Below are 122330 nucleotides of genomic sequence, written 5' to 3' on the forward strand. Positions count from 1 at the left end.
AAAAAAATATTTTGAATAAAGGTAACCATTATCATGGCAGACATAGGAAATTTTCTGCATTATCTCTATCATTTAGAGATCATTTGTGATTCCAGATTAAGACTCCCAATTAAATTCCTAAGTAAGACAGTGTAAAAACAGAACATGGCTAATGGAAATGGGAAATAAAGGACTTAGGCAGAAAGGACCCAAGCAGGTATGATCTCTAAAGAACTCCCTCTCCACCAGGCTTTTTATAAGTAATACTGTAAGGCCACAAAGTTTTGATTTAAAACTGGGGCTTACCAACAAAGTTAGAGTTGCAGTGAGAACTGGAACAGCACATGCCAGAAAGATTCAGTGACCAAGCCTGGGAAAGGGCACAGCCTCTTTCATGTGAGCTAATGTGAAAGCTTCATTAGATATTAAACCAGCATTTCTAAACAAGATGAAGAGTGTTAAGCTAAACTGTAGACCAGCTTAAATTTCCCCAGAAAATGTAAAACAAAACATGGTAACAGTTTTCCTACTGGACTTCTGGAGTCAGTTTTCTATACACAATGAAGTTCTCCAAACTATCTTCCATTTAGGTGTTTGCAGAATAAAAGCAAGAGGCTCTGCTGATAGTACAAATTTCCTGTCTAGGAGGTTATGAACATAGCAGAGCCTTGAGGATGAATTAAGCCTTTTTTATTTTTTTAATTCTGAGGCTTTTTGTAACTACTTTGTTTAGTATAACCTATTAGAGCTTAGTTTAACTTTGTACTTTCAAACATTAATAAATTAACTCTCCCTCTGCAGTTTTTTCAACAGCAAAACTAATTTCAGAATGACACTGTACTATCACTCTCAGTATTGTCAAGCTCACAACCAAGCACACCCATCTCCTCTGAACTGCCCACAGGTGATGTTTAATACTGTGCAACGGCCATGAAGTTGAAAATGTATCCAGTTACAATGAAGTGCTAGGAAGTGATACCCTGAATTTCCACAATTGTACTGAGAAGGGCTGCTTTGGGCTGTTATTTTGGATTTGGTTTGCAATTGGTTTTTCTCAAAGCAAGCAAGTTTTTGTTTATGTAGTAAAAAAACTCCAGACATTTGATATTGCTATTTATTTCTTTTTAAAAATTAGATAATTCTCAATGTAATATTCTAGCAACATGCTACGAAGCATTCTATACATTCCTTCCTCAAAATAATTCCAACTAGATCTTGGCAAGGATAAACCAAATAAAAATTACTTTAATAGTACCAACCAGAGTTAAACCAAAGGAGAATTCCTCCCCTGAATCTGACATCATATTTATGTGAAATTGCACCACTCATATTTAATACTGTGTTGTCTAATGTAACTATTCAAATACAAATATTTCATTTCTCTGATAGAAACATTGTGTGTATATTTTTCATCTAATTCAGAATAATAAAATAAAAAGTTCCATGGGAATTAAGAAGAGTTTCAACTAGGGTTTCATATGGCAGGCTTTAAAATAGTGCCTGAACCAGTTCTTCCACAGAGTTCTTGGTTAAAATCTGCACACTTTCAACAACTATTTCCAGCAGTGAAAATTATGTGTCCTCCAAAAAAGTTATAATGAAAACAATTTAATTAAAACTGGTTCGACAACCTGAGTATGCAAAGTCAAACCACAGGATACTAAATATTTTTTGAGATTTGTTTGCTTATCTACTAACAGAACTTCCCTCCAAGATCCCATGGAGCAGAAACAATTGTGGTAGCAATTAAAAGATTTTCATTTGTCAGATTCAAGGTCACTAGTTAAATTATTCAGTCAGTTTTACTTCCAGCAAAGACAATCTCTTACAGGCATGTATGGTTTTGTACGTTGTTTCCTAAATTGTTTAGAAGCACACTCTTATAGTCTCTATTTTATGGTGTTGTGCTTTTTTGCTTATTCATCTGTACCAGTTTTTAGCTGAAAATTATTGTTCAATTTGTACAAATCACCCATAATTTAAACTGTATAATTACATTTCATGTAATCTCACAATTTCTTTGGGTAATTAAGTGATTCTCTACAGCTTTTTTATCAAAAAAAAGAGCAATATACAACTAATGAATCCCAGTAGGATTTTCCCCCCCTCACAAGCACTGACATTATTTATTTAAACACACTGAACCAAATTCTTGGGCATGTCTGATGAGTTGTGCAGGAATCAGACATGCATGCAAAATGGCTCAAAGCTCACCTGTCACAAAGGGCCAGATCTTATATCAGGGCTATATCCTCTTCACAGAGAAAGGAAAAATAAAGCGTGAATGTCTAAATTACATCAACTGTACAGATACAGTGGACCTTCAAGCAGAAGGAAAGCCCAGTAGTATGCCCTCTTATTTAAAGTCTCCAGCATTTACTGTTTTATTTTAGGAGTGCATATGGAAAGGATATATGGAACTCTATAGCACCAGAGGATTGTACTTAAAATCCTCTCAGGGCAAATTACACTGAATGCAGGGCCAGTTTAGGGCTGGTATTTTAATTTTCAGTAGCTATACTATTCTAGAGGATCTAGCCTGTATCATCATAGTGCAAATGTAACCTCTTATCTATAGATATCTTCTGGTAACAATCAAACATAACCTTAGAAAAAGAGGTATGCCTTGTTAGTGAGGCATGGTACATGGACTCTGCTATGTACCCAGGCACCTTCTTTCATTGCAGAACCATCCACTTTTCAGAAAACATTTAAAAAATAACATTTCCTTTGATAATATTAAAAGTAGATGATATGATTTTTTCCTCAGTAAATTAATAAAGTACAGTATAAACTGATTTTTCCAAAGTCATTTCAGTTTAAAATGGGCTGAGAAAAGTTACAATGTTTAATGATAATTTCAGAAGAGTACCTAGTTCACAAATATTTTTTTTTGTAATGAGAAAACTGTCTGTAAGCAAAAAAATAACCACATTTTCAAGTGATTTGCAGACAGTATTTTAGGTGCCACCACCACCTGCAGTTATGATGATGATGCTTTGAACAAACAGAACAGTGTCCTACTTATGATCAACATTCATCCTCTTCATGCGATGAAGCAAGGCATCTTTTTCCATTTGGACCTCAGCAAGAGCCATTTTGGCTTTGGCTAGTTCCTGTTTGAGACATTCATTTTCTTCAATAAGCTGAAATGAAGGGGTTAGAAAAGAAAGCTATTAGCATAACTCCATACTGATGACTTTTTCCATTTCAGTAACTTCTGAAAAACCAAACGCTCCCATTCATTGCTGGGCAGAGGTTTGTTGAGGCTGAGCCAATTGCAACTGATTCTCAGTCAGTGAGCGTAGAACATGGAGAGAGTTAATGCAATCAGCTCAAAAGGTGGGATAGATAGTGTTTCAGCTGTGCCATTTCCATCCTGGAGTGGAATGGAAATGACCCAAGATTGTGAGCTCTAGGATCAGATTCTTACCCAGTGAGAAAAACAGCAAAATTAATGTGTGGATTTTGTCATCATCCATTCAAAATCTGGTATGACTGATAGATGAGTACAGATCTGACCAAACAGCTAAGTCCCTTGTTTTTGGTAGCTGTGTTGTACAGGAATGAAGGAGATGGGGAGAAGAAAACTCTCTTAGAAAATTTCTTCTGACTTAAAGGAAAAGGGTCAGTGTGCAGTGTATTATTACACTATTTAGAAAGCAGTGTTAAATTGCTGAACCACATCATAATATCCACGATCCATATTTTCCATTTCCAACAGATTTCTAAACAAAAGTGTATCACAGGCCCACCCCCAGATAGCCTTACAATTATGATTAATAATCATTGTAAGATAATTTTGAGGGGGGAAAAGTGAAGTCAAAATGAGTTTATACCTCATTTTTAAGGAAGTCAGACGAATCCCTGCTTGATTTAGAAGGTCTGGGTGTCTCCCAAGTAGTCTGCGTGGCTTGGTCCTGTGTTTTATATTCAACAGATCCCACTGCTTGCTGCAATGTGCTGCTTGAATTCTTCATCTTTGAAACATCATTTACTTTTTGATTGTCTGCATTACAGAAATAGTGTGCAGGGGTTTTGTCAAAATTTTTTAAGCTTTATTCTTATCAGTACAAAATTAAATCCACCTAAAACAAATATACTTATAATATTAAGTACATTAATATTTGCCTCTCAAAATCAAATTTAAGAGTAAAATTTAATTAAAACTCATAACCTTTTAGAGGAAGAAAGAAACAATATGTAACTTTCAGCCTGGAGAAAATAAACACATTTTTATACCAACCTGTATCATCACCACAGAATATGCAATCTGAATAATCAGAAATTTGAGAACTATTACTATTGCTATTAACTTAGTGTCTCCAGGTCCCTCTGAAGACTATATTTACATTTAAAGACACAGTGAGATAAACCTGCAGAATCACATTTTTAAATTAGAAAATAATCTTAATTACTTGCCATTAAAGAAATTTTCTAGCATTTGTAAGTGAAGTACACTATATAACACCTCTTAAAATATACTGTTGTACATTAAGGGAAGAAGTCAGGGTCATGGTTTTACAGTAGTTTCTACAACTACCTGCAACACAAAACAATAAAGACAGCAACCACCTTGGAAATCTGTAAACAAAGGTAATTTTTTTGTTTGCTTGGTAGAACAAAGGAACCCTAAACTTATGATGAAGTGATATGCACTGATGAAGCATATCCTGATGACATTATAAGCATATTTTTTATTTCTCCCAGATTGATTCAACTGTGGGTTATCACAGCCAATACACTATTCAAAAAGGTAATCTTCTTTTTTGTGACTACACTTAGAATTATGGCATATGGCAACACAGCTTACACAAATTATCAACAGTTATCCTTTCACAAGTATGCACAAAGGAAAAAACAACAGGATTACTGAATTGAGATCAAGGTGCAGCAACATACAAACCTCTAATGAGAAAAGTGCCATCATCATTTCTTTCTATCCAGAGTATGTCAATATGCAGTTTTATGGGTACCAGCTCAGATGCCTTAAAATTTTCACGTGGACTGTCATCCTAAAAAACACACATAATAAAAAATGAGTTTACAAGGAAATAAAAATAGTTAAGTAGGATGTTTATTTAAGCATAAGTGGATTTAATGAAACTTGAAAGGGAATGTTTCAGAGCAGAATTTTCTAATGGGATCTCCACTAAACTTTGGCTTCCTTTCTTTTCCCCCAGGGATCGTTTTAAAGGCTCAAAATTATCTCTGGAGTAAGTCTGCTGAACTCAATATAGAGTCCAACAAAAATACTTCAAAGTGTTTTTACAGACATCTCAATAGATTATACCCCAACTCAAGACATTTGTTAGCTCAGGAGCTGAGTCACAGATAAGAAGCCTGTGCTATATAGTGTCTGATTTTCCCTTGAACTATTTAAAGATTGAATGGGTACAGCTATCATTCTTGAGCAGATTTTGTCTTTTCAGAATTTAGTTTGGGATGACACCAGCTGCAGTTTAGTTATATACTGTATTTAACACAAGAGAAACTTCACAAATTACTTCTTGGGGTCTCCCCAGGAAATCTTTATAGTTCCTTATCCCTGTCAAACAGAATAATGAAGCCAGTATAATCAGAAACTATAGATATCAGCATTAAATGTGTACCAAGAAAGCTGTTGGGATACAGCTTCCAAAGCTTCTTGAAACAGCACTGAGATTGCAGCAGAAAATGCAAACAATAAAATAATATTTCCCAAATTCCTCCCTTGCCATGAAACACACTGCATGAAGTCTCATGCAGAAGAAATAAAAGAACCTACTGCATTGAACAGGCAATGCAGCAAACATTTGAACCATATCTTCTCACTCTATAATACCCAACAACACTAGAGAAATGAATCATCTCTATGTCAAATCTGCAGTTTGTCAACCATCATGAGTAACTGCACCGTGACTTGTGTGCAATGCTGAGTGAGCACTTTGGTGCTTTTGCTGCCAAGCAGAATCTTGTTGCCAGTTTATTATTGTACATTCGCCATCTCAAGCAGCTGCTTTCCCAAGAACATTTTGCTTAAGTCAGCCTTCTTGCCAATAAACCAGAACAATCCTGGTTTTAAATGCAAGTGACTATGTGTAAAGGTTTTGCTATTTGCATTTAGGCATTCAAGTTTGTGATCCACTGAAATCTGAGGAACAGATTCACAGCTCTTACAGAAAATGCTTATGCTAATCCTGTAGAGGAGGAACAACTCTAAGAGTGTCCAAAGATCCTCAGGGGATGGAAGGGCTGTATCACTGAGGGAAGGAATACTGATGCATTTTGAGTAGAACACAAGACAACTGCCTTTCCAGTCAATAATGATCTTGGCAGAATCAAGACCTTAGCCCCAGATGTAGAACTGGAGCTGCTCTTCCAATCCTCGCCTTGTTCAAAGTTTGTATGGGTGATTATTACTGTCCAAAGCAATGTAATAATTCTTTATGTTTGTTTGTTTTTCTGTTGTTCTACACCCCTCAAAAAAGTGTCCTTATCTTTATATTCAGTGGCTGTGCAGCACAGAACTCGCCCTCTTATTTAAATGTCTGAAAGAAAGTCCCCTAAGAGACTTGAACAGAAGTGTCCTCTTAATGTTACTATTTTAAGATATGGTGCTGAAAATGCTTGCACTGTTCAGTATCTGTTTCTAGAAGAACATGAAATTTGGGTTGTGTTCAAGTGGTTTGTACTGTAATTCTATAACCCTTCTCCTTATTTTGTAGCTAACTTTCATTGCAAGAGCTACCCTCCAACTAGGAAAAAGAAATAACCTTTAAAATCGATGGTAAAATTACAAAATGGTTTGTAATTAGAAAATATATCCTTTGCTAAGCAAAAAAGCCCAACCAGAAAAACCCACATTGTGCCTCTAGAACCTTACATATAAAATTCCCAGACACTGTCACTCTACAAGAAAGATTTGGGAGAGGGGGAAAAAGTATAAAATGTTAATTCATACAAATAGCTTGTTCATGCAGAAAATTCCCCTCCAGACATACCACAGAGCTAACCAAATCTATGGATTTTAAAATTGTTTTAGCATTATCTAAAGACCTTTCAGAGTATGATAGCAGTTTCTTTGAAGTTAACTGTATCCAGATTAGTAGTTTATCATCAAAGAAACAAAAACACAATTTTTTTGGAGCAGCCAAGTATCTCATTGTTAACATACTTTTAAATTAATCCTTGCATTAGAAACTTTTATCTTCATAGGCATCACTTCTGCGACAGTTTCATCTTCTAGAAAATGCTGAATGTTTGTAAGAGAAGATGTTAGAAATTCAGCACTGAAGTTCTCCACATGACACTGAAGAAACCCATTTTTTACAGCTAGCAGGGAATGTACAACAGCACTAGGCCCGCTTTCCCATCTCAGACTAATCTCAGGTGATGAATTAACAGGTCCAGCCACAGATTTACAGTCAGAACCTGTTGCAAAAAGAAAACAAATTTGCATTAAAATTTTGCATTGTACAGAAAATCAATTATGATGTAATTATTTCCACCTCTATTGTCCAACTGATTTCCCAAGAAGTATCATAGAGTTATTATTCATTAAAAGCAGTGTTGCAAATACAGAACTTCAGAGCAAATTTCTAAGTATAGCACTTCAAAGTACAAAAATAAAGAGTACATATAAAGGCTAGTACCTCACTGTGACAAGAGAAAACACAATGCAGAAGTATCACCATCCACAAAAATAAAATTGTTTCCTTGGTGCCTTGACAATGGATAACCAATTGTTTTGCATACTTTTCCACTAAGTCATTAAATTTCAATTCAGAAAAACATTAAAGTCACTTCACTCTCTCAGGAGAGCAGGTATTTTCTTGGAAAGGCTGAACTTCCTGACTTGGGAACCATGAGCAGCAATGCGGTAAGATAGAGAGTATGACCACATATGCATTACTTGAGTTGCAATAGACTTGAATGTTAAAAAACTCTGTCACTTTCCTGCTAATGTCAGTATCTTTAATCAGTAAGGACAATTACAAAATTCAACATAAAAAGTTCTGAAAACTATAATGAACTAAACTAAAGTAAAACTAAAATAAAAATTTAAGATAACCAGATTGCAGGAGGTGGGCAGTGAGCAGTAACCATTTTTTGTATAAAGTAGTTCCCCATGGGATTCTCAAGTCATGTCATCACTATGATGGCTGGCCTACAGAAATTATCTCTATGACAAGAAGCACAATCACAGTAACAGAAAAAACAAGCATTGAAAGGTGAAAGCTACCTCAAGAAACTCAAGAAAAATCAACTGCATTATGTCAATTCATCATGCAACAGACGCTGCCTAGAGCTACAGCAGTCTGACAAGGTAATTGATTTTCTTTTCTATTCGTACATTAATTGGGTTCCTCTTCCTGTGCAGTGTGCAGGTTCATGGATGACCTGGCACAGCAGCAGAGTCAGGACTTGTGCACTTATCTACTGGCACTAGAGTCGCGGTAGATGGACACACTGTTGATCTGGGCTGACAAAGACCAATGACAAGATGAACATGAGAACCTTCAGTCTCTGCTGCGAACCAGAATCTCTCCCTTTGTTACCTCTGTGAATAGGAGTTTCCACAACACTGACAGCCACGACTCCATCCTTCCATCTTTCCAATGTTTGAGAAGTGCTAAATCTCATATTTCCTTTCTCCACAAAAACCCACTCCAAAAACCAAGCAACCATACTACAAGTATCAACTATCTTTTTAGGCTCAGTCCAGACAAAAGTGAATAAACTACCAGCAGCCCAGGAGAAAGAGACACTCTCCAGAAGAAGAACAATGATCACACTGTTCAATGAATCTCTGCAACTGGTTCAGGAAACTTTGTTTCACCTCAAGGGTCCATATACTTCCCATACATACAGATAAAGAAATAAGCAGTAGGTGTCCTAAGTATTTCTGCACCTGAAAAGAGTGCCTGCATCATTGCTGGAAGGATCCAAAGTACAGAAAAAGAGCAGAGGAAAAGAACACACATTTAGTCTCAGCCTTGAGTCAATTTTAGTTATCTTGCAGATACCTGAAAGGGGCAGAGTCAAGGGAAGATGGAGTAAAAAATGTTTTAAAAAAATCTGGAAGCTGCTGTGAACTGCTGTTGCCTTCTAAGAAGCAGGTTCAGCATGATTAGATCTCAGTAAAAGCACAGCCCTCCCACAATAATTCTGCCATACTCCATCCCTCCTTCTTTTAGTTTTGCTGCCAGGCAAGATCAGATAAAGTAGCAGTCCTGCATCCAGCCCTGCAGGGAATTGCACAGCTGCCATGAAGCCTTCAACTTAGTCCAGCTTTTAGCCACATTCTTCCCTTTTTACATCTACTGCATTAACAGCACAGTATATTTTAAATGGTTATTTTCATCCAGAGTATCTTGGAGACTGTAATTATAAGTTGAGTATTCACTGCATTGCATGGTTCCTCAGATTACTGGTTTCAATTGTTAATGCAGCACTTGAGAAAGTTTTATTAAAGGTCTTGAAGAGGGAGGTTGCTTTTATTGGGATATTATCATACACATTTGCTCACCTGTTCTTTTAGCTGTATTTTGTTACTATTAACTCTTTTAAACAGTCTCTTTTGATCTGATTCTCAGCTTTTTCCAAACTTTTTCTCTTTTAGTTCTAATAGAAATGAATATGGGACACAGGGAGCAGGAGCAGAAGATTCCTGACAGTACAGAAATCACAGTGAAGAGAAAAGATCAGTCGAGAGAATATGTACATTACAGAATAGGAGTGCATAAAAATGCATAAAAAATGCATAAAAAACCAAAAAAAGTGTTGTTGGCTCATCCATTCAGGTACCTGCCAGAAAGAGAAAGGAAGAGATACAAAGTAGAAGTATTTGGAGATTCCAATCACGTTATATCCTTTCTACCCATAAAATAATTAGACAGTGCACAAGCCTCTCATTATCAGCTGAGAAGCATTATCACTATCAGAGGCTCCAGTTGAAGATACAAAGAAGAGCAGGAAGGTGGTATGTTCATATTATTTACTCCCTCCAGCTTTTACAGAGAATATGGCAGATAACCAGAAGTCAATTTGCCTGTATGAACTGAAGGTCAGCCATGAGTGCTCCCTGCTGGATGTTCTCCTAGCCTTCAGATGTTGACTACAACATCATGCAACAGCTGCTGAGGCAGCAGCTGCTGGCAGTGGCTCAGCTTACCAGAAAATGTGTTCTTTAGCTAGGGGATCAGAGGTTGTACCACCTCCAAACCTGAAGCACCTGCTGAACAAAAGCCATGCTGATAGAAGGTTGGAACAAGAAAATGGCAGCCAACAGCTGCTACAGCTATTTCCTCAGAAAGGAACTGAAGAGAAGCTGGTGCCTCAGGGACCTGCCCCAAAAACCCTACAGTGCAACAGAGCTTACATCCAGCAATCCATGTAGAAGGCTGGCAGAGGGGAATAAAGCAGACTGTGACATGAGCTGCCACACCAATATATCATGACAAGGAAAACAGATCATCCACGAGAACTCAGTTTTTCTGGCAAAGTGTATATATATTGTACTCATGCCCAAGAACAGCTCTGAAAGACACTGGTTGATCTAGCTGTGCAAATACTTGGCGTGAAACTATACTATTTGTATTAAGCTTAAAAAAACCAAAGACAACCAACCAACAAAACCCCCCAAAACCAAAACAAACAAAAAAACCCAACCCAAACCAAACTAAAAACAGTCGTCTATCTTTAAAGCTTGTATTTCCTGACAGAGGAAATGTTTAAAATTTTCTTAAACCACATATTATAATCCTGTTTAAACAGTGTGTGTCATTTAATCTAGAGAAACTGATCTTGAAAAAAAAAGAAACATTCCTTCAAAGGAAGGTACATAAAGCAAAATACTATTACAGTCATAAGGAGTTCCATCTTCAGGAAACAGTAACACAATGCAATTTGCCATGGTAACACCCCCAGCAGCCAGGCCCCACACAGCCTCTCATTCACCCCCCACCAGTGGGACTGGGGAGAGAACTGGAAGGGTAAAAGCCAGAAAACTTGTGGCTTAAGACAAAGACAGTTTAATACAAAAACCAAAATACAAGAACATAGTCCCATACCAGTCACTAGGAAGACAATTCTACCCCAGCCAAAACCACCTCATAATGCAGCTTACTTTATTTTCAAGAAAGCAAACTAATGACCAGAATTCAATGCAATGCACCTTTTTACCCATATGATCATACACAGTTCAATTTATTTATTCTTCCTTTTTAATGTATGGCAATGAAGAAAGAAATCAGAGTTCTAAACTAGCATAAAAGGGATGCTAGGCTAACATAAAACTGTGTTTTCATTTTTATTCACTTGGAACAAATGTTTCCAGCTCCAATTTCAACACGCTGAATTGTTAGCTCTTACCAACAGTTCTGTTGCACAGATATTGTCGAACACCAATATTTCCTAGTTGGTTTGGTATCACTTGATTGACCTGTAAGCATATTTCTGTGTCTTCTCCTCTGATGTCAATTTCACCATTAATACCAAATACTTGAAAAACCACAACAGACATCTGTCAACAAAATCCAGATAAAACAATATAAGATTATAAAATTATTTTACAGTGATTATTGTTTGTAAGGTATATCTCAACCTTTTCCATCACAAAAGGAAAACAGCCCTTTGTATTGAAAGCCCTTGCTCACAGAGAAGCAAAAAGTTCTCATTTTCTTATCCTTTTCTTTTTGTACACATTGGCTTCATAATAGATTGCTCAACAGCCTGTCCAAAGACAGACACTTGTACTGATGCCAATTCAGAACTGGCTAGAGAAGCCATGGAAGTGAAACACAGTTTCCTTACCGACAAGAGAAGCACATGACCTATGTGTTACCTGAAATATCAGGTATCTGACATTACCTACAACTCCTTTCAACTTTATGCATATCATAAGCACAACCAAGCACTTGCAGTGCTGAATCAAACCAGGTTAAAAAGCTAGGATAGGCTACTAAACTTTGGCTATCTGCATAGTAGTCGGCCCTTTTTCTCTATTTACAGGGTTGCAGTATTTTTAAAAAAGAAGCAGAAGCCAGTTTTAAGTCAGCTTTGGTATCAGAAGATGTGTATCTATCATCACTATTAGTATTTTGGGTTCATTTTTCTAATGACTCAAAAAATCACCTCTAAAAGGAGACATTTTATTTGTGCTTCAAGGTTTCATTTACAGAATCATGTGTTCTAATGGAATTCAATAACATTACCATTTCTTCACTAGTCTCATGGGCATTTTCTGAAGCAGCACTCATGGCATCTGGAGATGACCCATCACAATTTTCCATCACTGTGCCTCCTTCATGGACATTTCCTGATGGACTTTGATAGTTTGTGGCTGTAATACCTTCCAAACACACATCAGAAAAAATGTGAATTTAGCACAGCATAATCTTAATCACTTCTCCATTAAGAATAAAGTCAGTGACTGTTACTGAATGCACACATTAACTCATTTTTTAATACGAGTTGAGTGGCTTATTAAACAAATATTTATAACTGAAGTGCCAAATCCATTCCTCTTATAGAGAGTTCCAAGTTCTAGATGCTAATCAAAAGTAAAGCAGGATATAGTGACAAAATCAATACAGCACTCCACATGCATTGTTAAAAAAACCTGTGAAGGCATTTTTTTAGTCTTCCAAATCAAATAATATAAATGTGATGCAGCCAGAAAAAAAATTCAAGTTGTGTATCTAAAATACCACAGTGCCTTTAGAGCAGATGCTTGTATGTTTAGAGAAATAAGCTACATATCTTTTTATTAGAGCAATCATAATCATGATAGTGATTCCTTGACAATTGGAAAGCATAGATACTTAACCTGCAGTTAAATATTGTTTAACAAGCTAAAAAGACATATAAAGGTTATTTAAAATGGAAAGTGTATTTCATGGCATACTCCCACATAAGCACATGCAGGAATACTCCTACAATTCAAATATATAACAGGCTTGCAAGTGAAGCAGTCTTCTCATTATTGCTCTAGACTGAAGAGAAATCCTACAGAAAAAAACCAATCTTATGCTAATTAGAATTATCAGAAAAGAGGTATCAATAAGGTCTTCTTACTCTATTTCCTGACATGGGAAAATTATTTCATCAGTATATACACAGATGAGCAAGAATTGGACAAATACCTGCTATTAGACAGTCAATACTTGGGAAATACTCCTTGAGGGATGAACTGCAGGGAGATTACCAAACCTATCTGGTTTGGTAGTAATTAGCTGGTAATTAGCACAGAGAGCATTAGTGAAAATTCGTTTCTTTTTTATCCACTTCTAAAATGAAAGCTTCTTTACCACTTCAAGTGTAACACTGATTCAGGCTCCAACCTGTAAGTATTGCAGCCAAAGCAGTTGCTTTCAAGCATAGCAAGGAACCAGTTCTGCCTAATTCAGATTTGCAACACAGCACTTCAATGCTCTTACTTTCCTTAAGAGAGGAAAAATAAGCAGTGTTAAAATTAAATAGTGCTGCTTAAGTAGTGCACGTTCTTGCTTTCCCCTGAAATTATATGTGGTGAATACACTTGATATTACTGGTGAAGGTAACAGAAATAGTCTTGTAAAGTATCCAGGATTTGCTGGACTACAATCCTTTTGAGCATGACTTGAATAACAAATAAGTTTTTCATGTATTGCTTAAAAATATTTTGTGCAACCTGCTTACCTTTCTCCAGAAAGCTTTGACTATCACTTCCATCACTCTCTATCAAATGATCCTCTAGCATCATACTATCAATAGAGATAGTATCCAGAGAGACTTGTGATGGACTTCTCTTCATATTTTTGTAAGAAACAGAGAATGCAGGGAGGTTGGACGAGCAGCGTTCCTTGGGCTTAGCACTTTTAAAATATAAAGATATGAGGAAAATATTATTTATATTAAATAATACATAGAATTTACATTAAAAATTCCTCTAAACCAAGCAAGATATAAATGAAAAAGTCTGATTATTCAATAATCCTTTGACAAGACAAGGTAAATGTAGAAACAACACATATTCATGTAGATATTTATGTCAATACTTCTCTCAATACATATTTCCTGACACTTAAACTAAAAGTAAATAGTTTAAATCAATTAATTAACACTAATTTTAACTTCCGCTGAATGCTGGATACTGGATAACTTTTTACATGCTTTAAAAATTTTCATCTACTAGAACACAGAATCACAGAACAGCCTGAGTTGGAAGGACCATCGAGACTAACTCTTAAGATGTTCCCTTCCTGACTGCTGAAAGTACTGGAAGTCTGTGGCCAACAAGATTTCTAAATCTTTTCAAAGAGTAGGAAAACTATTTTAGTATTAATTTTCTATACCTTGAAGAAGACTGGGATGCAAACATTTTAACTGAAGCCACTTTGTCTTTGTTGATTTCAAGCTCTTCAGATTCTAAGGCAGTTTCTGTTTCCAAGTCAGGGACTTGGTCAGGACAGCCTTCAGTTGTGCCCTCCTGTTCATTTAACTTATTTGAGAATATGTTTCTGTCATCCTCTTTATCAATGAAAAATTCAGTAGAATCTTCTCTCTTATTTAGAATGGACACCGAATCCCTAGGATTCAAACTACTCTTCTCACTTAGAGGTCCACAGACCTCTTCAGAATCACTTCTACTAAAAAGTCCACTGCTTCCTCCTTCACTCGTATCTCCCAAACCTTTATCTGATGCATCATCGGAAAATGACATTGCTTTCTGAAAATCCGTATTACTGTCTGATTTAAACAAAAGAGGATCTATTAAAATTCCTTTATTAACTTCAGCATTCAGAGGCTTGCAGTCATTTACATAACCAAAATTAGTAATACTGGCTTCCACTATCTTGCTACCAACTAATTTACTCTCTGAAGTAAGAGTTTCCCCATTTCCCACATGGGAGAGTTCTGATGCCATGGTACTTCCTTCTTCCTCAACAGGAGATTTACAAGGGTTTCCCTGAGTCACTGGATGGAGCAGTAAGGCTACTTCTGCAGTTTTCAGTAGAATCCCAATGCAGACATCTGTTTGCTTTGCAGGTTTTCCTGTCACTGCCTCTACGTCCTTCCTTAAGTTTTCCAGGAGCAATACAAGAGATTCATGGAGAAACAGCAAAAAAAGATACTGGTAGTGATTGATCTGCACGCTTACATGTTTCTGAACATGGACAAGAACATGTACATCTGCATCAGAGGAAGAGCTTTCAGAAAGCACTCCTGAGGTCTCAGACAATTGAATGCCATTGGTCAAAGGCTCTGTCTCACTGCTGTAATACTCCTTTAGAAGTTTCTTACGTTGCAATCTATTAGAGAGATCACTAGATTCACTTTTTGGAATGTTCACGGCTGTCTGATTACGGGATACAAGCTCTTTTTGTGACTTTGCAAATCGTATTGGCTGACAAATCCAAAGTGAAAGTGGGAAAGAGTCCACAAAGCTTACTGGCCGACCTTTCCCACTTTTCGTTCCTTCGTAATCTATCCAAAACTGGGAAAAATGCATGGCCCAAACATCAGTAGCTGCAGATGTCTTTAATGCATATTTATTCAATTCTGGAATGATATAACCCTTATAAACATCATGCATTTTGGTATCTTGTTCATGAGCATGTCTCTGGAAGATTGGATGTAAAAGATTAAAATTTTTGGGGGACTTAGGAAAAGTGGTGAAATTTCTACTGAAAAATTCTGAGTCCTTGAAGTTCTGAAACAAAGCTTCTAGATCAGAGTGTCTGCAGTTTGGGGAGCATCTGGTATTCGTAGCAATCATCTCTGAACTTTGAATGGAAAGTGCACGAGGTTGATCTTTATGAATTTCAGGTTTGTTTTCAAATGGGATGATGATCTGCAAGGGAGAAATAAATTTTTTCTAGTTAAAACTATGTAGATTAAGAAGGTATACAATCAAAGAAACAAAATAATAGCCATGACAGCTGATACAAAGGAATGTAATTACAGTTTTATGAGAAATCAAGTACAGTGAAACAGAACAGGGATAAGTTGGGCTCACAGACTAAGATTTATGTTCTCTCTCATTTTTGAGAAGGATGCTGTGGCATCAATATTTGTACAAAACAGAAGGGTCTCAGGCTTTTCATCAATATTTGCACAGAAACATAAGCATCTCAGGCTTTTCTTATCTGAACGTCTTAAATTTAGTTCAGCTATATTAGGCTGAAGTGCATTTCCTCAACTCAAGCAACTTGGTAGAACGTTTCTTAAAGTGTTTCCAAAATTTACGGCTTTGAAAAACAGAGAATTATAATTTGGAGTTCAATCTGGCATGTCAGATTGGGTTTTTCACCTCATCGAGTACTACAGTGTTTCATTTCTTTGTTAAGATACAAGCAATCAGTTAGATATGCCACTGCAGCTAATATTCTTAATATTGCAGAATTTAGATCAGGTATTTTTGACAATTATCTGATAATCATAATATATTTGTTTCATCAGGAAAATGATAATGTATCTCAACTCCTAAAGAACACAAATAGTTCAGCACACTGTAATTAACTTGCATATTTTTAGTGCATATTTTAAAATAGACTTATTTTATGCCAAATCCTGAATCTTAAATTGTTAATATGTTAATAATTGTTAATATAATTTGGCTAATATCAGTGACACTGCTTTCTATCACAATATCTCCATTCTGAATCTAGAAAGGAGGAGTAAAAAAATCATCCCTAAAGACACAAAGATGGGGGTAATGAAGCTTCTTCATTTAAACACAAGGACTCAGGAAAAAAAAAAATAAGTAAAATCATTAACCATTCATAAATTCATCATTTGCTTGAATAAAAATAATGCTGTTAATACAGGGTGACATAATTAATTCAAATCAAGATTTGAGAGATGTTAGAAAACTTTTATCCTCTCGTAGTTTAGTAGGCTATTCCCATATAATGATTCAATAGCAGATTAATCTATATTTGCAGATTCCAGTCATTCACTCTTAATAACTGTTTCTATTCAGTACAAACCATGTCCTTGTAAAGTTCCATTAAGAATGTAGCAACAAGTTAGAAAAATAACCATCTCTCCATTTGCTGACTTTTTAGAGCCCTTGAAACCTCTTCTGTGTGCTCCACTGAAGAGACTCATTTTGTTCACCTGTGAACCTTGGAAACCATACAATGAAATGCCCAATGCAAACAAGGTTTGGGTGGGAAATTTATCTGCTCCATAATCCTTTTTTTTACAAAGAAGCAGAAGACAAGGCAAGCAAAAATTTGATGTTCAGCTGCATTAACAAGCATCACTCCTCTGCAACAAGCATACAGAGAACTCATGTACCTGAACTACACTAACAGCCAGCATGAAACAGAAAACGGTGAGAATGGGTTTTGGAGAAGGAAATAAACCTTCAGATTAACTGCTTTCTTTACTCTAGAGCATTCACCGACAAGACAAAATAGCTTTGATATAATACAGCCAGAGGAACAAGGCAGGACCCTTGCATAAATATAGAGTACAAATATTAATTTTTCACTCATTTTTTTACTTTTGTGCTCAATTTCTTTTTAGCTCTGCTATGCCAAGTTCGCTGACCACGAACTTGGAAATAATTTGTTAGTATTCCCACTCAGATCTTCAATACAAAACCAAAATACCCAAACCAAAATACTGGGACACAGATGAAGGAGTACAGAAAACAAGATGTCTGCCTTCAAAAAGTCATATTCTGCAGAGTTTTTTAGAGAAGCATTTTTTCATTCATTTAGGTATTTGTATGAGAATAACAAAAGAATTAGTCTTCCAAGGAACCACAAAACCCCTGCTCAATGACAGCATACCTTTAACATTAGTCCATCCACTCTCACATCAACATGTTCATCTGATTTTGAATTGTCATTTAACTTGTACATGGCCATGAACTGAATAAGACTCTGTTTCAAATCCAGCACAAACTGGTTTAGCCAAAGAATACTTCTCTGATCCAGAGTGAACTGCAAAGCATTCAGCTGGCCATACAAATTTGGACATGGAACTAAAGGAGAAAAAAAAAAGAAACCATGAGAATAACAAAAATGTTTATGGGTTGGGTTTTCTTTGGTTTTTAAATGATTGCAAACTTACAATTTCACCAGTACTTTTCATCAGAGAAAGAACTGGAACCCAGTCCTTTAGTCTCAAGGAAGAATTGTTAGGGCATACCTGAAGTGATGCTTCTTTCTCTCACTCCAAAAAAGTAACTGAATTTTTGAGTGTATAAAAACTAAGAACAGAATTAAGTCTGAAGAAATGGGGAGAATATTCTCATTACAGAAGAAAGGGAAGACCATGGAAATCTGCTGTCCTCAGTTTCCATCCCCAAAAAATCCACTAACATTTCTGTATATAAGTCAAGGCCAGCCACAGAACACATTCCCACAATAACTCCAGCAGCTCTTCAGTGCATTTTAGGTATTGTTGCAATAATTTGAGTTCTCTTATGTAGTCAGACAGTGAAATTGCAGAAACAATATGTGGATGCTGGACAATGAATAATTCATGTGCCAGTAAAAATGCTGCAAGTGTTTTCAGACTGAACAAGCATGTTTATATAAACCAATATTAATAGAAGTTTGCAGGAGCAAGCATTGTGGAAGCGGAGCAGTCTTATGCTCTATCCATTTTAGAAAGCCATTACCTATTTCCAAGCTTTAAGCTTCACAAAGGTGAAAGTAACACACAAAATTTATGCGTCAGTACAACAACAACAACCAAAACCAAAAACATTAAAAAAGTCTTACTAGGAAAGTCCTTTCCATCTGGGTAGTAATATTCAGTGAATTCAATATGAATAGCTGGCATTTCTGGTGGAAGATAAAGTGACTTTTTATTGCAAGAAATCAGAGCTTTAGGGGAAGAACGACACTGGTCTGCTGTTGAAACCTGTAAATGATGAAAGATTATTTCATTAACACATTCCACTTTTATGAATGGTTAAGCATTTGTAGTTGCATGGTACTGTCCCCAGTAAGGTAACATTCCACTGCTCTTGGGTGTAGGCCCCCAAACAACATAACAGAAAATACAAAATGCTGATGAACAGTGACAAACAGTTAACTGCCTTGAAGCAGAAATGACTCACATAGAAGAGTTTCACAAGAAAATTGTTTTAAAGGTACCAGATCCCCTTCCTTCATACAAGACAAAAGGAAGCGGGTCACTTTCAAAGGTGTCCAGCAGAAGCCTAGAATGATCTGATTTTTAATTGCAAATACTACAGCTCCTGTTTAAGCATTTATGCTTGGATGGAGTATTTCCATACAGTCTGGTCTAGGGATAGATAAGCTAGGTAAGTTTATTACACACATTAGGTAGTTCTTGTTTTATCATAAGAACAAATTCCAGTACACAGGCTGACTCTCAAACTGTGTGTGAAGCAAGGAGTTCAGCATGCACCTGGCAGAGACGTGTATGCTTGGATATGCCTGAAGGTCTGCTTCACAGGAGAATCAAGATGCTATGGAACAGTAATGACAATTTCTCTTTCTTTACAATGTAAATTATCAAACAAATAAGAAACCAATATTTGATATATATTTAACCTTAAATTTCATTGAATGCCTCCTAGTTTAAAAAGTATGTTGCCAAAACAAAGCTTTTCCATTCAATAGTAGGTCAAACTGCTAGTTTGAAATTACCCAGTGTATTAATATTGAATATATGATGATGTCTACTAGAATTTTTCTGGAAACAATAAATACATGACCTTTATAAGCCTGCTTCACTTGATGTAGCTGTTTTCAAGAGGCAAACATAACTGCATTAACAGACACAAAAATTCGAGTAAAATGATGTATTTAGAAAAATAGCTTTTAGGAAATTGCATAGAAATAATGCCAATTTAAAAACTGAAAATGTGTTTGTGTAGAGAGGAGGAGACAAGAGCAGAAGGCAAATGGAGACATGAACAGTACAGAACAATAAAATAAAATCACTTCAGATCCACATAAGGCTCCCAGCAGCAATCTGCAATCTCCCACAACACCAGTAGTGATATGGCAGAAAAGTGTTGGAAATTGGAAAAAGAGAAAGCAGAAATCACAGTGACAAAGGACACACACTAAACATTTTTGTTAGGACCTGAAATTTAAGAGTAGATCCTCACATATCACTGCAATTCTGCCTAATGGAGACACACCTTCTCTATTTCACTTGCCTCAGAATAGTCAATCTGGACCACAACCAGCAACCAAAACTACTCATTCTAACAAAGGGAAGGGGGACAGAAATGGTAAAAGTGTCTGCTCAAAATACCACTTGAAAGGGAGCGGCTGAAAAAAGATTTTAAAAACCTAATAAAACCTCTTAACGGTTTTTAATGTACTTTGAAAAACATAACAATAAGAAAAGCATAATATACAAAACCACATATTAAGATATTAGGCACATAAGACAGTACAATGAAAAGATTAAATTTGAATTCCAAATTCCTAATTTGGAGAACAATAGAACTTAGATTCAACATTTAATTGTGATAGGACCACAATTTCAACAAAGCAGAAGCAGGTTCAAAAAGGTCTACGCCAATAATGAATGGAAAGTCTCATTAATTTCAATGGGCTCCATATTGTCCCTTAAAAACCACAATTAAATAACAGTAAGGGTGCAGTTACCCCAGTTTTACTAACTTAAAGAAATGTACCTGATATATATTGAAGTCTGCAAGTCTAACCACAATAGGACTAGACATCAGTTTGCCCTTTGGTTGTTGGGAAGACACAGAGGAAGCCCTAGATGTTCCTTTCGGCATCTGTTCCTTGCCTGTAAGAAAGAATAGTGATGGAATCATTGGAAAAAAGAGTCTTTTTTCATCGTTTTAATATTTCATGGAAGTAGAGAATTAGTGATGTAAAGAAAATACCTGTTTGTAGGCTCTGAGGAGATACGGCAGGTGGTGATTTAGGAGGAGAATCTATGACCTGATCCTTCACAGCCTGCTTAAGCAATTCAACATTGCTTTTGAATTCATTTAATAATTCTTTGGCCCATCCACTTCTGGTTTTAGTGGCATCACTGTAATGCATCCAGTGATCACAGCTGTCTCCTGCAAATAAGAGAAATGGGAAAAATATTAGCTCATTTGAAATTTTGCTTTTAACAGGATAACATGTTTCCACTATTTCACAAGTATTCCTCGAACTGTAAGCTCATTGCATGCTGTAATTATAGAACAACAGCAGTCATACCAGACGTTAAAACAGAAGTTATATATTCCATATACATTCCGTATTCCAAGTCTCAGCACTTCACAAAATCACTCAGAATATAGCATTACCAGCTGCCTTATAACACCACTAACACTCAAAACATCATTGAGTATTTTCAGCTCAGAGAAATCTTACGACACATTAATGTCATATGTGAGAACATGCAAAAAAATGTTCAGTTGAAAAAAAAAGTGAGAGCAAGTAACAGAACGATGTTCTCATGCTCACTTTTTTCAAGCTTATCTTTCCTGCCAGAACTGTGTCCTAAGAAGTTCCTGGTCCCTTTCCAGAAATGTATTCTTTTTGTCTTGGTTCTCTAGCACCTTTATGGCACACAAACAACAAGGTAAGTTCAAGAAGTGCTGCAGCACATACAGCCTTAAAATCAATCCCACTGGAAATGCTTTTGTCCCTGCTTCCAATTCCAACATGTTTCTGTTGGTCAAGCACTCAAAACTCTGAAAGAAATCGTGGTATCTTCAAGTAGTCCCTGTAAAGACATTCTACTAACCTGTTCAATAATAAGGATGCAATGACAAATAACTTCTATCACTTGGTACATCACTCTTTAAATACTGCCATGTGAAAATTTACTTTCTTTGGGACTTAATGACTTTTTGGATACTTACACTGGGGATAAGCAAATATGATTGCTATTAAAATAGGAAAATTATTTTGGAAAAAAATTCTTTTAAGTCTAAATGCAAATATTGCAGCATTAAATAAACTTTTAGGCTTATGCCTGCCTATCACAAGAGATGACATTTTTCCCCACCCTTCTTCACAGTTATCTTGTCGGTTATTATCATTTTTATAGCTAAGGAGGAAGATAAAGGAACAGGTTAAAAAACAGAAATGGAACAAAAGGATGAAGATGCATTAGACTGAAGCCCATGACAATGGGATTCTCCAAAACAGGGCTAGCAGCATGGGGTTACTCCAAGCACACGCAAGCAGACTCTGAAGGACCTCCAGGACTTTGTTAGCAACACCATAGGGAAAGCTCTAACACTCCTTCTGGGAAGGCAGTTTGGGCATCTGCCTCTCTGAAGGACAGGAACACTAACACATGCAGCAGCATGTGAGAGAGCACAGCCACCACACTCCTGTATGCAGTCGCACGGCTGCGATCTCTTTAGGGTCACAGACACGTGGCGAGACAGCACACACAACTGAAATGCTGAGGGGATGAACACGGGCTTTTGGGGAGCACAGGAGGGCAGGCAGGGCAAGACCAGTGGGAACAGATGGAGCTCAGCCTTGGCATGGATCACCAGTCAACTGAGTGTTTACAGGCTGGGAGTAGAGGACAGACTAACATGAATGATGACGTGGATTTCTGCTCCAGACCATCTGATTAGAAAGATGATCAGACCCTGTTTTGTTGTCACATGCTCTGTGATGTAGCCTCTTTTAAAATTTTTAGATTTCTACTAGAAATTTATGAGAAACACTTTTCTCATAAATATTTTTTTTGTAAGAAACACTTCTTTGGAAATTGCTAACATTTTTTTAATAACAATGCTTAACAGGCTACACAATTGAGCCTCTACACACCGAGGTTCCTGTTCAGCAAAATAATGTAAAAAGCAAAACACTGATTGGAAATGGATATAAAAGGATAGTATTCTATATATGAAAAAAATCAACAGATTGATTCCTGCTAATATTCAATTACTGAATTCTCAATATGCAGTACTGCCTTCTTCTGTCAACACAAAATTCTCTTCATGTCAGAAATGTGTAAACACTGTTTTGTTGACCAAAAAAAACAGTGAAAAGCATTTGGCCTAAACCAGCTCATTCACAGAAATTAAACTGGTTCCCAGATTGTTGCTTTTCTTGTTTGTTTTGCATATAGAAGGTGCCTTTCAAATGGTTTGAGCATGATTATCCAAGCTGTATATCTGTATGCACAAATTTTTTTAGCTTTCAGACAAGACAGTCACAGTCACAGGTAATTCATAAAAGGCTTGCTTTCATACCTGCTTTGTGAAATGGATAATAATCCACTGTTAAATAGCTGAAGGAAAGCTGCATGGCCCCTCCTGTAACACGTCTGTTTGGGTCTGCAAAACAAAACAATGCTTGGCCCTGCAGACATTGCATAGAGCATGTTAGTTCTCATGGTGCTGTAATCCTTTAAACACCTAACACCTACTTTCTTCCCCTTATGTCTCTCCTTACAACCTCATTATCTTCCCTCAATATTTTCATTCAGATAGTCTTCACTGGTTTCTAAAGATCAGCTTGAGCTTGTAGAATTCTGTACTCAGTCACTACTTACAAATTGCATGCCGTTTTCAATGCTACTAAAAAGACAACATCTTGAAAACGCATTACTGCAGTTTTTCTGAAACAAAACTTTTTATGCTGAATATATGATTATAATCAGTCTTTGAAGTCAACATTAGCTTTAAAGAATACTATATAATATAATTTTATTTGACAAATATTGCAGTGAAGGGGTCTTCTGAGAATCTTCTCTTCTGACATTTTCCACTGTTGAATTTAAACTCCAAAAATAAAGGACCAATAAAAAGATCTCACTAGGAGGGATAAATTCCAACCACAGTAGATACACTGCATGTAAGGAAATACATCTCCAGCCAGTGAACCTCATGCTCTGCTGTTATGAAAGTCTTTCCTAACCAAGGAAATGTATTTTTGTTAAACCCTACGTTTTTCATATTTTTCTTCAGCAGACCTTGTATGTTTCCATAAATTTTTCAGTGACTAATAATATAGTAGACCTTGTACGTTTCCATAAAATTTGCAGTGACTAGATATACAGTAATATCTCACTCCCTATGATCACTTTTGAAAGGCATGAAAAATTGCCCTTATTTGTCTTCTTTTTTTCTGATTCTAAATGTGACTACATGCAATAGGCTTTTGTTAAAAAGAATCAGTGCAAGATTTACACACAAAATTTTAAGGTCACAGGACACTCATACCATTCTTTCCATGAGCTGCAGACCATATCAAATTGTCTAAATTAGTAACACAAAGAATAACACTCTTTTATTAGTTTGCATTTATAAGAGTATTAAAGAAACTGATTGTATAGTGACCCCTTCAAGCCACAAAAATGTTGTCACTGTATTCTTCATAATCCAGCTAACTTATACAAGACCCAGCAGTAACAATCAGACTGATAGAATAAGTTCCTAGAAGACAGAAAAAGCACAGAAGTACTAACACTCCTAGGTTTTGCAATTATTCTAAAATAATTACATTTATTAATTAAATACTGTCCTAACAGAGCCACCTAAATAGGTTTACGTTAATCCACAGACACTGGAGACAATTCTAACTATTCCTCTAAACTAAAGTCTCTTGACTTTATTGTATTATTATTTTCTCATTACTATATTCCTCAAAATGTCTCCCCTGAAGATGATTATGATTCATAGACATGTAAATTTAAAAAAACAAATTACCTTTTTCTTTAGAGTGGATATCATCACATATATGTAGGTCCAAGTGGGAAATTACTAAGTGATAAGAAGTTTCCTTAACATCAAAATCTTTAAACAATTTTACTATTGCATCGTTTTGATCAGGTGCTGCTGTTGTCTGGTGCGCTTTCACCTGCTGGGAGCTGGGTGCAGGGGCAGAGCTCTGAAAAAATATTTAGTCAATCACATCAATTTATGATGTTTATTGCTTCTTTCAAGCATAAGTATCTGTCTCCTTACACAACACAGGCATTTGAAACAAGGAAAAATCTGCATGACATGCGTTCCCCCTTGGATCATTACTGAGATTTAAGTTTAATGTTTGAGAGTAAAGCTAAGTTGATCTAATGGCTGTGTGCACTGTACTGCACTGCCAGGGCACACCCCATTCTCCCCATTCCTCACACTTCCTTACACCCCTATCACTCACAGCACTGGTATTTTTCTAGCTTTTGTTGCAAGCTGTTCAGGGAACAAAACCAACAGTGGGCTCCATTCTGCTAATTTAGTTCCTCAGGCTACATCACAACAGGGTCAAGCATAAGTCAGTGCCAGTGTCAGAGAACAGGTGAGATGCAAGTACAGGGCACTGAAGAACCAGAACCTCCCTGCTCAAGAGCAGGTAACCATTACATTGCTGTGGCTAAACCTTCACATCACAGCATAAGGCATCAGGGCCAGCAAAAGAACTGAACTCTGTTACAGTCCATTGGCTTTACTCTAAGAGATCCTCTACAACTGACTGTACTCAGTAATCAACCACGTTTTATTTTATAGCACTTATCTTCTATAAGTGTACTTGTCCTGCTTCTTCACACACAAGAAGAGGTGCCTCCCCTCAACACTCACAAAGCCCAGGTGGTCTAGCCTGCTCTGTGTGCTGAAGAACACCAAGATTTACATGCAGCATCAGCAGCACAGATATGCCAGCAGAAATATATTTAAAGTAGAATTGGTTTTCACTATATACTCCAACAAGAGCTGCATGAAGGTAAGCTGTTAATAAAACCTACTTTTTCAGTACCAGGAGAACAAACTGGACAAGCATGTTAAATTATTATAGTAACCATATCTACCCACACATTAAGTTTACTTTAGTGTGTCTTAATTATTTAAATTCATAACCATAAAATACTTGGAGAACAAATTTCCTAAACAGTCAATAAAGAGTTAAGTAAATACAGAAGTCTAAACACTCTGTACATGGGTAAAGAAATAGAACTACTTTTTTTTTCTGCAGTTAGCATCAATACACAAAATCTTGCAAAGTAAAGACTATTTTAAACTATGATTAATTCCTGGTATAATTTAGGATATACAGCTGAATGAAAATGAGTAACTGAACATTCTCTAAAATAAAGTAACACAACTAACCACACTGTGTTGTTTTGTAGAACACCTGATAATGATACAGTGAGACAATTAATCCTCATACCTGGGCTGTTTCAGAAGCCAAGCTTTTCCTCTGTTCTGCTGATTTCTCTATGGCTTCACTAAGAGATTTGGCATACTGCACCATGGCTTTCAATTGGGAATCAGTCAACACCCACAGCAAATCATCCAGAATCAGAACAAGTTTGGATGCCACAACATTACAGTCTTTTAACTGTAAAATAAAAATTTTAAGACATCGAACTAAGTACTTAGATTTCTTATATTAAATATGTGGGGTAAAGAAAAGCTTCATGCAAAAAGCAATAACAATCATTTTTTTATTCTAAATCTTATTCCTCTTACTAATTAAGGAGTACCTAACACACAGTATATTTATGCTTCACTCTATGTATTTGGCATGCATCAGATATTAAACTGCTGCATTTCTCTGAATGTAAGCAGTGTAAATATTACCAGAATCTAGAGAGAGAAAACAATAAGATAAACAACAATAAACAAAGCTCTGCAGATCAAACCATTTTATTAATGGGACCTATATAAGGTCTTCATTTTCAAAATCTGTCTGCAGTATTTCTTGTAAACTCTGCAGTCTTACATGTTATTATAAATTTAGTTCAGGGAATTCTACATTCAATATGGTCTAAATTTAAAATCTTTACTATGTACATGTATGCATTAAGAGCATGAGTTATAAATTAAAAAATAAAATAAGACTTCAAATTTTTCAAGTTTACCCTTCTTTTAAGCGTGACTCTAATTTTTGATTGGTTAGTAATCAGTCGAACTGGAGCACTCATTATTTCATGCTTAGAACTCTGGATTGCATCAGCTTCTATTCTGATCATCTGCCAGTTGATTTCTTTAAAAGTCAAGACCTTTAAGACAGAAAAAAAGAGAAAAACACCTTGATGCAATATGGCAGCTACTTGCACCTAGCCCTGTGCATGTGTATGTATACATCTGTACATATGTACACAAAAACTCACATGAGCCGTACAGTCAGAACAAATACAACTCACTTGTTGTTCCACCTAAAGGTGTCAGGAAGCCCTCACCCTGCTTGTCACAGAAACACTAAGCTACTTCCAAGCAGGCTGAGGTAAAAAGCAGCATTTAAAATATTCAGAAGAAAATAAAAGTTACAGCTATTGCATGCTAGGTTGCTTTTGGGAGAGAAAAAAAATGATAGTTTAGTTTAGCTTTAAAATGTTAAATAAGAAAAGGGCAGGGGATGAAGCAAAGCTACAGCATAGGAGAGGTTTTTTTTTGGAGTGTATTATTTCAATTAAAAAAGAAATTTAAACATTGAGCACACAGCATGCCATGAATACCCCACAAGCTCTGAATCCACTACATGGATTTCTACAAGGCACAGCAAGCAAATGTTAGAGTAATGACAACACAAGAGCATCAAGTACAGCTGGACACTGAAAATCAAATACGGAAAGATGAACGACTGTCCAGCAGGACCATCATGGAGAACATCAAATGAACAGGATATCAGTAGGAAAAACCAGTAATTCCTGTTTACCTAAAACTCCTTCCTGCATGATTTGGATGATGGGATCAAGTTCCCCCAGTAAGTTCACAGATAACACTAAGCTGGGAGAGAGTTGATCTGCTGGGGGATAAGAAGGCACTGAAGAGGGATCTGGACAGTTTGGATTGATGGGCAGGGACAATTTTATGATGCTCAGCAAGGCCAGGTGCTTGGTCCTGCACCTGGGTCACAACAACTGCAAGCAACACCATAGGCTGGGGGCAGAGTGACTTTTCAGTACTGGGTCCCTCACTTCAGCACAGACACAGAGGTGGCTGGAGCATGCTCACAGAAGGTAAAGGGTCTGGAGCACAAATCTTGTGAGGAGCATCTGAGGGAAATAAGCATGTTTAGCCTGGAGAAAAGAAGGCTCAGAAGCGACCTTATTGCTCTCTACAACTGCCTGAGGGGAGACTGTGCAAATATGGGGATTGGTTTCTTTTCCTAGGCAGGAGACAAGAATAGCAACAGGACAAGAGGAAATGGCCTCTAGCTGCACCAGGGGAGGTTAAGGAAGGGACATGAGGAAGAATTTATTCACTAGAAGGGTGGTTAAGCATTGGAATGGGCTGCCTAGGGAATTGTTAGAGTCACCATCCCTAGAGAGTTTCAAGAAATGACTGGATGCAGCACTTAGTGCTGTGGTTTAGCGGGCATGGTGACATTTGGTCAAAAGATCTTGCAGGTCTTTTCCAACCTTAATGATTCCATGATTACTCTCTGAAGAACAAGGATCAGCCATGAGTAAAGAGCAAGATGGAAGAATTTGTTTGGTATATGACTTATTCTTACTTGTCATTCTCCTCTTGTCAATTTGAAAACCTTACAGCATATGTCCTGAGAAATGCAGAGACTTAAGTAAATCATACCCAGTGTGTCTAGAAAGGAGGTACACTCCATCAAGTGAGCAAGATGCAAAGTGCAGTGCAAAGCATACTGAAACACTTTTTGCAGAAAAGCAGAATACATATCCTCTTCATACAGGAGATGCAGTGTGATCAAAAGCTTTTAAGTATTCTAAGGAGATTGCTTATTATATTAATAATGTAGCTACAGTGCAAAGCTAAATGATTATGCCCTAAATATATGGTTTAGCACATGTTATCTTCAAAGTACAGCACTGGTTTTGGTTTTTCACCTTTTCATGCAATTTGCTGCTAACAAATTATTCACTGTAATATCTAGAAATTTGTTTCTGGTATTAATTGGATAGGAAAGGAACACTCTCCCAGGGAAAGCTCTGTTGTGTACAGGTCAACTCTTCAGAATCAAATTCTTCCTAAAAACCACAAAATCAAAAAATCTGGCAATACAAAACTCCATCTAGTCAAAGTTTAATTTTTCCCATTCAAACTTCATTAACATGGGAGCATAAGCATACAAATAAGCTGCAGGAAAGGAAAACAGTCAGAATAATAGTTTTCAGCTTCTTACTTTTGTGGCATTTTTAACTGATATTCTCTAGGGGTTTCTTTCCCTACATAAAAATCAACTACCAGACTCAACTCTGGAGTAAGCTGGCCAGATGTATGATGCTAAAACAAGTCTCCTTGAATACAATATTTATAATCAACCTTGCACTCAGTATACAATTAACTTTGCTTAGCTGGAAGAAGGCAAATGAATGATGTACAACAAACTAGTGCTTCCATGTGTTACTCTCCAGGACAGTAGAAACATATATACTTTACTGCTATTACTTTTTTATATATGCATAAGATTTAGGTATTCCCAGAAAATAATTGCACAAGAACTTGACTAAATTTAATTTAAAACTGCTTTAGAAAAAAAAATCCTTATCAGGCAAATTCTCACAAGCAAATAAATAACCAGATAAAACTTGTAAAATATAATTCCTGCTGCTGTTGTTATTATTATTATTATTACTACTACTACTAATAACAACAATAATAACAAAAAGCACAACTTCTTATCCTTCCATATTTAATATACAGTTCTTTGTTCTTTCAGTACTCTCCAAGTCTGGCTCAGTTTGCATTTTAGAACAGTCATTCACTTGGAGAACATAGGAGGGAAACCATACACCTGCTTGCCTTGGTCTTTGTTCTTGCCTAAGCATCCATGTTGGCTCTTTGATCTGACTCACATCCACCAGTTTTACATATTTGTGCTCCTAAAGAGCAACTGAAATTACTGAGCACAGAATGTCTCTATTCCCAGTAATGTTTTCTACCCTGTAAAAGGGTGAAATTCAACTTCTTCCTTTATCACAAAAACAAGGGGAAAAAGTTAGTAAATGGTATTATTTACCTCTCCACGTTGAGCTTCTTGTATTCTGGTAAATCTAAGGTCAGCATGTTCCCAGTTTGCATTTACACTATATATTCTCAGCTGGGAAAGTTCAAATGAAGCATTAAAGGCTTTTGCACCAATCCTTATTATGATGGAGTTCACAGAAACTGAAATGCCTTCTACCACTTTTTCAGCAAAGCCATATTCACTAAAAAGGGAAATGCCAACATATTAAATATAAACCGAGTGAAAGGGCACAAAATTAAACAGATTAAATAAATTATGAAACAGATGTTAAAATAAATGAAGTCACTAATGTACTCTACAGTTAGCAACTTTTACTCAATACACTTGATGCAGTTTACAATAATTTTCACTCTGTGATTCTGATCTCTACATAAGAATATATATTTGACTAAGATCAATCTACACAAATTAAAACATTTAATACAATCCTTTGATGTTAAATTACATGGATGAGATGTTAAATTACATGGATGTACGTATTATATGTTATTATACATACATTAAAAAGCAGTCTACATCATTATGCAGAAAGCTTACTCTTCTTTATAAACATAAGGAGTAATTCATGTCAAATTAATTACTTGACAATTCTAGTCTGGTTAGTATTTATGTCTATAAGCCAAAATATTTTGTCCATTAAAAATAATAACTTTCAGATATTCAAAATAGTATAAAGTATTTACATTATTTCACTCTATAAAGAAAGGCATCCTAAATGGTGGCTACACTTCTACAGTAAATCAACATGCATTCCAGTATTAAAAAAGATTAAGCTGTTGTAAATAATTTTTAAATAAAAATCTTATATGTTCTGAATGTTTTAGATTAGTGTATGGGAAACTGAATATTAAATATTATTTTAACATCTAAAAATTTCCACCCTTTTGTTTTCTTGTGGGTTTTTTCTGCTTGTTTTAAAAAAATCCCCAAAAACTTGTGTGGTTTGTCATTCCTTTTCCTTTTTCAACTTTCATTCTACACAAAATCTCTATGGCTGTGATTATCAAGCTGTACCTTAGGAGGCACAGAGGCCCATGGACTTCTATACATTGCATAGAAGTTACTACAAGAAAAAATATTGTATCATCAAATTTATTTCTCTGTATATAGGGCCCTGTGACCATGGAAAAATGTTTTGAGTCCGTGTAGAGGAAATTACATAAAATCACTGATGTCATGTTGTGTTGTCCCATCAAATTGCATAAGTTTTGGGCTACAAAGTGTGCATGTAATCTTTCAGTAAGAATCAGTTGATACAATTAAGGAAATGGAACTTCAAAACACTGCACTAACAAAAAACCCTTAAAACTCTTTAGACAAAACAAAAAAGTAAAATTTTTAAAACAATCATGAACATTATATGTATTTTCAAAATGAATGAAGGCAAGATACCATTCATTTTTTAAAAACTTAATATCAATTAAACTCAGAAAATACCTGATATAGCAGTTGCACCCCTATGGAATGTACCTTGCAAGCTCTATATCTAGTTCTATATCTTCTCTCCAGACTTGGGCCTGGATAACTCCATTATCACTACACTACTTCACACATAAGCAATAAAATAAAAGTTTGGAGGAGATGGGAATGGCAGGCTGCAACCCTATATACTTCTAAAAATTTAAATTTTCAGAAGTACACAGTCAATCTGTTTTACATAATGCCAAACCTTTTTTGACCAATTACAGGTAAGTACCATCACTGACCTCTGCCCGGATGCAGTTGCTATAGGAGAGGGTCCATTAGGGGCACGTGGCTCTTCACATGTGCTCATTTCCATTACAACTTTATCCAAGGACTTGAAAAACAAAACAAAACAAAACAAAATTGGAGACCTTAGAGGTAACAAAGTAAATAGATGACATATGAAGAACCAAAATCCAAAAAAAAAAAGGTCAGTTGAGAACTTTTTCTGAAATATACATAAAACATTTCCTACCACGTCAATTTTTCCACAAACTTTTGTAATGCACTAGAATTATCTTTTTTAAACTATTTCTTATGTTTTTGAGTTCTAACACATACCCCCCAGTCAAATATTGTATCTTAAAATTCTTGATCCCCGAATATTATTTATCCAACACATCAATTTTCAAAAATCACATTTCAAAATGGACATGCTTTAATGTGTAGTTTTCTGAACTTTCTTTCTATATGGTTGTTCTTTCAATGAAATACTTAATATTTAATGCAAGCTGATTCAAAGCACAACAGTTAAGATTTTTTCCCTAACTGCAGCTTTCTACCAGCCCTTTTGAATTCCCCCATTTATGTTCTGAGATCAGACAAATACCAAAACCCCTTTGTCCTCAATTTTAGATTTTTCATGATTCAACCTGCCTTAACTACTAGATTATTATCATATTGTATTAATCATGCCCATTGTCATAATCTGCTTGCTCAACATTTTTCTGTGCTATTCTTATCCATGAAAACCTGGCTATAACCAAAAAATTCATGAAGTGTCTAGTCTGGGTTTATTTATACTTCACTGTATTTTGATGCTTAAAGGGAAGCAATAGCTGTTAAGAGTAAATTTGGACATTTTAGAATTATTTTTTTAGCTGTCTCAATGATTATCTTTCCTTGAAAACAACAGAGAAATAAACCAAGAAAAAAAATCCCTTCGTTTGAGGATGGTGAGGGGAAGCCAAGATTTCTCCCAGTTATCCTAACAGTTTTGGATGTTTGACCACTCTTTTAAAAATTCCCTTTACTACATGACTAGTGCACAGAACAGTAGGACATGGATTCAAGGAGACTGCACAATATAAAAAAAGAGGTAACGAAGAATGCCTGGATGCAGGTCTATGTCTTTTTTCACTGGCAACTTCTGTAATTGGATAGAGTTAAAACCAAAATCACTGCTCAAAACTATCCTGTTTATCATATAAAACCAGAACTGGATCATAAACAAACAGTATGTGCCACTATGTCAACAGACTGATTCTCACAAAGGGCAACTCAGCTTAGTGAAAGTCCCTTTGGCTAGACAAGTGGGTTCTAGTTATCCAGTAAGCTGTGCTAAAAGAGGATGCTATTCCAATTCAATTCAACTCTCAGTAGCAAAAATATCCCTTCTTCCCATCCCTGCCAAAATACCAGAAGTTCAGTGATGTAGTGAAGGGCTGAGGTTTGGCACTTGGGCACCAAATTCACTTTCCTTTAGAAATCACAAAGGCTGTTGTACAATCTACCATTGAATAGTGAACTTTTGTTACATATTTAATGCACTTGTTCAAGGACACCTTTACGTAAAAAAGATTACCTTGAAAGTTATTTTAGCCTCAAAGAGTGCTAATGTAAGCTCAACAGGAGCTAACCAAACAGTGCCTTGCTACCATAGGTCGAAGTGTGTCATGTTTAAGAATAGCACAGCTTAAACCCATTTCCTAATTTGGCAATTGCATCTCCCAGCCAAATGGTTGAATCATCTCACCTCAGCATTACCAGGCTTTAAGTTCTGGATGTCAGGAAGAAGCAGTACAGATGTAAGTACATTCCAACTGGGTCACTAGCAAATGCATCAATTATTTAAAACAACATGTCTTTCCCAAGTCTGATTCAGAATGAAGGAATTACAAGCACATTCACTGCAAGACTGGGAAGCATGACAGCTAAAGGAATGTTCACTCTTAAGCAAATGCAATTGAGAAAGTTTACTTATCATCAAATACATTACCTCTTGTGCTACCACAATTGTTAGTATATTTAAAGAACAAAGGAGAAAAGATGCGAGAATTAATGCGACTTCTAATTGTTGTTGAGTTCTATTTACACATTTTTCCTCCTATTTATATCCAGGCTGAATCCTAAGTGGTTATAAAAACCCTATAAATGCCATAGCTGAGATCACTATGTAAAGTACAGATGTAGAACTGAAAAGTCCTAGAAAAGACCGCTCCAAAAGAAAGGCAGGAACTTCTAAAAGAGGTGACTTGGACAAATAACTACCCTTCAGGTAAGCCCAAATGAACATGCAATGACTAAAAATGTGACAGAAGTGAGCTAACAGTCAAACATTACAGTGATTACACTGAAGCCACAGATTAGGAAAATAAACCTACCAAGGAAAACATTAAGGCATTTTGCCTTGATCTGCTGCTACCCAGAGGACACTTAGTAAAGGCCAGTTAATGTTTCAGTTATTTCCAGAATCATATCAAGAGAACTATATAAATATTGATATAGATTCTGCTACTCACAGTACATTTCAGAGTTTATTTCAGAACTCACCAAAGAGATGGGATGTGTTTTCAATTTTGTCCATGGTATCTGCAAGAGAAAACACTACTCTAAAGCAAATTAAATATTAAAAATACAGTAAAATAAATCACACAGAATGTGTTCTAAGCATACAAATTATATTTCTAGCTTCTGAACTCAGCATAACATTACTTTCAAAATATTAAGTTCATCTGAACATACTGTGTGGTAACTTTATGCACACTAGGGGTTAAAAAGTTTGAACTTCAAAATCTACTTATCACTGAGTAGAAAAACAGAGGAACAAAGTAGAATCTGTCTCCTTAACAGTGAGTTGTCAAGCATCAGAAAAAGCATCACAGCCTTGCACATTATTTCCTTTAAAAGGAAAAAAAAAAGTACATTTCCTTTGTTGATCTACAACTAATTAGATGTCTGCAACAAAACATCAAGTTCACTGCATTTAGAAAAATCAGTACAATCTCCCATTGTGGGAAAAAAAAAGCAAAGAAAGAACACTAAAAAACCATAAACAAACTCCACCTAAAGACTAAGGAGGTGTTAATGTTTCACCTGATTGTAACTTCAGTCAAAAATAAGGCATACTTCATTTCTTAATCCCATGTTCATATATTGTGGTAGAGATGATACACATTGTTTCAATTATTAGCAGCCACAATGTTCAAAAATGCAGTATCTCCTAGATTTACTGTTTGCACACATTTCCCACAGAGATCAGAATCCCTCCAAAAGGTATTTTTGGAAACAGGAACAGAGCAAGAGGGAAAGCAATAAATGAAGAGGAGTGAAGGGAGAACATACAAAAAAAGAGAATAACAAATAATGATGATAGACTAAGTACTACAGACAAATACAAACTTTTACTTCTACATTTTCAAAACAGGCAGGAATGAATTCTACTCAGGAAGAAAAAAAAATTAAAAATAATCCCTCTTATTTTCATTATTTCCAGATGTATTTTATGTCATCACATGAGAAAGAAAAATAAGGCAGAAATGATTGCTGATAAAATCTTCATTGTTCTTTAAAATTTTATCAAGCACTTATCAGAATTTCCTATTAATACAAAGTTGCTTGAAAGTTTACAAAGACAAAACAAAAAGAAAAAATAATTGGTTAATTACCACTCCAGTCTAATAAAACACTCACCCTAATGGATGCTTTATTACAAAACACCTTGTTTATAGCCAGCCATGTTGGAAGATCCAGCATGTTCTGGAGTACCTCTTGATCCAACTCTAAATTGGTCAGCTGACCTTCCCCCTTTAACGTGCTCAGGTTGATCTTGTCAGGTGACAGATTTTTGGTGAACCTAAAAACAAACACCCCTTAAGTAAATATATATAAAGCAATCAAAGTTATCTTGCATATCAGTGGCAATTTAACTTAAAGCAATGGTCCGGGGGTGAAGAAATCTTTGATAAATTTCACCCAGGAAAGAAATGGTATGATGTAATTGATTTGTCCCTCTAATTTTTTCATCTCATTAGCTCAATTTATAAATACATAAACAAAAATATATTGTGAGATATCTTCTAATGTTTCTGTTGAACTATTTATTTTAAACTATATAAAGTAGAATTGAATCTATTTCACTCTTTAATTTTTTGAAAGGAGAAAAAATCCCAAACCCCTAAAATTACTGTCATAAACAGTACCTTTCTATATTTAGTTAAAATCTTGCAATAAAACAGTTTTATTTACAATATTAATTCGATTTAGTTATAGAATTTAAAGACCAATTAGAAATACATATACAACAGCATGAGGTATATAAAATATTGGATGAAAACTTGAAAGCTCAATATGATATCCATGTGGTAAAAAGTGTAACTAGTTAAAAGCGTACATATAAATTACTTTATATTTCAAATGCAGTCGGATTTGATGATACAATGAAACAACCTGTGTGACTGTGTCAAATGGTTCACATCCTTGTGAGACAGTATGACAGAGCCCATGGGTACCCTGCCTTCAAACCAACAGCTGTAGCATTGTATCTACCATAAGCTATGAACAGGCTATACTTTGCCATACTTTCAATCTGCCATGAAAAAATTGTTTCTGCTCACGAATTGAGTCTAGTTTTGCAAGACTAGGGAGTAGAAAATACTGCTGTTGGCAGTATGCTTTGTGACTTTTCCCACCAAAATCTCCTGGTGCTGCTATTCTCCAGGCAGAGAGCAAAGGGCTTTGTCTGTCCTCAATGAGGGAACATCACTCTGCAGCAATGCCCCAGGAGGTGCAATTCCAGCATTTCCTTTCCATTCAAGAGACCAGCTTCTAACTGAACTACAAGGTCCTCATTAAGTCTGATTCTGGAGGAGATGTGGAAGAAGATGAAGAAGGTCAGCAAGCTTTCATTTTCCTCTTGACAGTTTCCAAATACAGCTTGAAACAGAGAAGGCATTTTTTGAGTCCAACTTCCTGACTCCATTCTGGGATGGTTAGGATGAAAATGCATTTACCTAGCCGGACAAAATACAAGCAGTATGTATTTGCAAATAATACTAGACATGTTTCTTATGACAGAAGTACTGCAGTTGTTACTGTATTGCTTACAGTCATAAATTATCCACAAGCAATGAGATGTAATTCTGTGAATAATATAGTTTCATAATTTCAGTACTAAAATATATTGAGATAAGGGTATTGATAAATGTATTCTCCTTGGTAACTAATGTATTTCTAAATGGTCTGTTTAGAAACATTATGAGGGGAATAAGGGACTTGAATTGTTTTCTGGTTACCCTTTTTTCTTGCTTTCAACAAGAAAGAATAATGACAAGAGCTAAATAATGTTCCTCATTAAAACAACCTATTAGTAACAGCAAAATATAAAATTTCCTATCTCAGAAACCATTGCAAAGTCTCATCTGACTCAGGTAGCACAAAATTCCTAGAAGATAAAAAGCAGTCATTGAGTGTTTTCAGTCACCTAGTAGTACCTCTCAGTCTTGACTTTCTACGTAAGGGTCAACATAAGAATTACAAACTGGTGTCATTTAAAGTCACATTTACACAGCAAATGCAAAACCATTCTGCCATTACACACACACAAGTCTCCTGAGACACATGCTCTGTGAAAGAAGTCCCCCTCAGAGTTCCCTGTAGTTCAGCCACACCAGAAATGCCTCTCAGATTGGAGACAGATCTAAGCATTATCCTGGATCACAGCTGCAGACACATCAGAGGAAACACACAGGACCTACAAAAAGAGGTTTTCAAATTTCAGAGTAAGAAAGATACCAAAATACCAATCAGGGGGAGAATGGCAACAGCAAAGCCATTTTTGAGTTACTTTCCATTTCCTTCCAATAAACAAAATAGAAGCCAGTTTCTCTCACCATGGAGCAGAAGGACAGGGAAAAAATTCAAGGACCATCACTTTTTCTATATATAATTTTTTTTAATTCTTCACTCAGAAGAGACAGACATAAGATGATCTCTGCCTGTTAGGACTGTACTCTTCATGTCAAAAGTCATGGAAGGAAACTCTCAACATGGGAGCAGAGAGAAGATATTCTTCACATAATTGTTTTCACAGATTGATTTTCAGTTTTACAAACTACACTTTCTTTCTCAAAACATATCTGAGGTTTGAATTACTGTGTGATAGTATAGATTTCAATACAGCTTTAATATTGAATTTCATAAGTAGAATAATGCTGTAAAATATTTACAGTTTAAATGCAAGAATCCAGAAATACAAATTTGTCAATATCACAAGCTGCCTGACACAGCTCCTTTGGGTACATCTACACACCTATGCAGTTACAGATAAATGGTTCAATTTACAAAGTACAGACTAAGAGTTTTGAGAAAAGCATAAAAGACTGTACAGTAACAGTGCAGTATTAGGAATCAAAGAGGAGTAAGTTACAATCAATGTATTTTGTCAGGACACAACAGCTCTTTCAGTTCTCTCCCTCTAAAATAACTCAAAACCTACATAAAAGATGCATTTATTTCCTTGCCTAAATTATTTATTTTCTATAGATTTGTTTGTAATACCACTGGCTTGGAGCTTCACCATTCTGGCAGAGAAGATGGCCAAGAAGTTGAAAACAGAAACAAAAAAAACACCAAAACAGGTAGAGAAGATGGGAAAACACTCTTCTGAAGCCACACGCTTATGGTTTGCATAGGGAAGGCCACAAACCACACGAAGCTTAGAGCAGTGCTCCCCAAAGGTCTGAAGTGAATACCAGGTGCCTTGTCAAGTTTGACAATAGAAATTCCAACCTCTGGATTTAGCAGAGAAAAAAGAGAAGTCTGGATCACATTTGGACACAGATTCTCAGATGTTTGGCACATCTCCTGAATATACAACTGCTTTCCCCAGCTCTACCAAGTGCCTTCACTGCTTTTTAAATAAAATTTCCTCAGCAATATGAGTCTAAATGTATGCTCTAATCATGATAAATTATCAAATCACAGTATGTACCACAAGTTTTGCTTATCTCCTTGTTATGAATTCAAACTGCTTAAACAACAGGCTTTGAAAAAGGGAAGCATGACCTACTAAGCACTGGCAACTGGATCAATAATAGAACAGCAGAAATGGAACATGAAGATAACTGGGTTTTTTTTACTGTTTCACCTGGTTGAACCATGTTATTTGATCACTAAGGAATATTAAACCATTTCTGAAACAAGAAAAATGGTCTTTTTCAATTGAGTTTCTCGGGAAGATATTTCCTTCCCATGACTCTAAGTAACAGAATGAAGGAAGTCTACTACTATTCAGCTCACTATACCACTTCAAACTTTAGGATTTCAAGTATGGAAGAGGAATAGAACTAACTCTCTGTCAAATTTCCCACAGGAAAAAAAATATTGGGATCACCAGTGTATACTGTTACAATTGAGTTCCTCTCATTCAACACAACACCACAAATCATAGCTGATTTTAAGTAACTGGCTTGATCAAGTACACCCCTCACTATCTGTGACACCCAACTGGATCCCTCTTACACCCTCCAACATCAGCTTGTACATGAGAAAGGTATCACCCCTTTTCCCACTGGTATTGTGGCTACTCCACACAAATTCCTACACGCTTTATCCAATCTCACCATGAACATTTGCACAATTGTCTGATATGGATTTGGGGTCTGAGTGCAAGATGGAGAACCCTCCATGGCTTGCTGGATGTCCAGCATGGAGAGGATCTGCATCACCTCCTGCAAAGCACTTTGTGAAGGTGCTCATCACCCAACCCCTTGGAGCAGGACGGGGCATTTCCTTGTTTACACACCCAGCTGGACCTACTGCTCTTGGGCTGGCCATGAGTTATAGCACACTGGACAGATCCAAAATAGCACCTACAACCCTACAGCTTCAGGTGGGACTTTTCATGCTACTGTATAGGACCTTAAGCACCTAACAGTTACCAGGCTTTTTGACCTATCATAGTCTAAGAACTAATCTTCCTTTCCAGGGATATCACTAATTAGGACCTTGGCTCAACAAGGAACCCATATTTGTGTAACACATCTGGTGCAGTGTCACACCACCTCCTGATCCATCCCATTGTAGGAGCCCTGAATAATACATCTGCTTTGCTGACACTTTTCAAATAATTGCTTCCATTTCATTACAACACAAAAAGACTTCAGCACAGACTCCCACTCCACGTGACTTCCTAAAGACGTCTTAGAACACTGCTACTCACTTCAAGACCTGTTCCACACTTTCTCAAATACTGACATCCCCACCAAGTACGTAATGCCTCCCCTAGTTAATTCTGTAATAACACATATAGGACATTATTTTCTTTCCATTTAGAAAAGCTGTATTGCTTCCTTTTTGGGTACAGGCAGAACTGAGACAGCTGCTGTCATCAGTGGTTATTATCTAATTATGTGTCATGAAGCAGATCTGCAGAGACACAGCCAAGCACTGTGCATAAATGAGGAGCTTGCACTGCACAAATGATTATCATGTCGCAAGTAAAACATTGCTCAAGCAATTTACCTTTCATTTATGATAAACCCTCACATAGATCAATATTAAGCTTTTCTATTCCATGAGTCTTTTCACATCAAGCAGAGAAATGGCCAATATGATCAACCCAAAAGAAATTTATTCAAATATGACAGTCCTATACATCATGCCTTAACGATATAGTGAGTACAAGATAATATAAAATCCTGAATATATCAAACAATAAGTGGCAATACATACACAAGTTCCCCATCCCAGGCAGCAAAAAAACTACCTCAATTTGGTTATAATTGATAACTATTAAATATACTTAAACTATTAAAAAAACCCCCAAACTTAAACTATTAAAAATACCACTTAAAATACAATATTCTGTACCTAATGCAAAAAAAAGCCATTTGGTGAAAAATAACTTCAGAAATTTAAAATCATTAAATAATGATACAGTGTAAAAGCATAATACCTGCTTTTTGGAAATGGTATCATGTATTTATATGACATTAGCAGGTATCTTTTTTAATGGTAACTGATCAGATCTCACAACAAAGTAAGATCTTTTTGATAAGATATTAACTATAAGAACTTTTAATTTTAAATAAATAAATAAAATCAGTCACTTTCTTCTGTAAACTAGTTTAAGAGCTGTCTGATCCTTCAAGTATATCAAATACAGAGCTAATACACAATAAGTAATGAAAAAGAATTAAGTAGATGCAAATAATAAACAGTAAATGTCATATAGCCTAAAGATATTGGGAAATACCCAGATTACATTTAGAAAATACACGTCAAGGTATGTTTATAATGGGATTGCTGATTTAGTTCACAAACCCAAATTTAGTTTAGTACTTACAAAAATCCCAAAGAATCCAAAACACACAGCTGCATACAAACAATTATTTTTTGCATAATTTTAAATTACAAAAAGAAACAGGAGTGGAAACTCAAGTAACATTTTACAGAGCTCACTTCACTCCTAAATTTATATAAATACATACCACCTCTTACATTTACTCTACAAAGGTGGGAGAGGGGAAGTTACCTGAGGGCAAGGTATTCAGACATAAGGCCCCTATTCCTGGTGAAAGCAAGTGGTCAGTTGCCACGGCTTCAGAGAAGCTTCTGGTACTCATTTTGGTAGTAAGGATATTCACAGCAAACCAATCTCCACCAGAGCCAGCTGGGATCGCTGTAGGGAACGGGACACAGGGGACACACAAGGGATCAAGTTCAAAGGGAAAAAGGAGTGATACAATAATGTAAGAGAGTTTTAGCTGAAGATAACTGCAGTTACAACAGTTTGTTACACATCATGACACTACAGAATTGAAAAGGAAACAGGCCTGTGTAAAACACTAGATTCCTGTGCGAGTATCCCTTGCTGTCTGATACTACAGTACTGGAACCCTGTTTAAATGAACAGCTTATGAATAAAATTTTAATCATGCAGAAAAGATCGATACAATGTAGCCAAGTCATTTCAGGGACACCCAGTAAATACATTTGGAAGATGAGGAAGAAGATAGCCCAAAGATGCAGCATAAGAGGGTTTTATTTTTAAATGGGAGACAATTTTTCAGTTTTGTTTTGCTTAGCCTGAGATTTCTCATATTATTTGTTCCTACTTACAGTGTCTCAACCTCAGCTATTCAAAATTCACACTAAAGAAACCTGATTCTAGAGATGTAGGGGAATGGGACTTCTAGATTTGTTTTTGTGTTTGGGGTGGTGCTACAAAGACCTGCACACATTTGGCAGTCTCATTTTGCAGGCTATGAAATTTTAGTACAATCGACTCTTCAAAAAAAAAGCTCTCTGCTAACTGTCTTCACTTCAAAGAGATACTTCAGATTAAATATAATTAATTCCTACACTTTCACCCTTTTGGTTGCAACAAAATGCAAACATTTGGACAGTGACCTTGGTAGGCAGTTTGTTGGGATATCAGAACAGAATTTAGGAGATTTATCACTAAAGTGACTTACAGATACCTAGTTACAAATTATTCTTCTCAAGTCTCCAGACCCCAATAATGGAAGAAACCACGACATGAAAACTATTTCAGAAGTAGGCAACCACGTAACTTTCAGATTCCTGGGTGGCTGGATCGAAGTGTTACTTCCTTGGGAGTCAGAAGGAGCAAGTGTGTCTGAGGTAAAAAACCCAAAACTCTGGTGTTTTCAAGCTAAATGGTAAAGATGCATGGCAGAGCTGCCACCAAATCTGTGCTGGGAACATTCTTCTTCCAGCAAGGCTCGTACATCCATCCAGGGGAGGCTGGAAGAACTAAAAAGCACAGCCTAGTTCGAACTCCTTCCTCTCCTGTGTTTCCTTACCGAAAAAGAAGATAATGAAGAGACCTGAACCTTGGTTAGCACCAACTCCACAAAGGTGTACTCCTGCAGGAGTTACTGGATTGAGAAACCGGGGTTGTTGTGCAAGTGGCCAAACCCAAGATACTCTTGATACAACTGAGTAATTACTTGTTAGCAATTATTCTGATGATTCACAAAAAAAAAAACTGTGAAGTAAATCACTTTGCATAAGCTTTTATAATTCCATTAATGTCTCATCAGAAATTATCTGATCTCCTTTGTCCAATCTTCTTGTAGAAAAAAAGAAAAAAATATACCAAGACACTTTAAAAAGCACCGCTCATTCTTGGAGTTATTTAGTACTGACGTTTATTCTGCTTCAATATTAAAAAAACCCCTCAAAACACTAAGGCTTTGGCAGGAGAAATAACAAATTTTAAAAAAATGCAACTGTGGGCTAGTTTTGATTCTTACATACTCCATAATCACTTGACCTTAAAGGACAATTTTATTCCTTACAGTTTTTATTTAAATACCCATTTTTCCCAGGGAATACTTCATACTAGTGTGTCAGATACTTGAACAGAGCAATCTTCAAGATAATTTTCATTGTGAAACTTACTCATATTCTGAGAACTCTTTAAAGAAAATGATCACATGCAACTCAAATGGTGCTGATTAATTCCTCTTGATTATGCAAAAGTAGTAGTTTTTATTATGTATGCACAAGAGTTGTCTGACTTCAGCAAAGCTTCAGCAGAGCTTTAATTGTACAATGCCTGTAGAATTAGCATTTAGATTTATAATACATTTGCAAAAATAACGTAAAACAAACTGAAATGCTCAAGTCAAATTCTGTGAGTTTACTTTATTAATCCAAATCCTACTGAAAGCTTAAGAGATCTTTCTGAGACATAACACAAGATTTAATATCAAATCTTAATAAAGGTAATGATTTAGAATTTTTCCAGAAAATGCATTATTGCTAATTTATCTCCAAAATACATGTATAATTTCATAAAGCACCACAGCAATTTCAGTTTGAATTCTGGAAGATGTTCTGTTACATAGTATTAAAATGCAATATGATGCATGAAACTACTAACAAAAACAGAAGAGAGTCAAAGTTTTTTATTTCTGTTTTAAAAAGCATTTATTGATTCTTACATGCTCATCAGAACATTACTAAGATGTTCACACAGAAGAAACTGTTGGCACGAAGTCTCCACTTAAATACTACAAGTACTGATTTTCAAACATAAGGGAATTTAGGAAATACAGGATTACAGTGAAATTTTAAATTGCTCTTTCTCCTTCGTGTCTGCTGTCTAAAGCAGTTCTGTTTTACTACTTGTAGTTTTTTAGGCTTATTCTTTCCCTAGGTGCAGCATTTAAGACAGACATAATGCTAACACCTTCTGCAAGCATTCAGATACAATACAGACTCATTCAGAATGAGAGAGATTATTATGTCTACATTGTGTTCTGCAATTTTCTCACATACTACACAAGCCAATGAAGTCAGTCACCTAGAATACACTCTGCAAAATTAGTACAAGCAAAGAGAGAAGCGGAAAAGCACACACTTTGTGTTCTTTGGCTAGCTAAAGGAATTGGATAACTTTAACAAAACTAAAGTGACACAGAAGTAGAATACACAAAACTGAAAATAAGCAAAAACCTACTTATTTTGCTACTAGCAGAATTTTCTAAGTTCATCCAAACAATTTTGGTCATTCACTTTCAGGAAGGAAATGGCCCATTCTAGCCCAATAAAGGTGTTACACTGCTTTACCTAAAAGAAATCAGATCCCTTGAGAGGACAACATTCCTCCCCAATCAAGCATGTCTGACTGGTTTAAAACCAGGTCAATATGCAGGGTAAATACTTTGGTAGGATGCATATCAGTTGTACCAGATGATGTAGGATACCATTGTTTATATCAGTACCAGCTGATTCCTGATATTCATACAATTAGGATGTTATTCTTTGTACAACCATTCTCCATATGAGCTTTAGAATGACTTCCTAATTATGAGATGAAAACAATTGTCACAAAACTCACTGCAATTTTCCTCTACTGAAATCTTAGTATGTTCACATCTATTGATTCAGATAAGCAAAAGCAAAGGTCTAAGTTCATGCAGAACATTAACTAATGACACAACTGAAAACAATTTCTGCCATACCAAACACTTCAAAACCTCTTACTGTTTTCTTTGTGGAAAATAAAGATGCAAACTGGAACTTTTTAAGTTGAACTACGTGCTATCATTAATAAACTTAAGAGTTAATATTAATTGAGGTGAAGACTGTCATATTCAGTGTGGCTATTTATCAGACCAGCAAAGTTTATAAGTTTGCTTTCATGCTTCTTACACAAACAAACAAAACTGTTTTTCACAGAAAGGCATGGATCATGCAAATACACAGAAGACTCAGACTGCTCATTAACTAGAAAGCGAATTTCAATGACACTGGTATCCAAAACTAAAAAACACCTGAAAACACCCTTACACAAGTCTGAGTTAGTAATACCTGATGTCTGTATGCACCTCCCATCCAAAAAACCCAAGATTTAAACTCCTGCCATGGAGATGATCCCCTCAAAACCAGAGACAGTATTACAGTAACCCCACAGTGAACTTGCACAGGGCAATCTAGATTCCTGCTGGAAATCTTTAACACCATTGTTTCATACACTTGTCCACCAAGTCTGAGAAAAAAGAACGAATGCTGAAGGATATCTGCAATCATCACAGCAGAGCACTGAACAGAAAACTTTGCAATAAAAAGGTGCTGTTCAACAACAATTCTCTCACCACTGAAAATACGTAACAAATGAAGATTCAACACAAGTTCCAGTTCAATGAGGAAGACCTTTACAGTACAAGTGAGTAATCCCAACACTACAGAGAAGACTTCTCCTAGGGATGGAGTATCTTTCCTACCTCTATAAAGGATGATGCTGTTATCCAGACGCTTGTTTTCATTTTAGGGCACATATGAAACCAAGACACTCCATCAACTGCATTCAGTAAAACCTCACCTAACACAACATGGAGATGTCACAATTTCAAGCCTCCAAATGGCAAATTCATCTCTTCAGTTTAGTTGATACAATTAGTTTCATATCCTACACCAAGCACCACATAATGTGAAGAACAACAAAAACAGACATAGTTTGTTCCTAGCCCTTCCCTCCTCATTTTCTATCACAGCCTTGGAAAACAATGCATGTTGAAGATAGAGAACATTTAAAAAAAATTTAAAAGACTGAAAAAGCAAAAAACTCATCACCACATCCTGACATGAGATAAAGACTTGTTAAAAACTGAATAAAATAAGCTTTATTACCTTCACTGCTCTTAAACTCTAACACAGCAACAATAACCCCTTTATAAAGGTAAAAAGTAATTTGGATATCAAAACCATTTCAAAATGCAGTTTGGGTCATCTTCTTATTCTCAGACTTTAAAGACTCATACTTATGAAATATTTTCACTGTCTAACAAACATAGAATGATGAGGGCTCCTTCTACACCAGTGTCCATTATCAGTTCATCTAATAAAAGCACTGTGAACTGCTAAATGGAAACTGCATTGCTCAATGACACAATGCTTCCAAATTTGTAAATACAGTACCTAGATAGGAAAAAGAGTAAAAACATGACTAACAGATATTGCAGTGATCTTCATGGCAAACATTGCCAAATCAATGATGATTTGGGGAGCTGGACAAGATTTAAAGATCCCTTCCAACCTCAACTGTTCTGTGGTTTGTGGCAAAAAAATCAAAGCACTTCTCTGTAACTCAAGGTACAAATTCATATCTTTGTTCAAACATAAAGAGAAATAAAATATTAAAAAATGAAAATAAATCAAGATAAGAGGGTAATTCTTTCCACTACATATGTACCTCTTCCAATAAATTTTAGTCCTGCAACTAATGCCTGCTTAGCTGAAGCAGGCAGCAGTTGCAAGAAACTATGAAAACTGCAGAACAGTAACTCTTATAGTAAGAGTAAAAAGTGAAAGCGTCTTTTGGCACGCTCTCTATTACAGGAAATTCATTATGTATTTGGCTCCTTAGTCACACTCTCACAAAACTTATTAATGAAAATCCTGAATGAATACTTTTATATTTTTTGCAGAAAAGTCAAGGCCCTGAAATTTAAGCTCATGTCACTTGAATTCTGCTTTCCTGAGTTATGAGCTTCTGAAACCACTGAAACACCTGTTCTGCAGGAAGTAAAGGTATTATCTGAACATGTAATGAACACCACCCATAGCAAGGGGCTTAATAATGCTGTCTACAGTTTAGGCATCAAAAACACTCTTTGAATAGTATGGATTGTGAGCATCAAGTTCAACTTGCAAGCCACATACCACTGGATATATCCCATAAGCTTTCCAGAAGTGATAAAATCTGTCATAATCATTTGACAGAGCCTTGTTGAGTAAACATTATCACAACAGACAAGAGAGGAATCACAAACATGACAAAGAACTTATTTCTAATCTATTCAGCTGCTCGTTTGAAAAACTGGACAACAACCGAGGCATCTTACTCATGCTTAGTTCCCAGATACATTTTAGAGTTAACCTGTAGCACAGAGACTAGAGCTCACTTCTCTTCCAGTACAGCTTGCTACATACATATCCCTACAGGAAACAAGCTGCTAAATCCAGCTATTCCAAGCACACTGCTGATTAGAAACCTGACTCAAGGCTGATGACATCTTCTCCTTGCATTTCCATTCACACGGTGCTCTGTCATTTTCATGCAAAGAGATTTCTTTGTCAGCATTCCCTGCTACATAACTCATGAGCAGGGCAGAGCAGAAAAATTATTCTACTACTGCTCCATACATCACATTTAGCAGATAGATATCAAAGGATTTGGAATGAGAATTATGTTCTCCATACGCATCAACAACAGATTAGTCAAATGACAATCTGTCACTTCATTTTGTTTGATTCTCTATAAACAGTTTTAAGATATACTACACTAAAGTGGAATAGAACATTTTGTAAGAAAAAAAAAAGTATTTCAGATTGTATTTTTTAAGATATAAAAGTAAGCTGTGAAGAATTAGCAACGCTATGGTATTATGACAGATCAAGTACCTAACAGGTTTTTGCCTCTCTTGAGAAAATGGGAGAAACCTGATGTGGCTTTTTAAAACTGTATAAATCAGATTGTGTACTTTCTGTGATTTCTCCATCTTTTAAGCACACGACATTGACAGCTAAGAAATTTACAGGAGGCTTGTTTTGTTTTAGGCCGCGAGGCACCTTAGACATTATTTTAGTCACCCAGAAAACCACGAACTTATTTTCACCTCTCTGCATGCACCTTTCTGTGGCCCGGCCTCACCTGCTGGGTGTCTCAAGAGCTCGGAATTGGCGAGCTGAGTGCAAGGACACAGGCCGAGCTGCCCCAGCCCGGCCAGCAGCGCACCGCGGCGGCTCTGCTCGCCCCCGCCGCCCGGGAATCACGGGGGTCGGGGTCTGCCCCGCTTCTCTGCCCCCCGCACGCCTCGGGCAGCGGGGGCGGGCACCGTCAGCCCGGCGGTGACTCACTCGGTGACTCCCTCCTGCGCCAGGCAGGAGACCGAGCCCCCTCCCCGCCAGCGCCGCCAGGCACCGGGCGAAGGAGCCGGGGCCAGGGGCCAGCTAAGCGGCTGTGGCCGCCGGACAGCCCCACACGAGCGCGCAGCCACCTCCTCCGCCTCCAAATCACTACGAGGAGGCGTCTTCGGTTCCCCCTTCTGCGCTCAGAATGGACCCGGTGCCCCCGCCCAGCGCCCAGACCGGGGGTCGCTCACCGGGACAGGGACCCGCAGTCGCCCCCTCCCCGCAGCGTCTCAGCTGCCCGGTGCACCGCGCCCCACTGACCTGGAGAGATGCTTCAGGATCTGCTTCTTGATAATCCCCGCCATGGTGTCTGCCTGCCCGCGCCCCTCACGACGACCAGCCGGGACCGGGAACGCGCCTCATCCCTGCGCCCGCCCCTGCCCGAGGTGGGGAGAGCGCCGGGAGCGGAGCCGCTATCCCCACTCGCGCTTACTCGACGCCCGGCGCCATCTTGGCCGCAGCATCGCCTGGTGACGGGGGCGAGACGGGGCGGGACGGGCCCGGGCCCCCGCCCCGCGCGGAGAGCGGCGGCTCCGGGCGGGCAGGGCGGCGCGGGGAACGGGGGCACGGCCCGGGAACGGGGACAGGGACAGGCGCACGGGCACTCGTGGCGCCATGGGCAAGGGCAGTGGCGCCTCCGCCCTTCGCTTGTTCACAGACCCCCTGCCCGCCTGCTCAGCATCTCCGTCTCCATTCAGCGCCCAAAGCCTCTGCCCACCTCAGCCCCACCGCCCACCTTTCCCCCGCTCTCTTTCGCCAGCTGTTTCTTTCATCCCTCTTCAGCCTTCCCATCTCCAAATTCTGGAAGCTGTCTCTGCATCCCCGCCTGTGGCTCCATCCCTCTCCCGCCTGTGGAGCGTGTCCCAGCACCATCACACCTTTGCCTGGGCCTGATCGCGGACAAGCGCAAAGATAGGAGAGCTGCAGCTTCTACAGCACCGCAGAAAAGAAACAAGGCTGGATAAGATAAAGAGCTTACCGGCAGAAACTTACAATGCTATGGCAAGAAATTTACATGTACACACACACAAACATATAAATATCCTATCCCCAAATTGCTCAAACCCAGAGACTTGTAAAATCAGGTTGTTCCCCAGATGCTTACATTTTGGTGGGTATCTGTGACAAGTATATAGCCTATGAGTTATTTTACTTTTGAGAGAACAGCCTCTCATGCTGTAGCAAAATCTCCAAGTCAGTTAAGAAATTAATATCTTGCATTAGTTTTGTTCATCCAAACACGGTTTTGTAACCCTTTTCCTCTGGCACTCCCTCATTCATAAAAGGCATCTTGAAATATTTCAGTGGTGGGTGAGCAAGTATCCTAAAAACATTAAAACATTACCTGGAAAAAGAAAAAAAAGAAAAAGAAAAAATTATCAGTCAGAAAAAAAAAAGTTTCAGATGTGACCTCCATACACAAGATGGGCCTCTGTAATAGAGCCTGAGCTGCAGAGGAAAGACATCAAATACTATTTTCTCTGCTTCTCATATACATAACATTAATAATTTACAAGTGATGAACGAAAACCCCAAGGACCTTTAAGTCAGAAATATGAAGCAGTATAGAAAAAATAGGTCAGGAGATGAACATTTTCAATTGATTTTTCCAGGCACTTAAAAATCAGTCATTGTGTAATACTGACCTCATTATACTCTTAAGGAGATTTATAATGTAGGAATGAGCTGTGTATGAAGCTAACATTTTTATGCCTGTTTTACGTTCAGTTTTCTCAATTAGGAAAAAGTCTGCCAGTATCATGGAGAAACAATAGTCATCATCATGATGGGTCAGCTTCTCATTAAGAGAGAAAGTACAAGGGGCAAGGAAAGCAGGGCCATGCCATATGGTCTCTTTCAAGTGTCCTGCAAGCATAGCTCTGGAAGAACAAGGGAAGTCCTGACGCTCTTCACTGATGTCAGAACTGAAGACCAGAAATATTTCTGTCCAGCAGGATTCATTTGAGTTGTGACCTCATGTTGCATCCCCATGTCCTGGAGCATACTGTGAGGAGGAACAGAGGAAAATGCACAGATTAACACCCACCACACACCACACCCTCCTCCCACAGAAGGGAATTAGAAGGGCAACAATGTTGATTTCAGACCTTCCCAGACACCATGGACCTGCATGATGATCCTCAGACTATGTCTGGCCCTTGCTAATCCCACCAGTCCTGATCCTGATTGTGACCTGAGGATTGTTTTATGTGCTTGATGTTCCACCAGCTTAATTGTCATGTTTGCTTGATAACCTGGGCTCTGGGCTTCACTCCAATGCCTGTCTGCCCTGCTCCCTGGCTGGGGGTGGTGGGACAGCCCTGGCTAGGGAGGCCCTACCCTGCTGGCCACAGTAGCCCTCCAAGCTCCTGGGTTCTCTCCCTCTCAGAGCAGCTGGCACTCATGTCACTATAAAAGAACCCCACCTGTGAGCATATCCAGGATGCTGAAATGATCTCAAAGAAAAAAATTGTCTTGTATTTTCCACAGGTATTCTTAGGGCCTATATGCGAACACAACAGAATTTGTGAATTCAACAGAACACTCAAGAAGCCATGGATGTGGAATTTTCCACCAGGCAGTCATCTCAACCAGCACCCTGTCCTTCACCATCACCCAAACATGGGTACATGGAGCACTGTTCATTGATGCAAGGTCCAGGATAACAGCCCTCTGTGTCAAAGAGTGTGGTAACTTCTTCCTCAAGGTAATCCTTCTTTGGATGCTCCAAACAACCTGGAAATTCTGTACTTGGCACCACTCAGTCATTCTGAGGCTGCTTGTTCCCACAGACTGGAGCACCTGTGCTTTGTAGAGGGTGTGCACAGTGAGTTTGACTCTCTCACAGTTTCATGTGTTCGTGGGGATTTCTTAACTGTAAAAACTGCAATGGAGTTGAGAGGAAAAAAACAAAACCAACTAGAGCTCAAGAAACTTCAGAAACATGAAGGTCACATAATAAAAAAAACCCCCATTTTTTAAAAAATCATTTCCCCCATTAAATAAGGCAGTAGGAGATGTATGAGAACAAACTAAATTTGAGCTAAGTTTCAGTGAGTGCTTTGTACAGTACTTGCAGAATGAGAAATCTGGCATGCCTTCTTAGAGATAATGCAAAAGATAATGGTCTGTCTTCAAATGCAGATGTGCAAGCTTAAGTACTCTGATTAGTACCATTATTCAAAGAACATCACAAAATATCAATTCTCACTATTGTAAGGGGCAATGTACAAGGTTTGCTACCACATGGACTTCTGAAATTCCTGTTTATTTGCCCTTGCTATGTGGCTGACTTGGTCTGTGTTACCTCCTCCAACAACAGCAGAAAGTCTTATCAGAAGTGCCATTGGAATATATGGGTGAATGTGTAAACAATCTCAATAAATATGTATGAATTGCCCTCAAGTAGCAGTGACAGTAAATACAGCAACTTTAGTTTGAAGAGATTTGAAATATTTATGTATATCAACCACTTCATATAAATCTAAGTAAACTCTGAAAAGCCTGGCACTTGTCCTACATCCTAGGACAAAAAAAAAAGGAAAAAAGCAAAAGTAACTCCTAACAAGTCATTGGATGATAAGAGATGAAGCTTCATAGACCTGGAGCTAGTATTTAGAAGGGAAACATTAATTTACTAAAATTTGGCTTTCACTTTTATATTCACAAGGCAAAAGTTAGCAATAGATATTAGGACTTTTTGAATCTAAACAATTATTCTAAGAACTTTATATTAGTAAAAGGATTAAGTTAAAGTTATACAGTTTTAAGAGTAGTATTTTATGTTTCTCTATAACACTGAATACCTAATAAATTTGTTACTATTCTATGTTTTGTGTATTTTGGATTTTAATTACAAACCCAAAATTTACTATGAGTATACCTGTCAGTAGGCAAAGAAGGAAAACAACCTACAGTGTTCTTTAAAAAGCACCCAGGAGCTCCTGAACTTGAAGAACAGGCTTTTGATAATTCCTGTGACCTCTTCTCAAGAATCAAATAATGTATCTGCTACGGTCAGGATTAAGGAAGCTGTCCTTAAGACACACTTCCTTCACGAGCACATAAAGAGGATTTGTCTAAAAGTAGATTACCATGTGTTCCAATGAACATCCCGGCTCGTGGAAAGACATTTTTTATTTGTTAGGGAGAAGAGTCATCATACAGAGGAACAGTTATTTTTAAGTTCAGGAAAGTCAATTACACACAAATACAGAACTGTAATGCTCTTTCAGTTTTACTGGAATACAACAAAGGAACTAGTGATGGCAAATCAAACATATAAATAGAGGAAAAATTCATCACCAAGACAAGTGCAAGGTGCTGCACCTGAGATACATACCCACGGAGCCCAGTGCAGGCTCAGAGCTGTGTGTCACAGGAACAGCCTTGTGGAAAAGGGCCTGGGGGTCTGCATGGACATCAGGCTGAACTGCCCTTAGCAGTGCCCCACTGTTGCAAGCAGATCCTGGGTTGCATCCTCAGGGGCATTGCTAGCAGGGACAGAAACTTGATCATCCCACCCTGCTTGGTGCATTTCAGGCCACACCTGGAGTATTGTGTCCACTTCTGCTCCCAACAGTTCCAAAAAAAATTGTGGACACCTGGAGAGCATGCAAACTAAGGCAATAAAGGTGATCAAAAGCTCAAGAACACGCACTGAAGAAGGACTGAGGACTTTGTTTTTTTCTGGAGAAGCTCAGGGGGACCTTATCACAGTATTGTGGTACTTACAGAGTGGCTACAATGATGGAGGCACTCTCTTCACAAGACGACAAAAAACAAGGGTTAAGTTGTACCAGCAGAGCTTTTGTCTTGATATAGGGAACTTTTGCCCAGTGAGAACAACCAATCACTGCAAAAACCATTCCTCAGGGAGCTCCTATTGCAGGTTTTCAAGATGGTGTTGGACAAGGTGTTAGATTATCTCATCATGGTTCCCTTTACTACGAAAGGTTGGACCAGATGATCTTTCAGCACCCTTCCACCTGGTGCTGTTCTATGGTTCTGATTCTATAAAAGTGTGTGCTGCTATACTGCACAGACTTCAGTAAAACAAAAACTGGTCAGCAACAGAGAATTCCAATAACACCGTTTTCCATACTATTTACAATAAAAGTGTTAATTATGAATGCTTTGAAAGACTTTCTACATGAAGGTTGTAGGCAGCTGGGGGCTGGTCTCTTCTCCCAGACAACCAGGGACAGGATGCGAGCACTGACTCTTAAACTGCACCAGAACTTGTTGTTATTGTTTCACAGAAATGGTGATTAGACTTTGGAATGGACTGCCCAGGAAGGCGGTGGAGTCACCGTCCCTGAAGGTGTTTAAAGAAAGGCCATGCATTAGTGCCGTGGTGTTCATAGGTTGAACTCAGTGATCTCAAGTCTTTTCCAACCGAACTGATTCTGTGATTCTGTAACAGTAAAACAATGATGATGGAATTTAGAGTTGTCTCCCTTTCCACTGTGTCACATTCTTACATAGCCCAGGCTCGTGTTGCTGCGCACTTCTCAATGACATCGTCACTCAGCACCTTTATCCCGAGGGGCGGCGCTCCCGCACCGCAGCATCCCGAGCCGGCAGGGTCACCCGAGGCAGTGTGTACTTTTAAACCACCGCCACACCGGGCTCTCGCCCCAACCATCCCCGCCTTGTCCCCAGCCGTGACGGCGGCGGGGAGCCGTGCTCCGGGCCGGGCGCTGTCCGCGGTGACGCCGTGTCACCGCCCCGCCCACCGTGTGACGAGCGCTGCCGGGTCACGCCCGGCCAATGGCTCCCGCCAGCGTCACGGGCAGGGCGCGCGCCCCGCGGCAGAGGCGGAGCGCTGCCGGCACTCCCGCGTCCCGCGGCCACGCGCGCGCTGCTCCTCCGCTCTATGGTCAGCGTACAGATCCACGGCGGTGGCGGATCTATACTGGGACGGCGGCGGCCGTGGCGCCGTGGGGAACATGGCGACGCTGGTGCTGGATAACGGCGCCTACAACGCCAAAATCGGCTACAGCCACGCGAACGTCAGGTGAGAGGCCGGGACGGGACGGGGCGGGGCGGGCGTTGGGCGTCCCCTCACGGCTTCGCCGCCGCTCTCCGCCGGCCCCGGCGCCCCACGGCCGCTCACCGGCGCGCGGGCGCGCAGCGCGCTTGCGCTCGCCGCGGAGAGGCGAGGCCTGGCCCCGCCCCGCCCCTGCGGCGGCTGCGGGCCCGCCCCTGCGCCGCGCTGCGCACTGAGACCCTCTGTGTCACACCGTGCCGCGCCGTGTCACACTCTGTCCCTCTGTGTCACACCGTGCACCTGTGTGTCACACCGTGCCTCTCTGTGGCACACTGTGCCCCTGTGTGTCACACCGTGCCCCGCCGTGTCACACTCTGTCCCTCTGTGTCACACTTTGTCGTTCTGTGTCACACTCTGTGTCTCTGTGTCACACCCTGCCCCGCCGTGTCACTCAGTGTCCGTCTGTGTCACACCGTGCCCCGCCATGTCACACCGTGTCCGTCTGTGTCACACCGTGCCCCACCGGCCGGGGTGGGGCAGAGCCCCTGGCGCTCTTCCTGCTGTGCAGGGGGTGGCGGAGGTGGGGGTGGTACTTGGTTTTCCAAAAAGTGTCTCGTCTGTACAGGAGTTGTCAGAAATTAAAGATTTCCCTCACGACTGGCTCCAGCTAATGGACTAAAGCCAAAATACATCAGCGAAAATATTATTAAAAGTAGACTGTTTATGAAAGTGGCTTAAAGAAAGTGAATGTGTCTCATACCATGTTTAATAGGAAACTTCCCAATATTTTCCAGCGTTATTCCCAACTGTCAATTCAGGTCAAAGACTGCACGCTTGAAAACCTTTACAGCAAATCAACTGGATGAAATTAAGGATCCCTCTGGTCTTTTTTATATTCTTCCCTTTCAGAAAGTAAGTAAGATATCTTCAGTTTAGCATTAAAGCCCAATGTAAATTGTTCTAAGGAATAGTTTTCATACTGTATGTCCCAGCTGCGGGGTTATATGTGGTATCATACAAGAATCAGTCAGCAGTGTGAATTTTAACAGTCATAGAAGTGTTTAGGTTGAAAAAGACCTTTAAGATCATCAAGTCCAAAAGTTAACCCTGCACTGTCCGTGTCCCTAAGTGCTACATCTGCACATCTAAATACCTCCAGGGGTGGTGACACAGCCAGTTCCCTGGGCAGCCTCTGCCAGTAGTTGACATCCCTGTTCGTAAGGAAATATTTCTAGTCTAAAATTCTCTGGTGCAACTTAAGGCCATTCTCTCTGGTTCCTGTCACTTGTTACCTGGGAGAAGAGACAAAACCACCACATCACTACAACCTCTTCTGAGGTCACTGCAGAGAGTATTAAGGTCCCACTTGAGCCTCCATTTCTCTAGACAGCCTGCCTCAGCTGGTCCTCACAGGATTTGTTCTCTGAACCCCTCACCAGCTTTGTTGCCCTTCTCTGGACTTGCTTCAGTCCTTCAACGTCTTTCTTATTGGGAGGGAGGCAAAACTGGAAGTAGGATTCAAGAAATGGCCTCACCAGTGCCTGGTGCAGGAGGGCAATCCCTGCCCTGGTCCTGCTGGCCACTTTATTGCTGACACAGGCCAGGGTACTCTTGGCCTTCTTGGCCACCTGGGCACTGCTGGCTCATGCTCAGTGGCTGCCAATCAGCACCCCCAGGTCCTTTTCCCCTGGGCAGTGTCCCAGCCACTCTGCCCCAGGCCCTTAGTGCTGCATGGGGTTGTTGTGACCCAGGTGCAGTACCCCGTCCTTGGCCTTGCTGAACATGGTAAGATTGTCCTCAGTCCATCAATCCAGCCCATCCAGAAATCTTTACAGAGCTTTTCTACCCTCCAGCACATCAACAGTCCTACCCAATTTATTGTTTTCTGTGAATTTATTGAGGGTACACCTGATTTCCTTGCCCAAATTGTTGATAACAGGGACCCCAGTACTGAGCCTTGGGGAATACCACTGGTGATGGGATGCCAGGTGGATGTAGCACCATTCAGCACCACCCTCTGGACTGGACATCCAGCCAGTCTTTTAGCCAGTGAAGAGTTCATCCACCCAAGGCATGAGCAGCCAGCTTCTCCAGAGAATGCTGTGAGAACTGCTGTCAAAGACTTTCCTGACTTTGGTAAAGTCCACGTAGACAGCATTCACATCCATTCCCTCCTCCACTCAGTGGGGCACCTAGTCATAGAAGAACAACAAGTTTGTCAAGCTGTAATAAACCCATGCTGACTGGACCTGATCACTTGTATGTCCCCTACATGCTGGGTGGTGGCACTCCAGGTAATCTGCTCCATAATTTGCTTCCCTGGCACTGAGGAGGACAGACAAACTTCTGCCAAAAACAATACTGTATACAGAAAACATCATGTACATTGTTTTTGTAGTGCAGTAATCAATGTATCAATGGGGAATATTTGTAACATACCTTAATCCTATGTAACATACCTTAATCCTATGTAACATTTACTCCTTAGCCTAAAAATGTAAATTTAGACATTTTAACTCTCAATTTTTTTATATTACCAGTATCAATTGTTGACTTTTTTTTAAGGTATGATTTTATTTTTTCTGAATAGTGTAAATTTGTTTCTAAATTCCTACAGGGTTACTTGGTGAACTGGGATGTTCAGAGGCAGGTTTGGGATTATCTCTTTGGAAAAGAAATGTATCAAGTAAGAGTCTTTTCTTAACTACATATTTTGTGTAGATTAAATACTGACTAATGGAATTAACAAATACTAAGTAGAACAAGTGATCTTACTGTTCTTGTTAAAAGTGCCTTCAGTCACAGACAGACACAATGTAGTTAAGAGATCAAGAAATAGTAAATGTAAAAGGGAGGAATGAGCTGGGTCAGTAGGCCAAAATACATACACATTTAGTAATCATCTTTGGCTAGCCATTTTCTACCTCTGAATAACTTAAAGGTATAAAATATAAATATCTGATACTTTATTTTTTTCATATCACACAAGCTGGATTTAGCACAGAAAGCGTATTAAGACTTTTTTCTTTTAATTTTTTTCTTTTTAAAATGTTACATTTTCTGGAAATTCCTGAGTTTTTTCCAACACCTGTGTACTGAGAATGAAAGTAATCCCTCAAATCAACTTAGTCTCTGTACATTTTTATATTTAAAATATAAAGTGCTGGCTTTTGATACATAAATTCAGTTTTTGCTTTGGAACTGTATTCAATGTAATTATGGTTTTGAGAATTTGTTTTTAATTCTTCTTCACAAGTCAAGTCTACAGAGAGATACAGCTGGTAATGTTTTTATGGCCATATCCAGTTATGATTGAAGTAACTGTATTAAGTCCTTTCTAACAGAGTGTTTTAGATACTGGTGAACATGGAAAATCCAGGATCCTTTGCTGGCCTCAGCAGAGGCCACTGGGAGTTTCATTATTGATTCCTCACTGTACAGGGCTTTGCTTATTAGACAAGTAATCTGTGGCGCAAGTGCTGAGCTGTCAAGGGGACTTACTTTTCTGTAGCTGACAGGATTAGTGTAAAGTATTTTAGATTAAAATTGTAGTGTTGCTTTGTGGTGTCTCTTTAAAATGTTAGATTACAATTTGTAAGGATGGGAACAGAATCAGGGTATGTATGAAAGTGTTGCCTTCTCTTATGTTTTTTACCCATTAATTAGATAAATTTGTATCACTGATCATGAAGCCCTTAAAAAAGCTAAAACATTCTAAGTCTAGCTTCTACAAACAGATATGGCAAGTGGTAATCATGACTTCAGATTTACATGATCTTCCACTGCTGCAAAAGATGGTAAGGGATTTTTAATTAATTTTTACCTTTTATGTACTGACAATCTTAATGTGTTTTTTATAGGTGGATTTTGTAGATACCAATATAATTATTACCGAACCTTATTTTAACTTCACTTCAATACAAGAATCTATGAATGAAATTCTATTTGAAGAATATCAATTTCAAGCAGTTCTTAGAGTAAATGGTGAGTATGTCTCCTTCCAGTTTGCATTTATATATTTTGAAGCTTAACTCTTTAAATAAATTAATTAGTAAGCACACATGCACACAGTAAAAAATAGTAAAAAGTATTCCTTCAGTTGCTTCCTGGCTCTTGAATAAAAGTGGATTAAGTATTTTAAAAATTATATCTTTTACAAATTCCAGCTGTACTCTTGTATTACTTCCTAAACAGTGTCATGGTATACAAGGACAGGAAATTTGAGGAGAGTAAGGATGACAGAAATAACAGATGGATTTTGGAACAGAATAACATTTAAAGAATTCTTCCAAAACTTTGCATGAACTCTTTGATAGCTTTCCTTTTTTAGGGGTATAGGATTGGTTTTTTGTTTGGTTTTGTTATGTGTTAGCAAATAAAACACAGCATTATGATTATGAAATGTATTGTGTCTGAAAGGGAATGTGTAAACAACCATACCACCCTTCTGACAGGTAACTGGACACAGGATACTCCTTTTGATAAGTTTGATAAGTTTGTAGCATGATTAGACTTTAGAGGAAATGGAATATAGACTGGAATTCCTGAAAAAGATTAAATAGGACCATATATAACACTTAATTTTACCCACTGCCAAAATGAATTAATGCAGCGGCTGTATTACTATGTATTGAGGTCTTGAAAGTCTGTCAAAAGCATTTAAAATATGAAGCAAGCACACCTTCATATCACTGTGAATTCTAAATGTTCATATAAAAATGGAATTCAATTTTTTCTATTTCAGCTGGAGCTCTTAGTGCACACAGGTATTTCCGGGATAACCCATCTGAGCTGTGCTGTATCATCGTGGATAGCGGATACTCTTTTACCCACATTGTACCTTACTGCAGGAGTAAAAAGAAAAAAGAGGCAATCATCAGGTATGCTGCAGTATATATTTTCTAGAAGAACTGTTTGCTGTGCCTGAAGTCAATGACAGAATTCCTCATGTTACTCTTTTTTCTGTAGGATTAATGTTGGAGGGAAACTCTTAACCAACCATCTAAAGGAGATCATCTCTTACAGGTAAAGCATCCTAATTTTCACTCTGAAACTTGGTATGAAATGAGCTAGAAGTTTATGGGGTATTCTTACTGGTTCTGTAAATTTTAGATGAATTGCTCTTTAATGGAGAAGGGAATTTTTTGTCTGTTATAATCTGCTAGCTACCATCTTGACCTTAAGATCAAGATGAATTAAGATTGAAGAATTAGGCTGTTTTTCAAAGTACCAGTGTTTTTGAAGTTGTTGAGGTTACCTGTGTGTTCACAATTATACAAGTCTTAACATATTTTCTGAGTAGATCATCAGTCAGTTTGCTGACTGATTATATCAATACTGCAAAATAAAATGCAGTAGGATCAACCTTTCATTGGGATCCTTCAGCTTGGAAGTATATCTAGGTAAAGGTCTTTACCAAAGAGCTACTGGCAGGATTACAGCTGTGCTTGTTAGCAAGACAGTGGGCAAATGCAGGTTGATGGATTTACTGAACTGTGAAACGGGACAATATTAAGCTCCAGTAGGCCAGGAATGCTTTTGTAAATTGAATGCAAGTTTAAGTATTGAGACAGTAGCTTCCTGTGGCTGAAAAACAATGGTAGCTCAGTTCCAGACCAAAACTAGACAGGAAAGGGAACACTTAATTATTCTCAAACTTCTGTGGTTTTGGTTTTTGTTGTTCACAGGCAGCTACATGTTATGGATGAAACACATGTAATTAACCAAGTGAAAGAAGATGTGTGTTATGTTTCTCAAGACTTTTACAAAGACATGGACATTGCCAAGTATGTATGCAATGGTACTAAATGTAGAATAATCTGTTTGTACAAACAAAACTATACTCTTAATCAGAAAACTTTCCAGTTAAGTTGAAGAAGTCTTGTTAGTACAAAATAGCTGGAACTTAGAACTTGTTTTTTATTCTGTTGAATTTTACATTCTTTTTCAGATTGAAAGGAGAGGAAAATACTGTAATGGTAGATTATGTTTTGCCAGACTTCAGCACAATCAAAAAAGGATTTTGTAAGGTAATAATAATTCTAAAGTTTTTTTGGCTGTTTCCTGCACAAGTCTAGTGGAGAGGTTAAAAATACTTCCTTTTTTCTAATACTGTACTGTAGCATCTTTCTTGCTATGTATTAATTGGTAAAGTTTTTCCTCAGTAAATTGGGATGACACCAAAATACTGTTTTTTAGCACAGCATTTTATGTTCTATTATTTAACAGTTTTAGCTTTCTGTGTTTGTGCTCTGTCATGTAACTTATCCATATCATTATTAAGATTTTGAACATTAAGTTAGGAAATGTTTTCTCTGCTTTGATGTTTTTTTGTAAGTTTCTCTGAATTACATTTAAACACCCAAATAAGGTTGAAAGTTCAATGTTATAGAAGAGCCTGAAATATCAGTGAAGACAGTTTAACAGTTTTATCTCATTTACTGAGCCAGCCATAGTTTTGAATGCAGTCCTATACTTTAAGGCTACTCTCATGCCTACCTAGTTTTATTTTGCTTTGGGCAAAACTGCAGTCGGTAAGAGCAAAGTCACTTCAGATTTAATACTGGAGTATGCATTATTCTTAAAAGAGTTGCTGATAGATAATATGACAATGGCAGCATACACTGCCTACCTCTGCAGGACATTAAATGGATCAGCTGAATTTTCTAGGATGTGATTTCTTTTCTTAAGCAGTGGATACTATTCATATCTTTAATTTAGCCAAGGGAAGAGATGGTGTTAAGTGGAAAATACAAGACCGGTGAACAAATACTTCGTCTAACAAATGAAAGATTTGCAGTTCCAGAAATACTTTTCCATCCTTCGGATATTGGTATTCAAGAGATGGGAATTCCTGAAGCCATTGTTTATTCTATTCAGAATTTACCTGAAGGTATATCCTGAAAGTATTTTGAAAAGGACAGGGGGTGGGAGAAGGAGGGATTGTTGTAATGGCTTGGTTTCATTTGGTGTGAAACTGACCAAAAGTCAGTAATTTAAGCACCAAAGAGTAAAACCTTTCTGACTGCTGTTTGTCAGAAGTAATACCAGGGCTTTCATTTCATAGATTATGTATAGGTAATTATTATTACAAAGAAGATTTTCATAGGTTTTATGATGCCATGTTAAGTATGGCAGCATTTAGGCTATTAATGTACTCTTAAAAAGCCTTATTTAAAATCCCTCTTGAAAGGGAAATTGTGTTGGCGATTGTGAAATTTAATAAATACAAGAAAACAGTAGTTATCAAAGCCAAATTCTGAAATCAGAGAGAACATAGGGTGATTGATCACCGTCTCAGATTTCTCTTTAACTGATATGCTGTTTAGATGATCATGAATTTTTTGTACGCATATTTATTACTTCTGTTTAAATTCATAACAAAATTGGAAATATTACCACCTTTAATCTTTAGATATATGTTCCATCTCTTAACTACATATTTACTTAATTATTTTACAGAGATGCAGCCTCATTTCTTCAAGAACATAGTTCTAACTGGGGGAAACACCCTTTTTCCAGGCTTCAGAGATCGGGTTTATTCTGAAGTTAGATGTCTTACACCAACTGACTATGATGTTTCCGTTGTTCTTCCTGAAAAGTAAGTCCTAAACTAATAAATAGAAGGGGCTTTATCTTTCTAGCAGAACAAACAATAAAGTAGGGTTTCTTTTGCTGATTAAGAAGGTAGATTGAGTAAAGGCAGTATTTAAATATTAAGTGAACAAAAATTGTGCAAAAAGGATGTTTTAAATCAGTGTATTTTCAGACAAACCATATAAACTAGTGATCACCTCTTTGCTCTGTACTTTACCTAATAAAGTTAAGGAATTGTTTTTAGAGTCAGCCTTTTTACTGTAAACAGATAATTAAGGCTGTATTGTAACTATGAAAGATTAGAACTTAAGTCTTTTACTTAGAATTTTCAGCATCTGAAAGCTGCCAAGTCATAATTAATATACCACTTCAGGGGTTAGAGAGGGGTAACATCTTTGCAGAAGGAGTGCAGACAAAATAAGTATATTTTGAATATACCAAAAAAGTCTACTTTTAAAAAGGTATTGTTAAGGAGTATACTCATAAAGAATTACTATCTGTGCAAAGCAAATACAAAGCATATCCGTGTTGTTCCCTCTTCACACCTGCATTCAAACAGGCCCCTTTTTAAAAACCCAAGTCAGCTAGCCCTGCTAAAGTTTCAGACTTTGTCTCATAACTTCTCTGGAGCTGGATGGTTTGATTTAGCAATCAAAAATGTAGTTTAACTAGGTATGGCCAAATGAAAGTCTTGGAAATCATCACTGCATATTTCTGTTTTAAATGAATCTATAGAGGAGTAATAATAACTTTCATTTTCCAGCCCTATCACTTATTCTTGGGAAGGTGGGAAGCTCATTTCTGAAAATGATGATTTTGAAGACATGATAGTAACTAGAGAAGACTATGAAGAACATGGACACAATATCTGTGAAGAAAAATTTGATATATAGGTAGCATAGTTGGATATGTTGTTATTCCATTGATTTACTTAGAATGGAATTCTTTGAACTACAACCTCTTTTCCATCAGCTAGGATTGTGTTTTAGCTTTCCTGTTTTGAATTGGGTTGAGAAAAAATGTTAAGAGTTTAGAAATAAAGTTTTACAAGCGTAATACTATGAAGTAATATGTTCACTGTAATTTCATTATGTTTGTATCTTTTCTGATGGCTTCATTGTATTTTTATTGCAGAACACCTCAGTGCATGAGGCAATAAAAATATCAAGTGCTTGTATTGGTGTGATGCTAATACATAGTGAGAAGAAATGTTTTGGTTTTTTTTTTCAAAATGAGTATTATTCTACCTCACATATTCCACTGAAAGGGCATTAAATGTATCTTAGAAGGAGGCTTTGATGTTTCCTTTCCTGCAAAGAAATACATGAGTTTTATTTTTGGTTATTTTAGTCAGTAGCTACGAGGGAAATATATTTGAAATGTGACCACTGCTATTGACAATATGCTTAGGCTTTGAGAAAAGAGTAATTTGAACAATTAATTTTTCTAAAGGGTTTTTAATTTAGTAGGTTGTGGAGTTTTTTGTTTGGTTTTTGTTTTAAACAATGCCTGAGCAAATAAGCTTCCTGCCACTCCCATCTTTCTGATAAGAAGTTGCCACAAAGGTGATGAACAAAGCTTGTAGCTGTGTTCTGAGTGATGAGCCATCTGTGTCCTCTCCAGGCATCCTAGATAAACACAAACACCCCAGAACTTGTTATTTCTGGCATCAGAAGCTGTTACTTTGCCATCAGTTGTGCAGCATGGCATGCAGGAGGGAGAGGAGCCTGGCCTAAGAGGCGGAAGGCTGGGAGGGCCAGGCTAGATGGGGGTGCCCCACCTGGCCTGCCTGCTTGCCAAGACAGAGCCAGGCACTCAGACAGGGTGGAAAATGGACACTGGAGTGTCCTGTTGTGTCTCATATTCCCTTTATCATCTGTCCTAACATAAAGCCAGTAAATATTCCTACACAGTGCACTTACCTGGCCACCTTGCTTAAAGGCAACGTGGAAGAGCAGCCAGTGCTTCAGAGAGAGGGAGACAATCTTACTTGTTGAATGTGGCTTTTTTTACTTTGGAAGAAGCTCAAGGTTGCTTTCCTCTAGTCTAACCTGCTGAAAGGAATGAAAGGAGTACCTTCCTCCTGCTGTTAGCAGCTATGTGAGCCACACAGGAGGCAGCTAGGGTATGAAGGCATGAGACCAGCACCTACAACTTGTTGGACACAGATTGTATGACTTTGTGTAGGACATGAGTAAGTCTGGTACACTGTCACTTTGACAGCCACATGGAGAAGCCTTGTGTCCCAGCTCTGGTTTTTTAACTGAGTGCTTCATGAAAGTGTCAGCATACTTTAGCTGAGACTCAAAGAAACATACACATTCTCCTGAAAGCACTAATGAACTTTTTGTAGGAGCAAACATGAATGCTCTGTGAATAGAAGCAAGCCTCCTTTGAAGGTGGCACCACTTGTGCTTTGGTAAGACTGTACTGAAAAGTACCTTGATTAAACTCTTCACTCTGAACACTCTCTACTTCAAACAAATTCATACTGACAATTAATTTGATAGCTGTATGCTAGAAATCATAAACAGAAATGAGTGACAGGTTCCAAGTTTCCTTAGCACATGATTGTGTATCAGACACTTAAAAATACGTGACAGAACTTTCTAAAGTCCAATAAAATTTTTCTAATTTTGGAATTTAACTGAAAACCAGTAGTCTATAGTTCACAAAACCTATTCTGTGGGCCCTTAGATGTAAAATAACAAGCTTCTGTCAAGAGAAGATTAAAAGGTAAGTAGATCCTCTGTTAGGGTATGTGAATAAAACATGGCTCTCAAGAGCTCTTCCTTTCTCTTTCAGAACTAGATCAATCTTAGCTTCTTGTGCCATGAACTGAAGGGAACCACAGGACAGCTATGAACTGCTGCTCAGAACACTTCCTTACTGTTTAATACCTGGTTCTACTCCCCTTGAACTGCCTCTTCCCAATGAACACACTATGAAATGACAGGCTCATCACTTTTTATACAATTATTTATTACATTTAAATTACCACAGGAAAATTCTAAATCAAGTCACAAAGTGCAAGTTTGTTTTTTAACAACACAGTTTTTCCCCAAAGCAATTTCCAGCCCATCCAGCCTACAAACTACCATGTTATCACCTCTGCCAGGTGATAACCTTATTACCAGGTTTAGTATTTTGAGTAAGACACAGTAAACAGACTGAAGACAGAGAGAGAAAGAGAGAGATTAGAAAAAAACCCCAAAAAACAATTAAAACCTCTTTCTTCTAATACTCAACACCAGAAGCACTTAGTCAGGAAATACCTTCCTGTTTACAAGTCTCAATAACCTGCTTCTGTATATGCTCCCTCTTCTGGGAGAGTGACCAAAACCCCACACAGGGCTAGAAAAAGAATACATGGCCCTGTAGTGTAGGGATTAGGGCATTCACCTCTGAAAGGGGAAACTTGGATGTTTTTCCTCCTCTAGAAATTATTTATTTCACACTGGTGAGTCACACTTAAATAACAAGTGCATAAACGTGGATTCATAGACAGAGATTTCAACTACATTCCCTGATTTCTAATAGGGCCAGGTAATTTAAATAAGGCTACTTCAAATATGCAAGTTAACTAAGTGCACAGGTAATAGGTTGTGTTGTTTAATCTTACAGTGCAACTATTTTAATTAAAAAAAAAAAAAACAAACAGCACTTGTTCTAAGAAAGCTTTGGTATCCTGCTCACTTGACTGTATTAGAGCCTACAGGAGGATGGAGACACCTAAAGCAGCACACTCACAACAGCATAACATAACTCATTAAATCATGCTTCTAGTGGAACTAGTCCAGCACTGGGGCCAAGAAAATGATAAAGTAGAGGATCTGTCACACAGGGAAGAGGCTGAGAGTGCTGTGATTTTTTAGCCCTGAGAACGCTCACGGGAGGGAGTGAAGAATACTGAGCCAGACAGTTCAGCAGTGCCAGTGAAAGGACAGGAGGCAGTGCAAGAAATTCTGCCTAAGCATAAGGCAGCGTATTTTGGTTGGGTATTTTCTTTTTTCTTTTTTGTGTGGAGGTAGGGTTCGTTTGCTTGTTTTTAAATACTGTGACACTGGTGAAAGTCTGGACCAGACTCACCCAAGAGGCTGTGGCATTTCTGTTTTTGTAGATACTCTAAACTCAACTGGAAAAGTCCTTGAGCAGCCTGCACTCATCAACTCCACTTCCATCTGGCTGATGAGAGTAGACCAGAGATCCCTTCCAATACCAAGTCTTTGAGCCTTTGTCCATTACATGACTAAATGTCAGTTGCAAACATCAAAGTAGTAATGTAACCTCTCACACTATATCACATATTTATTTATTATTAAAAATAGGCTGACAGAGCATGAAAAAGAGAAGACTTTGGGGTGACCTAATTGTTGCCTTCCTGTACCTTAAGGGAGCCTACAAAGAGACGTGGAGAAGATTTCAAAGTGTTAGCAGAGGCTCAGTCTGCCAGAGTGGGGAGGCAGTAACAACAGGTTGTAATTACTGACTGCAAGCACACACAGCTCACCTGCCTAATAAATCCTTCCTGCTGCAGATTCAGAACCCACTGACCTGCTTTCAACATTTTTTACACATTTTCTACACTTTTACAATACCCATAGGAGTCATAACCTATGGTTTAAGATGAGATTAAGTTATTATTAATTAAAGATAGAAAAGATTAAAACCCCCTACTGATTATCAACTCAAGCATGGCTCAGAACATAGATGTGGTTCAGACAGAAAGCCATGGGGCTGTGGGACAGATTGAAAAAAGTGCCAAACCCTGAACTCAAGGCAGCCCAAGTAGTGAGCTGTTACTACTTACTTACAAATAATTAAGTATATTTTGCTTAAAAGATAAATTAGATTTAATGCCTTATAGCAGCATAGTAATTTTGATAGTTGTAGCTTCCTGAAACTGAAGATGTAAAGATGTAAGATAAAAACATTTTTTTATGAGCAATTTTCATGTGCCTCCTTCAGTCTTTTAAAAAAAAATATTAAAAAAGGCTGTATTGAAGTCTAACCATTTGGAGTACAAAATTCACATGTAGTTTTACAACCACTACAGTAGACAAAAGAATGGTATTTTCGGAATTCTTTGATTAATTTCTTCTTTTGCTTCAAAGGAATAGTAGGGTCATTGTCTATCTCTTGAACCAGTGCTAGAAGATACTGATTGGTTTGTTGCTTTTGATCTTCATATTCTTTAGCTGTAATGCGCTGACAGAAGGTGAAGCCTTTGTAAGAAATCAGAGGTTCAGATTAAGTTTCATGCATCATGTAAAAGCCTTGTTAAAAATATGATAAGAAACATAGGTATATTGATATTTTAGTTCAGATGTGATTACATCTACAAGTAACATGAAACATACAGCTCTGCACTGAGAATGGACAGAAATCTAAATATGAATTGCAAAAATAAAGTTGAAAAGCAGTGTTACAAGTACAGTATCATAGAAGATTCTGTATTGCAAAACAGGCCTGCAAGACAAAGAGCAAACACATTTCTCACACAGAAACCACAATGAAGAACATTACACAATAAGAATGGCACCTTGCATTTGTCAGGATCCAAAGGTTCTCTGTGACTAAATCAGATCTGTAGCAAGGCTCAGTACCTAATGCAAGTGAACACATACTTTGGAGAAATAGTTGCCTCTAAACCAGACTACAAAAATCAGGAACAGAATTTAGGAGCTTCTATGTGAGTAGACATTTGAGCATGGTTTGGGGACCAGAAGCAGAGGTGATGCAAGAGGGATACTTAACTCAGCACACCTTAGCTATTAAAAGGCTGTGAATCTGCAGTGAAGTCCTGCCCTCCAAGGACTCAAGCCCCCTTACTGGGCAGGTGAGTTCTGGCCTGAGGAACGACAGGCATTCAGCTACTCTACAGACACTTTTCATTCCTATACATATTAGGAGCAATTTGGTTGAACAAGTGTCAGTTGCCTAAAGAGGAAAAATTTCTTATTAATCCTTCTTTACAAACACCATCATCTTTAGGCTTCACATAGAGAGTAGTATTAACCTGAGCTGTCAGAGTTTTCATGTGGACCTGTCCTTCCCTTCTTCTAAAGTAAGTTTGTCAAACACCAATACTTTTATGGTTTAGTAGAATCAGATGAAGAAAAAAGACAGCTCTTTTAAAAGGGAAGGCTTAATAAATGACAAAGAGATTAACTCTTAAAACTTCAGCATGGATCTTGAGTTCTGTGGTTTCAAATGTCTTACTAGATTAAAACAAATTCCAGAGTTTTCTTGCTGGTTTTAGTCTTTTTTATTTCCAGCAGACCTAAGGATTACTTTCCGGCAATTGACAGACCCCTTTTCTTATCTGGGTCTCCCAGCATTCCCTCCTGCTCCCACCTGGACTTAAGAAGTTCACCAGCTAAGAATGCTCAATAGCTCCTAGGAAAGATTTTGGAAAAAGGGAAAATGACACCAGCATATGAGGCACACAGGAAAACAGGAATATGCCATGCCAGAGAGCTTACAATCAGATCGAACTATTTCAACAAGTTGATGGAACCTATATGCATTTATAGATTGGAACCCCAAAACTTAGTAAGAAAAATTGAATATGGGGTTTGTGCTTCTGTTGTCTCTGGAGGGTGTCAATGGAGATCACACAGGCTCTGAAAACATTACAGACAAGCAGCTCTTCCCACTGCTGCTCATCTCTGTATTCTTTGGCTTCAAAATATGTGATTCTCAGAACACTGAACAAGAAGGAATTTGGCCTCATTCCAGAATCCAACACAGATGGTAAAAGATTCTGTACCAAACTACTTCTCCAGCAGCTGCTGTATTAAATGCAATATTACACAGCAAAATAACTTAGTGTAATTTGTTTCCCGAGGGATTTCTCTTCGGTGTTTAAGCACACAATGCACTGGCAATACAGGAGTCAAAGAAGATGCAGAGTCAGAGAGAAATCCAATTATTTAACCCAACCCAATTAATCAGTATTGGCAGCAAGGCCAGACAGAATGTTAGCTCAAAAGAAATAAGCTGGAAAGCATTAACCCCACATACAGAAGGGTAGTGTAGCCTAAAAGGAAGGCATTTGACACTTGGTGCATAAGTCCTAAGATCTTAATAAACTTTAAGCTAAGCTTACCCAGAAAAAGGAGAGAGTTCTTCAAAATCCTTAACAGTCAAAAAAAAAAAAAAAAAACAGACAAAGTCTGTGCTCAAGTCATATATCAGAACATTGAACTACTGAGTTCTGTGACAATTTATAGGTGTCTTGTGGCAAAAATAAAAGACTACTGCTCCTAAATATAAAGTTTCATCAAATTCCCAAACCAAATTAGAAGCAAATCACTTCAGGAAGCACATTTTGCACTACTATTTCCAGAAATAAATTATTTGGTAAGAAAAAAAAAAGAAAAAAATCATAGCATATCCAAACTAGATTAATCAAGTCCTTGCTCTCCAATATTCAGACCAATTTTGCAGATAACATACAATTTAATATTTAGTGCATTAGCCACTAATCCCCCTAACGCATCAAGGGGGGGGGGGATTTTCTTTTCTTTCTTGCAACAAAGAAAAGAAGTCTACACACAATTATAGTCAACTGATGATAAATTAGTTCTTATACAATAATTTATATAAAAACATTATTCCATCATCTACCTGAATTGATATCTGGATCTTGCCCTTCTAGCAAACTCTGAAGTCTCCTACTCGTTAGTTCCAGAAGAGTTAAAGGAGCCTGAAAATCCAACCCAACAAAGAAAAGATTACAAAAGCAATACTTCTGTATTTTTTATAATGTAAAGCTTTCAGATAACCAAATTAAAAACACATAGTTAAATGCAGAAGAATTTATGCCCACATTTTTTTTGTACACATTTCAAAGTTTCTCACAGAACTGCACTAAAATACATAGTTTTACTAAGATACATGTGTTTATTTCTGGCCAAAGAAATAGGAAGCAAAAAGTTCTAATGTTGTTTTCCATGGCAAAAACTGCAGTTTAAAACAAGCTGATTTCAGTTTTCACACAAGGCTCTCAATTGCAGTTGTCAGAGTGAACCACCATCCTGCTGTCACTGCTGCACAGTTCTGGCCCTGACTCCAGTGGGGAAAAAAGGCCCAACCCTCATGTCAGAACCCTTAACACAAACTAAAAAAGGGGGGGTTGGCTGTGTACTAACAAATACAAAACCCTCACTAACCACTTAATGCTTTCAAACTAAAATGGAGCTAATTAAAAAAAAAAAAGTTCTCCCATGTCTCAACCTGAAGTCGGAAATGGAAATCAATATGTTGTATAAAAATAAAAACCAGTACTTTACTGAAACCAAATTTCTGTGAAGCTTATTTTTAAAGAGTATGGTCAAGTTTCATCTTTTCACACATGACAATATGATGAAACATAAATGAAGGAGATTATATGTGTATATTTACACAACTCATCAAGTTTAATAGAAAGGCTACTAACATTTTGTGGTTCTATTTGTTTTCTTCAATTTAGAAGTTAACATTCCAATTTAGAAGCTAACATTCCAAAATGCTGAAGGATCTTTTAGAGTTGTCAGAGCTGTACACTTACACTGGGGTACACGAGCATGCCATTTTTCTACCACTCAGAGTATGCCAGTGAACTTCTAAAGGAGAAAGACATTAGGATACTTAGATATTTAGTAGGCATTCATTACCAACAAGGTGTCAAAATGACTATAAAAATTATTAATATTTTAAGAGGATATAATTTATAAAGGATTGCAAAGCTCTCAAAAATCTGTCCTGTATAGTGTGGAATAACTTCTCACCCTGTTTGGCTGTACTATTATAAAATGGAACATTAAACACAGTTCCTCAGACTTGTCATACTCAAAAAAAGGCAATTCATAGCATTTAACATTTAAAATGACAAAGCCAGTGATGTAAGGAGAATGATACCTTGAAGAGCTCGGCGTGATTGTCCATCAGAAACTGAGTCAGCAGTTCTGCCTGCGCTCTTGACAGGGTCCTGTTTTGCAAGATGAACTTTGTACAAGTCTTGATGATCACAAATCTGTTCTCAAACTAGAAAAATAGTACCCAGATTTGGCATTAGATTGACTTACAGAGTGCTAGCAAAGACTAAGTGCAACAGGATGCTATCAGTGGGAAACAGATCACATGGAAAGGTAGTAAATGGAATACTTCTAACTAGACAAAAAATTTAGCTTTACTATGACAAACTGCTATTTTTCACATTAAGCAAAACAGACACTTACTTGTTTTTGCAATCTGTAGCCCTCAGATTCTGATGCAATGGCTAGGAATGTAAGGAGCCTGTGAAGTTCTTCACTGATATTTGGTGCTAATAATTTTAAATAAAGTTGTAATGCCTCCAGAGCTTGATCTGTTTTTCCTTTTTCTGTCATGGAGTTAAACAGCATATCCAAAGTTACTATTCATTTTCAGAGTCATGAATACTTATTTAAATCCCAATAATAATCTCAGTTTTGGGGGGTGTTTCCTTTCAAACAAAATTTCATATTGTTCCAGTTATTAAAGGATTCTTTTCTCAATCCACAAGTTTTCATTTTTCCTCTCCTACCAGGGGCAGGATGGCAGCAGGCAGTGAGTGAGCAGCTTTATAGTATTTAGCTGGCAGCTGGGGTTAAGGAACAACAACCCAACAGGACTCAAGCAGCAGCAACAAAGCCTATTTAGGTGTGGGATTAATGTTAAACTTGTATTTAAATGAAACCCCTCTGGTTTACTTGCAAGCATATGATAGGAGGGTTAATAGTCCCTTTTATAATTTTAAACAACTTCTATTACTAAAAAGGACCCTATGTCCATAACTTTAAAAACCTTATTCTGGTTAAGAGGAAAAACTGTATAGCAATGATTTTAGTTTTACGTTATTACTTAGTAGTAGCAATAAGGCAAATTCTGACCTGGGGTAAGTAACTTTCCAATGGGAAAGTCTACATATCGAAAGTCTACCCACAGAGGTTGGTGAATCTCTATCCTTACAGATTTTCAAAATTCAGTTGGACCAGGCCCTAAGCAAATGGATCTAACTTTGAAATTTGTCCTTGTCTTGAGTAGAGGTTCATAATACTGATCTTGAGCATTTCCTTCCAACCTAAAAAGTGCATCTGCAATGGCATTGCAAATGGTGTCATGATTCAGTCAATTGATACTTAGTGACTTCCTCTACACAGCTTCCATCTTTACTTTTTGTTCCAGGTTGCTCTTACCTATAAGTTCCATAACTCCTGAATGGATATCAAAATCCTGAGTGGCAAGAAGAGAGTCCTTCTTTTGATTGTAATACTTCATAATAACATCAAAAAGAATCTTCTTGTATGTATTCAGACTGCTGGGGTTGTCAGTGCTTTCAGATAACTGCTGACTAACCATCACTAGGAATTGGTCAGGAAAATACTCCAAGCATTCAATTGCAGCATAGAGCCATGTGTCAAGCCTGCAGAAGGAAAAGGTTGTTTTAGTGCTTGCTTTAAAATGCTCTACCTATTTTTATTTTCACAGACTCATAGAATATTCTGAGTCAGAAGGGACACACAAGGATCATTGCATCCATCTCTTAAGTAAATGGGATTGAATCTGTAACCTTGGTGTAATTAGCACCATGCTCTAAACAACTGAGCTATCTCAGGGTCCATTTAATCCTCTAAAAGAAAACTAGATTGAAATAACCAGGCAGGTCAAGTCACATATATGAACCACAATGTTGAACTGGTTTATTAAGCAGTTTGTGTAACTTATTTCACTACAGCAGTTCAAGAACCTGCTCAAAATGGGCAACCTTCATGTTTTTCTGATGCTAAAGGCAATACACCTGAGACAAACCCAGACCACAACAAGCTGCAATCAGGCCAGACTGTCACTGACCCCAGGAACTCAGCTAGTATTTAAAAACCAAACACCACCCCCACCATTACTCCAACACACATTGAGAACCCACCAGGGCTAACCAGGGTGAAAAAACCTGATCTTTAAAGAAGAGAAAAAGACAGTTTGAAAAAAGAGGAAAATAAAATTGGTTAAATCCCAGAGGACTACAGAAGCGGTTTATTATATAACCTACTATAAAGGCATGAGTTTTCACAAGCATCTATTGTCTCTATATCTTAATTAAGGAAAGAAAATGTAACCTAATTATACACCTAAAATTCAGGCGTATAATTTGTTGTGGAAAGAAGCCAGAAAATCAGAGGAAAAAGTCCCAACCATTTTGTACAGAATGAATATAAAATCATAGAAATGTGTGGGGCAGAAGAACAATTGCTTTTACCTGATTCTGGATGTAAAATAATTTGATCTTAACCAATGACAAGTTGCAAATATAATTTAAGATCCACAGAATCTTATTTTTATCATGGAGAACAGAAATAAAGATTGTGAAATTACAGATAAAAACTGAATTAATTTGACAAAAATAGTCATTCCTAAGACATTCACATGAGCCTTGACATATTCATTAGAAGTATATGCAAGATAGAGATCTACCTCAGTACACTAAACAGGAACACTACAAAAGTAAGAGAGGACTTAAGGAAAAGAACATCGACAACATGCAGCCACATTTATATTCTCATTATATTCAGTGCTACAGCTTGGTTTCTTCTTTTCTCTTGCTAACAACAGATGCATTATTGACTCTGTATCTTCACACCATAGCCACCAGGAACTGTGACAAAGACTCAGAATAAAGTTTTCATGTTCTGATATCTGTTACAGAGACCTAAGAGTAAAGAATCTGATCTAGAAACTGGGCACGTTTACAACATTCAAGGTTAAAGTTCTAATGTTTACTTGAAATGCTCAAATGTCCAACTCTAAATAAATGCTTTTTGTGAAATCACTTAGCACTTCTGAAAAGAAGTCAATCACACTAATGTCACCTCTGTCTACAACTATACAAACATAATGATGTCTGTTTGTTCATTTAACACAAATTTTTGATCAAGAATAAAATAAAGCCTTTACTAACAAATTCATTTAACAGATATAAAACTTACTCGGGCAAGTTTAAGCTACATGCAACCTCTCTGTCCAGGAAAGTATTTGATATAATCATGTCTTCTTCTTTGCCAAAACTGTCTGATTTTGTCTTCACTGAAGACACCAAGATATCTTCTAGAAGGGGAACATCAATTAACTGCAGCAGTCGTAGCAGAGCTTGCTGTTTCCAGACATCTTCTATTACTGATACCATAAACAAACAAAAAACCCTCAGAAACCAGATCTTATGGAAACAACTAACCTTTGTTTTTATTCACTAAAGAATCTTTTAAGTGTTTAAACAAAACACAGTAACAGAATAGTGTGAAGTTGCTGTGCTGGGTAAGAAATGATCAAAACAGGAATGCTAAAAAAAAAAAAAGTCTCCCCCATCATATTAGGATTCAGAATAAACTACTCTAATTAGTAGAAGAAAAAAGACAAGTGAAAAGCAAAGGAATCACATAATAAAGATAATAAGTATTTTCAGAAATAGCACATTATGCAAAAACATAACCCGGTTGTGTTTCCTTCTGTTTATAAACATTAACCCCTTTAACGCTTATTTAGATATTTTGTTATTAGCGACAGGTTAAATTTAGGTCTCTGTGGAGCATTGTTTAACAAAATGGGGCACTCACTACAAGATACAGTGAAGAACAACCAAGTTTTCAAAAGAAAAAATTCAATCCTTACCTCCTTTTGAAAGCAGGCGAGTTGGTTCATTAACCATGATCTTTGGAGGTAAAGATGCATGAACATGTATTGACTGAAGAAGCTCCTCAATTCTCTTTTTATCAGCTGCTTCCAATGCTAAGGGGTTTGAAAGTGTTGTGCCACGCTTTCTGCTTAGGGAGGGGGAAAAAAATATATATATAACAAATACTATTAGAACACACTTGGCTTTCTGTTACTTACTAAATTGCTCTTAAATCAGAACTTTATGGCTTCATTATATATGGAGTCTATCCTGCTGCTAGAATTCCTATTATCCACACCTGCTTTGTGGAAAGGGCAAGAATATTGATTCCAAATACTTTTTGCTAGTTCCACTTTGTTTACTGGCTTTTAGTAACCAGCTCATTCATGCTAAGTTTCAGATTTCAGCACAATTGATAGCAAAACCAAATTATTCCTAGTCTTATGCTACTGTGCCAGACTCTATTCAAAATAACAAACAACAGATCAAAATACTTTACCCCAAAATACCTGGAAGCATCTGCAATTCAGACATGACATTTCTCAAAAGTGGCACAGACTTTTCAGAAGTCTCCAACACCTGGTTTAGTCAGACATAACTTCATTTAAAGGTAACCCTCCTTTTTTTTTTTAAAAAGAGTAAAATTAGAATAGTTCAGAATAACTCACTTGGAACATCGCTTTGTTTTCTGCTTGCAGATTTGCTCAGGAGATAAGCTTTCATTGTCCTTATTCTTTCTTGGAAGAAGAGGATCAAGACTGCTGTTTACAAATCTATAGAGACTAGTGTCCGTGTCTTCAAACTCTGTTTCCTTCCCATTCTTGAATAAGTAAAGCTTGGCTCCAACTGGCTCAAACACTTTGTGATCCATCAATGCTTGGCATACACGGACCCCCTTCAGCCGAGAAATGTCATTGCAGCTTAGGTACATGCTTTGCATAAGATGGCTCAGTACCACATCAACAGCATTGGAGCCAGTGAAACAGTTTCTGTATGTTTTCAGGTGTTGTCTACGTCTTTTGATTTCCACTTGATTGTGAAGGGCATGTATAATACTATTCCACAGCCGAGTTGCTTGAAAAGGACCATCGCACTCTGCAAAATGTTTATATGAAATTTGTACAAATTTATAAACCTTTAATACTTAGAAAATACACTGTGATTTTGGTTTTATATTTTAAAAAAAATATTCAGAAATCAGCTGAATTTTACAAAGACAAAGATAATATTTCATGACTCAGTTCTTGTAAGCTGACTCACACCCACTACGGTAGAGTCAAGAGAAGAGAACAAAAATCCACTAAAGAGAGGTGATGAAGATTTTTTCTGCCATTGTTGTGACCACACATATTGTATGTATGTGCTGCACACATACACATTAAATCATTAGAAAATCACAAAACAGCCGAGGTTTGCAGGGACTCTGGGGTCTATCAGGTTCAACCTCCCTGCTCAAGCAAGGTCACCCAGAACCATGTTTTGAATCACTCCAGAAGCTGAGATTTCCACACACCATATCACAACCTCTCTGGGCATCACTGAAGAGAGTTTGTGTGAAAAATGCCAATCACTTGTTTTTAAAATTTTAAGTTTGATAGTAATAAAATGGCTATAAAAATAGTGATACAATTAGAGTAATAATATTTTGGACAATTTGAATTAGGACAATATGAGACAATAGAGAGAAGGAGTTATGGATGTCCAGGTACCTTTTTCTGAGCAGCACGAGCCCAGAAAAGGACACCTGTTAACAAAGGATTAACCCTTAAAAGCAATAGCCTGATGCATATTCATACACCTCATACATGATGTATAAATTCCATTCAAACACAGGATTCTGTCTGGTCATCGTCAACTTCTTCCTCTGAATCCTAACAGCGCCTTTGAGGCAGGAAGAAGTTAATTTCTTCTGATAAGAGGGCAATAAATTCTTTTTCTCTGAAAGATTTAGGTGTCCTTTCTTTAAAAAAAGTATCCTACACAGCATAGTTTCTATTTTAACATTTTTATAACCTAAAACTATATTTAACACACTACTTAAGAGAATTAATACAGAACTACCTTCTAACACAACACATATAATATTCCCTTTAATATTTGCGAAAGCCAATCACAAAATACATGCATTTTTCACAGTCTGCCTCCATGCTCTTTGCACTCTTCCAAAGACACCCCCAAGCCTTCTCCCGGCGGAGCAGCCCCAGCGCTCTCAGCCGCTTTGGGTGAGATGCTCCGTAGCCCCCAGTTGACCCTCACACATGGCGCCCAGCTCAGCAGACGACAAACAAAAGTGTTTGCAGTGCATTAACCGCGCCTGGCACCCAGCCCAGCTCTGCCAGCGGCGTCCCCCGTAAGCTCAGCTCCAGCGGTACGGCCGGAGGAATGTTCCCTCCCCCCGTCCAGCTGCCGAGCCTCCCTAGCCCCGTTCTGCCCGCCGCCCGTCCCGCCGCACCGGCAGCCGGGGTGCAGCACAAACAATGGGGAAACGCCGGCCCCTCGCAGCCGGCTCCGCTCCTCGGCCCCTCCAACACTGCGGTGGAGAGACGGGGATGGCGCTCTTCGCCCACCTCGGCGCCACCCGCTCCCCCGGCGCGGCTGCAACTCGCTCTGGCTGCGGATCCTCCTGAAGCGCGGAGTCAAATACCCCGCCATGGCCGCGGCCGAGCGCCTGGCGGAAGCCGGCAGAGCGCATCACTTCCCGCCCGCCGCCCCCGGCCGCGCCCAGCGCCGCCCCTGCGGGTCGGAAGTGAGCCGAGCTCCGGCCGCCCCCGCCCCGCCGCCGAGGCTGCCGCCGTCACTATGGAGTAGTCGCGGCAGGACGGGGTCTGAGCGAGAGACGGAACCGGCGTGACAGGCGGCCCGCCGGGCCCACAGGGCGACGGGCGGCCGGGCGCTGCGCCGGCAGTTTCCGCGGGCTCAGGTGAGAGGCCGCGGCCCGGGTCGACAGCGGCTGCCCGTGGCCTGGTGGCGCTGCGCGGGGCGGGCAGGGCCGGCCGGCTCCGCGGGGCCGGTGCTCTCGGGTGCCCGGCGCTGAGGGCTGGAGGGGAAGGGCCGCCCCGGAGGCTCGATCGCCGCGCGGGGAGCGCTGAGCTGCCCGAGCCGGCGGATCGCGGGTCACCTGCCGCCTGTGGCCGCCCCCGGCGCGCTGCTGCCGGCTGCCCCGCGGAGCAGGAGCGCAGCACCGGCCCTGCGGCGCGGAGCGGTGCGAGTCCGCTCTCACTGGAAATAACAGTAAATACTTCATCCCGGAGGACTGGCCCGCAGCAGGCTGACCGGGGTTTGTGCAGCGCACAGGCTGGTTTCACCTGTCACCAGGCGACAGACGGAACCTTGTTCATGGATCTCGTTCCGTGGGATTTTGGTAGGGATTCAGCTGAAGCTCAGTACCGAAATGGTACATGAAAGTTAAGAAATTGACGTGCGGCGAGGGCAGCCTTGTCCAGTGCTTCATTGCATTTGACCCTCTCGATGATTTTGTAACAAATGCAAAAGCCTGGTTGTGCTTCAAAAATGCTGGGGTTTTGTCATTTTATTTGCTGTGACTCAGTTGTTCCAGCACTTACTTCTGTGGATTGATCCTGGCTTGGGGCAGGGGGATAGGATGCGGCGGGGCAGCACGAAGTAGCTGTGCACCAGCCTGCAGGTCTGGGTTCCCAAAGGGGGATCCCAGCTTGTTGTAGTACTGTGGTACTACTGTGCAGTGTGCACTCACAGCCGTACATCAGATGAAGCTGTGAATTAGTTTGAGGTTAAACTGCTGCATTTGCATTATGCAGGGTTTTTTTTTTTATGAGTGAGAATTGAAAAATGGTGGACAGTCTTTGTTTTGGACTTCAACAGCCAGTATTTCAACATTTTGAAAGTTCTGCCTGCTTTCTGAGTGCAATGTTGGTTGTTGCTTACTACCTTGCTAAATTGTTCTCATGATTGTTCTCATCATGCTGCCGTATGATTGCTGATGCACATCAGTATAAAAACCATTACTGATTGTGAGGGGCATTCATGAAAAAACATATTGAACATTCAGAATTTTTTAGGATTAGTTCCAGGTTTTGCAGACTCAGGATCAGTAGCATTGATATTACTCATGAAATTCAAACAGGAAGAGTTCTTTAACATTTATTGCATGTCCTGTGTGGCTTGTACAGACACTGTTATGCTTCAGATTTTGCATTTGTCTCATTTATTACCTTTTAACTTGAAATGCAAGTTTCATTGTGGGTGACTGACTTGATTGCCACTTGGTTATTATTATTTTTTAAAAATACTAGACCAGTCTTAACTGAACAAACAAGTTTTCCTACAGTTGAGAACTAGACTTCTGTATTTCAGATGTGGTTAACTTGTCATGGTTTGTGGTATTGGAGATACTATCCAAACGAGATGTTTTTGGTGGGGTATGGATTTTCCAGGTACCTTGTTCCTGTTGACATATATACGTTTTTTTCCTGAAGTTGGTGATAGCAATTGTTTTTATAAAGCAAAATCTATTATTTTAGCTTATATTCAGATATTGATAAGAGGATTTCTACAAATTTACAGTTAGGTAGATGTAAGCTTTAAACCTCATCTGCTGATTGAGAAATAAGTTGCTTGGTACTGCTTGCTCAGAAGCTAAATTAAACAATAGTTTGCCTACTGTCAGGCTGGAGGGGAGCAGGTTGGACAGGGTCTACCAGGCTTGAATTTTAAATTCTGGCACTTCAGATACTGGAATGCTGTTGACATTCTCACCTAGTGGCTTTTTCAGGCTATTCACTGCAGTTTGTCTGTCACCCACAGCAGAGGACACTTCTGATTTAATGAATAATACCCCAGTTTCCCACTATCTCTGTAGAGAAAGTTTCCTTTCAGATTTACACAAAGGAATTTGAACATGCATCCACATACATTTTCTTAATAATATTTCTGCAGTTAATTTTGCAAAGTGTTTTAGAGTCCTAACAAGATGGTGTTGCATTGATGCTAGAGAAGATTTGATGGCTGGGAGCGAACAAAACAATGGAAAAAGCACGAGATCTAAATCCAAGTAAATTAGATTTGGGATTATCTTAAACTCGTTAGGATTGATTTTATAGTCTTTTAGCATATAGAGTTTGCCCACAGAATAGCTGCTGAATAAAATTGCTGAGAGCTGGAAATGCCTATAGATCCTTTTCAGAATAATCCATGATCCTTGTTTGTGCCTATTTATTAGATTGATAAAAAGTTTCTTCATACAGGGATATTAGCCAGTGTCTTTATAAAAGTTTGGTGTAGGGCCGCACAGTTAGGACTTGCATGTGTTTTTCCATATCATGAATCATAAAGTAAAATTAATTTCTTGTAATAATAAAATTTCAAATACTGAAATAAAATTACTTAATAAAGGAATTCTGTGTTTCCATAACTATTTCAAGGTGTGTTCTCAACAAAACACTAACTATATACCAAACAAGTTTGTAGTTATTCTTAAGATTGTCTTGTTGATTTCAGACACAGCCTCTCATATCTGAAGGGTCAAGATAGAGCAGCAGAGCTGTTCTACGTGCAGTGCTGCACTAAGATTTCCTTGGGGCTTGGCTAATACTGTTACACACAATTGCACTGGAGGGAGTTGTCCCATAACGCACGGAACTTTTTAAACAGTTTTGTTTAGTATGTTTATTCCCTCTTTTACATTTACAGACCTCTATTACAGGTCTGTCTTTGCAATTACAACCTAATCAGATTATTTGTCCTGGTTTGTAGTGGAATCAAATCTATAGTACCAGGGAGAGAAGGAGTGCATGTCCAGGTAACTTCAGTGTGGTTGATTTTGGTTAAGTTTGACTGAAGGATACAGATGTTTTTACATCTTACTTGAAAGAGAGACTGAAGAAATATCCCCAAGTGTTGCTTTTGAATATACTACACAACACTGATCCCAGGAAATAATTTCTTCTTGCATTCTCTTTTTCTTTGCTCACACAGATAAGGAAGCTGGATGTCTATATCTTTTTTTTTTCTGCTCTTTCTTTGCTGCCTTCATTCTTTCTTGTGTATACATTATCAGAGAAACAACAGCATAAATGGCTTTAGAACTTGTATCTGGCAGAATAGGCAAGTCAGATTTATTAAGAAAATATAGAAAACTCTGAAAGTCCACACTACAGGAGAAGATTAAGTAAATTGGAAGCTGCCATAGTCTTTTAGCTCTAAAATTTGAAAGGTGATGTGAAAAAAGCTTCCTTGCACAATTTTGGTAAAGCATAAAAAGATACTTTCTTGTTTCCTTCCCATGCACTTAAGTATTAAGCTCGTTAATCGTTGGATCATACAAATGGTAATGTCAACAGTCTGATGGGCAAAATACTGAATTTTGAGCTTGTATTTTGAAAAGCACTGCATAGGAAAGAATATTTCTGTTTTTTACTTGCTGTCTATATAGTACACTTCCATTATTTTGCTGGCCTGGGATCTTAAACAATCCTTCACCTCAGACAAATGAGTAATTCTGTGAGCACTGGAATTAAAGGAGTCTGTGTTCCTTCAGATTTGTTTTTCTGTTTGATGGATACTAATACACAGAGTGTGAAACTTTCCTGTCGGGGGATAGTTTACAAATCCTTTGCATTATTTGATTACAGTTTCCAATAAATGCTTGAATTGAGAAGACTGTGAAACCTTTGTTTTCTTATCTTTGTAGGATAAGCCTTTGGTGCAAACTGAAACCATGGAGTCCATGCTGAACAAGCTGAAGAGCACTGTCACAAAGGTGACGGCTGATGTCACCAGTGCAGTCATGGGAAATCCCGTCACCAGGGAATTCGATGTCGGGCGACACATTGCCAGTGGAGGTAATGGTCTTGCTTGGAAGATATTCCATGGAACTAAAAAATCAACAAAGCAGGTGAGTTATCAACTAAAGACCTGTGTTTATAAGCATTAGATGACAGATTGATTGGTAGCAGTTGGTAAGTGGCAGTTACAGTCTGACTGGACAGACTCATGTTAAGGGTAGTGAAATGACACAAAAAACTCAGTGCTATTTAAGTACTTTGTTCTCAGACATGTAAGTATTACTTGCTTTAAGTCTTTTGTCGGAGAAAGAAGTGGTTCTACATTCATAGCATACAATTTTGAACCAAGATCAAGAATTCATCCAAGTTAAAAGTGACCTGACAATAAGGTTACTTTACCATGGATTGGTTCCCCATTTTGTTGCAGCTGGAGCTTTTATTTTGGTAACAATTCTGAATTTTTACAGTTTAGAATAACCATGAAGTATGTCGTCATTTGTTGTCAGCAACCCACACTGTAGTTTTTTGCTCAGCTACCGTACAGAAATTGAGAACTTAGAAATGTTAAATTATGAGATACTGTAACAGGAAGGCATGGGATATAGGAGGAGGTTGTGAAGGAAGTCATGCTTTCGTGTGCTGCTTTCAGATCAGTATTGTTCCTTTTTAGTTTCCTTAAAGTATTAGGGTTTAGAGCACCAATACTCAAGCATTTGACTCATTTGAAATTACATGTATAAATTAATATAGGACTGTGACTTCATAGGAAGGTTTGTAAAAAACAGAGTTTAAGAATTATTATTACAGAAAATTATTTTGTTGCACTGGAGAAATGTGAAAAGTCTTTTTTCAAATTCAGGGAGAAAATACAAGTTTCAAAGTGTAAATGAAGTGTTAATAAATTATAGTCTTTAGTTAAAAGTAATGCTAAGAAATGTGAAGTCACTTAGACAATGCAACAGCTTGCTGCAAATACACCAAAAAGAAATGGACACAAAGGAATGTAGTTGGAAAATGTTTATACAATCTGTTAGATCATAGGCAAATAAACAGTAGCAAATAGATATATATAATAGATAGAATAAATAATCTGCAAAGAATGTGTGATCTGATTCTGTGACAGAGTCTGAACAATGTTTAATCAGGTACTTTTGCCATGTTTTCATTTTTTAGCTGGTGCAGAGCTCTGTGTGTCTTTTATTTTCTGATTTTAACCCAACATAGCTGTTCATTTGGGCTTTTTTTTTGGTCTTACTCGGCTATACACAGTAATAACATTAGAAGCATGGTAATTTTGATATATTTTATACAATCTATGGGGCCAGTAAGCATTTGACCTGTAGCAGGTATATATCCTTAAGGTCTAGAGAGTTACAGCAAGTTTCTTTCACTGTATAGTTGACAGAGTATATGTAACTAGTTTCCTGTCAATCACCTTTTTCAAGCCTTGAATGGGTGTTCTGATCAACAATTTTACAGAGTTTTAGTTCAGGTGCTCCATGTGGTCCTGCAATATATCTGTAAACCCTGACTAACATCCGTGCAGTTGCATGCCATCATTAGTAATTAAAAATACAGCAGCAGTTGTACTGCATGGAATTTTAGATGGCTGGTCTTCTGACATGCAGTTCCCATTAAGTATTAATATTACCAGTTAGGTAACACCATGTCAACATTCACTTTGCCATTGCAAAACAAATGGTGCAGCAATACAGGCTTATGGTATGTTGTATTGCAATATATGTTCTTTAACATTTTTTATTTCCCTCCCATGTACCTTCTGAATGTTCTTTGGGCTGGCTGTCATTTTCAAGGTGATAGCAGTCACTTTTGTGAAGTTGCACATATTTGCTGTATTACAAGTGTGTATATCTTAAGTTGAAGCTACAAGGTTTTTTTGCAGTGTGTATTGTAATCAGACAAGTAGGATGTAAGACCTTGTTGTTGTCACTTTACCACAACACAGTAGTTTAAGTCTTATAAGTCTAATAGACTTAATAGTTTAAGTCATTGTAGCCAGATAAAACAACTAAATTTGGAGGTTTTAATGTTACAGCAGTAGATCCCTGAAATCTTTGTTTTCAGGATTATTTTTGTTCCTGTTTTGAGTCAGTGGACAGTTACAAATATTCCATCTCTGGTGACAGTAAATATCTATAACTTTATTCTTCTTTTCTGAGTTCTGCCTGGTTTCTGCCTTGCTCCTTTTCTAGGATTTCTGAATGTTTATCTGTTATTATTTTTTTAATGTACCTTGTCTTTTCTTGCTTACTGTGTAGGTGACTTAGTAACAACCTAACAGAATGTGTGGAAATTACTTACCTGTGTGCATATGTTTGTCTGGTGCTATTTCATAGCTGATCTACTGCTGTTTGTCTGAAAGATTTATGAGTCACTCTGGTTATATATAGGTGTATAATTTCACAGTATGTATTTCAGCTCATCTTAGATATAACTTAGACTTTATGCACTTACACTTTTTTTTGGCACAATGTGGCACTTGTCCTTCTGCTTAGAAAGTGCAGTCATAAATAGATAGGGTAAGGTCACAAAGCACTTGCCAGCTCAGTTGTAAAGCTAGCAGAAATCAGAAGGTAAGTCCCAACAACAAGGCTACAGACAGTCAAGAGGGTCCTAATGGCCTTGAGTCAGCTGGTTAAGGGTCTGAAGCACAAATTGTGTTCTCCACTGCCAGGTGCGGGGAATTATGAGTTTAAACAAACCATGCAGGATTGCAGCAAGCACCAATAGAACTTACTTAGACCCATCAAAAAATATTCAAACCATAGCTGATTTAAATACTTTCTGATTCTTTTCACTTGTCATCAAACAGAAGTTTTTTCATAAGTGCAGTCTTAGTTTGAAATTTTGTTATTGTTCATGTACTGCTCAGTGCATTTCTTCCATCCCCTGTTATTGCTCTTCTCTGCCTTGTGTAAATGTTTGATCCATCACACATAAAAGCTGGAGCAGGGAGCAGATATGGATAGAGGCAGGAAATAGAGGTAGGAAAAGTGTACTTAGTTGAGTTAGTTACAAGTATTCACCTGCTAAGGGCTTAATGAAAATAGTTAAAAATCAATTTTTGTGTATTGGGCTGAATTTCATATTTTAGATAGCCTATTTCTGAAAGTTTATACGTTTTATTTAATTAATAATGAAGTTGTTCCTGTGAGATTTTAATTAGAGTAAGGATTATAAAATGTACAATAAAAGAGCATTGAGTTCCTCTTGGGACTGCAAACTGTATTTTCATATTATTTTCTACTGCTTTCTAACCTTTATTATTATTCATAATGCTGTTGTAGCAGCATATAAAAGTCTGTTTCATGATGAAAGGTTTTAATTCCTTGTTTTCATCAGTTGATAAATTTCGACATTAACAACTTCCCAGATGCTGATGTAATCTAATTTTTTATTTTATATCGACCTCTGTAATTTCAAAGTTTCATACAGATTTCTTAATTTTCTCCTGCTCTGGTTGCAGAAGTTGGAGAGGATTTCTCTGTTCTTAATGTTTTTGGTTTTTTCACATCTTTAAGCATTACAGAATTCTTAGTGTTTTATCATGTGAATGGTCTGATCAGATTAATAGACTACTGTGACTCCTTTGTCAGATTGTACTGGTTTGGAGCAGAACACTAAGACAGGACTTGATTTAATAAAGCAACACTTGATATATAGTCAGAATATTTTAACTGTTCATAGTAGATATAAATGCTTTGATCTACTTAAAATCAGGCTGATTTCTGACTGTGGATCTGCTGCTTTGTCACTGTGTAGGTAAGGGTTATAGTTTACTCATTACTGTTTATACAATAAAGGAACATTAGTACCTTAATTCAAAATGTCTGTTTCAGGATTTATCTACAGTAAGGTCTTCCATGACTGGGACTAAGAAAGAACAAGTCAGCTTCTTTGTTTGGTTATTGTATTGCTGGGATTGTACTGTTGATTGAAAAACTACATTTGTATATAATTGTGTGTAGGCTTAGATTTTGGCTGTGTTATATACTGAGAGAATTCTGTTGCTTATTTTCAGGAAGTGGCTGTTTTTGTCTTTGATAAGAAGCTAATAGACAAGTACCAAAAATTTGAAAAAGATCAGATTATTGATTCCTTAAAACGAGGTGTTCAACAGCTAACTAGGCTTCGACACCCTAGACTACTTACTGTACAGCATCCTTTAGAAGAGTCCAGGTAAGCTGTAGTAAAGTAGAGAACAGTTACTTTTAATCATTGTTTTGGTAGTGGATGTAAACTGTCTGGAACATTCAATACATACATTTGATCAGATTCAAGTTTAGTGTATTTATTCATATGACAAGGTATTCACCCTATCCCCATATTCCTCGCCCCCCACCACAGAATGTAGTTTGGGTGTGAATCAAATTAATAATCTGTTGCTTGATTTTAGTCCAGTTGCAGCTGTAAGGCTACACATGACCATTACAGCATGAAAATTTGGTGCTTTAATTAATTTTGCTTTCAAAGAATTCTCTTAAAATAGTTTTCTCTCAAAAACTTTTTCATACGTTTTGTTCCGTGTATGACATGTATGTAGTACATGTGAGATTAGAGGTTTTTGATAAATTGTATGTGTTGTAACTAAATATGTGTTGAAAAGGCCTTCAGGTGCCCATCAAGAAAGACAAAATTCAGCATGTTCTTCTAGTGCTTATTTGATTTATGAAAGGTTGGTCACTAGGAACAATAACTGGTTGTCTTACAGATTTATTGTTCAGCTGTAGGGATAACAGCACACTAAAATCTAACATAGAAAATCAAGCTTTTATGTTAAAATAGGAAGCTGATCCTGGTAATACCAAAGAAGATCATGGAGGTTTTAGGGTTTTTTCCCCAAAGAGGAAGGGGGTTGGACTAGATGATTTCCAGAAGTGATCCTATCCTAAGTAGCCTGATAAAGATTCATTCTATAATGTCCTTCCTTTCTGTGTTGACTTTTTCCAAATGCTTTCTAGAAGCTGAGAATACTGTAGGAATGCTTCATCTTTGCAATGCCTGCTCTGAGACAGGTTTATTGGATTGCACTTACGTATTCATATCTATCTTTCCTCCAGTGCTAAACACATTTCACATTAACAGGGGCTCAAAGCTGTCATAGCACCTGTGATCTAGGATATCCCTTACAATGGCCAAAAGAAAATCAGGTAGTTGAAGACAGCTCTCAGTACTCTACAACGGTAAATAAACTATTACATGCTGAATGGCCTAGAGTCATCTCAAATTATAGTGTATGCAAGTGAATCCCAGAGTATACCTCTGCCTTCTTCCTAAAATTGTCACAGCTTTCCAGTTGACTCAGCAGCTTTCCCCCTGAACTTTGCCTTTCAGAAGAAAACACCCAGATTGATACCTTTAAGAAAGCTTTGGTGGTGGTCTTGTGAGGTATTTAAACCTTTGGAGTAAAAGTAACAGTGTAGTCACATCAGAGTTGTTTGTTAGTCTTTAGTAATGCCTTACACCTTGCTTCTGCTGTCTTTGTTTCCATACTCAGCACACTCAGCTGCTGGTAGAAACGCCAGAAGCACAAAACCTGTACAGTTGCTGTTACTGGTGTAACAGTTTTTGGAGAAGATTAATAAAATAAAGGTTTATGTAGAATATATGTGTGTCTAACCTTGTGCAAGCATGCTGTAAGATTGCTTTAGGATTTCAGGTCTTTGCAGAGTGTCTGTTCTTGAAGAAATCTCTCATGGGTGTTCTAGCTAGACTGTACCTGATCTTTCTTTTTCTTCCTTTTTTCTTCTTTTGTGTTACCCAAAGTAGCGTACAGTTGTAATGAACTGCTTGCAGGTCACCCATTATATTCCTCCCTTATGATGCAAATAGATACTTGATGCACCTGGAGGGCTGAAGTAGATATGGAAAGAAAGGCCATACCTTTCTGACTCTAGTGTGTAGATAGCTTTTCTACTATTAATAGAATGTTTCTACTAGAAATTATTGGTATCCAACATAGTTATATTAAATATAAATGTACGTATTACATGTAATGATTTAAAACCTCTTAACATGCATTTTTTGAGTAACTCCTTATTTATACAAAATATGTAATATGAGTATGTTTATTTACAAATGGTCTTGAATTACATTAACAGCACTGGAAAGCATTGAAGAAAAGGATAAAAAAACAAATTGTGGGTTTACTCATAATATCATTCCTACCCTTTAAAAACAGTAGTAGTATGAATTGGCCCTTATAATTTACTAGAACATTGCATTTGTTACATTGTTCCCCTGTAGAAAGCATATGTATTTTTAGTTGTCACTTTTTATTTTTAAAATGTTTTTATCTTACTATTCTGACTTTCATGTTGATATTATTCAGGAAACTGTTAAGGCAGCTGCCTTATATGGCAGACATCACCTTCTGCAAAATTCTACTATTTAATTAGATTTACTGCATCCCTCCAATACTGTGCAATACTGTGGCTTGGGCCCTTTTTTTAATTACCTCCTAAAGTAAAAAATAAACAGCCATATTTTTATTCCCTCAAACCAGCAGTAATCAGAGAGTTTGTTATGAAAACCATGGAATAACTGTTCCCTTGGTATTTTCATCTGTGCCTTAACCAGTACTAAATGGATAAGCTCTATGGTAAAGCTGAAGTCAGACTGAAAAGAAAGTACTTTGTCTTTCTATGTTCTCATTTTGAGTTGTGTTTATAACAGAAACAAGTTTTATAACCCTAGCCATATTAATAGAAACATGAAAGGTATGTTATTATCAGAATGGGAGGGAGGAAACCAAGGAAAAATTTGTGACAGGTTGGCTGACACTTAGCATTCAAAGTATTTTACTTTTCACTTGTTTTTCTTCTAGAGAGGCAGTAGATAAAACTAAAGTCTGGATGGATAGTAAGACGTTTGCATGTTACAGTGGCCTTACTTCAAAGGTCAAGCTTGTTAATAATTGAAATACTAAAAAAATATGTGGTAGTTTCATGCTGAGACATGTCTTCTGATGTTTTTATGGAGTGATCAAAAAGTTAGGCTCTGTCTTCTTGCCTAGAACTTTAGATTAAAAAATGTCTTTGTTACTGTTTTTTTGTTTTCTGTTTTCTGTGTCCATACTGATGCAGTATTTAGTGTTCTCATGAATTAATGATCCTTAAAGCAAGTATGTGTGCTACCATCCATGTAGTGCTTTCTCAAAAGAATCCCTTTAAAACAATTAAGGAGTGAATTGCAATGGCTCTCCAGGGCCTCCACTGCTATGCAGAGCAGTGTGAAGAATGTGGATGTAAAGAATGACTCTCTCTGTGTTGCATGAAGCTTGGGAAATTGAGACATTTATTGGTTTCCAATATATAGGACCAATTCTGAAATTTTGACAGTGTTACAACCAGTCCTTATGTATGGAAGTTTGCTTCTTCTGTTTTCAAAAACAATTGACACAAAAATGCATAAGCAAGACCATTAATTTTTCATGAAGAAAATCAATAAAATAATTAGAGAACAGTCACTTCACATGCAAACTGCTGTTCATATAACAAGTGTATTTGTCTTTGTAGGTCTTCTCTGTCAGTTGTCAAAGTAAAAGAATATTCAGGTGCTCCCTTATATTAATTTAGTTTCTGATCATTGTCTGACCTCATTAAGTACTGCTTCAGTCAGGGATGTGTTGGTTTAAGGCATAGGTAGAAGTCTGATTTTACAAGTTTTAATAGCCATAAGAATTAGTTGATGAATTTGTCCTGGATCAGGACAAGGAAAGCATTATTAAAAAAAAAAAATTATGAGGCATTGTGTGAATTATTAGTGATTTATATGAATGTTAGAGAATAAAATATCCTAATTCTAGTAATTTTTTAATCTTCAGGCATTTATGTGTTTCTCTTTAGTATAATATTAAAATAATTCAAAACCTGAAATATAATATGGCTTTTGGTAGCACCAGGTGCTTTGGCAATATAGTTGATATTTGTATGGTTCTTTATTTGCAGTCAAGAGATATATTACATTTATGTACAAGAAATTTTTTAATGCATTTCCTATACAGGGATTGCTTGGCATTTTGTACAGAACCAGTCTGTGCAAGTTTAGCTAATGTTCTTGGCAGCTGGGACAACCTACCTTCTCCTTTACCATCAGACATTAAAGAATACAAACTTTATGACGTGGAGACCAAATATGGTTTGCTTCAGGTATGGTACAGGTTGTCTTTATAATTTTTTTCTTCTTTTAATATTAATGATTTTTTTAAATGAAGTCAGTACACTGCCAAAGTTTTGTCTGCCTATATAAATCAAGTAATAGTGAGGTGAGGTAATAGTGCCCTGATCTCTCTAAGTGTAAAAGAGGGTAAACACTAGAAGCTCTAAGGTGCTACACTTTTTTTTATTGTTCTGACATGTAAAATAGAAACTTCAATTAATTTTTATTTAGCATGTAAATGTCTATGCTACAACTGTTTCTGTGAATCTTTCCTTTACGTTCTGTGAAGAACCATTAGCTCCCAAGGGTTTTTTTGGTGAATATATTGACCAGCTTCATAAAGCATTTTTGTTCTTCTGAGATGGTGTGGCCTGAGAGGAGAGGGGAATGCACCACCACACTTATGCTGTGATAGTTAATTAACACTAGTAATCTCACCTGTTGATTACCCATCTGTGTTTAATTTCCTTCATGCATAATTTTTAAGGCATAGACTAAAATATGAAAAATTGTTTCTTAGTTAACTAAGGAATTTAACTATGACCATAAGAACAGAATTTTGTAAATGTCTTACAGAATGTTTGGGGAAATATTTAACCTGAAATAATGATCTTTTATGAACAGGTTTCTGAAGGTTTGTCATTTTTGCATAGCAGTGTCAAAATGGTCCATGGAAATATTACTCCTGAAAATATAATCTTGAATAAGAGTGGAGCATGGAAAATAATGGGCTTTGATTTTTGTATCCAATCAACAAATCCATCTGAACAGGAGGTAGGAATCTTTATCTTTATCATCATTCAGTTTCACATTCAGGTCTTTGCCTGAAACCAGTTTCATGATTTTGCATTCCAGTACATAGCCATTTATTTAATATTCACCTCTGTATTTTGTTGGCCCGAAGTTAGAACATATGGCACAGGTCTGGATTGAAGTGCTGCATTTGGTAGTCTCAGAAAAAGAGCCTGAGTGAGCTCAGTGGGGTCACAGTAGACTAGTGCTGGTTTCAAACAGAGGCTGGAGCCTGTGCCACTTCTGCTCCCCTTTATGTTGGATGACTTGCAAGCCTAACTTAGTGTGTTCCACTTACTCAGTGCCTGGCTGCTACCTTTGAAAATTAATTCCATCATATCTCATGTTTCCTCATTACAGCAGTGCTTTGATTTTACATTACACTTCCCAGCTCTAATATTCAGATAAAACTGCATCAGGGAATCACTCTAAGCTAGACAGAGAATCTTTACAGTTTTGCCTTACTGTGTTGCTGTTTGATTCATAATTGAATTTGAGTGGCTTAATTATTTTTCGCTGCTTGAATTTCTTTTTGAAAATGGTCTTTAAAAATCCTTGATAAATGTACTTTGTTTTGCTTCTCATACTTCTCTTGTAGCCAAAGTTCCCTTGTAAGGAATGGGATCCAAACTTGCCATCCTTGTGTCTTCCAAATCCTGAGTATCTGGCGCCAGAATATATTCTCTCTGTGAGCTGTGAGACAGCCAGTGATATGTACTCTCTGGGAGCTGTTATGTATGCGGTGTTTAATAAAGGGAAGCCAATTTTTGAGGTCAACAAGCAAGATATTTATAAAAGCTTTAGTAGACAGCTGGACCAGGTATTTGTTCTTTTTATGGTTATTGTTTATTGATTTTCATATTTGAAAAGTTACTACTGTAAAATAGATTTGAATATTGAGAACACTATCAGTGCTCCAACATAAACCATCTGACAATGGTATCTTACCCTGCATACATATAACAAGGAAAAACATCATAGCAAAATATGAGAAATAAAAATATGTTTAGAGGAGGTTACATGTACCAACTTTATAAACTAAAAATTGCATTTTTCACCTAATTTCTCGGTAAACCTGTTGAATGTGGTTTTGTGAAATAATGCTTACCTGTTGGGATGAACAGTATGAAACACCTGGCACCAAATTGCCTGTGTAGGACCACTGTAGAGGGCTGGGTTTAGCGTGATTTGATCACTTGACATGGCAGTTGGTGTCCACTTAGCTATCACCATTTCACATTCTTTGTGGACTGTGAGAATTAACAGAGGACAGCATCACAGTTAATTGGATCAGCTAACATAATGTCTGCTCATATGCAGGTTTCCTTTGTTGTAAGTGCTTTGGGTGCCCACTGCCGCACAGTGTGTACTGTGTTTTAATGTGTATAGACAACACCTCAGATAATGACATTTGCCTGTTTAAAATATTGTGTTTGTTCTCTGATAACCTGAACTACAGTGGGAAGTTTTAAAAACAGAGATGGGACCTGAAACAGGTAGGCTCTTGGGAAACAGAGGAGACTGTGAGCAAGAAGAGAGGGATATCAAATGCATGGATAGAGAAACCATCAAGAGAACAAATGTTGTATATTGGAAGTAGTTACATGCAGAGTTTTCTGACTTCATGGTGTTCATGCTTGAATTATTTCCACAGCTGAGCCGTTTAAGCTCCAGTACTCTTGAGAACATACCCGAGGAGGTGCGTGAGCACGTAAAGCTCCTCCTAAACGTAGCTCCAGCAGTCAGACCAGACGCTGATCAAATGACTAAGGTCAGTCCATGGAAAATACAGCAGCCATAGGAAAGAGAGAAATTACTGTTTGATTTCTAGAGCTATTTTGAAGTGTTTTCTGTGAAGCATTTTATTTGAAATGTTAAATATTTTTTAACCATTTAGATGTAATGTTAGTTGATGCCAAAAGTTATCCTTATGCTGACATTTATTTATAGGGAAAAAGTGGGTGCTGAGACAGAATTTAGAAAATTATTCAATTATTCAAAAATTATTCAATGCAACACTGTTTTATTCCTTTCCATTCAATTGGAATCCTTTCAGTGCTATGATTTTATACAATTCAATCTTTAAAATTATATTGGAAGGATTGGAAAGTGAGGAAATGATAAAGGGCAGTAAACATAAAGATTAACTTTTGGCTTATGATTTTTGGTATATTCTTAAGTGTGCAGAATAATAAAGTATATTCAGAAATTGTTCACCCTAACAAAGCAAAATTTAATTGCAAGTAGGATTTAATGTAAGTTTTAATAAGGCAAAACTGTTGCTCCATTTTCCTATATGAAAGTAGCATTGTTCTTCCCTTGTCTTATGCCCCATTTTCTCCAATCTGATAGCTTTTCAGGTTCCTGCTTATAGTTTTGTTTTGCTAAAGGATTTTATTATTTTGCTGTGGTGTAAAAAGATGGTATGGAGAGATAGGAATCAGTGATTTAACTGTTGAAGAAAACAGTGGGTGAAGAAGGGAGAAGGGAGCAGGGGATGGTTTTGTGCACGTATATGCTGAAAGATGGGAGTGAGGGAATTGGTAGATATTTCTTAGGTATCAGCTCAATTTTCTGAAGGACTACAACAAACAAATCTGTGAGGGGTTGTATTAAGCAGTATGGTTTTATAAAGATGTTGAGTCTCTTTTACCACATCTGCACACTGAATTATAGGGTAGAGATATCAGAGTTTCCAGGGTTTCTGGAGTTTCCAGGGGTGGGAGCCCAGATGTAGGTCATCCTGTGTTGTAATATAATGTAATACAATACAATACAGCATAATTATTCCTAGAAGAATATTTATTCAAAGTTTTTATTTTACATTACATTTTTTGTAAGCCCCTTACTGTATATGAAATAATGTTTTAACTTAGATACACGTAACATGCATGAGTTTTGAAAAATGCTAGGAAAATTCTGTCTTAATAATCAACCTGTATCTGAATATTTTACTACTAATGTAAAAATTTAATTTTCTAATTGTTAGTTGCAGACATGTCATTGTAAAGGCTTACTGTCATGCATTGAAAGGGTAGGTAGATGATAATATTTTGGAATAATTGTAGCAGTGTCAGTCTTGTCCCCCTCAAGATCAAAACCTTTTAATCTTATTTTTAGATACCATTCTTCGATGATGTAGGAGCAATGACACTTCAGTATTTTGATTCATTATTTCAAAGGGATAACCTGCAGAAATCACAATTCTTTAAAGGACTACCAAAAGTTCTGCCAAAACTACCTAAGGTATGTCTGAATGATGTCTTGTAATAGCAAGTTTGAAAATATATGAACATCTGTTAGCATTTTGGCACTGGAATGCTGGACATTGTGTAGCATTGTACTATAATAGACTGCCGTGAGACTGTCAGAATAGAGTAGAAGGAAATATAGGGAGATTAGAATCTGCTTATTCTGGAAGTATTCCTCAGCAATCAATAATAGTTTAAGTGGAAAATGGCAAATAGGCCAAATTAGGAACCATCATTTGCATGTCCTGTTGTAGTTCATCCCAGTTTGAAAGGGAGTTGTCTTCTCTCCGCATAAAGGCTTTCCCTGTGTTTCAGATGCCATCATTGCTCTTTGAAGCCAATTTGCCACATTTTTTTCCTATAAGATTGTTTCAGGTTTTTTCATAGCAAGGCAGTACTTTAATGTTGAATGATGTAAAGCTTCCTTCCCTCAGTAGACTAAGTGCTTTCTTGTGCTGGCAGTGCTCAGAAATCTCAAAGGCAAATGCCTGTCATTACATATTTCTCCTGTGCAGTGTTAAGCAATATGTCTAGACTGGCTCTCTTTCCTTTTGTGGTATACCTTAATTTATATAAGCCATAATGCATATGTGATAGAAAAGTAGTTTAATACATAGTAGAATAACTGAGCTTCTCAACCAGTGCATTAAATTTCTGTATTTTTAGTTCTGTTTTGCACTACACAGTGCAACACTTAGACTCCACAGTCAATACTCTATTATTTTTAATTTAGTAATTTTTTTGGTTGATCAGAAATGGTTGGTGCTTTGAATTTGGAAATAAGTGGCATGTATTTCACCTAACTTTAGACAGCCACTGATTGATCAAATAATCTTTAGGGCATTCTTTTTATATTTTTTTTTCTGTCTTGAAAGTATATTTTATGAGGGAAATGACTACGCCCTTGAACCATATATTTCTTTTTATTAACTTCAAGAGAATTTAAGGATGTCTAACGCTACAGTAGACATCCACAGTTTTAATAGCTGTTTTATCAGCAGAATCCTAGTTAGGGAATGTGTCTGGAGTTTTGCAGGAAGGTATAGTAGGATTATGTGTGTGTTCAGTGAATGATGGGGTTCAGAAACAAAAAATTACTAATTTGGAGGGTTTATAGGGTATTTTTAAGGGTCTTCTTAGGGTATTTTTAAGAAAGCATATGGAGCATGATTATCATAACTCATGTGTGGCTCAAAGTCCTATTTCCTGTACCATTAATTGCTTTTTGTTGATCTTCACAGTTGTTAATTTTGAGTGCAAACAGAAAATTAAACAGAGTAGCACAGTGTAAATTAACTACAGTGTACTCTGCCAATAAGTGATCAGAACTAAAAATTACCTCTCTACGTTTTTGTAAATACCAGGCTAATACAAAATCTGCTGAACTGGCACAATGGTAACTTACTGCAGTGCAGTACATGATTCATACTTGGGGTTTTTTTCCTTTTAGCGTGTTATAATTCAGCGAATTTTGCCTTGCCTGACTTCTGAATTTGTGAATCCGGATATGGTACCCTTTGTCTTGCCTAATGTTCTCTTAATTGCTGAGGAGTGCACCAAAGAAGAATATATCAAACTCATTCTACCTGATCTTGGTCCTGTTTTTAAGCAGCAAGAACCAATCCAGGTATGTTAATATTATTCATATTACAATTTTTGCATTTGTTTTTGTTTTCCCTGAAAAAATGACTAATTGTTCTATTTCCCTTTTCCAGCTTCACACGCATTGCCCAGTCTGCTCTGTAGTTGTCCAGGCAGTCTTGATTCATTCAAAATAGATTTTTCCAGGATATTCTCAAAGCTTCTACTTTTGCTTGTTTATATGAGTTCTGAGGGTATATTGCATTTATAGATGAGATGAGATTTGCAAAAAAGGTTTCATTTACCACTTGGTTTTGGTTGATTGTAGGAGATATATTTCTATGCATGTTAACACATATCTTGGCAATCTGAGCAGGATTGTACAGTGCAGTTTGCATATATTCTACCAGTAGATGAACCTGGGGATTATTGAGATGGGTTTTTCTTCTATCCAGTTTGCTGACATTGGGATCATGGGGTGGAAAAATTGTAGCATTGACACTCTCTAAGAAGTGCTCTTTAAGAGTAGCATTTGTTTGAGGACTGTGCAAAAATTTGTGAAATTAATTTCATTTTTATTTGGCAAATGTAATGGGTAAGTAAAATATGCTGTTTTCCGTGTTGATTAAATGTATAACATTAGGACATAGTCATTTCTGTAAAGGAGCAAAAATTTGCATCCTTTTGTCATCACCACGATGATTCCTGAGAAATCTGTCATAAAGTAGGGCATTGTGCCTCCACAGATGAGAGACAGGTATGCATTCCTTCTAGCTCACTCCTGTGTGCCATTATTTATCTGCAGAGTACTGAAAGGGCAAGGTAAACATAGCAGACCTTTGATTCCTGGGTTTCAGAAAACCGGACCAGAGAAGTGTCATTACACTGTGGAGGCAGGGAAGGAGGCAGCTGTCTGAGAATACCTCAGGAAATTTGAACGACTTAATGCTGTTTATACTTTGTACTCTGAAGCTTTATGTTAGTTCTTTTGTCTTGAAAAAAGTCAATGTTTAACTAACCAAAAGCCAGTGAACATCTCATTTGTCCTGTGTTATCCTAAAAGGTAAATCTGTGTTCTGTTGCCTTTAACATTAGATTTGTGACATAATCCTTGCTGCAAAAAGTTTGTAGCAAAGTTACATCTGGAGCATAATGGACACAAAAGCTGGTTTGTATTTTGAGACATGAAGGAAGCAAAATACAAACTTGGAGTCAACTCATAAAGACAGGTCTTTGCAAAGCTTTTCTGTGACTATCTAGACACTATTCTTATGCTGGTATTTTTAATGCAAATTACTGCATGGCTTATTCAACTATTATTTCTATGGTCTTTTTAGTATGGCAAAGTTGAAGTAATCTATGTCATGTTTTCAAAGTTAATATATCAGGAATTCTGGAAAAAATTACAGAGGTTCAGAATGCCAGAGGATTGTCACACCTGGAAATCTGTCTTTGTACAAGGCAGAAATGTCTGGTTTCTGTGTGCTTCTAACTCCTGGAGAAGGGCATTCAGGGAAGATGCCAGTGTTTCTTCCAAACACTCTTTCAAGATGTTACAGATTTGTATGAGGGGCCTGTTGCTTGACTTTAGTAGGATATTCAAATTAGGAAATGAATGCATCATAGGAAAGCTGCTGTAATTCAATATGAAGAAGGTCAGGTAGTGTTTACAATGTCTTTTTGTAAGGGAATTCATAATATGAAAATGGAATATATAGATGGACTTATTCTTGTTGTTAGTGTGGAGTAATGTGTGCTGTATGTTAACATCTTGGCTTACTTTGACATAGCTTCCCAGACAAACCCTTAGTTTGTATCTACTGGATTCCATAGGCAGCACAGGATGTGCTGTAAATTCATTTTCTAATTCACTACTCAGAAGTGGTCCCTGACAAGTACTGGGTCCTGCATTAATGAATGATGCATTGTTACTTAGAGTGCAGCTGCTGTTAATTGCTTATTAAATGGTGTGTGTGAATCAGTACCTTCTTAATTTTTACCTAAATAGATAAAAAGTGTCAAATAGAATCCTAGAAGCTTAAACATAGAAACTGTAATTCCACATTACATGGTTAGGGTTGTTAGAGAAGAGCAGGTGTTAAGAGAACACGTAAGGCTTAAAAACCCAAGTTTAGGACAAAGATTATGTATTGAAGAAAACCATAAAATTTAGCTTTAAAACTGGTCTCATCCATTTCACCCTGATTGTCCCAAATATGGGGATATTACATCAGAATCAATGTTCATGGAACAAATGGATGATTTTGTATGTATGTGTGTGCAATTTGGGAAATTATACATTTCCAACAAGAAAACACATATTAGCTGCACTATAAAAATCTATTTTTCTTCTCTGTAAAGAGAAGGTGGAATAAATAAAAGGAGAAAATTTGTAATGGGGTCTTGCTACATTTCTGTTTCTACACTTCAATGCTTCTGTTTATTTGACATAGAAGCATTGATTACCATGTATTTTTAGACAAAAATGTAAGTGTTCCTATAAAATACTTGGCTTTTTGTTATAAATGTGATACTTTTAAACATAATTTATCCATCAATTTATCCAAATAGTTTAACCTATTTTCTGAAAGGAGTTCTGCTATCAATGGATGCTCAGTGTCCCCTCTAGCACCTGTCCAAGTTGTAACATTAATCTTACGAGTTACACAGTGCTCTGTATTTGAGACTGAGCTGGCTCAGTGATTTAGAATACTGTTTAACCTTTAGATGGCTAATCTTAAGCAAGATGCATCCCACTATGCATATGTGCTATTCTAGTTTTTAATGCAATGTGAATATTTTATTTGAGGTTTTTTTAATTTTAGGATACACAATTTCCATGTTAAATAGAATAAAGGCTTATTTGTCCATCTAGTAGCCATAATATTGTTTTTATTACGTCCCTATTTTGATTTTAGACACATGAAATACAGCTTATATATGTGGAGTTGTGGTCAAGTGCTTTGAAGACAGAATTTGAGTTACAGTTTTTTGGAAGTTTGGCTTTAGTAACAGTGATGTGTGTATAAAAATTTTCCAGGGATGTATATTAACAAAAGACCATAAAGAGAAACAAGTTCTTGTATTTACAAGTTCTTGTAAGTAGAAACAAGAACTCCTTACTGAGTCATTATAATTTCTTATTTCTTATAAGAATCAGTCTAGAACATGCATATTTTGTTTGATTTGTATTTGCTGGTTTTAAAATGCAATAACATGTCAAAGTGTTTTTTGTCTTCCATGCCTTCAGGCAAGCAACATGGTAAGTGATCATATTTCCTGAGTTATAAGAAAACTTCTCTAGTTTTTTTGATATGATACAACGCATTTTAAATTGTAAATATATCCTTTGCAGTTAAAACTTTTGGCTTCTGAATTGTCTTTCTTTGAATAGATATTGTTAATCTTCCTGCAAAAAATGGACTTGCTTCTAACCAAAACTCCACCGGATGAAATAAAGAACAGCGTTCTGCCGATGGTTTATAGAGCCTTGGAAGCACCTTCAATTCAGATCCAGGTATAGTAGTTGCAGCCTTTATTTAAAACTTTCTTTTTTTCCTCATTCAGCTGACATGCCAACTTTTTGTATACTCATACAAAAAGTTTTGTAAAAACTTGTTTTGTAAAAAAGTGTTTACTTAAAAAAAAAAAAAAGATAAAACTGTATAATATGCCCGAATGTTGAAAGAGATGAATGCTTTATTAAAGAATATTTATTTCTATTAAAGTAAAATTTAGTTTCCTTGTTTTCCAGGAAGGTAACCACTTGACTGTTGTTCTAATGCTCTTATCTTAGATTCCTACTAGCCACTATAGCAGGAAGTAGGATATGCATTTATATTTCACTGCCTGTGCAGCAGAAACCATGCAGGCATGCATGCCTGTACCAGTCAGTGAGAGGTGGCTGATTCTGAGCTCCTGCTGGTGAGAACATCTGTGCTGACAGTTACCTCAGGAGACCTGATGTGCTGTAAAGTCATATTAATCTGCATTCTGGTGACATTTTTTATATATCCATGATTTTTTTTTCTCCTTAGCTTTCTCTACCTTTCTAAGGTTCTTCTGGGGATTTTTTTTTAATCATTCAACTGCAATTAACTTCCAGTTACCCAAAAATGTTCAGGAGCGGGAGATAATGAAACAAAATATTTCTGAAAGGTGGTTTTGGTTAATCAGATGTGACTTTGCCTTTGCAAAGCCTTTGTAATATTAGGGACAAAGGTTTTTGTTTCTATATATCTGTCATGAGTTTCTTTCTGCATCAGTACTTTGGTTACTGACGTATTTACTTACAACATATACTTAGTATTACTGTCTCTTTTTTTTAAGATTGGTCTGAAATTATGTGTTTATTTTTTTTCTGTTGCTAAAGGATGGTTAGTCCTGACATGATATTTTATCATTCAGTCTATCATTTTACTGCGGTATTATTGATAATGTATTGATATGATTTATCAAATTATAAATCAAGAGATTGGTAAGATTGGTGAGAGATTGGTAAGAGATTGGTAGTTTGGTGTAGTAATAGCTGGGTTTTGTCTAAAGGAGCCTCATGAAAATGCAAGATATTCTTGCTGTTTAAATATTATGAATTTATGAATGCTCTTTTTTCTAAAATCCATTTTTGAAGATTCTGTATACATGCCATGATGCTTTATTATTATAGCTATTTTTAAGTGGGTGTGATAGATTAAGGGCAGCTTAGTTGAAAAGATTTCCTTAAATATTTCCTTAGGAGGAAAGCCTAAGAAGACATTTCAGACTAACTGATACTGAGTTATATTAGTACTAATTTTATAATAAATATGCATGTTTCTTTTTAAACTTGTGTGGTTTTGTTTTTTTAGGAGCTTTGCCTAAACATAATTCCCACGTTTGCCAATTTAATAGATTACCCATCAATGAAAAATTCATTAATTCCAAGAATTAAAAATGCATGTTTGCAAACTTCTTCTCTTGCTGTGAGTATCATAGTAATTCTCTAGTGTTCAGAAAATGTTGTAACTTTTAATTACTTTGGGTTTACCATGTTGTGTCTTTAAAGAAAAGCCAATCATTGTGTTCTGATTTCTTACTGAATTTTTTTAAAAAAACTTCTTAAAAGTGCAAAAGCATCATTTCTTTGCTCTAACAATTTTTAAAGTTGTTAACAACTTACTGTGTTGGTAATAGTGTAAAAATGACTGAAGTGAGTTCCACAGTAATACACATTGACAATGTTTGTCATGCAGAAAAGCGAAGTTTTTGTGAGCATAAAAACGAGCATTTTTCTTTCATGATACAAAAGCATTTTTTTAACTTGTCTTGAATTTTTCAGTACAAAGATTATCTTACTAGTTTTGTAAATTTGTTTTTGTTTTTTTCCTATAAATAAAGACTTTGTTTAATTCTTATCATACTTCACAGGTCCGGGTAAACTCACTGGTGTGTTTGGGCAAGATTTTGGAGTACTTAGATAAATGGTTTGTGCTTGATGATATTTTACCTTTTCTACAACAAATTCCATCAAAGGAACCTGCGGTGCTCATGGGAATTTTAGGTAACTAGTACTTCCAGCTTTCTCTTTTGTGCTTTGATATTGTAAATCTGAAAGTTTTCTGTGTTACCACTGAACATGTTTACATAGTGTATCCCTAAAATGACTATTAAAACCTTTCTGGTTCTTGAGAATGTCCCTGTTCAGTTACCTTATGTATGACATTTAAGCACTAGTACATAAATTTTTAGTCTTCAGGGCCCGGTGCGGTTCTGAGTACTCACTGCAGTTCTTGGGCTGTGACACTTACATGGACTGGGTGCTCTACAGAGTCAGAGGGGCTGTTTTCTTCAGAAGAATATATGAGCTGTCATCTTTCAGATGCTGGAGCTTTTGACATGTTACTGTTGCCTTCTTTTACCTCTCTTGCACAGCAGATGCTGTAAATGGTGGTGTACAAATCTGCTGTTCCTTACTGCAGGTTTTGTTAGACTCATTTTGTTGGATATTTAGGGACACAGTTGTGCCTGTGGGCAGAAGTGGAACACAGTCTGGGTGAGGTCTCCCAAAATGACTAACAAAACCAAGTGGTTTGGTACTGCTGGGAGGGGATACCTCACTCCCATTTGAGCTTTCCTACTGCCACTTGGTGCTTGCCTTTCACTGGGTGTGTGATTTTAGCAAATTGAATGGGCTTAAGGAGTCCAGATGACCAGAGCCACTGCCACGGAAGAGTTGTGACTCCTTGGCCAAGTGTGGAAGACAGTGACTCTTTCCCGTCCTGACACCAAAGTTGTGTAGACCAGTTGTAACAACTGAGCTGCACTGCCTCATTAAACACTGTACTCATATGTGATGGCAGCATTATTTTATTTGCTCAAAAGAGCAAGAAGGCATCTTGTCTGTACTGATCTAAAGCTGCCTGTTTCCCTTAACCCTTGCAGCTTTGATTTTTATTTGCTATCTAAGAATAAGGGACTCTATTTTTTACTTTAGTTCTGGTAATTCTGAATTCTACTCAGGTACAGTGAGTAAGTGAATCCTGGTTTGGAAATTATGGGCTGAAATCAGCAGGCTCTCCTTTCTTCCAGAATCATAATACAGTCCTTCACTGTCTTTGTCTTCGTGACAGCTCTGTTCTACTACCATAGAAAGTGAGAAAAGCTGCTGTGTCTTTTATGCTAGTATGTTCAGTGTTTGCCACCAGAACTTGGACTATTTAAGCAGTTTCTTCCTGTCAGAAACTCTACAGAACTTTTGGGCTTAACACTCGGTCTCTCATGCCTGCCAGGATTTTTTTTCCAGTGAATTTGAAACAGATAAAGATTATGCATGAGTTCTGATACTATGTGTAACAGTCCAAAACTTCTAATTAACAGTTTTTGTAAAAAAACTGTCAGAGACCAGGATGATAGTTATTCTTAGCGACTTGTAGTGAGCAGGAGAGAACATGTCCTTAGTTGATGCAGCTTGTTTTCTCAAGTGGCAGTGTGTCAGTTTGTGGCAAATTGCTTGCACATCATCTATTCAGAGCTGCATATTCTCAGATAATTGGCCAGAACAATACATTCGCTAATATTAGGTTTCATGGCTGCAAAGTATGTCTTTGGACATGTTATTGTTCTGAAGTGTAGCAAAGCCTCTTGTTTGTTGTGGATCAGTACTTAGCCTTCAAGATCTCTTGGTCACGTTTGTCCCTGCTTGCACACAAACACAGTGCTTGCTCAGATGATCACTACATATATGAGTGTGCTACTTCGAGTTTGTTCACATTGTTTACTAAATAATTTCTCCTACTTTGATGTTCTGTGTCAGGTATTTACAAATGTACATTTACTCACAAGAAGTTGGGAATTACCAAAGAACAGCTTGCAGGAAAAGTATTGCCCCATCTGATTCCTCTTAGTATTGAGAACAATCTTAATCTCAATCAGGTAGGAGCACAACTGTTTTGCATGCTTTTCCTTGACAATTATCTGAGAATAAATTTAAACTGTTGTCATAAATTCATTCATTACTGCATGTCTGTGTCTATTGTGAAAATAAGCAATAGAAAAACCCTTCCAATTTTACTGTATTTCTGTGTTTGAAGCTTGTTATTTTTAGTCTATTTAACTGATCTGGTGTAAAATTTCAAAATTATTACTGTCACCTTCCAAATACCCTGCAAAAGCAGTTAGCTACTAACATAATAAGTATTAAAATAAAATGCTGTGATGCTATGAAATATTGGGAAAGGGAATAATAGGATGGTTTGTTTGTTTCAAAATGAATCTGGTAATACTCATGTAGAGGTTTTGTCTGCATTAGCCCATTTCAGTTTTTTTAGTGGCATGTATTTTTCCGTGTTTCACTATGCACTCTGCTTGTAATTTGCTAATGCACGAGAATGAAGGTGGAGTATAAATTATTTAAAAGTCTACACTATCTTACATTGTGTATTGTGGGTTTATGAGGTATTACCTGCTAAGTTACACCTATCTGAATTCCATCACTGCAAAATCCAAACTTCTTATGTATTTCTTTTCCAGTTCAATTCTTTTATTTGTGTTATAAGAGATATGCTCAATAGATTGGAAGCAGAGCATAAAACAAAACTTGAGCAACTTCATGTCATGCAAGAGCAACAGAAGTAAGTGTTAATGTTTTGTGTTGGAGAAGTAGTCATTTTTTGGCAAATGTTAGAGAACTCTAGCCATAGCAATAAAAAAATCAGATAATTCTAAGTTCAGTAGTTGAGAATTATCTCAAATAAGCACAGTTGGCAGAAGATCTACTTCTGGGTGCTAAGCTGCTTTCCTGTACTTGCTGAGAAATAAACCATATCAGAGAAACATAAACATTGCAGCCTTTTAGAAGGCTGGGATATTTTGAAGTACTTGGAGCTATTTTATGGAGCCTGATACGAGGTGAGATTTCTAAGACAAAATAATTTGGGATACCTGAAGTCTGGATCACCCTCCTCAAAGGGAGAAATGAAGACCATGGGAGATTATTAGGAGGTGTTTGCTACTTCTCAAAGGAATATTTGCCAGTCTCCTGAAGGCATTATATAAAACTGGTTGCTCTCAGTGCAATTGTTTGGTATTATTTAAATGCAGAAGAATGATCTGCATTGTTAGATTGATGTTATGGATGTGGTTGCAAAGTTGTCTTGTTGTAATATACTCTGCACTGTGTAGATCCTTGGACATTGCCAACCAAATGAGTGGGGCTGAAGAGGCAAGATCTAGTGGTACAGGCAATCAGGTAAGTGACAACATGTAACTTACTCATAGAACATTGCAATCTAAAACCACTTAGTTGATATTTACATAGCCTTAAATTGCACTATTTCACATAATGAAATTTCTTTTCTTTGAACTTAAACAGATTGACAAGGTATTTAATAATGGAACTGACCTTCTCACTAGTGGATCTGATAGTAAAGAGAATGAGATGTCATCAATACAGAGAAAGGTGTGCTCTGCTTTTTTTTTTTGTACTTCTTTTTTTTTCCATCTGTCTAATCCAAAGCTGATAGGATTTCAGAAAAAGAGTGTGTAAATAGGTACAATATTTAAAGCTTTAGTAGAAAAACTAACTGCTTTATATGGTCACATGAGAAGGTCCATGAAAAACGTTCAGATCATATCCTTCAATTTACATGTAAGCCTTTCCTTGAATATATGTTTGAATGAAGTAGGCAGCAATTAGGATTATAAATTTGTGGTCATTTTCTTTCTCCTTAACTATAGATTTAAATGAAACTGAAACTTCACCACTGGATATAGGTAGGAAAAGCAAAATAGGGATCCTTATGATAAAATGACAAAGAGAAATGAAGATAAAGTGTAGAATTTTAAGTAGTAGTAGAGACTAACTTTTACTGTACCTTTCAAAGTTAAGTGAAAACAGTCAATATGTGGTTAAATACAAAAAGTAAAAGAAAAAATAGCATAATATAAAATATAAGCAGTAATACAGTAAACATAAGCTTTAAGTATTGTAAAATTCTTTTTGTACTAATTATAGAAATAGCTGCCCAGAATCTATGTTTTATCATTTTTTTTCTAGTTATCTGAATCCTTGCATTAAAGTAAGGGGGAATGATTTAATTATTTCATCCTTCAGTAGTATTAGCAAAAGTGGAGTTAAAATCCTCAAAATACTGTTGAGCAGTTTTAAAATGAAATTCCCTTTTCAACTCCACAGACAATATTAGGTTTCACTGAATTTCTAGAGCAAGTTAGTAACCATATAAAAACAAAAACTGTAAAGAACACTTTTTCTTACGCCCAATATTAAGGAAACAAAGCTAAAGTGGCTTTGCTGAAATATCTCTTTTATTTGAGATCTGGCCAAATTTCTCATTATGCTGCTCTTAATATTATATTTATTTGCTTGAAGTACTTTCTAGCAATATGGTAAATATAATAGTAGATTTCACTTATTGCCTTTCTCTTTTGTGTAAATAATTGATTTACCACAGATTATTAAAACAGCAGTGCTAGGATGAAATAAAAATATGAATGTCAGAAATAAGTGTTTTTTGCAACTTACTACCAGTACTTTCCCTTTTAAAGGCCTCACTTACTCTGGAAGAGAAGCAGAAGTTAGCTAAAGAACAAGAACAGGCACAGAAACTGAAAAGCCAGCAACCTCTTAAGCCCCAAGCAACTACAGTGACACCTCCAGTGAAGCAGGTGAGAGAGAACAAACAACTGCATTGTTTCCATTGGAGCTCTGATGCCTTTTCAAGGGCTGTATGCATTTAGCATATTTTTCCTCCTGTGAGTCACTCAACGGCACAGCTGAGAAAAGCTAAATTGAATTTTCATGTGCCTTCCATTTGCATAATTAGCAATATTTCCACTTTTCAAATTGCTAGGGTTTCCAAGGGTGTCATTATTATAGGAAGGTCATAGTACTAGATAAGGAAAAAGGGCATACTAAAAAAGGTTTTTCTCTGAAGAGTTTCTTAAGGAAATATATAAGATTTGGGGATAGGAATGGGGCATTTAAGCAAACAGAGCAAACAGTCACAGTAGTGCTTTGTGTGGAGTCTTAGATGTCAAATTAAAATTGCATAACAATTAGTTATAAGTAGCAAAGAACACAAATACTGTAATTTCTCTTGTGTATTTCGTGCACATTTGTGCACATTTTGTGCACAATTCCGTGCAATGAATTCTAATTTCTGAAAAATTAATTTTCCCCGGGTCTGCAGGGGAAACAATAAAATACTGTTGCTAGAGTGTCTGTACAGGAAAAACATTTAACTGCATTTTATGTATTTTGCAGACAAAAGACTTGACAGATACCTTGATAGATAATATGGCATCTTTGACCAGCCGTCCTATCAACCAAGCTCAAGTTGCATCTTCAAACAGCTTCTCTTCCGTTCCTTCTATGGGTGTTGGGATGGGATTTTCATCACCCATTGACAACACAAAGAGAAATATGACAAATGGACTAAACACAAACATGGGGTTTCAGACTGCTGGATTCACCATGGGAGCCGGTCTTGCCACTCAGAATTTCTTCAGTGGTCCAAGTGCAACAGGAGCAACCAAGATGAACATGGTACCACCTGCCAATATGCCAAATTACAGTCCTATGAATGCTGCATCTGCAGTCTCTCCACTGACACAACAAAACAGACCCCCAGACATGTCTGCTTTAGATAATCTTTTTGGTCCTCAAAAACCCAAAGTTAGCATGAAGCAGTTGGCTCAACAGAAATCAAGCCAGTGGGTCAATCAGTTTGTGCCACCTTCAGGGTCCCCGAATGCGAGCAATACAGCCTTGGGACCTCAGATGAACATGCTAGCACAGCCAGGCTTTGGCATACAGGGTAATCCTTTCTTTTCCCCTCAGAACTTTGCACAACCAGCAAACACAATGACAAATAGCAGCTCAGCTAGCAATGACTTAAAAGATCTTTTTGGGTAAAATGTTTTGTTTTCTTCCTTCAAAGATTGGTGAAATTTGGATCATGGGTAAGCTGATTAACATCTTGTTTTTATTAATAAAAGCATGACTTGGGGAAACTTTCAACCCAGCAAAGTAAGGACTTCTGGGCAGGAAAAAAGGCTGATGTTTCATTCACCTGGTACTGCAGTGGAATTGTGTGAGTGCAAAGTCATCTTACATGCTAAAGATTTCCTGTCTCTTTACCAACATGAGAGTGCTGAAGGTAGGATGCGTATATTCATCTGAAAAAGAAGTATATTGAAATTATTCAGAGCTGAACTCAGTCAAGTCCAATGAAATTCCCTACAAAATTTTGTTTAAGTTCAGCAAAAATGCTTATGGGGTATAATGCTGCTATTGGATGCAAACCTGGAGAATTACTCACGTTGCCTGAATTTGTCACAAGCTGTCATTTTGTCCTATGACAGTTTGCAAAAAGAAAATTCTTCAGCTGACCTAAAAATTTTGATAGCCAAATTATACAGAGAGCACTCTAACCCATAACTAAGGGCGAGACTAAGAAGGGAGCATATTTTGACTTTCTTCTCTCGTGTAAGCCAATGTAATGAATGTGGTAGTAAGATCTAACAATATTCATCAGGCATAAGAAGTTGTTCTAAAACTTGGTTCAAGTTTGGGACAGAGGAAGAACACTGCTTCAAAGGTCATGCTGGTTTACAATCTCTTTTATAATGCCAGATCCTTGTTGCAAGCCCCATAGCAAAAGCAACATACCACTTAAGCAGGATTTTAAAATACATGTGGTGATTTCATCACATTTACTGTATATTCCATTGTTTTGGCTAGTATGATGCTGCTTCTAACTGATGTGAAAAAACCCTGTAGTTATGAAACCTCAAAAAATGAATGTAAATGTAAAATTCATGTTGACTGCTCCAACTGTGTAACTAAACACACGTTACATAGTTACACAGAAATATCTTGAATTAATTAATTTTTGGCTCAATTGAGACAATGAAAAAGGATCACCTTATACAATTTGCACAGGATTTTATGAAAAAGCAGACTGCCATAAATTGCCTTGACTAAGAGTGAAGTATTTCATTTTACTTTTGATTTAAATCAAGTCCTTATGAAGGATAGATTGACATGAAGTGATTTCTCAAATACGGATTTGTAAGCTCTAGAGTGTATGATAAATACACAGGTATTTCAGATCCTTTTTATTGTATTACGCTAAATTCAATAAAGGTCTCCAGAAATCCACATAGTGGTTTCTTCTGCTTCCAGAAGGTGTATGTTCAGCTTGCCCATGGTGGAATCTCTGCTCTGTCAGATACTACTGTTGAGTTTTAACTTCTTTTTCCCTAAGAATTTCAAGAGCTTTCTTACCTAGAATTTTGCAGACTATAAATGGTTATTTTGAGAAGGAAAGAACTAGTTACCTTTTTTATGGAAAGCCTACTTGCTTTATTTTTCAAAGCCTTTCACTGAAGAAACTCTTCTTTCATTTGCTGCTTAAGAAACCAAAGGGCCTTATGCTGTAAATATGACTTGTATTTTGTTATACTTCCACAGGTCTAAGCCGTGATAGCATTAAGCATATTTCTTAAAGAATTCTTTATGTATAATAGCTGCTGCGTTAGTCCTATCATTTTAAAATACCTGGGACCAATAAATCTGTGGTCTGGAAAACAATACCTAATACATTGTGATGCTTATGTGCTGTTAATATTCATGGTAAGCATTGTAGGTTATGTTAAAATGTCCATGTAAATTGAAGTACAATACTAGAACTGTTGAACTATTTAAATTCATTTACAGTTGCTGGCACTCTATACTCTCAATCACACTCATGTCTTCTTTTATGTGTTTTGTTAGGGTAACCTAAGGCAAGCCTTTGAAGAATTACTTGAATCTGTCTTCCTCTAAATTATTAGGAAAATAGGTTTATATTAAAAACATCTCATAGGACTCTACAATGTATTAAATTAATACATCTATGGCAAAGGCAGTCATAAAAGTCAGTGTCCTGATGTGTCTGGACTGGGAGCTTTTCAGAACTGGATTTAGTTTAGCCTATTGCAGGGAAAGTAGAAAAAAAATTATCTGATTTCATTTACTAGACCTCTTAAACTGTGTGGTTTGGGGTATGTGCTTTTGGCATGGGCTATACCAGAACATACACTGTTTTGTAAGAACAGAGTAAAAATAAATCCTACAGGTTCAAATTATAATAAGCTCTTTTTTGAAGTGGTAATGCAATGGAATAAGGTCTTTATCTGACTCAAGCAATAGGCCTTTTTTCATTTATATTTCAGAGCATAACTTTGATTACTCTTGTTTGCTGCAATTTTCAGAATGCCCAGAATGGAAGAACAACAAAGAAAACTGGAAAGGGTGCTTACAAAAGCTCTAACAAAATCTTCCAGTTATTTAATTTTTTTTTTAACTCAATAAAACAAAAGCACTGAGTCCAGTCTCTTTTTCACATAGATACTTCTTGTTTAGTGTGTCAGGAAACTCAGTGTGTTTGAAGTTCTCAAATGATTTCTTCTTAATTTAAAGGAAAGAGAACTTGCAAGAGGTAAGTCACCATGGCCATGTGCCACTTGGCTCCTGCTACAATAGTTTTTCTTTAGGAATCCTTGGCCAACTGATCTCTCCACTTACAAGCTGTGGTTCTGAGGCCTTGCAAGAGGCTGGAAGACTTGTTTTGTGGCCAGAGTGAATTGTTTGAGAGCAGCAGTTGTGCTTCACATCCAAGGTGGTTTTTGGGAAAGACGGAGGGAAGGGACAATGTTACAAAATGTGGGTATTCCAGGAGCCTCCTGTGGCTGAACTTGGATAGAAAGCAGTGCTACATGTAGCTTGGCCTGTAGCAGAGGGTCTGCCTAGTCCTCATGTAAAGTAAAGCGGAGAGAGAACAAAGGTTTGAAATTGGTACATGGTTGAGAAACTACAAATGCTGCTAATGAAATAGTAACCTGGTAATAAGTTACTCTTTGCAATGCCTTGAGGAAGACAGTAAATTACACTAAATTTTTGCCCTTCATATTGAACCTAATTTAAAGGAAAAATGTGAAAGCCTGTCAGGTTGTATCATGACAGCAGCCACTCTGCACCCACTTGGGTCACCCACTGTCAGCATGTCTTCATTTACTGTGGAAATGAGGACAGGGTCTGGGCTGAAATGCCCAGCCCATCTAGTTTACATTGATTTGTAAAGGGAAGGGCGTAAGTTCCTATTCTTGAAGTGATTAATCTATATTTTGTTTTCTATCAAAGGAGAAGCTAAGTGAAAATAGCTGCACATCTTACATCAGTTGTGCTTTTCCTGCTCTGGTGTATGCTAAATGAATATGACTGCACCAAGACAGCAGTGTTTTCCATATTAGAGCTCTTGGTTACATTTGGGTTTAAGTATTAAAGTGTCAGAAGCATCCTCTCAAAACTCAGTCACAGAAAACAAACTAATTCTGCTAGAGGAAAGGATTGTAATAAACAGGCTTGAAAAACCTCTACTTGGGCTGATGGAGAAAAAACTACTGAGTTTCAGATTATCTTAGAAGCCCCCAGTTCTGACTCTTGAGAGAAAGCAGGAATGAAATGGCACAGGTGTCACTGGGGGAGGGAGCTGCTTCTGTTCCTTCTCATCACACAAGTGGTGTGACGAAGGCACAGAACAGCCCTTGGAACTTGCTTATGCAGGAGGGCAGCAGTACCAGTGGAGGCTTTTGAGAGGAAAAGGAGTTACCAGTTATCTGGGAGATGGGGAGAGAAATTTACTGGGAGCATGGGTAGATCCTGGTTTGTTTTAATGAAGATACTTTGTTCTCCTCACTGTGAATAAGAAATGTTGTGGGGAAGTTGTGGCCTTACACAGGTGTTAAGTACCCCAAGCAAAAGGCTGAATTTTTGGATGTGTAGGTGCACAACATTTCAAGCCTTATTCTTTAAAACTTTCCTTTTCTGTTTTGTCTTTTTAGCAACAACTGGTTCACATTTATGTGGAACCTTAACAAATACCCTGATTGCCTTTTAAAGTAAGAAAAATGTATGTTGACTTTTGTATTATAACCTCTGTTGTAATGTTATCTGTGTCTGTAGATAGATAAGTGGGATTGTATTCTAGATTATAGGAGTTTTGGATTTTTCAGTTCAATTGCACCAAAAAAAACCAGAGATTAAATGAGAAGTTAGATTTGAATCAAATTCCATAAAGCTTCCATACAGGCTAAGAATTATATGATACTTGTGTTATCTATTATTAATAATACATGCCTAGTCTGCCTACATCTGGGTGACTTGAGCAGAAAAGGAAAGTTTTTAAAACATAAGTTTATGAACACTGGATCTTGCATTACTGGATCTTGCATTACAATGAAGTTTTTGGACTTTGGAGTGACCTTTGCTTATTGATTAAGGTCTTTTTATTGGGGTTGGGTGGGATATTGGTGATTTGTGCCATTTCCAATGAAAGAAGGGAGGGGAAGTACAGAAAAAAAATACCCTGCTGTATATGTAATCCTTCTTTTTCTTTGTTAAGAGATATGCTGCATTTTATATACTCATTGTGAACTTTTCCTTTGGAAAGCTGTGAGGAAACCTATCTGGAGAATTTTAGATGAGTGAGCTGATTTTCAAGTGAGGTTCTGCCTTGTACATTACCTTCAATTAGGTTTTGACTGCTTTGAAAGAAAATGGCACAAGGCAGTAAAACCTTGGATTCATACACCAAATCCTCTTGCCTTTCAGGCCTCACCCTTGTATCAACATAACAAATGAGCCCTGAAGTTGTATTATCTTCAAGTTCTCTGGAACAGGTCTAACTGCTGTACAGATTTCTGAGATGAAGCTGTAAATCAAAATGTGTTATAGTGAACTCAGGCCTTGTGCAAAATATTTAATACTTGTTTATTTGTCTAATTGTACAGTCTCTGTAGTAGTGGCAGTTTTATGTTCTGATTGTAAAACATTAAAATTCTCATGGGATTTATAGTGATATTGTTGTTGTGTCAGCCGTGATTCATAAATAGAACTGTCATAGCATGGCATTAGTGTATATCTGATTTATTGGACAGCTCTTCAAAACCAAAATTATTCTTGTATCAACTTTTAGATCAGTTACTTTAAAGCTATGTAAAAGGTACAGTGACAGTTTTGAGAAATACACATCACTTTGTACTCTGAATTAGGTTGCCTATGGAAATAAATGAATTTTCATATTTTCACGTTGGAAGATATTTTTATTGGTAATTTTCATTAAATTAACGAACAGTAACTTCTACAGAAGACTTTTCCCCTGTACATTTTGTTTGAAATACCAACAAAATGTACTTCCCATGTACTTCTGAGATTTATCCCATGTACTTCTGAGTTAATTTCTTAGAGATTGCTGTCCAGACATTTGTCAAATGTCATCACATATTGCCTTCATGCAGTGGATTAAAGTTCTGGGGGAAAACTGCCACACTAGATGCCTTTAAAATTAGCATTTACCTTTTCTGATGACACATAGTGATCTCAATTTGCATTTTCACAGCTCATTGACCCAGAAACCAGCCCTTTCTCTAAACCTGCGTTTCAAGATTCACTGCTTTGGCAGGTTAGAGTTTGCCAGCACTCTGAAGAAATGTAGTTCTCAGCCTTTTGTGTGGTATAAATTGTTCAAGTACAAGACATCTGATGTCTGATCTGCTTAGAAGCAGAGATGGTGTGGGAGAAGAGAGTGAAAGAACAAAAAGATAGATGAGGTGAAAATGGAAAGGTAGCATTAGCTGGCTTCAGTTCTCTCTTTGATTTCCCTTGCTGAGGATGACAGCAGCCCCTTACCTTCCACAGCTGTATCCATCAAGTGAGCACAGTCCTGTCCTATGCCAGCCCCCTGCTGAGAAAATTCCTGCCTTAATTTGCTCAGCTAATCACAGTCCTGATCTGACTGGCATGTCCTTCACCCTGGAAATGTTCTCTTTATCTCTCCATTTCTGGATATTGGTAGGATCCATAACTCCTACCTGTTTCTTAAGCTGGAACGTTTCAAGTGCTGAAATCCGGATGTTGTGAGTTGGTTTGTTGTGGAGTGAAGTTGACATTTTTGTAAACTTTTTATGAATCCAGATCGCCTAAATCTTCAAACAGGGAAGCTGGTTGGTTTTTCTTTGCCTGGAATTCTCTCTGCCAACTTTATTGGCAGCTAATTGCATTTCATCACTTAAATATCTCTAGTCCAACCTTTGGATTTGTCATACACTAGAACTTTAGATTGATCTTTTTTATATCAGCATTTGTAGAGCTGTGTTACCAGCTGGAGACCACTGCAATTGCTCAGAGGACTGGAAAATGGTTCATAAGGTAACAAGGTGGATTCTGATTTCCTGTGCCAAACTGACAAAGCAGGAATTCAGTTTACACTCTTATCTATGGACAACCCCAAAAGCAGCTCAATAAATACTAGTTATTCAAACTGAAATAATTTACTAAGTATTCTAGACATAAAATTTAAACTCTAGGCTTTTTTTAAATTTTTTTTTCCCTCTGTATGACACCTGTCTATGAACTGTATTATGATGGATCTATTTCAGTTTCTTCCTGCAAATTGAGGCTGTTCTGGGTGTGAAATGATTGGAAACTCAGAAATGGTAGAAGTTTAATGACCTACCGATATTTACATACCAATTTTTTAAAGGTTTTTTTTCCCATAGTTTTGCTTGTGCCTTAATTATTATTTTGGCTTGTGCCATTAATTATTATGATGGATTTTTTTAAAATGCTTCACATTTTGCACAACCTCAAAAGACTAGGTTTTACATTTGCCTGCAATAATTAGGCAAATAATCAAAGAAGGACCTCCATTTGTAACTACATCAATGAAAACATTGTTATCTTTTACCTGGGAAGCAAGGGGTTTGGGAGCTGAAGTTATGACACAGGCAGCCTTTGTTCATGTCAGTCTGTTTCTCCTTGATGCAACCTAGTACTTGTAAGATTAAATAAAATCAAAACCTTGTAGAGCTTGATTTCCAGCAGGTGACTTTAGAACCAAACACCACACAGAAGAATAACTGCATATCTTCTGAACACAAAAATGTTGGAGTAGAGAACTAAAAAAAACCTAGAATTGCAATTACTGCTGTTGCCATTCAGATGAAATAAACACTTACCTGTGGTACCAATGCTGTGAATAAGCATTTTAACCAATGTCACAGCAGTGACTTCAAATATTGCAAATAGGAAAATGCTAATGAAGCAATCAGATGTTTCTCTAATTGCTGTAAATTTCATTTGAAGAATCTATCCTGTCACCAGATAGATATTTTTATTATTTTTATCTTTTAAGAATTTCTAAAAATAATTATGTCTTACAATGATTTTGACTTACAATGAAACTCCTAGAAAATCAAAGCAGAAGAATCAGGAAAAACTGAAATTAAACTGGAATATAATTTTCATACTTTTGTTGTTGAATGGGAACTTCAGTTATAGACCTTCCTCGAATAGCCTTATGCTACAAACCCTGGCTTTACTTGGCTACAAAATAGGAAAAAAATTAAAGTATTTGTATAACTATATATAATTTTGATGCAAGCTATGCTTAAATTCTTGATCTGTTATATAGATGTGTTATATAGTTATATATAAAACTAGCAACAGAAGTATTTTCTGTGTAATTTTCTGACTTGACTGATACTAGATGTAATTTCTGCAATTGGGTTGAATTCAGTATAAAGTACTAACATTTTAATCATTATTCTGTGTAAGATTAAATTATTGTTTCTCTATTTCTATTATCTGGCAAGCAGGAAACTGTTAAATTAGCTGATTTTTTTTTTTTTATAGTTTGATTGTCCTTACTGGTTTTATGTTTCCTAAAGAATTCATTGCTTGAGTCTTACTGATTTACAGCCATTACAAATGAAAGATTTGCAGTGAAATAGCAAATACCTCTTGCAATATCTTCATTGCTACATTTTGCAAACCAGAGCCATACAGCTGAAATTCTTTCATTTAGCAAACAGTAAATATTTCTTAAGCTAACCAGATCATTAACTGGCTGCTGGGTAGGAAGCGTTACCTCATTCTATTCATGACATAGATAGGACAAAGCTGTGATTTCCTGCACATTGCAGAGATTAAATAAGTGTGTCTTAAATTATGTGTGTCTCTTCACACATAATTTCCAACTTAACTGAGCTCAATTTCACATGTAACAATTCTTTTGTCAGAATTTTCCTTTGGACCCTGTGCCTGCTACTTTTCCAGGCCCCTTCTGGTGAAGGCATTTCTTGCATCTACTTTCTCTTTGATTTTTTCCTGCATCAGTGCTCCCAAGCAGTGCATGCCCTTAGAAGTAGAAGGGCAACCAAACTCAAGGGCTTCTGACAATTTCTTTTTTCTGGTGATGCTTGTTAAGGGAATGCTGACTTTATGACAGTGACAGGCTGAATTTTGTGCTTGTTGCTTTTCAGCTGGAGATTGTTGCTTTGCCATGAGGGGCTGCAGAAGGGAGCCTAACATGAGGCTCTGCATCTCAGCTTGATGGTCCAGCTCTGGCAAGGCAGTGGAGTGGGCTGATGAGCATCTGTTTGCCTTGTCCTCTATTCTACAGGCAACATGAGCCTGAAGTAGAAGTGTTAAAAGCCGCTGCAGATGAGTGAAGGATTACTGAATCCAGGTGCCAGAGTGATAGAGCAACCCTTCAGTGCAGAGAGGCAGACTTCATGGAATTGTTGAAGGAAAAAAAAAAAAACCAAACAGGAAGGACAGTGGAAACTGTCATCTGCAAAATGCCAGAGTACCTAGTGCCTGCCCTGCAGGGTTGGACGTATTTTCTTTGAAATTCTACCTCCTGCCCACCTGCTCTCTTCACATTCCCTGGGCCTGTGCAGGGAGTGCTGCTGGATGCTGTTTTATGGAAGAGCCTGACTGGTCCTGACAACTATTGCTGCTGCTGATGGGCACCGGTTTGAGCTCTGATTTAATCTAGTCTTAACACTCTTATTGGAATGTTTCATTTCTCTGTGTTTGTTTTTTGTTGGAAATGACTACTTTGTAAAATTGAATGATTACGAATAGGAAGTTGAATAATTCACTTTTTTCCCCAGTCCCTGTTTTGCTGTAGCAGACATTTTCTAGTGAAAGTTAGGTCAAATATTCAGTATGTAAATATACATAAAAATTAGAGACATTAGAAAAGGACTGTATTAAATATGTGTGTTTTAAAACAAAATTTATTTGAACAAAAGCAATAGTAATTAAAAGTACTGTCCTGAGCTGTGAGTTACTAGTCACTGTGTCCTTCAAGAAGATACAGTTGCTTAATTTCATTTTTCTTCAGTACATTTTAATGCAGGCATTGTGAGAGAAGAAATTTTGCTTTCTATGTTGCTCAGTTTCTTAGTTTTGAAACACTAGTGGTTTTAAATTGAAATAGAGCTGGTTTCCTTTCCATTCTTTCAAAAGAGCTGCAGGAGATGCTAGGTGTTTAGTCAGTGATTTCAGCTAGTTTAGCAATGGAAGTACCTTTAAAATTATGGCAAAAGCATGTGGGTTTTAATTTTTCAATTTATAGATTGTAAGAGATTTGACATACTTAGTCATTGACATCTGTTAATAGACTTACAGTGTATTAACTGACATCTATTGGCACTTAAAATATTGCTTTGAAACAAATATCTTGCTAAAAGAAAAAAATCTTTATCATTTTAAGCTGTCTCTATGTCAATTTTAAAACAAGAAAAGTTTACATGAAAGGTACTCTGGAGCTTATTTTATTCTAACATAACTAAGCTCTAACTGCAGTTCAGCATAAACACAACTCCTCTTTCAAGTCAGCTTGAGCATTTGAAGATTTTCATCTCTGTTTTTAAGATTAATGTGATTGCTCAGTCATCCTTCTCCCTCATTCCTTCTCAGCCCTTTGCAACTTCAAACCTGTTGCCCACTTTCCACCCTTGTTTGATGAAAGTGTTGTTAAAATGCCAAAGATAAAGAATTAATGTAAGTTTTATGGTAACTGTTGCCTCATTAGAGGGACCAACTTTGTACCTCAGGTGGGGGAAGGGATGTAGGTAGAGATAGGTCTGGAAAATTCATGTAAGGGAGAGCCCCAGAAGGCAGGTTTTATAAATTCTGTTCTTCATGTAGTAGTGAGTTTTATTTTCACGTCCCACAGTTTTGGTTTCCAACAGTATTTAAAAGGAAAAAAAATTTCCTTAACTTATATCATGATATTTTCTTTTAAAGAGTTCAAATCTAGGATTAGAGAAACACAATGAGCTACATTCTATAATATAGTGAATCAATCAAGTAAGATACTATTCACAAATTGGTATCACCATAGGTTGTTATGAATAGTATGTTATAACTCTACTGCCTGGCATAGATTATCTGTTAAATGTGGAGAGAAGATAATGCCAAAGACTGTAAAATGTATTTTTCCAGTAAGAGGTAAAGGGAAAATACAAATTTGAAGAGGTGGAATGATCCTTTGAGTAACTTGTAATTAAAAGATTTCTAAAAATATCAAAGCAGTTCCTTACTGATGTACAGCCAGAGACAGGCTGTAAAATGTTATGACAAGTTAATTTCAAAATGATCTGTAAGGTACAATAAAACTGCCATAGGGTGTCACTATAACCCAAGAAACTTTCAAATAAATTTCAAACATTACAGAAATAGTCTTGTCCAGCTACAAGACTTTTCTTATAAAGCTTTGTGAAAGTAAAAAAGGACCTATTTTTAATTAACAAAATGTATTCCTGTATGCACAGAAATCGTCATCAAATATATCTGTTTTCGTGAAATGGTGTAGAAACTCTGCCCATTTTCTTTTTACGGAAAGAAGAACATACTTCACATAGGAACTTTCCACATAGAAATGCTTTAAAAGCCCTCTTACAGCATAAGGTAAGAAATTGGTACTTAATTAGAAGCTTTCAGTAAGGAAAATTATAAATAGGAATTCTTATTTCTATTGTTATTTTTTTATATTATTAACATCCCAAGAGCCACTATTTTTATTTTGTGTCCAACTGTGATCAGATATTTTTCATACCAGCAATCTCATCAGGAAGCAGAAACTAGAAACTAAAGAGGGATTTTTTTTAACCCTTTTAAAATTTAGAATTAGTGCTGGTTTTGCTGCAGTTATCAGGGAAACAAACATAACATCTGACAATTTGACTTGGGCTGACTCAGCATGAAGCATTTTAATCTGGCAGGAAAGCACTCAGTTTTCATATATGGTAAAATAGAAATCAGGATTCTGAAGTCTTTGAATTTATCCTCATTTATGGCAGAAAATTGTAGATGTGAAGCCATAGGCTTCAAAATCTGAAGGACTAGATTGATCATTTACTCTAAACCCTTGTATAACATGGGATCCCAGGTCACCTCTTTTATCTTTGACAGCAGATGCTGTAGATCAAGAAGGCTGAATTCCTGCAGTATCCCCTTTTTTATGTAATGTTACAATGGCTTTTACAGGTGCCAACAGAAACAGGGTCTCCAGTACACCAGACATTGTACAAATACAAAGGAAGAATTGGATTAAACCCAAAATTTTGTGCCTAACAGTAAAATATGGTTGTGATCTGAGTGAACCTCTTAGGCACTGGTTAAGGACATGACTTAGTGGTGGACTTGCCAGTGCTGGGTTAACAGATGGATTTGATGATCTTAAAGGTCTTTTCCTAAAAGAATGATTCCATGATTCAATGAAATCTACCAGACAACTTTTATCAAGGCCTTGCTCTTGGGCAAAGTATTGTCAAACTCCCAGTGCTGTAAACATTAAAGTCTGCCAACCTTAAGACCTATGTGCAGGTGAAACCAATATTCATTATCTCTGCTTCATTACTTTGCTCCATTTGCATGAAATGGAGGCATTTAAACTTTCAAAGATACTTAATTTTGAAGCATCAAAACTTTAAATTTCAATTTAATTTTAAGAAATCTTCAGTTAGTAAGAGAGGTCACTTAGGATTTTCTAGCCTTTGAGCTCTTGGTAAGAGCTAAAAAGGCAAAGTCAACTTGCTTTAACAAAAGAAGGTTCCTCCAAATAACAAGAGCAAACTATGATCTAAAAATCATCTCACAAGCATCAGGGATGTGATCTCAGGGCCTTGAACTGAAAAGAAACTGATTAAAAATTGACAAAGTTATTCTTGTGTATTTCCACTGGAGGAGCCCAGCAGCCTTTGGTTATTGTTAAGGTTGATCACAGCACAAAGTGAAGCATCTTTATGTTAATTCAGCAGACACCAAAAGGTTAGATTGACTTTCTTAGGATGTTAGTGTCAGGGTGTCAATTACTGTGATAATTAAATACTTGTAAAGAGATCAAAATTCTGTATTTTACAAGCACTGGGAGAAGTGACTGCTTGCAAGACAATAAGCACATGAAATGTGTATGCTATCCAGTCTGCACTGAAAGCAGTAGCAAAAATCTCTTTTAAACGTGGCAAAGACTTTACCCTGTCCACTGCATTGAGGAATCATCAGTAGGAGCAGCCTAAAGATGATATTTCAAGGCTTTTCAACAAAAGAAATAACTAAAAAAATTAGACAGCCTCTAGGTGTGCATTTACTTGTACCTGTAGAAAATACTGTTCCACATAAGGTATGTTTATTGCTACTTCTGGTATTTGCAAGCTTGGTTTTCATAAGGGGTTGCTAAAACTCTGAATCAAGCCCTGTGTCTGCAAGGCACAGCTCTTGTTAGGAAGGCACATCTCCTGTAAGTGCACTTGACCAGTTTCGAGTTTTATTGCAGCTCACTTTACTCATGAACACCTGAGGTAGTGATGGAGCAGTGGCTATCTGCATGCTGGTTTAGGTCTGCATTGGGTCTACAATATGGTTTGAATACACTTACTAGTTGTCTCTAGGGATAGGAATCTGTAGTTTCAATAGTAGTACTTCAATTGAAACTTGTAGTTTCAATCCACAAGCTATATGAGCCATATAGTTTTAATTTTGAAAAATATTTCCTTACAAGTGCAAGCAAATTCTGTATCTTGGACTTAGCCCCAGCTTGCAAACAGCAGACTTAAAATGATGTAATACATTGTGTTTTAAGGAGGTCTGAGATAGTGAAAGAAGAATCACAATGTGGTATAATTTCTGAAAAAGAAAATTAGGGCACAGGTTAAAACAGGAAAGAAAAAGACAGTAATTATGACAGCTGGGTCTATAAGGGCTGTTATCATGTTGGGTCTTATCCAGAAAGAGTTCCTCAGCTGGTGCTCTGGAATGCATGCTGGGATTAGTCCCACAGGCATCGCCATGGCCTCATCCAGCACATTCCTGTTGGGAATTGGGTGGTGCCCTTGTGGATGGTGCCCCACCGGGAGCAGGGCACTGCCAAGCTGCTGTGACAGTCTCTAGCAGTGCTATGGAATCCAGGCAGTGCTTTGGAATCCAGGCTTTGGAATCCAGGCAGTTTGTTACTTTGTGAGCCTGAGGAGGAGGAAGCAGAGAAGCAGCACTGCCCCTGTGGAGCTGCCTGCCCTCAGAGAAGCAGGAGTAACACGCTTTCTCTAGGCCTTAGAGAAAGCATCTGTGAATTTCTAAAGGGGCTACTGCTGAAGCACTGCAGATGTGCAGGAAGTGAAGGATTCCTGAGAGTAAAGAGGAGGGAGAGAGGAAACCTGCTGTGAGAAGTGTGTAATTCAGTTAATGGTGAGGCAAGGGGTATTGCTAATGAGAGACCCCTACATCCTTGAGGGGAGCACACTCTGCCAGGGGCCAGCCAGGATAGATCTCTGAGGGAACCACTTGAATCAGCCCCAAATGCATGGAGGACAGGCTTCAGACATCTGTGCTAAATGCAACTAGAGAATGTGTGGGTAAGTGAACAAAACACCACATTTTAAGCGTAACTCTTTTCTTGTGTCTACTCTGTGCTCTCTTTATCCAAACCAGGACCAGAAGACCAGAAAGATGGACAAGATAAAACCCTTTTTTCCACAGCAGCTGGCAGATATGGTTTCTGAACACCACTTTCCAACCTGAGTTCCGGTCTTCCAAGTGAATTCCTTGCACTGGAGTTTGCAGCATTTCCAGTTTGGAGCTGGGTTCTTCCATGATTTCAGGCATTCAGCTGCCACAAGAGCATTCAGAATACTATCTCAAATGCCAGCAAATACATGTTTGTTTACATGGAAGACAAGTTTCACATGTATATATTCTCAAACCCATATGTACCTCTGGTGTCAGGCAGCTGGGCTACTGGGGTTCATTTTCAGTGTGCCTGAAAATTGGTAGAAATTGGAGGGGCTGCTTTATTGCACATACGTGGTCGTGTTGCCTTGCCATTGTGGTGACCTTGCTGCTTTGCCTGTCACACACCCCAATGGTCAGCCAGGATTAGGGGTCTGGAGTGAGAAACCAGGAGGAATTCCTTCTTTTTTCTCAGTTTGGGGATGGCCAGATGCAAGCCTGAGCAGGAGGAGGAGGAGGAGGAGGAGGAGGAGGAGGAGGAGGAGAAGGAGCTGCTGCAGGGAAGATCACTGGTCAGTCCTTGAGTTGGCAGTGAGAGCAGTTGCTGTTCAACCCAGCTAGAGAGAAACTCACCCAGAGAAGCCCTGCCAGGGGCATGTGGGTAGTGCAGAGATCTGGAGGTACCCATGTTCTAAATGCTTGCTATGAGAGGACTGTTCTGCAAGGACAAATGTGTTGGCTGTGCTGAGCCAACGCTTCCTACATCACATGAATTATTCAAAGAGGAGAAGAAACTCTAACCAGTGCTGCAACAAAAGACACTGCAGCAAAGGCAAACTCTCAGCTCCTAAGTATGCTCCCTCTCTCTCTCTTCCCTCCTGGTTCATACTAGGAATAAAGGATTTCAGTGAAAGCTGCTTGCCTGTCTCACATAACCCTAAGAAAATGTATTTTCCAAAATCACCTTCCTCAAAGTGGAGCTGGGACAATCCAGACTTTTGGTGTTTGTATTATGGAGAATTCTAAAACCCAGAGATTGGGGGTCCATGCAAGGAGCCAGGAGAGGAATAAAGTGGTGGATGAATGGATAGCCCTTTCACCGCTTTGGCCCAGATTTACATCCCACACAAACCTGCTCACTCAGTTCAAACACCCAAATGAGTTTTTAAGAGAAAAAGACATCAGATCTAGTTTGTTTCTCTGGAGGAATTTCTGGGTTTCTTTTTTTCTCCTCTCTGTAGAGTCCTTCAAGGCTCAGGGCCCACACTTTCCCCTAACTTCTCTAGAGCTAGATCAAGCTCTACAGAAACTGGGGTGAAAGTGTGGCCCCTGAGCCTGGAAGGATAAGGACAGTGTAGGGCAGGAGGGAGGGTTCAGAGTCACCCACTGGCTCAGGGACACCAGGTGGCCTGCGAACAGGAGCTGGGGTTGCTGGGTGGGCAGCTGCCTGCCCTCCACATGGCAGCTCTCAGCTGGGGACTTCCAGGGGCAATCAATTCTTATTGTGCTGCTGGCCTGATGAGGCACTGACAGGTACTTCACTTTCCTTGTAGGAGTGAGGTAATGTGCCAAACACAAAGCTCTCAGTTTTTCTAGCAATCTACCGAGTTTCTGCCTTCCCCATCACCTGAAGGGGGAGGGACTGATGGGAGAGGGAATATATTAAATGGTTTGTGTCTTTGGGCTTTTTTTTCATTTGTTTGGGCTTGTATTTTTTTTTTTTTGGTGTTTTTTTTTTTGTTGTTGTTGTTGTTTTTTTGGGGGTTTTTTGTTCTATTTTTTGTGTGGGGGTTTTTTGGGTTTTTTTGTTTTGTTTTGATTTTTTTTTTGTTTAACTTGTCCATAACCCAATCCAATATCTGAGGCCATGCCAAAAGCAGAAATTCTTCACTTGACCCCAGCCAATGTGCAGGCATGATGAGTGGAGTGCCCAGCTGCATTTCCACAAGAGTTTTCATTAAGTACTTTCTGCCATGCTAGGAAGAGTGTTGTCATGCAGTCACACTGAGTTGGACTGGTTCACCTCTTTGAGCCACTTTGTGCTTCAAAATGCAATGGATTCAATTTATGGCTGGTCTCCCGTTGCTTATTCAAACAGCATCGCACCAATGCCCCTCCATGCCTGTCTGCCCAAGGGCCCAGCAACATCAATAATAAATGACCAGGCATGGGAAGGCAGCTTTGGGTTCAAACCAGCAAGTGTGTTGGGG

General features: G+C 37.5%; 4 protein-coding genes across 9 annotated transcripts; 2 read left to right on the forward strand and 2 right to left on the reverse strand.

Moving 5' to 3' along the window:
- Positions 1–1079: 1079 nt before the first annotated feature.
- BLTP3B (bridge-like lipid transfer protein family member 3B) lies at positions 1080–48409 on the reverse strand. 2 transcript variants are annotated; one of them, XM_059472018.1, is made up of 21 exons: positions 48222–48409; positions 35205–35367; positions 34065–34103; positions 31535–31626; positions 29820–30009; positions 26743–26883; positions 26049–26219; positions 24596–24776; positions 23138–23221; positions 20807–20989; positions 20588–20706; positions 18687–18828; positions 17748–17941; positions 14298–15796; positions 13642–13817; positions 12177–12313; positions 11335–11485; positions 7136–7392; positions 4886–4994; positions 3819–3988; positions 1080–3125 (listed from the first exon to the last, which is right to left on the reverse strand). In XM_059472018.1, the coding sequence occupies exons 1-21, from the start codon at positions 48263–48265 to the stop codon at positions 3000–3002; spliced, it is 4368 nt and encodes a 1455-aa protein (XP_059328001.1). In that variant the 5' UTR covers positions 48266–48409; the 3' UTR covers positions 1080–2999. The 2 variants fall into 2 exon arrangements, with proteins under 2 accessions (XP_059328001.1, XP_059328003.1); XM_059472020.1 differs by lacking the exon at positions 48222–48409 and adding an exon at positions 41047–41168.
- Positions 48410–53775: 5366 nt separating this feature from the next.
- ACTR6 (actin related protein 6) lies at positions 53776–62757 on the forward strand. The gene is made up of 11 exons (XM_059472164.1): positions 53776–53979; positions 54747–54864; positions 56570–56638; positions 57813–57936; positions 58697–58832; positions 58921–58977; positions 59640–59738; positions 59903–59981; positions 60673–60844; positions 61414–61552; positions 62312–62757. Exons 1-11 carry the CDS (start codon positions 53912–53914, stop codon positions 62439–62441), a joined length of 1191 nt encoding a protein of 396 aa, XP_059328147.1. The 5' UTR covers positions 53776–53911; the 3' UTR covers positions 62442–62757.
- Positions 62758–64542: 1785 nt separating this feature from the next.
- On the reverse strand, positions 64543–76870 carry DEPDC4 (DEP domain containing 4). Of its 4 annotated transcripts, XR_009418555.1 has the most exons (10): positions 76786–76870; positions 74887–75313; positions 74215–74363; positions 73536–73722; positions 71751–71977; positions 70773–70915; positions 70453–70567; positions 70103–70157; positions 69181–69259; positions 66671–66773 (listed from the first exon to the last, which is right to left on the reverse strand). XR_009418555.1 is itself a non-coding variant. In XM_059473364.1 (9 exons), exons 1-9 carry the CDS (start codon positions 76868–76870, stop codon positions 66556–66558), a joined length of 1641 nt encoding a protein of 546 aa, XP_059329347.1. In that variant the 3' UTR covers positions 64543–66555. The 4 variants fall into 4 exon arrangements, 3 of the variants coding, with proteins under 3 accessions (XP_059329347.1, XP_059329348.1, XP_059329349.1); XM_059473364.1 differs by lacking the exon at positions 70103–70157 and having other exon boundaries at positions 64543–66773; positions 70453–70578; XM_059473365.1 differs by lacking the exon at positions 70103–70157 and having other exon boundaries at positions 64543–66773; positions 70453–70578; positions 76671–76799.
- A 118-nt stretch (positions 76871–76988) lies between these two features.
- On the forward strand, positions 76989–111418 carry SCYL2 (SCY1 like pseudokinase 2). 2 transcript variants are annotated; one of them, XM_059471877.1, is made up of 18 exons: positions 76989–77138; positions 80886–81089; positions 85022–85179; positions 89006–89150; positions 89785–89934; positions 90551–90772; positions 91607–91723; positions 93073–93198; positions 94654–94830; positions 98179–98301; positions 99632–99745; positions 100191–100323; positions 102076–102194; positions 102792–102892; positions 103443–103509; positions 103633–103719; positions 104826–104945; positions 105544–111418. In XM_059471877.1, the coding sequence occupies exons 2-18, from the start codon at positions 80913–80915 to the stop codon at positions 106192–106194; spliced, it is 2787 nt and encodes a 928-aa protein (XP_059327860.1). In that variant the 5' UTR covers positions 76989–77138; positions 80886–80912; the 3' UTR covers positions 106195–111418. The 2 variants fall into 2 exon arrangements, with proteins under 2 accessions (XP_059327860.1, XP_059327861.1); XM_059471878.1 differs by lacking the exons at positions 76989–77138; positions 80886–81089 and having other exon boundaries at positions 85143–85179; positions 89814–89934.
- Positions 111419–122330: the final 10912 nt, after the last annotated feature.

Source organism: Ammospiza nelsoni, chromosome 5 (genome assembly GCF_027579445.1).
Source record: "Ammospiza nelsoni isolate bAmmNel1 chromosome 5, bAmmNel1.pri, whole genome shotgun sequence".
Classification (NCBI taxonomy): Eukaryota; Metazoa; Chordata; class Aves; order Passeriformes; family Passerellidae; genus Ammospiza; species Ammospiza nelsoni.

What these genes read in the sequence shown, in the direction of transcription:
- SCYL2 (XM_059471877.1), top strand. Translation starts at nt 80,913, where the DNA reads ATGGAGTCCATGCTGAACAAGCTGAAGAGCACTGTCACAAAGGTGACG. An exon ending in CATCCTTTAGAAGAGTCCAG is followed by an intron (nt 85,180 to 89,005) that starts GTAAGCTGTAGT and finishes TTTCCTATACAG; the next exon opens with GGATTGCTTGGCATTTTGTA. An exon ending in TTCTGCCAAAACTACCTAAG is followed by an intron (nt 93,199 to 94,653) that starts GTATGTCTGAAT and finishes TTTTCCTTTTAG; the next exon opens with CGTGTTATAATTCAGCGAAT.
- DEPDC4 (XM_059473364.1), bottom strand. Translation starts at nt 76,870, where the DNA reads ATGGCGGGGTATTTGACTCCGCGCTTCAGGAGGATCCGCAGCCAGAGC. An exon ending in AGGAGTTATGGAACTTATAG is followed by an intron (nt 70,916 to 71,750) that starts GTAAGAGCAACC and finishes ACTCCATGACAG; the next exon opens with AAAAAGGAAAAACAGATCAA. An exon ending in AGATCCAGATATCAATTCAG is followed by an intron (nt 66,774 to 69,180) that starts GTAGATGATGGA and finishes TTTCTTACAAAG; the next exon opens with GCTTCACCTTCTGTCAGCGC.
- BLTP3B (XM_059472018.1), bottom strand. Translation starts at nt 48,265, where the DNA reads ATGGCGGGGATTATCAAGAAGCAGATCCTGAAGCATCTCTCCAG. An exon ending in AGATGGAAAGGACTTTCCTA is followed by an intron (nt 17,942 to 18,686) that starts GTAAGACTTTTT and finishes TTTCTCCTTTAG; the next exon opens with TTCCATGTCCAAATTTGTAT. An exon ending in TGGATGGACTAATGTTAAAG is followed by an intron (nt 15,797 to 17,747) that starts GTATGCTGTCAT and finishes TCTCCCTTGCAG; the next exon opens with ATCATCATCCCATTTGAAAA.
- ACTR6 (XM_059472164.1), top strand. Translation starts at nt 53,912, where the DNA reads ATGGCGACGCTGGTGCTGGATAACGGCGCCTACAACGCCAAAATCGGC. An exon ending in TACAGCCACGCGAACGTCAG is followed by an intron (nt 53,980 to 54,746) that starts GTGAGAGGCCGG and finishes AATATTTTCCAG; the next exon opens with CGTTATTCCCAACTGTCAAT. An exon ending in TCCGTTGTTCTTCCTGAAAA is followed by an intron (nt 61,553 to 62,311) that starts GTAAGTCCTAAA and finishes TTCATTTTCCAG; the next exon opens with CCCTATCACTTATTCTTGGG.